The sequence below is a fragment of the Lutjanus erythropterus genome, chromosome 11, assembly GCF_056507025.1.
Source record: "Lutjanus erythropterus isolate fLutEry1 chromosome 11, fLutEry1.hap2, whole genome shotgun sequence".
NCBI lineage: Eukaryota > Metazoa > Chordata > Actinopteri > Lutjaniformes > Lutjanidae > Lutjanus > Lutjanus erythropterus.
The window spans coordinates 40,401,891-40,545,000 of NC_139327.1; the positions used below are offsets into that span (position 1 = coordinate 40,401,891).

At 38.3% G+C, this 143,110-nt stretch overlaps 10 protein-coding genes across 10 annotated transcripts; 5 read left to right on the forward strand and 5 right to left on the reverse strand.

Annotated features, from left to right (window-relative positions):
• Nucleotides 1-477: 477 nt before the first annotated feature.
• On the reverse strand, nt 478-3,481 carry rnasekb (ribonuclease, RNase K b). The gene is made up of 3 exons (XM_084730198.1): nt 3,270-3,481; nt 2,060-2,142; nt 478-1,349 (listed from the first exon to the last, which is right to left on the reverse strand). The coding sequence occupies exons 1-3, from the start codon at nt 3,345-3,347 to the stop codon at nt 1,205-1,207; spliced, it is 306 nt and encodes a 101-aa protein (XP_084586324.1). The 5' UTR covers nt 3,348-3,481; the 3' UTR covers nt 478-1,204.
• A 479-nt stretch (nt 3,482-3,960) lies between these two features.
• Nucleotides 3,961-8,786, forward strand: bacc1 (BPTF associated chromatin complex component 1). Its single transcript, XM_084730183.1, has 5 exons — nt 3,961-4,313; nt 5,159-5,253; nt 5,738-5,839; nt 6,292-6,626; nt 7,701-8,786. Exons 1-5 carry the CDS (start codon nt 4,293-4,295, stop codon nt 7,763-7,765), a joined length of 618 nt encoding a protein of 205 aa, XP_084586309.1. The 5' UTR covers nt 3,961-4,292; the 3' UTR covers nt 7,766-8,786.
• Nucleotides 8,787-15,363: 6,577 nt separating this feature from the next.
• LOC146319582 (P2R1A-PPP2R2A-interacting phosphatase regulator 1) lies at nt 15,364-46,019 on the reverse strand. The gene is made up of 9 exons (XM_084730181.1): nt 45,061-46,019; nt 42,407-42,491; nt 42,250-42,306; nt 41,738-41,784; nt 41,594-41,651; nt 39,773-39,837; nt 39,620-39,675; nt 19,207-19,291; nt 15,364-19,115 (listed from the first exon to the last, which is right to left on the reverse strand). The coding sequence occupies exons 1-9, from the start codon at nt 45,159-45,161 to the stop codon at nt 18,992-18,994; spliced, it is 678 nt and encodes a 225-aa protein (XP_084586307.1). The 5' UTR covers nt 45,162-46,019; the 3' UTR covers nt 15,364-18,991.
• Nucleotides 46,020-49,542: 3,523 nt separating this feature from the next.
• Nucleotides 49,543-56,783, forward strand: LOC146319583 (uncharacterized). Its single transcript, XM_084730180.1, has 7 exons — nt 49,543-50,126; nt 51,806-52,002; nt 52,692-52,795; nt 54,086-54,167; nt 54,754-54,858; nt 55,008-55,125; nt 56,569-56,783. The coding sequence occupies exons 2-7, from the start codon at nt 51,814-51,816 to the stop codon at nt 56,661-56,663; spliced, it is 693 nt and encodes a 230-aa protein (XP_084586306.1). The 5' UTR covers nt 49,543-50,126; nt 51,806-51,813; the 3' UTR covers nt 56,664-56,783.
• Nucleotides 56,784-61,713: 4,930 nt separating this feature from the next.
• On the forward strand, nt 61,714-69,206 carry LOC146319584 (P2Y purinoceptor 3). Its single transcript, XM_084730142.1, has 4 exons — nt 61,714-62,247; nt 62,927-63,055; nt 64,842-65,543; nt 67,514-69,206. The coding sequence occupies exons 3-4, from the start codon at nt 65,074-65,076 to the stop codon at nt 68,415-68,417; spliced, it is 1,374 nt and encodes a 457-aa protein (XP_084586268.1). The 5' UTR covers nt 61,714-62,247; nt 62,927-63,055; nt 64,842-65,073; the 3' UTR covers nt 68,418-69,206.
• Nucleotides 69,207-74,473: 5,267 nt separating this feature from the next.
• Nucleotides 74,474-80,684, reverse strand: LOC146319585 (uncharacterized). Its single transcript, XM_084730147.1, has 9 exons — nt 80,559-80,684; nt 78,929-79,165; nt 78,549-78,687; nt 77,926-78,068; nt 77,687-77,739; nt 77,262-77,386; nt 77,014-77,121; nt 76,128-76,337; nt 74,474-75,128 (listed from the first exon to the last, which is right to left on the reverse strand). Exons 2-9 carry the CDS (start codon nt 79,129-79,131, stop codon nt 74,814-74,816), a joined length of 1,296 nt encoding a protein of 431 aa, XP_084586273.1. The 5' UTR covers nt 79,132-79,165; nt 80,559-80,684; the 3' UTR covers nt 74,474-74,813.
• A 3,286-nt stretch (nt 80,685-83,970) lies between these two features.
• On the reverse strand, nt 83,971-87,570 carry med31 (mediator complex subunit 31). The gene is made up of 4 exons (XM_084730190.1): nt 87,471-87,570; nt 86,485-86,559; nt 86,023-86,119; nt 83,971-84,517 (listed from the first exon to the last, which is right to left on the reverse strand). The coding sequence occupies exons 1-4, from the start codon at nt 87,478-87,480 to the stop codon at nt 84,304-84,306; spliced, it is 396 nt and encodes a 131-aa protein (XP_084586316.1). The 5' UTR covers nt 87,481-87,570; the 3' UTR covers nt 83,971-84,303.
• Nucleotides 87,571-89,844: 2,274 nt separating this feature from the next.
• Nucleotides 89,845-110,010, reverse strand: slc13a5a (solute carrier family 13 member 5a). The gene is made up of 13 exons (XM_084730137.1): nt 109,777-110,010; nt 102,997-103,125; nt 102,378-102,514; nt 101,965-102,191; nt 100,383-100,523; nt 100,125-100,299; nt 99,784-99,906; nt 99,327-99,539; nt 93,516-93,619; nt 93,179-93,300; nt 91,282-91,443; nt 91,030-91,167; nt 89,845-90,455 (listed from the first exon to the last, which is right to left on the reverse strand). The coding sequence occupies exons 1-13, from the start codon at nt 109,888-109,890 to the stop codon at nt 90,327-90,329; spliced, it is 1,914 nt and encodes a 637-aa protein (XP_084586263.1). The 5' UTR covers nt 109,891-110,010; the 3' UTR covers nt 89,845-90,326.
• An 8,354-nt stretch (nt 110,011-118,364) lies between these two features.
• serpinf2a (serpin peptidase inhibitor, clade F (alpha-2 antiplasmin, pigment epithelium derived factor), member 2a) lies at nt 118,365-129,286 on the forward strand. Its single transcript, XM_084730141.1, has 9 exons — nt 118,365-118,513; nt 121,893-121,961; nt 122,065-122,308; nt 124,207-124,350; nt 124,434-124,476; nt 125,066-125,211; nt 126,631-126,773; nt 127,323-127,527; nt 128,287-129,286. The coding sequence occupies exons 2-9, from the start codon at nt 121,908-121,910 to the stop codon at nt 128,748-128,750; spliced, it is 1,443 nt and encodes a 480-aa protein (XP_084586267.1). The 5' UTR covers nt 118,365-118,513; nt 121,893-121,907; the 3' UTR covers nt 128,751-129,286.
• Nucleotides 129,287-130,085: 799 nt separating this feature from the next.
• serpinf1 (serpin peptidase inhibitor, clade F (alpha-2 antiplasmin, pigment epithelium derived factor), member 1) lies at nt 130,086-142,827 on the forward strand. Its single transcript, XM_084730151.1, has 8 exons — nt 130,086-130,160; nt 135,785-135,845; nt 135,966-136,161; nt 138,351-138,506; nt 140,094-140,303; nt 141,302-141,441; nt 141,579-141,789; nt 142,289-142,827. The coding sequence occupies exons 2-8, from the start codon at nt 135,786-135,788 to the stop codon at nt 142,537-142,539; spliced, it is 1,224 nt and encodes a 407-aa protein (XP_084586277.1). The 5' UTR covers nt 130,086-130,160; nt 135,785; the 3' UTR covers nt 142,540-142,827.
• The last annotated feature ends 283 nt before the right edge of the window (nt 142,828-143,110 follow it).

Here is a 143,110-nt window from a genome sequence, read left to right on the forward strand (position 1 = left end):
ACTCTTTTTTTCTACCTGGACTTTAGATCCTTGAGCTGCTGTAACACATGAATTTCCTCGTTGTGGGATTAATTAAGTTTATCTTTTAATAATATAACAGAATTAGCAACAAAATGTATTTAAAATTAGTTACTTGTACTTTGAATATTTAAATTTCCTCCCACTTTATAAATATTCTTATTTAACTCAATACTTTTCACTCCACTACATTTAGTTGATAACTTTACTTACTGGCAGATTGTGTTGAAGCAGAGACAGGAAGTTTTTAATATTTTAAAAGTTTTTACATAACTTATCATCCACACAGGACCCCGACTCAACTGAACTGCTTCCTGATTCAGCATCACCTGCTCAACTTCACCATAGTTTGTTACATCATCATTTTTATGTCTGAAATTGACTGAACTGTACAAAATACAAAAAAAAAATCTTTATAAAAATAATGTTTTCTAAAATGAAAAATAAAGATGAATAATATAAAGTTTAATACACACACTTTATTGCAAAGGATTTTCCACATTAAACACCTTTCAGTTTGATCCACAGGAGCTTTAATAACAAACAGAAGAGTTTTATTTCTTCTGAAGGTTGATTCTGAGGAACCGACACACTGACGTCTTTGTGTCTGATCAGTTTACAGATACAAAATAAAGAACCAGTGATGGAAAATACATCAAATAATAAAACAGACTCAGTTTATGTTGTCAAGGCGTCTCGTCCGGCAGAGAACGAGATGTTCAACCAGCCAACAGACGATGAAACATTTGTTTCTCTAAAGATCAATTCATTTCCAATTGTTCCGTCAATAATTGAAATCTAGTTTTGAGATGAAACAAATCTAACATGCAGGAGTTCTGAAAACAAAGTGAATCAACATTTGGTCGTTTTCATGAAAAACTTAAAGGAATGATGCAACATTTTCCTCCAACAACAACAACAACAACAACAAACATCACAGCAGACAACAAACAAACACATCAAAGGTTTTTTACTTTAAAATAAATTATTCATGTGCAGCCTGAACTCCTCCCCTCACAAGAGTAACATCTTAACCAACCAGATCGCCCCAAACTGACATTTAAACAACTCTCTGACGTCAGCTGCTGATTGGTCCACTTTAAAGGAAGCTATGTGACGCTGTAACGTAACTCCATGGACAGGAAGTGACCTCCAGCGGCTGACGTCGGGTCACCGCTGAGGCTCTTTATGTCACCATGTACTCCTGACGTTTGTTGAGTCGCACCTGGCAGAGCGACACGGCGCCCACCGCCACGTAGACGGCGGCGGCGATAAAGCAGTTGATGCCGACCTGGTTATACAGACTGTAGATGTTCTGAGGAGGATTTTTACTGCAGGAGAGAAGAACAGAAAGGTTACTGAAGAACGGACAACTACTGAAGAACAGACGAGTTACTGAAGAACAGACGAGTTACTGAGGAACAGAGTGAAGAACAGACGAGTTACTGAAGAACAGAGTGAAGAACAGACGAGTTACTGAAGAACAGAGTGAAGAACAGACGAGTTACTGAAGAACAGACGAGTTACTGAAGAACAGAGTGAAGAACAGACGAGTTACTGAAGAACAGACGAGTTACTGAAGAACAGAGTGAAGAACAGACGAGTTACTGAAGAACAGAGTGAAGAACAGACAAGTTACTGAAGAACAGACGAGTTACTGAAGAACAGAGTGAAGAACAGACGAGTTACTGAAGAACAGAGTGAAGAACAGACAAGTTACTGAAGAACAGAGTGAAGAACAGACGAGTTACTGAAGAACAGAGTGAAGAACAGACAAGTTACTGAAGAACAGACGAGTTACTGAAGAACAGACGAGTTACTGAAGAACAGACGAGTTACTGCACCTCTATGTTTGTTACACCTTTAGCCAAAGTTTTAAATATCTGACTGATGTCTGTGATCGACTCTGATCAGCGGAGCTGATAAATCAGTTGGGCTCTTATTTTGACAGAACAGTGATCCAAACTGTTTCCTGTTCATTAAGGGGTTTGTTTGATTTGCTGTTCTGAAAGTCAAAGATCTGGAGTTAATGATGACTCACTCGTTACGAATGTCCTCCTCAGTGAACGGGACGTCCTCGATCAGCACGGCGGACTTCGCGCTGAAGAAGATTCCCAACATGGCCTGGTGGAAGACAGAGAAGAGTGGCTCAACATGAGGCTCGGGGACATAACAGAGGCTGTTCAGTTCAGTTTGATTCTGACAAAGTTCTCCTACAGCTGCTTGTGTTTACTAGAAATGTTCTGAAACCTTTTTTTCATGTATGAAATCATGAAACTAATCATTAGTCGCAGCCCTGCAGCAAACAGATCCTTCATCAGTTAAATATGATTTTTTCTGACACATCCTGCCAGTGGAACAACTGACTTCTGCTCTGAAACATCACGAGGCCAAAAATAAGAGTCACATGATTCACTCAAGTTCCTGAATTACAACACTTTGAAAGAATCATCTTAACACGATGGAAACTGATTATATACAGAAAATTATTATACATTCTTTAAAAGTTTTTTCTCCGAATCAAAACTCCATATTTTTCCTCTGGCCTGCTGTTTGTCTGTCTGGAAAGTTTAGTGTAAGTTGCAGAGTTTTTGACATATCAGCTGTAGAGATGTCTGCCTTCTCTACAAAATAATGGAACTAAATAACACTCAGCTTCTGATGCTCAAAAAGTCAAAAAAAAAAATACGCAATCTAGATAAATAAATAGTACTGTAGGTAAGAGGAAAGATATGTATTTTTAATTTTCAAGTGAAATGTCCCTTTAATATCCGTGTCATCAGCTGATCAAACATTCTGATTTACATAATTCTGATCAATACCCACAACATACATCGGAAATGAGCCTGTATGTCCGATGACGATGATGATGATGATGATACCTTCCTCTGATTTAAAAGCAACACCAGACTTTAGACGCATCCATTACGTTAATTACACAGACACAGATGTCCAGTACGAGCTAATTACACACACTAGCTGTTATTGATTACTAATACTGCAATATCTATGTAAAAGCTTGGCCTATTTGGGCTCCGTCTATCTATCGCACACGAATTTACGTCCAAGAATTACTTTATGACTGACGGCTTGTTTTTCATCATTTTGAAGAATTCACGACCTTCAACAAACATGAAATTATAAATATCTGCACTGATCAGGTTCGATTTTTATATTAAATGAAAACGCCCCGTGAAGGTTCGCTATACAATCAGGTGAATCCAGGAAATAGTCAGCTCCAAATGTCTTACCAGCATAATAACCCCCCAGATGCTGATCACGATCCCGCACGCGGCCATCTTCGGCCCGCAGAACAGAAGCGACGGCATGTTTGATCCGGACTGATCGATGGATCAAAATGTGTTTTCTATTTCTGATCAACTAAACTGAGAACTGATCCATCGAAGGACACTGCCTCACGGTCAGCTGATCCGCATCACTCGGTGTTACTCGGGGAAAGTCGGTAACTCTCGTGACGCCTAGTGGTAGCGACCAATCAAAATGGTCGCGTCTACATGAGAACCCCCTCATTTACGGAACTCTCGCGACATTTGCACGTGTTTCTCTTCTCAATGTACTTTAGACAAACTAGTAATGCTTATGATGTGAAATCACTGTGGTTATGATCTGCTGTGGTTTCATGATCATGATTTGGGTTAAAATTTTCACTCTCGCGAGATCTTTTGCGGGCCTAGGTTCCCTGTTCTCGCGAGAGTAATAATTTTAATCTATATCATGACTTTTCCTGGTCCTAATCAAGTGTTTCTTGACCGTAAACATGATCATATTTTTATATCAGTTCAGTTTTCAGTTTATATCAGATCAGTTTTATATAAACAGTGAAATGAAGCAAAAATGCGAGCAATTCTCGCGAGAGAAGGGTTGCCATCTTGTCATGACCAATGAATATTTCCGATTCGACACACCCCGCCTTTTCCGCTAAGAATGGCCAATGGCGTTCAGCTTCCGAAGTCGCGCAACATTTCCTTTATGCCGTCAGTCAGTCAACCTTTGTTGTTCCATATATCTACTTTAGCTTCTGAACATGTAAAATCTAAATAATTCAACAGAGATTTACGGTCTCTTTTTGATTGAGGATCTCCTGAAGCTTTGGCGTTTAGAACTCTTTCTATGGAAACCCGCTAACCACAGCGGGCTGGCTAACGTTACAGGAGCTAACGGTGGCTAACGTTAGCAGCTAGCTGTGTATGTCGTGTTATTGTTTTGACTGAAGAATAAAGTTTAAAGTAAAGAGCTTCAACTCCTTCACCACAATGACGTCAGCCTCTGCGAAGGTAAGTTCACACCTGATTACTGTAAACTAACTTTTAATAGCGCAGATAGAGAGCAGGTCACACAGCTGTACACCAGACTCCATTCAGAAATCGTAGTAATTATGCGTCTCGACTCAAGGCACGAATTTACACTGTAAGAAAAGTGCTGTAACTTTTTTCTCCTAACTTAATAAAATCTAATGAGAGATTCGGCATATTGTTAATGCACGAAACATGTCACTTCATGGCTGAACAAAAATCCAAACTTTACTGGTTCATGGTTGATGTGAAATCTCCTAATGGTAGAAGAGCTGTTCAAAGTGGACCTGAGGAAGGTGTACTACCTGCTGATTAGCAGTGCAGCGTCACAAGATCCCTGCTGACATCACAGATATAATAATGACGTATTTCCATATGCACACAGTTAGTTGATCACCATCAATATGACCATCAGTTGTTCTTTATTAACAAATCAGCACAGCGCTTTTATTTATATGATACATACAGTAGGTAGAGTAAACTACCTCATCATATTTATCTTGTTTTTTGCTCTGTTGCTTAACATAATTTCACATGTGTCTTTGATAAGTGTGATTACATGCACGCTAGTATTCTGATTATGTTCTGCACATGTTAACATCTTATCCACGTTTCTGAACCATCTCATGGTATCTTAGGTGATGAGAGATGAAGACACGCCTGTAGGCAGACAGTCAGAGACCTGGATACTGTTACGTTCATGTATTCGGCGATATAAATAACCATTTTTTCATGTTCCATGCAGGCACTATATGCTGAGTTTAATCAAAAACAGATTGAGGCCCAAAACCAAAAACATACTGACATATAAACACTCTTGTCTGCAGGTGGGGGAGATTTTCTCAGCAGCAGGAGCTGCTTTCACCAAGCTGGGAGAGCTGACCATGCAGCTGCACCCAGTGTCTGACTCCAGCCCTGCAGGGTGAGACACACACACACACACACACACACACACACACACACACACACACATACACACACACACACACCAGGGTTCTTGTTTTTCTTTTTATTTTCTTTAATATTTATATACTTGACAGCACCGAACTCACTGGAATCATTCTGGTGAGGTAACATGAGGTAACATGAGGTAACATGAGGTAACAGCCTGCTGCTGCTGTCTGAGTGGAGCTCAAGCTCTTATATCACTTCACACTCATTTTACACAAACAGTCACTTTATCTTAGAGAAGTCAGTGTTGATTTATGTTTGCTGTATTTGGAACATTTTCGCTGTCCGATGCGTGGGGCGTACGTCCGTATGTTCCACATGTTTGGATCTATTTTTTTATTTTTCATGTCTTTCCTGTAATGACTGTTTTCATCATTAATAAATCTGTTGATTATTTTCTCCATTAATCAATTAATGATGATGAAGACGTCCTCTCTGTGTGTCTTCATCCTCAGAGCCAAGTGGACGGAGACGGAGATCGAGATGCTGCGTTTGGCGGTGCGTCGGTTCGGAGACGACCTCAACAACATCAGCACGGTGATCAAGGAGCGCACTGTGTGAGTCATAAAGGAGCAGTTCGTCTGTTATTCAGCAGCTCTCTTAGGGATTCAACTGTGATTAAAGTGAAAATTCAGGAATGTTTTAATCCTGTTTGATTTTTTTTTAATCCCTCAGTATGTTCAACAACTCTTTAATATGTTAGAATAAATTCTTCAAGACTGAAATTGTCTTCATTTTGAGGCAGGTAGGGATGGATGTCATCAGGATTTTATTGCTAGTAATACTCTTGCCACAATTTTGAAGAAATATCTAATTACAGCTAATTAAATGATTATTTTGACAGATATTACAATGGCGATGGCGGAGTATGATTTGTCATATTACAGGAAAGGATCATTTTTTTCCCTCTGTTTCCAGTCTATGCTAAGCTAAGCTAACCAGCTAACTGTAGCTTCACATTTGAAGACGATATGAAGTGTGACTCAGGTGTGTGTTTCTTCTTCTGCAGCGCTCAGATAAAGAGCACGGTGAAGAGGAAGCTGTACGAGGACAGCAGAGTCCCCATTTCCTCTGAGTCCCCGAAGAAGACTGTCAAGAAAACCCCTGTCGCCATGACGCCTACGCCGGCCCCCGCCGCTCCCAACATGATCACTGTGCCGACCTCACAGGTTGTCGTGGCGACGGGCATGCAGAACAGCTCCTCCCTGGCCCCGCCCATCAAGAAACAGAAGACGGCGGACGTGACGCTCAGCGCTCTGAACGACTCAGACGTGAACAGCGACCTGGTGGACATCGAAGGACTCGGCGACGGCTCATCCAACAAGAAACTTAACTTTGACCAAGGTCAGTGTCGTCATGTCATTTACACAGAGGAGGGAAGTAACTAAGTACAAATACTTAGTTACTTTACTTTAGAATGGGAAACTCTGAATGTGTCCTTCTTATGTCTGTTACTTCATTTTTCTGTCTCGTCCCGTCTGTCCCGTGTGATGTCCTCTGATGATCCACCTGTGAATCGTCTTTTCTGTGTCTTGAAATCCGTCTTGATGTTGAAGGCGGAGCACAATGATGCAAAATAACAATAATCAATAATTCACCTCAGAGTCATTCAAAGTAAAGTTAAAACGAGTCTGTTGTGATGTTTGTGTTCAAATGTTGGGAGGAAAAGTAAAAAATCCTCAGAAAAATAAATACTCAAGTAAAATACAAATATTTGAGAAAACTACTTAAAGGGATAGTTCAGTCATTATCTCCTCACCCTCATGTTGGTTGAAGGTCAGGTTTAGTTTTTTTTTCAGTGCTGCTGGAGTTTCACAGGAAAGAACGTCTCAAACAGACGGGACTGTCGGAGACGTGGATCACATCAGACGAGCAGTATGGAGGCACTTCATTTTTTTTATAGTTGTTTTTTGCGTTTGAAAACTGGTCACCATTCACTTCCATTGTTTGTGAGATTCTGTTTTCTTGTGAAACTCCAGCTGAGTTTTATGGACTAATAAAATAAACCCGACCTTCAATCAGCATGAGGGTGAGGAAAATATGACAGAATTTTCATTTTTAGGTGAACTGTACCTTTAAGGTTTGATGGTTTCAGATGAATGTGATCGTGTCCAGCTGTCACAGCGCTGAGACGGAGGTCACTTCTTTATAAAGACAGGCGCCGCCGCAGAGAAGCTGAGATTACAACACACACTCACTGCACTGTGTCTTTACATCGTAAACGTTCAGAATCGTATAAAATCTTTTAGGTACAAGATTCCAGATGATTCTGCAGGACTTTTCCTTCCCTACAGAGTATTTTTACTCCACAATAAAAAAGTTTAAACAGCCTGCTGCAGTAAAATCTGCAGTCACATCGTCCCCTCTGACTGAGGAGGAGCAGAACGTCTCCTGACTCTGTGTCTCATGTCTCCTCAGAGAGCCTGAACCTGGACTCCAGCCTCATCATGAACTCCAGTGACCTCCCCCTCCTGTCCCGCTGACCTCTGACCTCTCTGCTGGAAACATCCAGAAGCATCACGTCGAGTCAAACACGTACACTTTTATTTTATTTTTACAGAGACTCTCCTGTGACCTGACGTTCATCTCTTTAATATTTGTGCTCGTTTTTTAAGTTCAAGTGACAAGAAAAAAAAAAGTTTTGGATTAAAAGTCTTTACTTTGAAAAAGTGACAAGACACCAAATTAAAAACAATTTAGTTTTTTAAAAAGACATTTTGAGTGATGAACTTCAGGTCAAGTTTTTGTTTGTGTAACAGAATCATGTTTCCTCAGTGAGTTTTAGTTTGTTCTGAAAAGTTTTATTAGAAATCAGACAAAAAGTCTAGTTTTTACATCCTGTGTTGGCATCATGAAGAATAATGTGGAGCTACAGATCAGTGTTTCCTTCATCATCATCATCATCATCAGATTTAAAGAGTGTAAAACTGTAGAGACACTTTAACATGAAGAAACAATGTAATGACTGACCTGAGTGGACAGATTCTCAGAAAATGTCTCAGAGAAAAACCTGGACTGTAAAGAATATTTCTGCTGTGACAAATCTCACATTCAGACTCAAACCAACAAGACGTTCATCCATCGCTCAGTCCGACGTCCTGATTGGTTCCTTCTGAACAGGGATCAATGATTTCCAACATCAGTACGACACCAGTATACAGAGCTGCATCATCAGATTCTACTCACTGAAAAAAACAACACAAATCACACCTGAGTCATGTTTTTAGAATAATCATGTAAAAACTATAACTTCCTCTAATACTGCAAATCATATTACAGTTGCAGTAAGAGTCAAAATAATCTGTTAGATAGTTTTTCAAAATTGTTCAGACCTACCAGTATAAAAAACAATACTTAATAATACTTAATAATACCTAATAATACTTACCCACAGCAAAAAGGAAAAACAAACAAAACAACTAAACACAAAAACATTTTTCTTTCTTTATTAGCAACCTGCACACAGTGCTGGTACATAACAATAATAATAATAATAATAATGATCTTTATTCATGGAGCCCTTTCCAAAGTTCACGTTACAAAGTAAATAAAGTTTGGAAAGTTTGATAAAAACAAACAGATAAATAATTCAGTGTAAAATGGCAAGAACAGGAAAATAAAACCATTTTAAGAACTAAAAAAGTTAAACCTGGTAAAATCAGGAAAGGCTCTCTGATGAAAGTCTGACTCCTCGGGCAGAAAAAAACTGAACTGAACACGTAGATCAGTTTTTATTAGATCTGATACTAATGTTAGTGTTGTGTTTTTTGTAAAGATGGTATTGAAAAGTATCAATACTTTAATACTGATAACTTTCCTACTGAAGACGCAGATCTTTAAAAACTCAAACAGGAGGAAGCAGCACTTGTTGGGGACTATTTTCAGCGGCGGATTAAAACAGAACAGGTATGAGGCTGCGACACACAAACATTCAGGCTGGTTTGAGTCTGAACGTGAGATCTGTTATATGATGATAATAAATCTGTAGACGAGCCGTCATCAGTTGTCGATCATGACGGAGCGGCGATGAGTTCTAGAAAATCCTGATTGTTTTTGACTTGAATCGATCAGCGGCTGTGATGTAAAAACACTTTGATCATGTTGAGTAAAGAAAAAAACTGAAGTCAGAACAGGTTGATTGTCTTTTTTTCATCACGTTTACAGACAAAAGATTCCAGTTTTTGGTCTCATTCCAAGAAAGACGGTATTCCTGCTGATCAAAATTAATATTCCACTAATATTCTCTGATTAACATCATAACATCTGGATATGTCTTAAATTATATATCAGTGGTGCCCGACCTTTATACCTCTGATAATTAATCAGGAGTCTTAAAATGTCATTAACTGCACCTCGTTTGCTTTTGTTTTATCTGGTGGAGAAAAGAAAACTTAAAATTAAACTCAAAATAAGACCAAAAAAAGAAAACGAATACGAAAACTTAGGGAAAATGTGTGTTTCTGTCGGTGAGTCTGTTTCTGACACAGCGAGCTGTAAACAGACAGGAGGCCGGTCGGTGGGTCAGAGATCTACTTGCCCAAAGCCAGTTTTTACTTGCCCCCATACAAACTGTTTTATTTATTAAATAACAACAAATTACAATTAAAGTAGCTGTGATGTTTCATTCAGTGCTGCAGCGTCTGTAAACTGTCAGAAAATATAGAAAAATGTCCCAGATGATGTCTTCAGATGTCTCATTTTGTAAAACCTAAAGATATTCAAGCGGACAAAACAGGAAATCTTCACATCAAAGAGGCTGAAAACAACATTTTCTACCATTTTGCATGAAAAATGACTGACATGATCGACCAGTGATCGATATCTAGGGGTTTTAGACTGTTGGTCAGAACAAAAATGACCTTTTCTGATTTTTTATAGATCAAACAATGAAATGAAAATAATCACTGCTCTCAAATAATCTGCCAGTTAGTTTCTCAGTTAATTGTTTCCAGTTTTTAACAAAAAACCAAAGTGCAAATTTACATCTTCAGATGAACCAACAGTCCAGAAATGCTCAGTTTTCATGAATCAATAATAATAATAATAATAATAATAATAATAATAATGATAATGATAATAATAATAATAATAATAGAAAATAGTTTAGACAAAACAAAGAGGACAAAATAAGAAAATGTCAAAGCAAACTACAAAAATAAGAGCCAAGTTGTAATAATTCAGATGAAATAAAACACATGTTCTGATATGATACAGACTTTGTTTTATTGATAGTTTTCATATACAATATAATATATATTTATAGTTTGTAGATGGTTTCCACTAAAAACTAAAAAGTCATTCTGCGTCATTTTTACAGCCATGAGATCATCAGGAGGGAATGAACACTTGAATATAGACTTTTATTTTACAGTTGCATAAAAATACATCATCTCATTTGTCTTATGTAGAGAATTTGTCCAAAAGAAAAAGAAAGAAAAACTATTTACAGGTTGAAAATACTTGTGTGAATGTTTTCATAGATGTGCTTTTAGTTCCCTTTTATCATCTCCAATAAAACTCTAGCAGCCCTTTTTAAAGTCGTATTTCACTCCGGCAGACCGCCGTCGTTTTTCAGCACTTTTAGACCCGAAAACGAAGCTGCTGCTGTCGTCTGAACATCCAATTACATGATGCTTAAATTTTTAAACTTTTACAGCCTGAAGGAGGAAAATGAAGACAACACAGAAAACTTAAAAACATTTTTTTAAAGTTCGTGTTTGTTTGCTTTCTGGCAGCGAATTAGATGACAGATAGATACACATCTCACAGCTGGTTAGCTTAGCTTAGCATAAAGACTGGAAACGGGAACAGCGAGAGACGATTTTTCATTTTTAGTTGACTTTTTAGAGCGTTTTAAAGAGTAAAGAAAGTTGAATTCTTAAGACAACCATTTTTTTTCTCATGAAAAACATACCAGTTCAATCTTGACCTTAGAAATAAAACTTTTGACAAAGTAATCTTAACTGAAGGCCCAATTTTTTGCCCCAAACTTTGTCATGTTTTAATGAGCAGATGGAGCTCAACTGTCACTAAATGATCTACAAACTGGTCACACCAAAAACAAGAATCAGCATCTTTACCGCTACACAACCACGTGTTACCATCTCAGCTGATGCCTCTGGGGACGGACCGCTGTTCCAAAAAAAAAAAAAACACTGGACCGAACGGCCTGTCGTCCCAAAAAAAGTCCACTGCTCCGAAGGACTGCTGTTCTGAATATTTTGGTCTATTTTGATGTGCAAACATCAGATGACCTTCGTTGTCATGGTAACAATAATAAACACTTGATTAAAGTCATAACTGTCACAGTTTGGTTGGGTTTAGGCAACAATACAGATATTGGACACATTTTAGTCTGATGATACTTGTATTTGTAAAAAGTACATTTTCTGTACTGGATAAAATATTAGACGTGAATTTGGCTTTAAGTTACACCAGGTGTTTTTTTGTTTGTTTTTTTGGAGCTTCAGAAGAACAGGTGTTTGTTTTGGGCCGTCAGACACGTGGGCTTTTGGTCCAGTGGGACATTTTTCAGTTTCGGTGCAGTAACATGTCAGCTGACTGAACTCCATCCACTGCTGACGCCTGTAACTCACAGTTGAAAGTTTTGGTAACTAAAACTGAACCTTGAGTTCAGATTATTTAGTCAAAATCTAAATGAAAATAAACCGTGTGATGTAGGGAAACTACGGGTCACAGGAAGGGTCAGTTTTTGCGCTGAGAAATCACTGCATTCTGCCAGAGTGAAATACCACTTTAATACTGAAAAACGTTGTCTGGTTACTCGTTACATCCTCAAACTTCTGTCTCCGTGACGACAAACAGTAAGACACAAACAGAAAGAAGAAGAACGGCGTCGCCCCTGCATCGATTCAAAAACCTTTTCGAGGACTAATCAAGGTAAAACTGGCATCAGGTGAAGAGAAAGTTTAGAATAAAACACACTTGAGAATGTCCAGAACAAAAAGCTTAAATCCACATGATTAAAAACTAAAACACGGCGCTGAAAAATGTGTCACCAGGGCCAAAATGAATTTAAAGACCAGATAGTTCCAGTGTGACTGGAGGTTTTTTTCCACGTAGAAACCTTGTTGGTATAAAATGTGGCTGAAAGTTATATTTAGATGTAAAACTGTGAGGAAATGTACATTAAATTAAAAGAGAACAATTTAAAGGACTTAAAATGATTTGAGCCCTGAGACACTTCTGCAAATCTGACGGGACATTTTAAACTTTAAAGGACAAAAAAAAAAAGAGAGAAAATCCAGTGAGGATGAAGGCGAGGAAGATGAGACAAAAACACACGAATGAATACTGTTCTTCATGTAGTACAGATATTTGAAGTTTTCTCACAATTGTTGCATTTTGATGAAGAATTTTTGGCTTAAAAGAAACAAAAACAAACATTCTTTGCAGCAGAAATCTGTTGGAGCACCAGAGTGCAACCTGCTGACGTTTCTGTCACATTTTGATGCGGCTACATAAAACCTGTTTGTCTCTTCATACTTGAGTCGTGCAGGATGGTGAGCGAGTGCAAAGAAACAACAGAACAAACAGAAAACGTGTCTTAAAGCTACAGTTTGTGTCTGTGCAGCTGGATGAATTTGGCAGCGTGTTGTTTCCTCTGAGAGAAACCCGTCCTGCTTCTCGCCTGTTCAAACTCTGCAGTGATGAAGAAAATATTGCTCTTAAAGCTTGTCGATACGCAGGAGTGAATCTCTCTACATGTTTTGCAGCTTCATGTTTCAATTTAAATTTAATGTAAGCCTTTAAACCTTCTCTTAAACTGTTTAGAAACAGTTTTTTCTGAAAAACCAAAATGTGTCCATAATATTTAGTATTTAAAATTAGAACTGCACCAAATGTCATTTTGTAAATATTCAAACTTTTTTGTAAATATTCAAACTTTTATTAAGTGTTTCACGTGAAGCTTTGATCGTCTGTTGTCATATTTTGTGGCGTCTTTAAGACTTTAGGACGCTCTGGGGGTTTTGGAAATATTTGAGCGCAAAAGCTGGAAATATCAGAATATTAATAATATTAATGTAGCCAGTTGTTCATCTGCAGCTGTGCAGAAATATCGACTTTAAACAGAATTAATGGACATGCAGAATTTAAAAAAGAAGCTATGCAGAAATCAAATGTTGATTAACGTTACGGACGAAGCTTCAAACGATTCGGTGCAGCTCTGGTAATAAAGAAAAACAAATTGTTCTCAAATATTTTAAAGTTTGCTTCACGCAGGGTCGAATCTCTCTGAAGGTTTTGCAGTTTATAAAAACACATTTAAACCATAACCTATAACTGGATTTTTTTTAAGTGCGTTACTGTCTGAAAAAGTTTTGTTTCCCAAAAATCTGAAGACATTAAACCTGCTTGGAGTTTTATAGAGAACTCAGTTTTTTTTTTGTATCAACTAAAATGTGTCTGAAAGGTTGGAATATTGAAAATGTATCAAAACATCTGATCAGATTCATCAAACTATGATTTATTCTTTCGTCATCTTTGATCAGTTTTATAATGTATGTGACATGATTCTTGAACAGTTTGTATGAAGACATTTTAACTTTCGACAACAAACCCATTTTCTTTAAAAAAGATAAATTAATAGTTTTTTTTATACTGAGATAAGATAATTACCTCATATGGCATTAAAAACTATGAAAGCCATATTTTTTTAACGTTGTTTTCGGATGTTTTAAATGAAGATTTTCACCCCCGCTGTATGAAACTGAGCACGACGTCCAAACAACAGCTGATCCAAACTCATCTGCAGTTATTTTAAACATTAAGTGCATTTTTTGTGAAGCAGGACAGATTCTCACAGACGGTAACAAGTAAAGAAATAAAGCAGGAAAAAAAGAAAAAGCAGCAAAAATCAACAGCATTTCTTACATTAGGATCTTACTCCTCATGTAACAGAAAATAAAATGGTCAAACTGTGCAAAGTCGTAACGACAGAAAAAAAAAGTTCAATCTGTCACTAAAACAAGTGGAATTTATTTGAATGAACTCAGCGATGACGGAGCAGCTGACCGAGCAGCGCGGGGGGGCGGGGCATAAAGACACGCCTATAAAAACAGCTTATAGAGACTCTATGTACAAACAGACGTCACAGCTGACAGGTCAGGAAGAAGAAGACCAGGTCGTTCTGAAACGAACAAACAAACAAAACCAGAATCCTGTCGGCGTGGGAAGAAAAATCTCTGATCTGACGAGCGGACAAACAAGCCGACCGTCGCTCCTCCTACATATGACGAAATGTTTAGGCACAATGATGAGTGATAATACAAAACTGTACAATACTGTGCAAGTGCAAACGCTGGAAGCAGAACTGCAGCTCATTTCTGAAGCCGTCACCTCCTCTGACCTCTGACCCCTCAGGCGAGGCGGCTACGAGCGTCATCGACTCTACGGAGTCGGTTTTGTGCACTCGTATCAAGTCATTACAATAATTTCAGACAAAGACAATTAAAAAATTAAAATATCGCACATTAAAATAAAAATCCACACAGATGAATATTTGCTTATTAAAGTGTACGTAATATTTCTGAAGGATGAACGACGCTCTTCATCCTTTTCACTGTTGTACGCAGCAGATAACTGGAATTCAATTAGAGATACTTTGAAGAGGGGAGGAAATAATCAGAATGGTTTTTTTCCTTTTTTCCCTCATAAATGGTCAATTTTAACCTCAGAATATATGCAGTTTTCTCAGTGGACTTTCCCCCTTACTGATGTACGACGGAGCATTTACTTTTTCGATCAGAGAAAATCTGAGTTTTCTTTGCTTGTAAATTTCCAATTTCAGCATCAGAATATCACCACTTCCCTCAAAAGTTTACACACAAAAAAACTGGATATTCTCTGAGATTAAAGTGGAAAATCTTCAGAGCCAAACGTCTTTACTCTGACTTTATTCTGAGAATATTTCCCTCCTTCTCTGTTTTTTCAAACGGTGATTTTTTATGGAGCCTCTATGGCAGATGAGATATTTTGTTTTGTGTGCAGCAGATAACTGAAATTTGATAAACATTTTGAATTATTGCTCAGCACTGCATGGTGGCGTATTAGGGCCAATGTAGGTTAAAAATATCTATAATTATAATAATACACAGCAGCTGGAGGGGATAATATTAATATTAACATTTTCATCTCAGAGAATACCCTTTTTTTATTCTTGTACATTTGATTAACTGTGAGTTTTTCTCTGAATGTTACTCCCTCCCTCTGCTCCGTACCAACAGTGACCACAACACGACGTCCCGTAACCAACATGTGAGGAAGACTTTGTTTTTTAACCGAGCTTCGACAGGACGTGAGCCGTTTCACACCATCGTCTGCCTCATTCAACCTCACTGGAATCATCGCCCTCAGATTAACGCTGTACGACAGCGAATCAGGGCCACTGCTGGATAAAAATACAGATACAGACCGGGGGGGAAATATCATGTTCATTCTCATAAATTTACCATTTTAATCTCAGAGAACATCAGATTTTTTTTCTTCTTGCAAATACACATCGTACCACACCAGGTGATTCTGCACCATCGTGGGCGGTGGATAACTGGAATTTGAAAAATAAACACTTTGAATTATTGATCAGCTTATTACATCAAATTTTCTCTAGTAAATTTTCGCTTTCAGTCTCTGAGAATATCCTTTTTTTTCTCACAGATATATATTATCCCCCCTCCTTTGGCTCCATCATTTCTTTTTAAACCCACAACCCAAATACGCCGTCGTACCACAACTAACATGGAGATTCTGTTGATTTTTATGGGACCTGCATGATTTTGGACCATGGTGGGCAGCAGATAATTGGAATTCACTGACAATAATTGCTGAATTCTTAAATTGAAGGGATTTCTTTGAAGTGCAAAAATCGAAACCGACCGAGAATCGATCCCCGTCTTAAAAGAACAGACTGGTTATGAAAAATGAAAGCCGACAGACGTCTGTCTGAAAACCTTTTTCACTCGATATGTCAGAGGATGAAACGGGATGAACAGCGAGTAATAAAGCAGGAGGTTTTATGGGGATTTCTGTGATGAGAGAAAAACTAACTGGGAAATGAAAAAGTAAAAGTATAAATGCACCTTTAGGAGGGAAGAGCGCCGCCGCTTCCTGCAGATTCAATATGTACAATCAAACACTGCAGGCTGAAGAAAACTGAGCACATATCAGCTGCTCCGACTGTCAATATTCACATATAGATACACTATTAACAAACAGAACACAAGTTCTTCACACTGCTGCTGACTGGGAGCCAGTTTGTAAAAACCAGTCTGTCATCCCGGGAGAAAACCGTCCTCCTGCGGTGAAACTGTCGGCCAAAGTTTAACAAACTGTCGACAAATAAATGACGTCTGTCAAGTTTCTTCTGGTAAAACCAGAACGCTTCAGTCAGCTGTGACAGACGACTAAAACCTTTCGTTAAAACACAAAAATCTTCGGCTTCAATGACTGAAACTTTGTTCAGTGGCTGAATTTCACGTTTGTCAGGTTCAGCTGGTTTGGGCTCAGAACTACCTGACAGGAAATACTCAACTACTACCATATTTGGCCTTAAAAAAAGCTATATCCCCTTCATTTTGTTTTTGGGTTCGGATGAAGATTGTTTCATAGTGTTTCATTGGATTATCAGGCTTCTGTGTATTGACTTTAGGGCCGTCCACACCAACAATGATAATTATATTGATGAACGTATACGATGAACCGTAACGTTCTGCACGCTCCTTCTGTGTCCACAGCTCAGGAACGTGGATATTGATCAGCTGTTACTGCTGTAAATTACACAGACAACAAGTTCACAAAATTTTGCAAAGATAGAAGTTTGAAGAGCTGCAATGATTAATTAATCGTTAAATTAATGGCCAGTTATTTTGATAAGACGATAATTTTGAGGGAAATTATTAAAACAACGTTACAGGAAAGACTTGATAAATAGCTTTAAAATTTTTAACCATTTTTCAGCAGATTATAACAGGATTAACTAATCCGTTAACTGACGGACAGATTAATTAACTTTGAATATAGAAAATTAAAAATAGAAAATTTTATTCATATTTTGTACGAGGTGAGAATTATTTGACGGTTTCCTGGCGATCGTCAAAGAGAACATCAGTAAAGAGCAAAGTCTCGGCTGAAATGACGGTTTCATGCAGAATCTGAAGCAGAGCTTTATGTTACAGAGACTTGAACAAGTTGTGGGCTTTAATCTGTAAATGAGGGCGAATGTTGACCGACGTTTCTGTCGTTCATCAAGTCGCTCTGGTTGTCGTTGTGGACTCCACCATCCACTTGAGTTAAAACAATATTTTTTTCCTTTATATTTTTTGTTATAGTTATCGTTCCTGGTGGTGACGGCCCTTAAAGATGAAAAATTCATCATCTTCACCAGATGTTCTAAATATATATTTTATTGAATTTGACGGTGGAAATGACAGGATGCACAGACTTGATGAAGTGCTAGCAGAGTCCAGATGTTCTACAGATCCATCAGTCATGAACGCTCATAAGTTGACTTCAAGACCGGATCGATACGTGTCGACTGGATCACTGACGGTGGAACCAAATGTTCCTGAAGTGCTTTGACTCGGTCTGGAAACATTTTGTCGTCTCCTGTGACTTTGCCTTGATTACAACTCAAGACCTAAACAGAACTTCTTCAGAACCACCAAGAACTGATCAGAGAAGATCTGGAACTTCATAAACAGCATCGACTGGATTGATCAGATTGGACTGGAGCTGCGTCCTCCAATGAGCAGCTCCAAGATTCCATGTTCTCAGACAGGCTTTTCCCACCAACATGGAACTGGCCCCGTTCCAGTGCACACAATTTTGAACTGTCTGAAACATTTCCACCAAAAATAAATTGGTTTGGAGCCTGAAAAGTTGATTCCCAGCAGGTTTTCTGTAGGAAACAAAGTGGACGTGTCATTCTACAGGTTGCTGTGCAGCGCCCTCTGTTGATGACATCACTGATTACAATGGTTCCAATTAAAACTGGTGGAAATGCTGGATGGTTCGCTGGATAGCACCAGGGTTCCAAGATTCTTGAACAGAACCACAGCTAATTTGGTGAAAAGGGGTCTTGAGAAATGCACCAAGGAATGAGACGTTCTCCAGGCTGCATGGAGGTTGTTCAGAGATGTTTGTGTGCTTCATTCTTTTATCCTTTTACCCTGTATCAGTACAACTTTACGTTGTGTTACTCTCCGTCACAAATCAGAATCAGCCACGGACGTTTAATTCCAGCCTTCTGCCTGACGACACAACCCGTGTGTCCTCGGTTCCCAAAAAGTTTTTTGTGATTTTGCAATGATGCTGATGAAGAATCCTCTGTAAACCGTAAACAAATAAGAGAGTCCTTCTGCACAAAAACAGTCGACACGGTGGCGTCTCTGAGGGAGAAGACTGAAGAGTGAAGGAGCGGCTAATAACCAAAGGAAGCAGTCGGTGTGAAGATCAGAAACTTAGCATCCAAAAGAGATTGCATGACAACAAAGAGAGCAGAAAACCAGGTGTCTGGACACAACCTTCAGACCTGTGATTCTTCTGTCCATCCAAGGTGGTCGCAGGAGGAGGCGGGACTTACAGTGATACTGGCAGATGATTGGAACAGAAGTAAGGTGCGATGGGGGTCAATGTTCCTGCTGGTGGTCGGTCTGCACCCACAGTGACAGGGTCATGACTCCGGGTGGGTTTTAGTGTCCGGGGTGCTGGTGGGAGGTGAAGGGGGTGAAGGAGGGGGGAGGAGAGAGAGACAGAGGGCTGGACTGAGGACTGACGCCTCCTGCAGGGGGGGAGTCTGCCGCCGACTGAGAGACGCTGAGGGTGGAGGGAAAGAGGCAGAAAAAAATTAGCTTTATTCATGATGTTCATGCTAATAAGACCGATGTGTGTTCGAGGAGATCCTCACCTGACTGTGTAGCTGCTGCGGTTGGCAGGATCTGTTACCCCGGCAACAAAAAGCTTCTTTGGGGGTCCATCAGACTCCACCCCTCCTGAGACACAAAGAGGTTCACAAATTTATAAATACTGCAGGTGGCGCTGCAGAAGAATGCAGCTGAACACTGTTTCACAATCTCATTAGAAAAGGTTGATGAAAACAGCAACATTAGGAATAAAATTTTTTTTTAAAAGTTCAAGTTCAGTGTTAAATACCTTTTTTGAAAAAGTGTGCTTAATGCAGAGATGGAAACAGTTTCTCCAGATAAGTTCTGATGTAGTGAACATTTAGTTTTTTTTTCTGTGTAAACCTAAATAATTGGCCAGTTAATTGACTATTAACATAATCATTAGTTGCAGTGCTGGTGTTTAGTTTGGATGTGATATGCTGTGTTTTTAATGTACCTGTTTTTCTGCACATGTAAACGGACACAAACGTAAGTATTTTCTTTTCTCACTCACATGACTGATCAGCTGTTCCTGTACTCAGAGAAGAAGAAGACGTTTCCACTGTGGGCGTCAACTGTCCCATGAAATAATAATCACAGCACGCTTGAAAAAAAAATCCTGAAGACCTCTCTCCATTATTTTTTGTCAGTGGCTTCTTATTCTTTTTCCTTATTAATTTAGTCTAAATCACCAACTTGCCAAAATCTCGAGGCACACCAAAATAGCCTCTATAACCACGGTGACCAATAGAAGCACAGAGCAGCCTACTAGCCAATCACAGGAAGAGTTCTTAAAGTTCCTAAAAGTTCTTGAAGGCCCTTTAAATGGCAGACTTAATGCTGCATAAATGTTGCTGTCCACTTGCTTTATTTGTTTTTCTAGTGTTAAAAAATGTTTGTTCTCTAATTTCTGTCTTATTTTGGAAGGAGGTGGAAAAGGAAGTGATCGGGCTGAGCATACCACAGACCAACCACTCTGTTGTGTGACGCCATGTTTCAAATTTTAAGAGGTGAGAAGCATCCAACAGTCACATGTTTGTGTTTAGGGATGCACAATATATCGGCATTAATATCGGTATCGGCCAATGTTTGTCATTTTTTAACATATCGGCATCGGTCCAATGAGTAAAACTGGGCCGATATTATCAACCGATGTTTATAACTGCATGTATGTATGTATGGTCGTACGTATGTATGTATTTATGTATGTATGGTCATACATATGTACGTATGTATGTATGTATGGTCATATGTATGAATGTGTGTATGTATGGTCATATGTATATATGTATGTATGGTCATATGTATGTATGTATGGTCATATGTATGTATGTATGGTCATATGTATGTATGTATGGTCATAAGTATGTATGTATGTATGTATGGTCATATGTATGTATGTATGTATGTATGTATGTATGGTCATATGTATGTATGTATGTATGGTCGTATGTATGTTCATATGTATGAATGTATGTATGTATGGTCATATGTATGTATGTATGTATGGTTGTATGTATGTTCGTATGTATGTATGGTCATATGTATGTATGTATGTATGGTCATATGTATGTATGTATGTATGGTCGTATGTATGTATGGTCGTATGGTCGTATGTATGTTCATATGTATGAATGTATGTATATATGGTCATATGTATGTATGTATGGTCGTATGTATGTTCGTATGTATGAATGTATGTATGTATGGTCATATGTATGTATGTATGTATGCTCATATGTATGAATGTATGTATGTATGCTCATATGTATGTATGTATGTATGTATGTATGTATGTATGGTCATATGTATGTATGTATGTATGGTCATATGAATTTAGTTTTGCTAGTTTTTCTTGTAAAGAAACAAGAAAATTAATTTGTATTTGTGTGTGTTTGTTCTTATGTATGTATGTATGTATTGTCATATGTATGTATGGTTGAATGTATGTTCGTATGTATGAATGTATGTATGTATGGTCATATGTATGTATGTATGTATGGTCGTATGTATGAATGTATGTATGAATGTATGTATGTAGGGTCATATGTATGTATGTATGGTCATAAGTATGTATGTATGTATGTATGTATGTATGTATGTATGGTCGTATGTATGTATGTATGGTCGTATGTATGTTCATATGTATGAATGTATGTATGTATGGTCATATGTATGTATGTATGTATGGTCATATGTATGTATGTATGTATGGTCATATGTATGTATGTATGTATGTATGTATGGTCATATGTATGTATGCATCTATGGTCATATGTATGTATGTATGTATGGTCATATGAATTTAGTTTTGCTAGTTTTTCTTGTAAAGAAACAAAAAAATTAATTTGTATTCGTGTGTGTTTGTTGTTATGTATGTATGTATGTATGTATGTATGTATGTATGTATGGTCATATGTATGTATGGTCGTATGTATGTTCGTATGTATGAATGTATGTATGGTCATATGTATGAATGTATGGTCATAAGTATGTATGTATGTATGTATGTATGTATGTATGTTCGTATGTATGTATATATGTATGTATGTATGTATGTATGGTCATAGGTATGAATGTATGTATGTATGGTCATATGTATGTATGTATGTATGGTCGTATGTATGTTCGTATGTATGAATGTATGTATGTATGGTCATATGTATGTATGTATGGTCATATGTATGTATGTATGGTCATAGGTATGAATGTATGTATATATGTATGGTCATATGTATGGTCATATGTATGTATGTATCTATGGTCATATGTATGTATGTATGTATGTATGTATGTATGTATGTATGTATGTATGGTCATATGCATTTACTTTTGTTAGTTTTTCTTGTAAACAATAAACAAAAATATTTAATTTGTGTTTGTTGTTATGTATGGTCATATGTATGTGTGTATCTATGGTCATATGTATGGTCATATGTATGTGTGTATGGTCATATGTATGTATGTATGGTCATATGTATGTATGTATGGTCATAGGTATGAATGTATGTATATATGGTCATATGTATGGTCATATGTATGTATGAATCTATGGTCATATGTATGGTCATATGTATGTATGTATCTATGGTCATATGAATTTAGTTTTGTTAGTTTTTCTTGTAAGCAATAACCAAAAAATATATCATTTGTATTTGTTTGTGTTTGTTGTTATGTATGTGTGTATGTATGTATGGTCATATTTATGTATGTATTTATGTATGTATGTATGTATGTGTGTATGTATGTATGTATGTATGATCATATGTATGTATGTATGGTCACATGTATGTATGTATGTATGTATTGTCGTATGTATGTATGTATGTATGTATGTATGTATGGTCATATGTATGTATGTATGTGTGTATGTTCGTATGTATGTATGTATGTGTGTATGTATGTATGTGTGTATGTTCGTATGTATGAATGTATGTATGTATGGTCATAAGTATGTATGTGTGTATGTATGCATGTATGTATGGTCATATGTATGTATTTATGTATGTATGGTCGTATGTATGTATGTATGGTCATATGAATTTAGTTTTGTTAGTTTTTCTTGTCAGCAATAACCAAAAAATATATCATTTGTATTTGTTTGTGTTTGTTGTTATGTATGTGTGTATGTACGTATGATCATATGTATGTATGTATGGTCATAAGTATGTATGTATGGTCATATGTATGTATGTATGTATGTATGTATGTATGTATGTATGTATGGTCATATAAATTTAGTTTTGTTAGTTTTTCTTGTAAACAATTAACAAAAAAAAATATAATTTGTATTTGTTTGTGTTTGTTGTTATGTATGTGTGTATGTATGTATGTATGGTCATATTTATGTTTGTATGTATGTATGATCATATGTATGTATGTATGTATGATAATATGTATGTATGTATGTATGGTCACATGTATGTATGAATGTATGTATGTATGTATGTATGTATGTATGTATGTAGGTATGGTCGTATGTATGTATGTTTGTATGTATGCATGTGTGTATGTTCGTATGTATGTATGTATGTATGTGTGTATGTACATATGATCATATGTATGTATGTATGGTCATAAGTATGTATGTATGTATGTATGTATGTACGTATGTATGGTCATAGGTATGAATGTATGTATGTATGGTCATATGTATGTATGTATGTATGTATGTATGTATGGACATATGTATGTATGTATCTACGGTCATATGTATGTATGTATGTACGTATGTATGTATGGTCGTATGTATGTTCGTATGTATGAATGTATGTATGTATGGTCATATGTATGTATGTATGTATGGTCGTATGTATGTATGTATGGTCATATGTATGTATGGTCATATGTATGTATGCATCTATGGTCATATGTATGTATGTATGTATGTATGTATGTATGTATGTATGTATGTATGGTCATATGTATGTATGTATGTATGTATGTATGGTCATATGCATTTGGTTTATTAGTTTTTCCTGTAAGCAATAACCAAAAAATATATAATTTGTATTTGTTTGTGTTTCTTGTTATGTATGTGTGTATGTATGTCTCGTCATATTTATGTATGTATGTATGTATGTATGTATGTATGTATGTATGGTCATATGTATGTATGTATGTATGTATGTATGTATGGTCATAGGTATGAATGTATGTATGTATGGTCATATGTATGTATGTAAGTATGTATGGACATATGTATGTATGTATGTATGTATGTATGTATGGTCATATGTATGCATGTAAGTATGTATGGTCATATGTATGTATGTATGTATGTATGTATGGTCATATGTATGCATGTATGTATGTATGTATGTATGGTCATATAAATTTAGTTTTGTTACTTTTTCTTGTAAACAATTAAAAAAAATATCATTTGTATTTGTTTGTGTTTGTTGTTATGTATGTGTGTATGTATGTATGTATGGTCATATTTATGTATGTATGTATGTATGATCATATGTATGTATGTATGGTCGTATGTATGTTCATATGTATGAATGTATGTATGTATGGTCATATGTATGTATGTATGTATTTTCGTATGTATGAATGTATGTATGTATGGTCATATGTATGTATGTATGGTCATAAGTATGTATGTATGTATATATGTATGTATGTATGTATGTATGTTCATATGTATGAACGTATGTATGTATGGTCATATGTATGTATGTATGTATGTATGTATGTATGTATGTATGGTCATATGTATGTATGTATGTATGTATGTATGGTCATATGAATTTAGTTTTGCTAGTTTTTCTTGTAAAGAAACAAAAAAATTAATTTGTATTCGTGTGTGTTTGTTGTTATGTATGTATGTATGTATGTATGGTAATATGTATGTATGGTCGTATGTATGTTCGTATGTATGAATGTATGTATGTATGGTCATATGTATGTATGTATGTATGGTCATAGGTATGAATGTATGTATGTATGGTCATATGTATGTATATATGTATGTATGTATGTATGGTCATATGTATGTATGTATGTATGTATGTATGGTCATATGCATTTAGTTTTGTTAGTTTTTCTTGTAAACAATAAACAAAAATATTTAATTTGTGTTTGTTGTTATATATGGTCATATGTATGTGTGTATCTATGGTCAAATGTATGTATGTATGTATGTATGTATGTATGGTCATATGAATTTAGTTTTGTTAGTTTTTCTTGTAAGCAATAACCAAAAAATATATCATTTGTATTTGTTTGTGTTTGTTGTTATGTATGTGTGTATGTATGTATGGTCATATTTATGTATGTATGTATGTATGTATGTATGTATGATCATGTGTATGTATGTATGTATGATCATATGTATGTATGTATGTATGGTCACATGTATGTATCTATGTATGTATGTATGTATGTATGTATGTATTGTCATATGTATGGTCATAAGTATGTATGTATGTATGTATGTATGTATGTATGGTCATATGTATGTATGTATGTATGTATGTATGTATGTATGTATGGTCATATGAATTTAGTTTTGCTAGTTTTTCTTGTAAAGAAACAAAAAAATTAATTTGTATTCGTGTGTGTTCGTTGTTATGTATGTATGTATGTATGTATGTATGTATGGTCATATGTATGTATTTATGGTCATATGTATGTATATATGTATGTATGTATGTATGTATGTATGTATGGTCATATGTATGTATGTATGTATGTATGTATGTATGTATGGTCATATGCATTTAGTTTTGTTAGTTTTTCTTGTAAACAATAAACAAAAATATTTCATTTGTGTTTGTTGTTATGTATGGTCATATGTATGTGTGTATCTATGGTCATATGTATGGTCATATGTATGTGTGTATCTATGGTCATATGTATGTATGTATGTATGTATGGTCATATGAATTTAGTTTTGTTAGTTTTTCTTATAAGCAATAACCAAAAAATATATCATTTGTATTTGTTTGTGTTTGTTATGTATGTGTGTATGTATGTATGGTCATATTTATGTATGTATGTATGTATGTATGTATGTATGATCATGTGTATGTATGTATGTATGATCATATGTATGTATGTATGGTCACATGTATGTATCTATGTATTTATGTATGTATGTATGTATGTATTGTCATATGTATGTATGTATGTATGTATGTATGTATAGTCATATGTATGTATGTATGTGTGTATGTTCGTATATATGTATGTATGTGTGTATGTATGTATGTATGTGTGTATGTTCGTATGTATGTATGTATGTTCGTATGTATGAATGTATGTATGTATGGTCATAAGTATGTATGTATGCATGTATGTATGGTCATATGTATGTATTTATGTATGTATGGTCATATGTATGTATGTATGTATGTATGGTCGTATGAATTTAGTTTTGTTAGTTTTTATTGTAAGCAATAACCAAAAAATATATCATTTGTATTTGTTTGTGTTTGTTGTTATGTATGTGTGTATGTATGTATGTGTGTATGTATGTATGTATGTACGTATGATCATGTGTATGTATGTATGTATGATCATATGTATGTATGTATGGTCACATGTATGTATGTATGTATGTATGTATGTATGTATGTATGTATTGTCATATGTATGTATGTATGTGTGTATGTTCGTATGTATGTATGTATGTGTGTATGTTTGTATGTATGTATGTATGTATGTGTGTATGTTCGTATGTATGTATGTATGTTCGTATGTATGAATGTATGTAAGTATGATCATATGTATGTATGTATGGTCATAAGTATGTATGTATGTATGTATGTATGTATGTATGGTCATAGGTATGAATGTATGTATGTATGTATGGTCATATGTATGTATGTATGTATGTATATATGTATGCATGTATGGACATATGTATGTATGTATCTATGGTCATATGTATGTATGTATGTATGTATATATGTATGTATGTATGATCATATGTATGTATGTATGTATGATAATATGTATGTATGTATGGTCACATGTATGTATGAATGTAGGTATGTATGTATGTATGGTCATATGTATGTATGTATGGTCGTATGTATGTATGTTTGTATGTATGCATGTGTGTATGTTCGTATGTATGTATGTATGTATGTATATATGTGTGTATGTTCGTATGTATGTATGTATGTATGTGTGTATGTACGTATGATCATATGTATGTATGTATGGTCATAAGTATGTATGTATGTATGTATGGTCATAGGTATGAATGTATGTATGTATGGTCATATGTATGTATGTATGTATGTATGTATGTATGTATGGACATATGTATGTATGTATCTACGGTCATATGTATGTATGTATGTACGTATGTACGTATGTATGGTCGTATGTATGTTCGTATGTATGAATGTATGTATGTATTGTCATATGTATGTATGTATGTATGGTCGTATGTATGTATGTTTATATGTATGCATGTGTGTATGTTCGTATGTATGTATGTATGTATGTATGTATGTGTGTATCTTCGTATGTATGTATGTATGTATGTATGTATGTATGTATGTATGTATGGTCATATGAATTTAGTTTTGTTAGTTTTTCTTATAACCAATAACCAAAAGATATATCATTTGTATTTGTTTGTGTTTGTTGTTATGTATGTGTGTATGTATGTATGGTCATATTTATGTATGTATGTATGTATGTATGTAGGTATGATCATATGTATGTATGTATGGTCACATGTATGTATCTATGTATGTATGTATGTATGTATGTATGTATGTATGTATGTATTGTCATATGTATGTATGTATGTATGTATGTATAGTCATATGTATGTATGTATGTGTGTATGTTCGTATGTATGTATGTATGTATGTGTGTATGTATGTATGTATGTATGTGTGTATGAATGTATGTATGTATGTATGTATGTATGGTCATATGTATGTATGTATGTATGTATGGTCGTATGTATGTATGTTTGTATGTATGCATGTGTGTATTTTCGTATGTATGTATGTATGTATATATGTGTGTATGTTCGTATGTATGTATGTATGGTCATATGTATGTATGGTCATATGTATGTATGTATGTATGCATGTATGTATGTATGTATGGTCGTATGTATGTTTGTATGTATGAATGTATGTATGTATGGTTGTATGTATGTATGTATGTATGGTCGTATGTATGTATGTTTGTATGTAAGCATGTGTGTATGTTCGTATGTATATATGTATGTATGTGTGTATGTTCGTATGTATGTATGTATGGTCATATGTATGTATGTATGTATGTATGTATGTATGTATGTATGTTCATATGTATGTATGCATCTATGGTCATATGTATGTATGTATGTATGTATGTATGTATGGTCATATGAATTTAGTTTTGTTAGTTTTTCTTGTAAACAATAAACAAAAAATTTTAATTTGTATTTGTTTGTGTTTGTTGTTATGTATGTGTGTATGTATGTATGTATATATGTATGTATGGTCATATGTATGTATCTATGGTCGTATGTATGTATGTATGTATGTATGTATGTATGTATGTATGGTCATATGCATTTAGTTTTGTTAGTTTTTCTTGTAAACAATAAACAAAAAATTTTAATTTGTGTTTGTTGTTATGTATGTTTGTATGTATGATCATATGTATGTATGTATGTATGGTCACATGTATGTATCTATGTATGTGTGGTCATATGTGTTTGTATGTGTTTGTTGTTATGTATGTGTTTATGTATGTATAGTCATATGTATGTATGTATGGTCATATGTATGTATGTATGGTCATATGTATGTATGTATGTATAGTCGTATGTATGTATGTGTGGTCATATGAATTTAGTTTTTCTAGTTTTTCTTGTAAAGAAACAAAAAAATTAATTTGTATTTGTTTGGGTTTGTTATGTATGTATGTATGTATGTATGTATGTATGTATGGTCGTATGTATGTTCGTATGTATGTATGTATGTATGGTCGTATGCATGTTCGTATGTATGAATGTATGTATGTATGGTCATATGTATGTATGTATGGTCATAAGTATGTATGTATGTATGTATGTATGGTCACATGTATGTTCGTATATGTGTATGTATGTATGGTCGTATGTATGCTCATATGTATGAATGTATGTATGTATGGTCATATGAATTTAGTTTTGCTAGTTTTTCTTGTAAAGAAACAAAAAAATGAATTTGTATTTGTGTGTGTTTGTTGTTATGTATGTATGTATGTATGTATGTATGTATGTATGTATGTATGGTCGTATGTATGTTCGTATGTATGAATGTATGTATGTATGGTCGTATGTATGTATGTATGGTCATATGTATGTATGCATGGTCATATGTATGTATGTATGGTCATAAGTATGTATGTATGTATGTATGTATGTATGGTCATTGGTATCAATGTATGTATGTATGGTCATATGTATGTATGTATCTATGGTCATATTTGTGTACGTATGTATGTATGTATGTATGTATGTATGTATGTATGGTCATATGAATTTAGTTTTGTTTGTTTTTCTTGTACACAATAAACAAAAAATTTTAATTTGTATTTGTTTGTGTTTGTTGTTATGTATGTGTGTATGTTCGTATGTATATATGTATGTATGTATGGTCATATGTATGTATGTATGGTCATAAGTATGTATGTATGTATGTATGGTCGTATGTATGTTCGTATGTATGTATGTATATATGGTCGTATGTATGCTCATATGTATGAATGTATGTATGTATGGTCATATGAATTTAGTTTTGCTAGTTTTTCTTGTAAAGAAACAAAAAAATGAATTTGTATTTGTGTGTGTTTGTTGTTATGTATGTATGTATGTATGTATGTATGTGTGTATGGTCGTATGTATGTTAGTATGTATGAATGTATGTATGTATGGTCATATGTATGTATGTATGGTCATATGTATGTATGCATGGTCATATGTATGTATGTATGGTCATAAGTATGTATGCATGGTCATATGTATGTATGTATGTATGTATGTGTGTATGGTCGTATGTATGTTCGTATGTATGAATGTATGTATGTATGGTCATATGTATGTATGTATGTATGTATGGTCATATGTATGTATGCATGGTCATATGTATGTATGTATGGTCATAAGTATGTATGTATGTATGTATGTATGTATGTATGGTCATTGGTATCAATGTATGTATGTATGGTCATATGTATGTATGTATGTATGTATGTATGGTCATATGTATGTATGTATCTATGGTCATATTTGTGTACGTATGTATGTATGTATGTATGTATGTATGGTCATATGAATTTAGTTTTGTTAGTTTTTCTTGTAAACAATAAACAAAAAATTCTAATTTGTATTTGTTTGTGTTTGTTGTTATGTATGTGTGTATGTTTGTATGTATATATGTATGTATGTGTGTATGTTCGTATGTATGTATGTATGGTGATATGTATGTATGTATGTATGTATGTATGTATGTATGTATGTATGGTCATATGTATGTATGCATCTATGGTCATATGTATGTATGTATGTATGTATGGTCATATGAATTTAGTTTTGTTAGTTTTTCTTGTAAACAATAAACAAAAAATTTTAATTTGTATTTGTTTGTGTTTGTTGTTATGTATGTGTGTATGTATGATCATATGTATGTATGTATGGTCACATGTATGTATCTATGTATGTGTGGTCATATGTGTTTGTATGTGTTTGTTGTTATGTATGTGTTTATGTATGTATAGTCATATGTATGTATGTATGGTCATATGTATGTATGTATGGTCATAAGTATGTATGTATGTATGTATGTATGGTCATTGGTATCAATGTATGTATGTATGGTCATATGTATGTATGTATGTATGTATGTATGTATGGTCATATGTATGTATGTATCTATGGTCATATTTGTGTACGTATGTATGTATGTATGTATGTATGTATGTATGTATGTATGGTCATATGAATTTAGTTTTGTTAGTTTTTCTTGTAAACAATAAACAAAAAATTTTAATTTGTATTTGTTTGTGTTTGTTGTTATGTATGTGTGTATGTATGTATGTATGTATGGTCATATGTATGTATCTATGGTCATATGTATGTATGTATGTATGTATGTATGGTCATATGAATTTAGTTTTGTTAGTTTTTCTTGTAAACAATAAACAAAAAATTTTAATTTGTATTTGTGTTTGTTGTTATGTATGTATGTATGTATGTATGTATGGTCATATGTATGTATCTATGGTCATATGTATGTTTGTATGTATTTATGTATGTATGTATGTATGTATGGTCATATGTATGTATGTATGTATGGTCGTATGTATGTTCGTATGTATGAATGTATGTATGTATGGTCATATATATGTATGTATGGCCATAAGTATGTATGTATGTATGTATGTATGTATGTATGGTCATATGAATTTAGTTTTGTTAGTTTTTCTTGTAAGCAATAACCAAAAAATATATCATTTGTATTTGTTTGTGTTTGTTGTTGTGTTTGTTGTTGTGTTTGTATGTGTGTATGTATGTATGGTCATATTTATGTATGTATGTATGTATATATGTATGTATGTATGTATGTATGCATGGTCATATGTATGTATGCATGGTCATATGTATGTATGCATGGTCATATGTATGTATGTATGTATGTATGTATGTATGTATGTATGTGTGTATGGTCATTGGTATCAATGTATGTATGGTCATATGTATGTATGTATATATGTATGGTCATATGTATGTATGTATCTATGGTCATATTTGTGTACGTATGTATGTATGTATGTATGTATGTATGTATGTATGTATGGTCATATGAATTTAGTTTTGTTAGTTTTTCTTGTAAACAATAAACAAAAAATTTTAATTTGTATTTGTTTGTGTTTGTTGTTATGTATGTGTGTACGTATGTATGTATGTATGTATGTATGTATGGTCATATGTATGTATGGTCATATGTATGTATGGTCATATGTATGTATCTATGGTCATATGTATGTATGTATGTATGTATGTATGGTCATATGAATTTAGTTTTGTTAGTTTTTCTTGTAAACAATAAACAAAAAAATTTAATTTGTATTTGTTTGTGTTTGTTCTTATGTATGTATGTATGTATGTATGTATGGTCATATGTATGTATCTATGGTCATATGTATGTATGTATGTATGTATGTATGTATGTATGTATGGTCATATGCATTTAGTTTTGTTAGGTTTTCTTGTAAACAATGAACAAAAATTTTTAATTTGTATTTGTGTTTGTTGTTATGTATGGTCATATGTATGTATGTATGTATGTATCTATGGTCATATGTATGTATGTATGTATGTATGGTCATATGAATTTAGTTTTGTTAGTTTTTCTTGTAAACAATTAACAGAAAAAATATTGTTTGTATTTCTTTGTGTTTGTTGTTATGTATGTGTGTGTGTATGTATGGTCATATTTATGTATGTACGTATGTATGTATGTATGATCATATGTATGTATGTATGTATGTATGATCATACATCATAATTTTTTTTTGTTTATTGTATTGTTAAATTCATATGACCATACATACATATGACCATACATACATACATTCATACATATGACCATACATACATACACACATACATAACAACAAACACAAACAAATACAAATGATATTTTTTTTGTTTATCGTTTACAAGAAAAACTAACAAAACCTAATTTCACATGACCATACATATATATGGTCATATGTATGTATGTATGGTCATAAGCATGTATGTATGTATGTATGGTCATAGGTATGAATGTATGTATGTATGGTCATATGTATGTATGTATGTATGTATGGTCATATGAATTTAGTTTTGTTAGTTTTTCTTGTAAACAATTAACAAAAAAAATATCATTTCTATTTGTTTGTGTTTGTTGTTACTTATGTGTGTATGTCTGGTCATATTTATGTATGTATGTATGTATGTATGTATGTATGAATGGTCATATGTATGTATGTATGTATGCATGTATGTATGATCATATGTATGTATGTATGGTCACATGTATGTATGTATGTATGTATGTATGTATGGTCATATGTATGTATGTATGTATGTATGTATGTATGTGTGTATGTTCGTATGTATGTATGTATGTATGTGTGTATGTTTGTATGTATGTATGTATGTATGTGTGTATGTTTGTATGTATGTATGTATGTATGTGTGTATGTTCGTATGTATGTATGTATGTATGTGTGTATGTTTGTATGTATGTATGTATGTATGTATGTATGTGTGTATGTTCGTATGTATGTATGTATGGTCATATGTATGTATGTATGTATGGTCGTATGTATGTTCGTATGTATGAATGTATGTATGTATGGTCATAAGTATGTATGTATCTATGTATGGTCATATGTATGTATGTATGTATAGTCATAAGTATGTATGGTCAAAAGTATGTATGTATGTATGGTCATAAGTATGTACGTATGTATGTATGTATGTATGTATGTATGTATATTCGTATATACGTATGTATGTATGTATGTATGGTCATATGAATTTAGTTTTGTTAGTTTTTCTTGTAAACAAACAAAATTTTTTAATTTGTATTTGTTGTTTTGTATGTATGTATGTATGTATGGTCATATGTATGTATGTATGTATGTATGTATGTATGTATGTATGTATAGTCATATGTATGTATGTATGTATGTATGTATGTATGTATGTATGTATGTATGTCATATGAATTCAGTTTTGCTAGTTTTTCTTGTAAAGAAACAAAAAAATTAATTTATATTTGTTTGTGTTGGTTGTTATGTATGTATGTATGTATGTATGTATGTATGTATGTATGTATGTATAGTCATATGTATGTATGTATGTATGTATGTATGTATGTATGTATGTATGGTCGTATGTATATTCATATGTATGAATGTATGTATGTATGTTCATATGTATGTATGTAAGTATGGTCGTATGTATGTTCGTATGTATGAATGTATGTATGTATGGTCATATGTATGTATGTATGGTCATAAGTATGTATGTATGTATGTATGTATGGTCATATGTATGTATGTAAGTATGGTCGTATGTATGTTCGTATGTATGAATGTATGTATGTATGGTCATATGTATGTATGTATGGTCATAAGTATGTATGTATGTATGTATGGTCATAAGTATGTATGTATACATTTATGTATGTATGTATGTATGTATGTATGTATGTATGTATGTATGTATAGTCATATGTATGTATGTATGTATGTATGTATGGTCGTATGTATGTTCGTATGTATGTATGAATGTATGTATGTATGGTCATATGTATGTATGTATGTATGGTCGTATGTATGTATGTATGGTCATATGTAAGTATGTATGGTCATAAGTATGTATGTATGTATGTATGTATGTATGTATGTATGTATGGTCATTGGTATCAATGTATGTATGTATGTATATATGTATGGTCATATGTATGTATGTATCTATGGTCATATTTGTGTATGTATGTATGTATGTATGTATGCATTCATGGTCATATGAATTTAGTTTTGTTAGTTTTTCTTGTAAGCAATAACCAAAAAATATATCATTTGTATTTGTTTGTGTTTGTTGTTATGTATGTGTGTATGTATGTATGGTCATATTTATGCATGTATGTATGTATGTATGTATGTATGTATGTATGTATGTATGTATGTATGTATGTACATATGATCATATGTATGTATGTATGTATGTATGTATGTATGTATGTATGTATGGTCATATGTATGTATGTATGTATGTATGTATGTATGTATGTATGGTCATAGGTATGAATGTATGTATGTATGTATGTATGTATGTATGTATGTATGGACATATGTATGTATGTATGTATCTATGGTCATATGTATGTATGTATGTATGTATGTATGTATGTTTGTATGTATGTATAGTCATATGTATGTATGTATGGTCATATGAATTTAGTTTTGCTAGTTTTTCTTGTAAAGAAACAAAAAAATTAATTTATATTTGTTTGTGTTTTTTGTTATGTATGTATGTATGTATGTATGTATGTATGGTCATATGTATGTATGTATGTATGTATGTATGTATGTATGTATGTATGTATAGTCATATGTATGTATGTGTGTATGTATGTATGTATGTATGGTCATATGAATTTAGTTTTGCTAGTTTTTCTTGTAAAGAAACAAAAAAATTAATTTATATTTGTTTGTGTTGGTTGTTATGTATGTATGTATGTATGTATGTATGTATAGTCATACGTATGTATGTATGTATGTATGTATGTATGTATGGTCGTATGTATATTCATATGTATGAATGTATGTATGTATGTTCATATGTATGTATGTAAGTATGGTCGTATGTATGTTCGTATGTATGAATGTATGTATGTATGGTCATATGTATGTATGTATGGTCATAAGTATGTATGTATGTATGTATGTATGTATGGTCATATGTATGTATGTATGTAAGTATGGTCGTATGTATGTTCGTATGTATGAATGTATGTATGTATGGTCATATGTATGTATGTAAGTATGGTCGTATGTATGTTCGTATATATGAATGTATGTATGTATGGTCATATGTATGTATGTATGTATGTATGTATGTTTGTATGTATGTATAGTCATATGTATGTATGTATGGTCATATGAATTTAGTTTTGCTAGTTTTTCTTGTAAAGAAACAAAAAAATTAATTTATATTTGTTTGTGTTTTTTGTTATGTATGTATGTATGTATGTATGTATGTATAGTCATATGTATGTATGTATGTATGTATGGTCGTATGTATGTTCATATGTATGAATGTATGTATGTATGGTCATATGTATGTATGTAAGTATGGTCGTATGTATGTTCGTATGTATGAATGTATGTATGTATGGTCATATGTATGTATGTATGTATGTATGTCTGTATGGTCATATGTATGTATGTATGGTCATAAGTAAGTATGTATGTATGTATGTATGTATGTATGTATGTATGTATGGTCGTATGTATGTTCATATGTATGAATGTATGTATGTATGCTCATATGTATGAATGTATGTATGTATGGTCATATGAATTTAGTTTTGCTAGTTTTTCTTGTAAAGAAACAAAAAAATGAATTTGTATTTGTGTGTGTTTGTTGTTATGTATGTATGTATGTATGTATGTATGTATGTATGTATGTATGTATGTATGTTCATATGTATGTATGTATGGTCGTATGTATGTTCGTATATATGAATGTATGTATGTATGGTCATATGTATGTATGTATGTATGGTCGTATGTGTGTATGCATGGTCATATGTATGTATGTATGGTCATATGTATGTATGTATGTATGTATGTATGTATGTATGTATGTATGTATGTATGGTCATATGCATGTATGTATGTATGTATGTATGTATGTATGTATGTATGTATGTATGGTCATATGTATGTATGTATCTATGGTCATATTTGTGTATGTATGTATGTATGTATGTATGTATGTATGTATGTATGTATGTATGGTCATATGAATTTAGTTTTGTTAGTTTTCCTTGTAAACAATAAACAAAAAATTTTAATTTTGTATTTGTTTGTGTTTGTTGTTATGTATGTGTGTATGTATGTATGTATGTATGGTCATATGTATGTATCTATGGTCATATGTATGTATGTATGTATGTATGTATGTATGTATGTATGTATGTATGTATGTATGGTCATATTTATGTATGTACGCATGTACGTATGTATGTATGTATGTATGTATGATCATATGTATGTATGTATGTATGATCATACATCATAATTGTATGTATGTATGTATGTGTGTATGTATGTATGGTCATATTCATGTATGTACGTATGTACGTATGTACGTATGTATGTATGTATGTATGTATGTATGATCATATGTATGTATGTATGTATGATCATACATCATAATTTTTTTTGTTTATTGTTTACAAGAAAAACTAACAAAACTTAATTCATATGACCATACATACATACATACATACATATGACCATACATATATACATTCATACATATGACCATACATACATACACACATACATAACAACAAACACAAACAAATACAAATGATATTTTTTTTGTTTATTGTTTACAAGAAAAACTAACAAGACTAAATTCATATGACCATACATATATATGGTCATATGTATGTATGTATGGTCATAAGTATGTATGTATGTATGTATGTATGTATGTATGTATGTATGGTCATATGTATGTATGTATGTATCTATGGTCGTATGGTCGTATGTATGTATGTATGTATGTATGTATGTATGGTCATATGAATTTAGTTTTGTTAGTTTTTCTTGTAAACAATTAACAAAAAAAATATAATTTCTATTTGTTTGTGTTTGTTGTTATGTATGTGTGTATGTATGGTCATATTTATGTATGTATGTATGTATGTATGTACGTATGTATGTATGTATGTATGTATGTATGTATGGTCATATGTATGTATGTATCTATGGTCATATTTGTGTATGTATGTATGTATGTATGTATGTATGTATGTATGTATGTATGTATGGTCATATGAATTTAGTTTTGTTAGTTTTCCTTGTAAACAATAAACAAAAAATTTTAATTTTGTATTTGTTTGTGTTTGTTGTTATGTATGTGTGTATGTATGTATGTATGTATGGTCATATGTATGTATCTATGGTCATATGTATGTATGTATGTATGTATGTATGTATGTATGTATGTATGTATGTATGTATGGTCATATTTATGTATGTACGCATGTACGTATGTATGTATGTATGTATGTATGATCATATGTATGTATGTATGTATGATCATACATCATAATTGTATGTATGTATGTATGTGTGTATGTATGTATGGTCATATTCATGTATGTACGTATGTACGTATGTACGTATGTATGTATGTATGTATGTATGTATGATCATATGTATGTATGTATGTATGATCATACATCATAATTGTTTTTGTTTATTGTTTACAAGAAAAACTAACAAAACTTAATTCATATGACCATACATACATACATACATACATATGACCATACATATATACATTCATACATATGACCATACATACATACACACATACATAACAACAAACACAAACAAATACAAATGATATTTTTTTTGTTTATTGTTTACAAGAAAAACTAACAAGACTAAATTCATATGACCATACATATATATGGTCATATGTATGTATGTATGGTCATAAGTATGTATGTATGTATGTATGTATGTATGTATGTATGTATGGTCATATGTATGTATGTATGTATCTATGGTCGTATGGTCGTATGTATGTATGTATGTATGTATGTATGTATGTATGTATGTATGTATGGTCATATGAATTTAGTTTTGTTAGTTTTTCTTGTAAACAATTAACAAAAAAAATATAATTTCTATTTGTTTGTGTTTGTTGTTATGTATGTGTGTATGTATGGTCATATTTATGTATGTATGTATGTATGTATGTATGTACGTATGTATGTATGTATGTATGTATGGTCATATGTATGTATGTATGTATGTATGTATGTATGTATGTATGTATGTATGTATGTGTGTATGTTCGTATGTATGTATGTATGTGTGTATGTTTGTATGTATGTATGTATGTATGTGTGTATGTTCGTATGTATGTATGTATAGTCATATGTATGTATGGTCATATGTATGTATGTATGTATGGTCGTATGTATGTTCGTATGTATGAATGTATGTATGTATGGTCATATGTATGTATGTATGGTCAAAAGTATGTATGTATGTATGTATGTATGTATGGTCATATGTATGTATGTATGTATGTATGTATGTATGTATGTATGCATGTATGTATGTATGTATGTATGTATGTATGTATGTATTTATGTATGTATGTATGTCAGGATATTATTTTTGATTTATGAACCTTAGGGAGTTAAACTGTACTTTAATTTAGTTACACACCTGCTACAAGTTGTAAAGGTTACTAAAAAAGTAATACTTGTTGGTTACTTGTGTTTTATGGCCCTGTAACCCTCTTATTTGGAAGTAAAATACGTTTTGAAAATAAAGGAAGACATTCAATAATTCAGATTGCATGATTTTCAGTCTACAAACTTTTATCATCTCAAAAAAAAAAAAAAAAAAAAAAAATATATATATATATATATATATATATATATATATATATATATATATATATATATATATATATATATTCATTCATTCATTCATTCATTATCTTCCGCTTATCCGGGGCCGGGTATATATACATATATATATATATATATATATACACATATATATATATGTATCAATATGGGTAATTATCGGTTATCGGCTACAACAGCAATATTAACATCAGATATCGGTATCGGTCAGAATTTTCAGATCGGTGCATCCCTATTTGTGTTTATCTTCACCTTCATCACTACAACATGAGACCAGTGTTCATTTTCAATGCATCCACGTCTCATAAAGACATCAACTTTGTCTCTGTGTGGATGGAGACCAAACAAAAAGAAAACAAAAAGAAAAAGATGTCTCGATCGATCAAACGGCTAAAATCATTTTTGAGCTAAAAATGAAACAAAAAGCTGCTTGTATGTGAAAGGTTTTAATCGCAGTGATGAATCCACACCTGACTACAGTTCCCTCAGCTGTACGGAGCATTTCAGCATCTTTTAATTCTTCATTTTGGTTTTTCTGTGTGTGACTCAATGTGTTGCTTACTGAGACACACAAATTTCTCTCAGAAGTTGGAGGAAGAGACCAAAAACAGCTAAAAGCAAAGTGAAACGGTAATGTGTGAATAAACAGCTGTTGGCCGACAGGATAATATATCAGTGTTGTTTTTACAGTTTGTTTCCAAACACACGTGTTGGATGAACACACACGTGAATGACTCACCTTTCCTCTTGAGTGGAGTTAAAGCCGGCCATCTGACGGTGGCACTGACTGCTGGTCTGTGGGACGACGAACACGAGTGTAAGTCCACTGATTCTGACACCGAATGCAGAATAAAGGAAACCATTAAGAGGTTTGTGTCGTTCGTTTACGTACCTGAACCTCCTGGTGGGACTTGGGGAGGAGTTGGGCGTGACACCGCTGTCCTGTGACGGGAACCACTGAAGAAGAAGAAAAGGTGAAAAACTGGATCAATCAGAAACCTCCAGTCTGGACTCAGTCTCAACCCTCTGATCTCTAAACCAGACTTTCCAAAACTGGTTTTCTGTCAACACAATTTTTAAGAATTCCGAACATCGCAGCCCAGTTCACAACAGACTTTTTCAAGAAACCTTTTAAGAGTTAATCTGTGAATAAATGAACTTTCCTCACTTTATCATCTTGATGCACACATATACACATTAAATACTTTATAAAAACATAAATATATTTCGTCTGAGTGAACAGGATGTCTCTGTTTTTATTTCCTCTCTTCAAGAAAACTCAAAGGAATCTCACTGCAACACATTTTTGAGTTTTGTTCTAAAACTTTTAAGTTCTGAAATAAACTAAAAAAAAGTTTTATTGAACTCTGAACTTTAGTTGAGATAATTTATCTTTCCTCTTTAGATGAACTTAAATCTTTAAAAAACTGTTCACAGTGAGCCGTGAACCTGATTGCTCTTTATTTGTGTGTGAAAAGTAAATAGTTTGTATTTAGAATACATCTCCCCAGATACTTATTTATTGTTTCTTCTCTGGATGTTTACAGTTTATGTGTTTATTCTTTGAAATTATAAGGAAATATATGACTCAAACTAAACAAAGTAAGGATAACAGACTATATATTTGGCACAACATATTATCTTATGTATTTTTCTTTCTACTTTGGAAAAGATACCATATGACAATATCTGTTTCTCTCTCTTAATACCTGCATACCCATTTGTATAACTGTACTTTAAGATGTAATAACAATATGTTTCTAAAATAAAAAGAAAATTATAATTATAAAAAACACTTTAGAATTTCTTGTATAATTTCTTGTATAATTAAAAAACGTTTCATGTGCCAACGATTGACAGATAAAACAAAAGCTAAAGAGCTTACAGCTGAGCTCTACTGACAGGTTTTTTTGTGTGTGTGTGTGTGTGTGTGTGTGTGTGTATATGTTATACACTATATATATATCATATACTTATAGTACTTATAGTACTTATATATCCCTTAACTTTTAATGACTCCCCTTTAAATGATAATTTTATTTATCTTGGACCTTCTTTTAATTGTGTTTTATTATGTGGATGTTTCTTTTTGTCTGTGTAAAGTAGACTGTGTAAAAAATGTGCTCTATAAATAAATGTTCTTGCTAATCTGGATTCAATCTGAACCCTCTGATCTGGATTTAAACTGAACAGTCTGATCTGGAGTCACTCTGAATGAATCCAGATGATTACCTCACACTGTGAGACCACAACAATTATCAGTATCTCAATTCTCAACGAAATGAAAATATAATGTTCTTGCTCTGATTGGTGGGAGGAATTGCTGTAAACATGTAAGAGCTGCGATCGATCAAAGTAATCTCCAACTATTCTAATAAATAATTAATAAATTTGAGTCATTTTTAAGAAAAAACAACAAATTTCTGATTCCAGCGTCTTACGTGACATTTGAGGACGTCATTTTTAACTTTGGGAAACACTGATTGACATTTTTCATCATTTCCTGATTTTAAAACTATTAATCTATTAATAGACAAAATGACTGACAGATGAATTAACTCTGAAAATGATGGGTAGTTGCAGCCCTGGACTACATTACCCATGAGCCTTAGCATTACAGAAATGAACCTGGTCAGTAAAATGTCCTCACTGACATGAACCACTACCATCAGAACCCTTCAAAATAAGAGCCAGGGACAACGGAGATGCTCACCACTGATGCGTGGTCGTGCCACTGGCTGACTGGAGGAACTGGGATCAGACTGGAAGCACTGGGAGACACAGAGAGAGGAGCCATTGGTTAGATCTGGTGTAAACTTCAAACAGGTGAACAGAGTTTGTAGACGTGCTGCTGTACCTGAGTCTCTGCAGACTCCCTCTGAGCATCATCTCCATGTTCTCCTCCTGTATGAACACAGACTACTGTTATTAACCTCCATGTTGACCTGACAGTCACACCTCTGCTGACCTTTGACCCCATCCACTCCGTATGCACTGTCAAATTAACACTTCCTCAAACTGATTTCTCTGAATAACATTGAAAACTTTTTTAAGGGAAAAGATTGGAAGTTTGAAGTTTAATGTTTAACATCTCATCTAGGTAAGTGTAAATCCTCTGATCTGGATTCAGTCAACACCCTCTAATCTGGATTTAGTTTTATAACTCTGATCTGGATTCAGTCAACACCCTCTAATCTGGATTTAGTTTTATCAGTCTGGATCCAGTCTGAACGCCTTCTGGTTCGTTTTCAGTCCTTTCTGATGCTGTGAAAACACATTTGTCTTGTTTCTGTGTAATTTGTCCCACTGTGTGAAAAGAGACAAATAGAGAAGAGAAATATAATATGTCTGAAGTCCTTCTGTCCTCACCTGTCTCTTCTGGTCCAGTCTGTCTCCGGTGAGAGAGAACGGAGAGAGAGGGACGAGCTGAAGGAGGACAAGAAAAACAAACGATGGATGAGAGTCGGCAGGTTGATGAGCGACTGGACCAGACAGTGAACGCATCATCACGGTTAAACACACTGACCTGTGAAGGACAGCTGGGGTTGATGGACACACTGCTGCGTCTGTACCGAGCTGAGGACACGGGACTAAAGACCGTCATCCCATCACTGAGAGACAGACATCAACAACAGATTCATACAAATACAGTCAAAGAGACAGAAAAAGAGAGAGTCCTTGAGGACACAAGATTAACATGACATCTTAATGTTTGAGCTGTTTACAGTCTCTCTGTCTATTTCAGATGATTTCATCATTTAACCACAATATCACCAGACTCCATAAAAAAAACAAAACAAAAAAAAAACAATCACAATTTTGAGAGTTGTGGAGTGAGGAGAAACTTACAAAACATAATGAAATGGCTACAGTAAATTCTCAATCATTTGTACCTTCTTCTGAATTCAGCATTAAATTCAAGACTTGTAAAAAGCTTGTAAAAACGTTGTGTCTGATGGCGCGTCAGCTGTCCTGCGCTCCGCGGTGCGCTCTGGTGAAGCGTCTGACAGCGCGTCAGCTGTGCTCCGTTTCTATCACTCTTCTCTGCTTCCATCACTGTTTTGTTTTAATAAGTGCGCCAGCTAATATAAAAACATGTTTATTATTCCCTTTAATTCTTCATGTAAATGTTTCATCTGTGCATTTCTGTGGTTTCTACCTGTTTTCTCCTGTAACTGTGGTACAAACTGACTGATGAAGGAAAAGAAAAACAAATGCTCGACTGAAAGAATCTCAGTCAACTGATGATTCAAATCACTGACTATCAAAAGTTTAATATTTGTTTTTGTAGTAAACAGTTTAGGTAGAGAAGAACCAGAACGGGATGCCGGCAGAATATTTGACACCAAATAATATCAGAGTTCATCAGCCTCTCAAAGTCTCTTATTAGCCTGTCATCTGTTGCACATTTTCTTTTTCAGAACAAACAGGATTATTTGAAAATTAAGAATAATTTAATAGTCACATTCAGGCTGTATGGTGGATTATATTAGCGCTGCAACAATTAATACATTTTTTTGTAACTATCAAATTAATTGCCACCTATTTTGATAATTGATTAATCAGCCTGAGTCGTTTACGTTACACTGAACATCTTTGGTTTGTGGACAAAACAAGACATTTGAGGACATCGTCTTGGACTTTGGGAAACACTGATCAACACTTCTCACCATTCTCACATTTTATGGACCAAACAACTAATCAGCACATCAAGAAAATAATCGACAGATTAATCAGTAATGAAAATAATTGTTACTTGCAGCCATAGATTCAAGAGATATTGAAAAAAAAATTACAAAATGCATTTTACCAGATTTATCAAGTTGTCAAATATGACAGCTGATTATAGAACAGTAACACAACAAGCCTAATCACTGAGGTTTGTACTGAAAGCTACTATGAGCTCACAACAGTCTCATAATAACACACACGAGAGAAGTGATAAATAGATTAAAATCAAAACTTACTTCTGACTTCATAAGAGTCAACTACTGGAGTGTAAATTATTTACAAAAGCATCATAACTAATCAGTAACACCAGTGATTACTCAGTGAACTCTTCACAGCCTCAACACCATGAAGCAGCAACACACAACCAAACTCACATATTAAGCTGGATCATAATAACACACAACAAAGACACAATCACAAGCTCATTAAGACAGCATGACATCCTGTCTGCTCACATTTGGTTGCCAGAATATTAGATACAAGTTTTCTTAAACAAATGTAGTCTATAAAGTTTGTTATGTTCAGTTTATTCTGCCCTTGTTGATGTAAAAAGATCTGAACTCACTTAAGAGTTCATAATTCTAGACATCATTGCATGAAAGGGGAGACTACAGAAAAACAGGCAGAACAATTTCAAAAGCTTAGATTTCATTTTATTCAGTAGACCTATGCCGAATTATAGCTTGGCTTCTGTGCATTAAGACAATGTCTCCAAGTCATATTTAATGAGGTGTGAATGGCTCCCTATAGACAGGACAAATATAAATGCAATGTGTTTTGAATGGAATTCGGTGTTGAACGTCTGGACGTAACATGACTGACCTAATAGTGGAGGAAATAAACTGTAAACATTAAAAACGGATGGATGAGATAAGGCTCCTTTTACAACTATTAAATGTTAAGTAGTTTAATTTGGAGCAAGTCATCAGATTTTATTCACCAACATGGTTTTATGCAAAATCTGAATTAGTAAACTATTCTGTAGGTCTTACTGTAGCCTTCTTGGTAATGTTGTGGAGCCAAAGTGATATTTGCCAAATTTACTCAAATGCAGTATAAAAGAGAAACCGTCAAATATCTGGAATGCATACTTTAATTTTAGTTAAGGCTAATTTTCATAACAACATATATTTACTTTTTGACGACTGACAGTTGTAATGTTTATTAATTCGAGTATTGATCGTAACAAGGAGTTTTCTCTTTGTGCACATTTGACTTGTACTGTCGTTTTTCTTTTATATGCAATAGAAAGCATGAATGGGTTAGATTAAATATCAGTTTAGTGTATTAAAAGTATGCCGAATTAAAGAGTGCCTCCTGTGTAATACGATAATTTCTTACGACATGTTTACTGAGGTGTAAGTGGCTCCCTACAAACCATAAAAATATAAATGTAACATTTTTTTGAATGGAAATCGGTGTTGCACATTTAGATGTAATACCACTGACCTGACACTGGTGATCATGGGGGCGCTGTTCGATCTCCGAAGTGCCCCGCCTCCTGCCCCGCCAGCTGCGCCTGCGCACTGGTCCACTTCCATCCGTTCCATAACTCGGTCCGCAGGCCCGGCGGAGGCAGCACCAACTGCGGGCCTCCGACCTTCCGACGGCGGCGTTGGGCTCTACTCGAGCCCGGTGGAAGCCCGACCAGCAGGCCTCACGAGCAGCAGACCCAGAGCCGCCGAGTCAGCGGGCTGAACACCGACGCTGCCTCGTCTCTACCGCATTTCCCTCCAAAAAACGCCGCTTATCCGAGTGTGTCTGCGGGTCACACCGTCATTTATAACACTCAGCTACGCTTCACTTGCTGCTGCCTCCAACGCAGATTTAACGGCTGCGTAAAAGCGAATTAAAATACGAACCCCGCGCAAAAACACTCGACACAAAGTTTAGTCCGCTCATACGGTTCAGACTCCCGCGGCTGTGCGGCTCCGCGGGGAAACTTTTAATTCGAGTCCGCACAGGTGACGTGACTTTTAGGATTAGCTGTTGAGCTAACTTGGTTTGCAGTAAAACCTCCAGTCAGAGATCAGAAAACCGCTCAGCAGCTGTCCGAGAGAGTCGACCCCGGGTCGGCCACACGGTCCTCAGGAGGCTCGGTCACACGGTCTCCAAAAACACCGAGTAGAGCTCCAGAAGTGTCCGAGAACCGGTGAAAATTAACAGTTTGAAAGATTTTTTACAACATAGTCCTTGACCAAATAGAGGTAGTTCACCAGCTGTGAAAACAGCGCCGCTGTCTGGTCACACGGAGAACTGCAGCTCAGAGACAGAGCTACATGAAGAGAGAAAGTGAAGCAGCATCAGTTCACATTTACAGAAAATTAATACACTTTACCTTATGATTATGTTTGAGGGATGTTTACAGGAATTTTACTTTTCACGTTTTAAAAATCAGTAAACAATTTATCATGTTATCTTTTCTGATTTGGAATTTACTGTTTTATCTTTGTTTTACTGTAAAACTAAAAAATAACTGAAAATATTTATTTTGTACATGAAAATAGTAATTCATGTTGAATGGCTATGAAGCAGTGTAATGCTCGGTATATTCAGTCAAAATAAATGCAACCAACTGCCTTTGTCCAATGTAAAAAAAAAAAAAAAATTTTTAAAAGTGTTCTCTACAACTTTAGAAAAACTTTTTTTTTTGTCTCTAAAACTCATATTCAAAGATTTACTTTTCTTCTTTAGGAAAAAAATCAGTCACCTCAACAAATGATTATAGGTTGGCAAAACTTATTTTAGTTTATTTGAAAACTTTTGAATCTGACTTATGTTGCCTTGCAATTATGAGTTTTCTCAATATTTCTTTACAGTGAATATAATAAAATTTGGCATAAATGAATTTGTTTCCCTGGATAGAGGTTAGGGCTACAGCTAATGATTAAATTATCAATTAATTAATTCATTGATTATTTCAGTTAATAACTTAAGAAGTTAATCTATAAAATGTCTGATGAACAGTCCAAAAATCAAGAGATTCAGTTTACAGTTAAAACAGAAAAGTAGGAAATCCTAACATGAAGTCAATATTTTGTATTTTCTTGCTTGAAAAAAATGACTTTCAAAATTGTTGCAGATTCATTTTCTGTTGATCGACTAATCAATTAATTGACTTACTGTAGCTCTAAATAAGTTGAACATTTCTGTCATCCTGAAAATGACAAAACCAAGAAATGCTTAAAAAGTTCCTCAAAGTTTGGTTGGAATTAGATCAACAAAGATAAGGAATAAATCTTCTAAATGACCATGTATTGCAGTAATGTAGTCATTCCTGAGCAGAGAAAGTACAAGTTCACTAGAAATAAAGCTTAAATCATAAAAACATATGAGAATGTTCTTGAAAACAGAATGTCAGAGTGAACGTGATGCAGATCTAAACTCCTGACAGACTGTGACGGAACATTATTGGGATGTTTTGGTGTTTTCTTTGTTGTTGTGACATTAAACTCTCTGCTGTTCTCCCAGAATCCCAAAAATCCTCCATCTGCTTTGAGTCGTCATCTCCAAAAAATGGTGAAACAGGACACCAGGAGGCTCGGCCTTTAACCCCTTCACTGCCTCCCGGACACGACAGCTTCCCCAAACAAGACACACAGCAGACCAGAGAGAGAGAGAGACCTACAGACAGACAGACAGAGAGAGAGAGACCTACAGAGAGAGAGAGAGACCTACAGACAGAGAGAGAGAGAGAGAGAGACCTACAGACAGACAGAGAGAGAGAGAGAGACCTACAGACAGAGAGAGAGAGAGAGACCTACAGACAGACAGAGAGAGAGAGAGAGACCTACAGACAGAGAGAGAGAGAGAGAGACCTACAGACAGACAGAGAGAGAGAGAGACCTACAGACAGAGAGAGAGAGAGAGAGAGACCTACAGACAGAGAGAGAGAGAGAGACCTACAGACAGACAGAGAGAGAGAGAGAGACCTACAGAGAGAGAGAGACCTACAGACAGACAGAGAGAGAGAGAGAGACCTACAGACAGACAGAGAGAGAGAGAGAGACCTACAGACAGACAGAGAGAGAGAGACCTACAGAGAGAGAGAGAGACCTACAGACAGACAGAGAGAGAGAGAGAGACCTACAGACAGACAGAGAGAGAGAGAGAGACCTACAGACAGACAGAGAGAGAGAGAGAGACCTACAGAGAGAGAGAGACCTACAGACAGACAGAGAGAGAGAGAGAGACCTACAGACAGACAGAGAGAGAGAGAGAGACCTACAGACAGACAGAGAGAGAGAGACCTACAGAGAGAGAGAGAGACCTACAGACAGACAGAGAGAGAGAGAGAGACCTACAGACAGACAGAGAGAGAGAGACCTACAGACAGACAGAGAGAGAGAGACCTACAGACAGACAGAGAGAGAGAGATGTGACGAGTACATTTTAAAAATATGGTTTATTTCCTGAAATTTTATTAGTGAGCAGAGATCAGTTTGTACCAGAAAGCTTGAAAGAGTGACACTGGTGTGTGTTTGTTTGTTTGTTTGTTTGTTTCTACAATAAAAAACACATCATGACCACTGGTGGAATGCAACTAAGTACATTTACTCAAGTACTGTGATTAAAAATAAGTATTTCCATTTTCTGCTACTTTATTCCACAATGAATCACATGCAAATATTAAACTTTTTTCTCCACATTTACCTGACAGCTTTAGTTACTTTGTATATTGAGATTTTACACAAAAAAACATAAAAAAAAACATTAAATCGTCCAACTGTATATGAACATTTAAACATTTAAATGCCGCGTGCACTCAAATGTTTCAGTAATAATAATCTACTGCTGCAGGTTTTAACAAGTTGAATTGAAGACAATGTGGGTCCTATTTTACATCCATAGTGGCAAAAAAGCACATGCACAGTTTGCATCAGCGATTGTTGGTTCAGTTTTGGTTTCATTTAACTGTTATGGTGCAATCAATACAATTTTATAAAGTGACGACGTGATCATTCAGAAGAGCTGTCAAAATCATATTTAAGATATTTCAAGACATTTAAGGCCTAAAACTCAGACTTTAAGGACCTGCAGAAACCCTGATAATGATAAAACAGCCACAGAGGCTGTTTCTCTGCATTACTTAATGTTGTATATCCTGTGTGTTACTAAGAGTACCGAGTACTTCTTCCACCACCAGTCATGACAAATAATTACAATGCCGTTGTAAGAACTACAGATATAAATAAAGGGTTGGGAGGGTTACTTTAAAAATGTATTCCAATACACTTACTGATTACCTGTTAAAAATGGAATTAGTAAACTAATCCAAGTATCACAATATTAAAGTAATGTAACTTGGTTACTTTTAGTTACTTTTGGATTACCTCAACACAAAACTGAAATGAACTTGAATTAAAGTGAAATTATTTAATAAGGTTTTATAATCATTTTTATTGTTATTAATTGTTTGACCAGATATTCCTTACTTCATTATGTGCCAAAAATAAATCTTTGTTTAGAATTATAATGATAATAATGCACATTTAAATGCCCTTTGGTAAATCTCAAAATAGTATAATAAATAGATTAAATAAATAGATAATAAAATAGATTTCTGTGCAGCTAACATTAGCGGTTGCTCTGTGTAGCTAATGTTAACAGCCAGTTTCTGTAGCTAACATCGGCAACTGCTCAGGGTAGCTAACGTTAGCAGCTGATCTGTGTAGTTAACATTAGTGGTTGGTCTGTTAGTGGTTAATTTCTGTAGCTAACATTAGCAATTAGTCAGTGTAGCTCACGTCAATGGTTAGTGTCTGTGTAGCTAACATGAGCAGATAAAGTACAAGTTGACAAATTTTTGAAAAACAATGTTTGAGGGTTTCTAAAAACAAGATTCAAGTTTACCTTAAGAAGAAAGCTAAGTTTTCTTCAACAAAAAATTGTTAGGTGATTAAAAAAATCAAAACTTTTATTGTCTTGTCTTTTATTTATTTGGTGACCCAAGTCAATTTTCCAGTGACCCACCAGTGGGTCACGACCCAGTGTTTTGGAATAACAGACTTAAAAGACATTTTTATTCATCACTTTAGCAGAAACTTTGGCTCCTCCATGTTGACCCCTGAGTCTTCCAACATTCTTCTTATTTCCTTTTTTGCGGCGGGAAAGAAAATTCATAGACGACATGTTGTGACGTCAGTTCTGGGCTGTTATAACTACAAGTACTTCAACTACAACTACTGTCTAACAATGAGGCTGACTGCCGTCAGCGGGTTCCTCCTGCTGTTCAACCCGCTGAAGCCAAAAGGTTAAAGAGGGAAGAGCGGAAGGAGGGAGGAGGGAGGACGGGGGGAGGAAGGAGGAAAAGGGAAGGTACTGTCTTCCTCCAGACGGAGTTAAAACTACTGTTAGGCCACTGTTTCTACAAACTTTTCTTCAATGTGTCAGTAAACCGTCCGTAGCTTCCCGCCGCGGTCAGCTGCACACAGCGAAGCCGGCGGACTGAAGGGAGCCGCGGGGAGACGGACAGCGACATGTCGGAGGGATCCGGAGCCGTGTGGATGTGACTGGTAGGCGGGTTAAACCTCCGAGGTCTCCCCGCTGCTGCTGGTAAACAACTGCGGGCAGAGCAGCGAGCAGTGCGGGACAACCCAGCTCCATACACCCGAGACAGAGTCTAAACAAGTTTTAATAGAGATTAAGATCGTTTCATCAAAATCTAAACACGTCTCTGATAAAGTCATAAACTAAACTACAGCTGATTACAGTAGATAGAGAAGTTTTGGCTATCCCTAATTTATTGCATTTTTTTACTTTGAAAATTACTTAAAAAAATAATTGGTTGTTACTGGTTAATTTTCTGTTGCTTCACTAATCCACACTAATATCCCATCAAGATATTTTTAAACCTGATTTAAAGTCTGTGTTACGATATATGAAGCTGTAAGGATAACAAAAAATATCGTGATAAAAAGTCCCTGTACTGAAAAAAATATCTAACTGAATTGAAAAATGTCCTTTATTAAAGGCGCAGTGTGTCAGATTTGGGTTGATTTATTGTCAGAAATGGTATATAATATTCATAAGTATGTTTTCATAAATAACCTTAGAATGATCCCTTTATATTAATCATTCTCAAACACCGGGTCGTGACCCACAGGTGGGTCACCAGAGGTTTTATTTGGGTCACCAAATAAATAAAAGACTGTGGAAGAAATTCTACAAATTTAAGATGTATATCTGCAGTATACTGATAAAGTATTTAAACGTGTTTCCCAAGTTCCATGGCCACTGTAGGTTCTCGTACACCACCGTAGGTTCTAGTACACCACCGTAGGTTCTCGTACACCGTAGGTTCTCGTACACCACCGTAGGTTCTAGTACACCACCGTAGGTTCTAGTACACCACCGTAGGTTCTAGTACACCAGGGGTCAACCTTTACTTTAAACAGAGTCATTATGGGCTCAAAAATAAAAGATAAGAAAATCTGTCTGGAGCTGCAGCTTTTAAATTCTACATTTTCTTCTCATCTCTCATCCATTTCTAAGATGTCACAAAGTGGAGCTGCAATGATAAATTGATTATTGATTAATCTCTAGCTATTTTGGTAATTGATTGATTGGTTTGAGTAATTAAAAAAAAAAAGTAAAAGTTCTTAGAAATGATTCTTAAATGTGAAAATGTTCGAGTTTCTTTCCTCCTCTCTGACAGTGAACTGAATATTTTTGAGTTGTGGACAAAACAAGACATTTGAGGACGTCATCTTGGACTTTGGGAAACACTGATCAATGTTTTTCACTATTTTAGGCAAACAACTATTAATTGATAAATCGAGAACATAATTAACTGATTATTTGACTCTGAAAATAGTCGTTAGTTGCAGCCTTAAACGAAATATTAATCTTGTAGTTTGGACTTTTTTGATTAATCAATTATCAAAATAGGTCTCAGTTGATTTAATAATTGATTGTTGCAGCTCTAATTTTTTTATCTCAAGATAATCAAGTTTGTTTTCTTGTTTAATTAAGTTTAATTTATTAATTTAGCTCATTATTTCAAGAAAACAAAAGGCCAATTTCTTGAGATAATTTATCATGTTGAGCAACAACCTTCTGTTTTCTCATGATGACAGTTTGATTATCTCATTATCACAAGATAACAAGGCTTAATAAATCACTTAATTATTAATTAATTATTAACATAATTTTGTCCTGGACAGAAGTTGTTGTTTTACTTGTTTATTTTCAGAGAGGAGGATGGAGGGAGAGAAAGAGACGGCCGAGGAGAAGGAGGAAGAGGAGGAGGAGGAGGCGAAAGAGCTTCATCTCATCGCAGCGGCATCCTCTGCAGACTACCCGGACTTTCCCATCATGCACTGGGAGGAGTTGAGCCAGCGGATCGCTGAGTTGGAGAAGCAGGAGCAGGAGAGGAGAGAGAGGTCAAAGGTGAAGACAAACTGGGGTTCAGTTATCACATGGACGTTTCATTTCAAACCACGCCTAAAAATGTTACAACATGCATCGCAATTTTCGAGAAAAGTTGCCATGACATCAGACATTTTAGGCCGCAACAGTCCACAAAACAGCCCGCAAAATCCTGGAGGGACTGATTATGGGACATGTAGGATCCAGTGTGTTTTTAACTCGTCTCTCGTCACTGGAGGACTCCTCTGAATGAGTCCGTACGTCTTCCTGCTCTTGTTGTTTCTGTCTCAGTCTGATAACATTCCTGAAGGGATGAGAACATGTTTGTTGTGTCTGTAAATCCACCAAACACACAGCGTGTAATTCACACCGTGGATGAGACGTTACACAGAAACTCTGTGGATCATCGCTGCTGCAGATTTCTACGTTCTCCGGTGGTTTAATGATAACCTTTACTGTGAAAACACCAGTTTCCTCTTCGCTGCAGCAGACATGCTTGTGATGAATCTGGCTGCTGCTAAACTGCTTTTCATGCACGTTTAAGTTATTTGCTTTGTTGTGAAGAACAACATAATTTTATTTACAAAAAACATCAAATTCGCTGCTTTTATGCACAATTTTAATTAATTTACAGTTTTGTAAAATCTTTTTTTTTTCCTACAGAAGCCTTTATAAATGACTAATGATTATGTCTTCCTGTCTTCCTGCAGAGGGGGACGGGGGTGAGGATGGAGGACAGTCAGGGGGGAGTGTGGAGAGACGTGTGGGAGGAAGAGGAGGAGGAAGACTTCAGGAGGTGTCGAGTAGCACAGAGGTAATGCAGAGTCACACAGTCTGTTCAAGTTCAGCTCAGTTTTCCTTCACAGGGTCACTTCTGGAGAAACATAATTTCTGTACAAAAAAAAAACACTCCGGCTTGTTCGTATTTCTGTAAACCAATCACAATCGTCCTGCAGAATATTGTTGTGGGAATTTGTCTTATTGAAACAGTTGCAGGCGGAGAGACGAGCCCACGTTTTAAAATGTCTAAATCCCTGCAGATCGTAGCATCGTCTGTTTCTTTAAAATGGTTCAGCCCTACCACAGACCCATGAAAGATCTCACAGAGCGATCATTTTAACCTAGAAGATGATCTTTCCCAAACCAAAACCAAGTCTTTTTTGTCCCTAAGCCTGCTCAGACCTGAACCACAGTGTTGTTACACTATAAAACACCAGTTTGTACAATGTGCACAACAACATGTACAAGTCTGGGTTCCCCTCTGGACTTGACCAAAGGAAAGAGCTGCCAGCTTGTTTACACTTGTACCGTTAGCGACCATGTTAGTTAGACTCTGGGAAACTTTTCAGCGTGTAGGTTTAGCTCAGAGGTTGTTGTTGTTGTGGTTCCCGTGGCAACCCAGGCAGCGGTCAGGGGTCCACGCTCTAATGTGAACCAGCACTCAAAATTAAAGATCATCCGTTGTCACCTGGGACACAGAGGTAGTGTCTGGGCGGCGTGCGACAGACCACAGAAGTCACGGTTTGGATCGTATCGTGGATGTGAGTCACTGATCATCAACATTTTTTAAAGTGAAAGAATTCTCTGCCTCCTCTCTCTGTCTGTAGTCACCACTACAGTAATTAGGGCTGAATGATTCTGAAAAAATATTGATATAAATTCGATTATTTTGACTGATATTGCAATTAGAGATAATGATAATTTTTACATCATTATTCTTATTTTGATTGAAAAACATGTTAAAATGATTACAGTGTGATTTTTGCAAGAATCTGAACCAAATGTGTAGAACAGGACGTCTCTGTCTCACCACATTCATTCAATTAAACGTTTAAAGACACATTTTAACAAATATTGCACCTCCCGTGATTTGAAAAGCGCAGAGAGCCATATTGAGATTTCGATAATTTTTTGATTAATTGTGCAGCTCTAATGTGTGACTTCAGGGAACAGCTGTCAGAGGTCCGCAGCGAGTCAGCTGATGTGAACGCTTCAGTGAGAATAAACAACATGATGTAAACAGTGGAGACGAACTGATGCACTGACGGTTTTGTTCTTGTAGTCATGGACTCTCGTCCTGCTGATGTTTATTATCTGTTTACAGATTTCACAACCACAGAAACCTGCAGCTGTGCTTCATCAACAACAGCGACAGTGAAGACGAGGACGAAGGAAGAAACAGAAAGGTCATTTTCTGTCTCTTCTTTAAGGAACGCAGCAGCGTTGTGTGTCTTTTATGGAAGGACCAGCCGGTTCACATGTCCTGAAAGACGTCAGTGTCCCAGACAAATGGGACGAGTTCTATTCAAATATTATTTGTGTTTATTGAGCTTAAAAACTATTGATAAGCAGGCTGTATAAACAGTCCCTCCAGGAAGTTGCAGCCGCAACAATTCACGCCAATTCAACCATTTCTCATGAATTCAGTGCGACACGGCAGTTTTGTCCAAACTTGACTAAAACTTGTTTTATTATTCGCTATTTTTTGCATTTATATATTTTTTATTTTGTCACAGGCACTGAAAAGAAGACATTTGTCATCTTTATAGACATTTATTAAAGCTCTGTGCATTATTTTATTTTAGAATTTTGTGCTGTTTTGACTTGAGTTTGAGCTCCAAAAAGATTCTGCTTCTTTGTAGAAAATCCCTCTGTGCACTTTTTTTTTTACAGATAAAACTGGTTTGTCGTCATTTCAGACAATTATACTTTAATTCTCCTTCATCCATGACAACAAACGTGATGTGACCTCTGACCTTACATCTCCTTCAGGGAGCCGGTGGCAACTGTTGCCATGCCTCCGGGCTGAAACAGGAAGTGGTGACGGCTCTGAGGACGCTGAGAGACAAGCTGCTGGCTGAGCAGAAGGAGAAGGAGGTTTGAGGAGGGAGAGAGAGGGAAAGATTAACTTTGAAAGACTGAGAGAGAGAAATATTATCAACAATCAAAGAGTGTGTGTGTGTGTGTGTGTGTGTGTGTGTGTGTGTGTGTGTGTGTGTGTGTGTGTGTGTGTGTATGTGTTGCAGCATCTGGCCAGCAGCAGCGTTGTTGCCAAGCGGAAACATCTGGAGCGTTGGGACCTGCAGGAGTGTTCAGTTCAGCAACTCAGCAGCCTGAGAGTATCACTGCAACAGGACGTGCACGGTACACACGCACACACACACACACACACACACACAGACACACACACTAGACCCAGATGTTTTAAGAATCAGACACACCCTGTCCAGTCTTAAAGGTGTCTCGCTCCTTCGTGGAGGATGACAGCTGTGTTCTAATGGAACCAATCAGAAGAAGAAAAAGCAGCAAAATGTCCAGAGAGATTTATTTTGACGATTTCTTTAATGTCCCTCAGGACAGAGACACCTGGAGACTCTCCTGTGCATCTGAACCAGACTGCAGGTTTCTGTTTGATTATTTTAAACTTCAGCTCTAAATACGACGATGAGCCTCAGCCGTCGTGTCTGTGAGTTGGAAGTCGTTCGTAGTTCAGAGTCGGTTTTCCCGACTTTGAGTCCAAATGCGTCGCAGCGCATCTGCTCTGGAAAACATGAAGACTGTTCGGTCTCTGAACTTCAAAAGGCTCCACAGCAGCTGATTAACACACTTTAAAAGAGACGGGAGGAGGAGGGCAGTCACACGTTTCCAAAGAAATGTTAACTACAAAGCTGTTCGAGTCCGTCTCACAACACAAACACGACATGTATCAGTCAGTCCCTCCATGATTTCACAGGCCTGCTCTGTTGTTGTGGCCTGAAATGCCGATTTCACAGCAGCTTTTCAAAAAAAAAAAAAAAAAAATGTGATGCATGTCGCTGTGTATTTACGTGTGTTTTGCAATGAAAGTGCAGGACAAGTTGAATTTTGTTTTTATAATTCATTAAAAAACAAAGACAGCTTGTTCCAGAGAGAATATAACCACTGCCTGTTCTCAGGGTTAGATTGGTTGAATTTGAGTGAATTGTTGCAGTTGCAGCATGATGTCCCTGGAGGGACTGATGTAGTAGAAACTACCCAGTTTCCAATTCGACACCATGTTAAAAAACCAAAAGCAATAATCAAATTCAAGACTTGTTGTTTTTCTTTGAATTGAAAACTTTTCTGAGCTTCAAGCACAAAAGCCTGACGGGGAGATTTACTGAACCTGACATGAATTACTGTCAGCAGAGCAGGTTGCCATGTCTGGAACGTAATGCAAAGGTGCAAAAGTGATTTCTGTTTCCGCAAAAATGTGAATTAATCAATGACCTGCACCCAACCCAACCTGTAAATCAAAAGACGTTCTTCACTGTAGAATCTGATGAGAACGTCAACCAGCATCCAGTGAATTTGTATTTTCAACATTTTATCCCTAACAAATTTTTGAGCTGCTCAGAGATCATGAGTCACTCCTTCCACGTCACAACTCACTTACATTTTGTTTATTTCTGATAAAATAGGGTGAAATGTAAAATTTCCGTTTGCCCTGAGGTGGCGAGCTTTCTGCTTTTGTCATTTGTGACCAGCAGAAACAAACTTTGCCTCGTGCAACAAAGATAAACTGTTAACCACAGCAGTGACACTTCTGTCTTGTTGTTTTGATTCCAGCTCTGAGCTCCGAGCTGGTGGCTCACCTGTTGGTACGAGACCAGCTGAGGACGAAGCAGGACGCCATGCTGCTGGACGTCCAGGACCTGACCTAACACCAGGACCACAGACCGGACGGTCCACACAAACTACACCAACATTCGTCCAACTCTGGGACCTGGACGGGCTGCTCGTCCATGTCAGTCCCGGACTCATTTACTTCAACGGAAGCTTAGCTGATTATCACCAGCAGCCGGGACAAAGACGGAGATACGACTGGATGGTTTGGTTGAAAGGAATTGGAACCATTTGAAAACCCACCGGACTTAGAGATTGACGACAAATGACAAACTTAAAACGGAAGTGACGTCGTGGACAGGAAGAGACTTCAACACGCGTCCAAAGGAAAGTTCAGACAGGAGCTGATACACGACAGCAGGTTGATATGAAACGATGAAAGGGAGGAACCTTCATCAGACAGAAAGACAAAGATTCAAATCAACAAAGGAGCACAGATTTTGGTTGGATTGTTTGGAAGACAAATCTAAACGTCTCCAATCAGCGTCCAGCGAGTGAGGACAGTAAAAGATCACATTACATTTTTTTGTAAACTGCAGTCATTCATTTAATTCACATAGTGTTAGTGCTTCGGTCTACCTATAAAAGCCACTCAGGATCTGTGTTTTCATGTTTGGGTCCAGTTTCGTACCTGGAGGACCAGCAGGGAAGACGAGGTGGTCAGAAATTAAACCGTCCAAGAAACGATGGGTTCAGTAGACTGGGTGGCTGGTTCTTACAGTCATTTTTCATTGATGGATGATTGGCAGGTGGTATTTAATGGTTGTGGATAAAGAACAGTGTGGAGTTGAAGTCAGATCCTCTCAGATAACATCGTCCCCTCACGTCATTTCAACCAAAATGACTTCAGTGGCTGCAGTGTAACACATGGTGGCAACTGTGCTTTTGACCACTGACAGGCTCAGATTGTTTCTCTAAGTCCAACCAGATCAAGCAGGCAGGAAGTCAGACAATGAAAAAGCAAAGAGAATCTGGTTGGTTTTCAAAATAAAAGTCTCACAATCATAAAAACAGACAAAAAGAAACTATTTAACCGTTTGTGCACCAGAAGTAGATCAGTATTTACACCCAGGAACAAAAATATCCCTAAATGTAAAAACGGTCTAAAAGTAATATGTATTAATATTGTTTCCCTCTTTTTTGGTTAAATCTCTCTTTTCTGTATGTTTTATTTTTGGAGGTGGTAGAATACTATGGGACTCAAAGTCTGTCAATAAAACCTGCGCCAAACATGGTAAAATGATGCCATCTGGTTTAAAAAAAAAAACCAATTTTGAAGTCAGGACTGCAGGATGAAAGCAAGAAAATAACAACAAATGGCAGCAGGATCAAAAATTGCACTTTTGCTGGTAGTCAATAGGACAAAAATATCATCTGGGTGTGAGTTGGGGAGTATTTTGATCACAGTGCTTATTAATCAGTCTCTCCAGGATTTCACCAGCTGTCTTTGGAATTTTTGCGGCCTAAAATGTCTGATTTCACAGCAGCTTCACTATAAAAAAACTGCAATGCATGTTGCAGTGTTTTTAGGCATTTTTTTGCAATTAAATTGCAAAAGAAAGTTGTGGTATTTTTTGTATAAATCATGAAAAGTTCTAAGTTACTTCACCAAATTTCTCATGAACAAAAGAACAGTCATCGTCAAACAGCAATCTAATTTTTTAAGGCAAGGTCACGGGGGGAATCTTAAAGGCCTGGAAAACTTTTTTCCACAACCACATTCTTACTATGATCAGCAGCTGCATGAATCACACATGAACAAATGATTTTCTGCTGATGTTAATGCAGTTTTCATCATATCACATGAGAGATTTATATCAGTGTTGTTGTTTTTTTTCATGCACCAAGATGCACTCAAACAAACAGTGATGAAATCCTGTTCAAAAAAGAAACCTTAAATAACTTGAGGCTCTTCAGACACGTAGGAAGAGGAGCAGTGTTTAGAATTTGTAATAAAAACCCTTCATAAGCTACACAGCGTGTTCACGAGACAGTTTTAGAGAACAGTGTTGGCGGCTCTTCATGATCGACCTCATGACGTCCAAACAATCAAGTTTTAACAATTCTGTCTGCGTCAAACTTAAATGTAGGACACATGAATGTTGAGGTGAAGTTTTTAACATCAGAATATTTTGTCTCTGCTGACAGAAAAGCTTTGTGTGATTTTTCTCAGGTAGGACGACCAGCAGCAGTAGCAGCTTCACTTAGTCGAGCACTTTGAGCGTCACATTACTTTCAGATTTGGGGGAAACGAAACTGAACAAAAACTGTCTGGAATCAGATTTTATACAGAGCTCATACTCCAATGTAACCTTTTGGTTTTTTTAAGCCATGTGACAAAATAGAAAGGTCCGTATTTTTATTTTACATTCTTTGTCGCACACTTTCCCGATGTAACCAGACTCCTCAGTGTTTTATCTGGTGGTTTAATAATTATTGAGGCAGAAGAACCTCATCTCAACATTAATCAACATGATAATGAATATAAACTGCGCACGGCGCATGCAGCTTGACCTTCGCTGCAGTTGCGAGGATGAAAATTAATTGTCTGTGATCTGTCACTGTCTGACTGAGCAGCCTCATGGAAGTGATATATTAATATTTTAAACTAACAAAATTAGTTAAAACAAGTCAACGTCCATATTTTGTTGCTTTCTTAAATTCATTTCCTGTAATTCATTCTTTTTTGACAAAAGAAGTTTCTTGGACTGCTGGTGTAAATCTAAACATTTATATGCAATGCGGGATTGTAACTTATTTAAGTTTTATTGTGTTTACTTATTTGTTATTATTATAACAAGGGAACATTACACGCATACAGCATGTGTAGCAAGATGAGCTTAACTTAATGTGGTTGTTATTTTATTTTTCTTATGAAACTAAAGGGGAATTTCACCAAAATTTGTAGCAAATAAAAGACAAACATTTATTTCTAATTTTTATTTACAGAATAATTACTGAGCAAACATCGTCCCCTGTTCCTTTGATTAAAAAAAAAAAAAGAAAACTATAAAAAGTAAACAGCTGATGTTTGATATCAGGTACAGGAACACGACCGTCCGTTTGTTTTCACAGTTCAAAAGCAGTTGAGTCGTGGTAACGTTACTTAAATGCATAAAAATAACAGAGGAGTTTTTATTTTAATTTTTGGTGTTATCCCTCTTTAACTGATGCTGAACACTTCAGGTACAGTCAGTCGTTACATTATTGTTTACTGGTAAGAAATGCAAGAGAACAATAGCAAAGAATCTGTGATTAAGAGCATGAAATAGTTTAAACATTTCAACACTTTTTAAGGTTGTGAAGTTTTATTCTAAAGTAGCCGTGGATATTTAGATGATTTAAAATGTGGCTTTTTTTTAATCAACCACTATCAATGTCCTGCAGTGCCTTAAAACAAAACTATTTTGATTTATTGAACATTTCTCTCACATTGATCTTTGATAAGAAGCTGAATGTCATATTCATTTCAGGAAATGTGTCTTTCTTATTTTTTTATTTACATATAGATGTTTAAAGTCACACTGAAATGCCGTTTTAAGAGCGTCAGAGTAACGAATGATGCTACATGTGATGAGTTTCTTTGTGAAACATGATGTTGCTGCAGGATGTGACACAGTGAAGGAGAGGTAAAACATGGAGAACAGTAAAAGTAATATTCTGTGCTTGATAACGAGCTAACAAGGTGAACAGATTGTTTTTCATTTCATTGTGACTTTAAGAGTATTAAAAGTTGTATTTTAAAATGTAAATAAAATTAATTACAAATGCATTTTTAAATGTAAACATTAATTCTAAAATATATTTTGATGGTCTGCAACAGTTCTATTTGTTGTCCACTTTATTGCTTCAGTGTTCAGTCAGAAAAATCCTTTGTTTTGTGTGAAAGTGTAACGTTAGCTTACCTGGTGAAGAGTAAGGATCGAGATTTTCCCAAAGATTACACATTTACTATTTTGAGAACAGAGGCACACTATCCTGATGTATGTGGGCTCCAATCCAGATCACATCAGTGTTTTATCTGGTCATTTAAAAATTATTTAGGCAGAAGAACGTCATCTCAACATTAATCAACATGATAATGAACATAATATAAACTGCGCACGGTGCATGCAGCTTGACCTTCGCTGCAGTTGCGAGGATGAAAGTTTATTGTCTGATCTGTTGTTCATGGAAGTGATATTTTACAATTCATAATATTTTAAACTACCAAAATTCAATAAAACAAGTCATTTGGTGTTTTCAAAGTCATGACATCAAGCTGAGACAGATTCAATATTCTGCTGCGTTCAGAAGCTGCTGCTGAGTGCAGCAGTCGGATCGCACTGTGCACGCCGCAAAGTTCTAAAATATATTTTGATGGTCAGCAGCAGTTATATTTGTTGTACACTATTGTCAGTGTTTGTTTTCTTATTATAAATCATAAAAATGCTCAGTTCACCTTTTTGTGTGAAAGCGCTCTTTGTGACATTATCTTACCTGAGGTGTTTTCTCTGAGACTCTTGGTCCTTTTATCAGCTGAGAGGAGACAGAAGAGAAGTGAGGTCTGTTACTCAAGTGACGACATCCTGGTACAAAAACACACAGACATCGTAGCTTAAGTGGCTAACGTTAGCTTTTGGAGGGAGAAAGTCATGACATCATACGTGACCTCTGACTGTGTCGTCTTTCTAATTATGTATCTACACAATCAAGACTTGTAAAATTATCTCTTAAAATGACAAACATCATATGCGATTTGTGACAAAATTCAAATGTGATCAAAAGATGACTGTTCATGTTATTTTTTTTCTGACCATGCTGGTCCACTGGTGACTCCACCTCTCTATTTCTTGATGAACTTTTTGAAACTTTGATTTATTCATTTAACATCCACTGAAGCATTAAACAAAAAGGAAAAGAACAAACAATGGTTGGCTTGTCAATAGTGCCGTATTTCAAATTTGTAAATGAATGTTTCTCCAACTACAGATACTTCTAAGTCCCAGCAGTGAAATTTTAGATTTATTTATTCCTCAAATGATTCTTGACAAATATGCATAGTGTTATTAAACTTCTTGACTAAAAATAACAAAAGGCCATAACAAGTTGAATGAGTACTTCTACTGCAGTATTGAATCTGTGGACTGTTAATGTAACTTTTAATGAAACTGATTTCCTCGACAACATGTGAGCTGCAGGCGTCCGTTCAGGAGCCTTTTGTTTTTTGCAGCAGATATTTGATTTTTAATAAAAGTCAGACTGATTTGATGTCCTCGCCCTCGCTGTATTTATTCATACCTGTGCTACCTGCGCGCTGTGTGACCATCAATTGTGTTGCCGTGTTTGATCACAGTCACACACACCATCACATGTACAAACACTCGGGCAGAGCTTTGTCACGACTGTGTGTTCACTGTCAGCGACGACAAACTCACTATTTACCGTCTGAATCAGGGCTGATGATGGTGATGATGGAGTGAACGGAGCAGAAGGAGGAAGAGGAGGAGGAGGAGGAGGAGGGGCTGCTGGTGTGTTCACTGTATTCTCTTTGCTCTCTAATTAAAGCCTCAGATAACAGAGGCAGGGTGAGGAAGAGGAGGAGGAGAAAGTGAGACATTTAGAGCCTCAGCAGAAGAAAAGGTGAGTGATTTATTAGCTTTAGAAAAACAGATTTTAGTTTAACCACATCTGTATCGTACAGCTGTTGATTAAAGGTACATGTCAGAAAAAAGATACAGGAATCAAAACCTTTCTAAACTAAAATATGATTTATCATATTTGATCAGTTTTGCACAGCTCATATATATGTGATTGTTTTTAATGCAGTATGGTTTTAGAAGCTCTAATCTTTTTGGTTTCTCATTGAAAATAAGTTTTATAATAGTAATCTTTGTGTTCGTGCATGTAAAGAGTCCATGATTATAATTTAAACTCATGTTAGAAGTTGAATTTATGGTTAAATTAGCAGGGAGCGTGTGCAGAGCAGTTCAATGCAACAACAGCAGAGTTAGCATCAAGCTAATCTGCTTTTTGTGTTACAATCCGAACGTACAAACAATACGGCAAAAAAAAAAAATAAACAGGTCAATTTGACAAATATTGAAGAGAAATGTAAATTAAATACCAAATCCTTCAACTCTTTTTAGCGTATTTTTAAATTTTTTAGTCCTCAGCTGCTAAAAAGAGCCAGTGTGTCCTATTAAAAGCGAACTGCACCTCCTCCTCCTCCTCCTCCTCCTCCTCCTCCTCCTCTGCAGTCCCTGTATTGGGTTTCATTCCTGCAGTTCTGACTGAATGAACGCTGATCAATTATTTACAGAGAAGCTGAAGGTCAGAGGAGAAACCCCGAGAGACCCTTCGGCCCCGAAACAGACACTTCTGAGCCACAACGAGACCCGACAAGACGAGAAGAAGACGAGGACGATCAGGAGGTGGAGGACAGGTGAAGGTAGGACCAAACTCCCTCTGATGTCCTGGGTCTGAAAATACAGGCAGCTGATTGGCTGAAAAAGCAGCAGTTTAGTCGAGTCTTTGCAGTTCAGATGCTTCAAGCCGGTGAAACTAGACAGATTTCCAGTGTTTTATACAATAAAGTCACTCAAATCTGTCTGCAACGTCTTTAAATATCTGAAACTTGAGAATAATCGATTGTCTCATTTTGACTCTGTAGATCTAAAACAGCTCCATAATATTGTTGGGCAGTATCTTCCTCCAACAGGGCTATAAATGGCACTCGTCCTGTGGAGCTCAAAGAGTCAGAAAAAACAAAAAAGTTTGAAAAACTCAACAGCAACATGTCTTTACAAAAGTCATGACCTGGTAACTCAAGATAATCCACGGACCTTGTTGTGAGCTGTTTCATGGAGGAACTACTTCCTGACTGCTCCAACAGTCGAGTCAAACTTCAACTTTGGAAAAAAAACCCATAATATAAAATACAGAAACTTTCACTTGATGAAGAGAGCTGCTGTGTGAGAGCAGAGACACTGAGTGTACAGAGGACCACCATGTGTTCATGAAAATCTTCAATACCTGATGAAAAATGTGAATTCATAGATATTTTTAAATGTACATTACACAGTACTTCATCACTTGAATGCAGCAGAGGTGTTTCTTTTTTTTTCTCTTCTCCATGATCCATCTCTGGCTGCTGAGAGCTGCTGTTTAACGTCATCAGTCCAGTTATCCATGAGGTTACTGTCAGCAGGCAACAGCAGGCACAGAGTCTAGGAGGGAACCCCAGATCTGTGAGGTCTGAGTGAATGTTTTGACCGAAACTATGAAAAAGCTCACGAGAGTCTCACAGAGTCTGGGTTCCCTTCTAGACCCATCCAGCAGACGCTGAGAGTGACGGACACGACCAGCCACTGCAGTAATGGATTCATCTCTCGCCTGTCGGTGAACCACAGCGGATCCTGTCTGAGTATTACTGATCAAAAATCTCACTGAGTTCATATTCTGTGAAAGCACAAATAGTCATCACTTCAATATTGTCACAATACGGTTCCTGTTAGAACCTTTTTCTGGAACACTTTCGCAGAGTTATACCTGGAATCCAAGATAAAGGGTAATACTAGAACCATCTGTGAAAGAGTTACCTGGAACCCTCCACTGAGAACCTTTTTACATTCCAATGGTTTTTATCAACAACACACCCGGGGCTTCTACCAAGAACCTTGTTATATTCCAAAGGTTTTATTTGGAACCCACCAGAGGGGTTCTACCAAGAACCCTGTTATTTTATGGTTCAAAGAACACTTGACGAAAGAGTTCTTCAAGGATTTCAAAAATCCTTGAAGAACTCTTCCATCAGAAAAGTGTTCTTTGAATGAAAATAGATCCTTTTGGAACCCTCAGTCTTACAAAGAAAGAATGGCTCTGGGTAGAACCTCAGCCCTTCAAGGAAGAACCCTTTTGGAACCCTTATTTCTAATTGTGTATGAACAGTTTGTAACCGTTTCTGTCAGCATGACACATTCTCTCACACGACACAAGAACCACAGTTTTGTTGAAGAACTGACTGTTGTTCCAAAACAGCTTCAGCAGCTGGAACAGAGCAGTGACCTGCTGCACAGAAAGGCTTCATGAATGGAGAGAGGTTTCCGGAAAGCTTCGTTAATGATTGAGGGGCTAATTGAGCGAAACACAGTCTTCATCAGCAAAACACCAGCGGTACATTCTGAACAAGCTTTTACAAACTAATGACTGCGTGTTTTCTTTCCCCTCTGTCACAGAAACTCCTTCAACATGCCAGAGACATGGACCAGTCCACCGTGAAGAGACAGACATCAGATAGATAGATAGATAGATAGATAGATAGATAGATAGATAGATAGATAGATAGACCGACCAGATGAAGGACAAATGAAGGAAACCTCACTGACTGAGAAGACTTGACGTTAAAGGAGCTGAGATGACGCCAGGGGAACCTGAAACGATCCTGCTCTGCCAGAAATAGCCTTCATCATGGGATTGAGCCAACCCTCCAACATCACTCCAGACATTGGACTGGTGGTGGCAGCGGCAAGCAACCACCCCAACACCTCTGGCACCACGTCGTCTCTTCCTCCATCATCCTGCAGCATCGACGAATCCTACAAGTACGTCTTCCTGCCCGTCTGCTACTCGCTGACCTTCCTCTTCAGTCTCACCCTCAACTCGGTAGTGCTGCTGCGCTCCTGCTGCCACCATGGCGGCTGCTGCAGTGGCGGTGGTAGCAGTGGCGGTGGGCGACGCTGGAACACTTCACTGATCTACATGGTGAACCTGGCTACCACTGACCTGATGTACGGTCTGTCGCTGCCATTCCTGGTGGCGAGCTATGTGCTGAGGGACCGCTGGGTGTTTGGGGACTTCATGTGCCGCCTCGTCCGCTTCCTCTTCTACTTCAACCTTTACTGCTCCATCTTCTTCCTCACCTGCATCTCTGTGCACAGGTAGGAAGCAACAATTGCACCTCTGGCGCCTCTAGTAGAAGTGCCCTCTTGGTTGTTCCTATGGTAGATAAAATGTGATCTAGTGGACAAAACATTGTAAAGTGCCCTCGAATATGCCCTTCTAGTGGACCAAAGGTGGTTACATGCCCTCTTGGGTCCCCTTCTAGTGGACAAAACTCGATAAAGTGCCTGCTAAAGTGACCTTCCAGTGGGCCAAATGTGGTAAAGTGCCCTCTTGGGTCCCTTTCTAGTGGATAAAATAAATAAGTGTCCTTTCAGTCCCCTTCTAGGGGACAGAATGTGGGAAAGTGCCCTCTAAAGTGCCCTTATAGTAGTAGCTACGATTTGACAATCACCATTTGGTGACTCCATTTAAAGTTCTGTTGCTTTATAAACCTCATATCAAGCTCATAAGCATAACATGTTTTCTGGGACATCACAAGATGTCAAATATTACCAAATCTTACGAAAAGGTGAAGTCAAAGATGATCAATACTAAAAGGGGGTCTGTTTGCAGATTATATCACAACCTGTGAGGTCTCCTCAGTGTCTCTGTGTTCATGTATCTTCCTGGTAACGTTAATTTTTGACGGCTCCTTGCATGTGCTCTTTGAACTTTGACTTGCTTACAGGAAAGTAGCTCTATGACACAAGTTACCAATGCTAATGTAGCAAACTAGCTGACTCTCCTGACCTTTGAGCCAATCAGAGGCTGGTGAAATGTTTGGAAAAGAGCCAGGTTGGCTGGTTTTGACTTCAGAGACAAGTAACCCACATCTAGGTTCACACCCCCCCAAGTTGCCAACCTGTCTGCAGGACTGTTTCCTCTCTGTCATACAAACCTACAATGGCTATGGAAGCTCATCAGTGACAAAACAGTAATCAATCTGAAAAAGTAAGTAAGGAACAGGTTTATACAGCATCTTAGGATCTTTTCACCCCTAAAAGTCTGAGGTTCACATTTTTGTTACATTGTTTATACTGGATCTGGTTAGTTTCACTTTGCAATTAAGGGAGTGCACTCAAGATCTATTCACGATGTACCTACATCCTGTCATCATCACCTTCGTGAGCTGTGTCTCCCTTGATATTTTCAATGGAAAATAACTGATAAGTGTCAGAAAAGTTTTGAATTTTTTCCAGCTGACTTCTTATAAGGTTGTCAGACAAAGTGTAAAATAAACATTTGGTCTCCTCATGTACAACCACAGCCCATTTTGTTGGGTTTTGTTAAATTTCTTTTGCTCAGTTTGATGATAGGCTGCCAGAACTTCCTGTCATTGGTACAAAAGTCTGAACCATCCAAAAAAACAAAATGTTTTCACGCTAGAAACAAAGTGAGCCTTCGCTCAGATTGATCTGGACCAAGACCACCTCTTTCAGTTGGAGCCCTACTTCATTTGTTGTGGTTCCAGACAAAAGTTTACAGGTGTGAAACCTCCCCCTGGACTACAGGCTGGACCAAAGAGGTTGCTGCAGTGAAAACAAGTGGTCTCAGTCCGGATCAAAATGAATCATGGTTCACGGCACTGAAGACTTTTCTTCATGGAAAAGATGTTTTCCCTCTTTTCCCAACCAGCTTCAGCAAGAGTTTGATCTGATTAGTGTTAGACGTGGTAGACCAATGGTTCCATACAATCACCTGTGAAGTGTTTGTTGAAAGTTCCTGCCTTTTTCCAAACAGGTTGTAATGACAACTGCCCAGATGGCTGTGTGTAACAAACCATCTGGCATATCATGTTATGTGAATACTGAGTTAGGAATCATCTAAAAAACCCTCAACTGAGCACCTGAGACTCTATTTAGTGTTTTTAAAACTAAAACAAGGATGTCTGTGGAGATTCTCAGCTGTCATTTTTATCCAAAAAGGTCAAATTGAGGCAACTGAAGTTGCTTGATTTAACCTTTCTTGGATAAAACAAGAATGAGATTGGAACTCACCACTGCTTGTCCTGGTTGTCCGTCCACAGGTACCTAGGGATCTGCCATCCGATGAGGACCATCACTCTGGAGAGCAAGCGGGTGGTGAAGGGCACCTGTGCGTTGGTGTGGGTGGTGGTGTTCATCCTCACCTGTCCCATCTTCAGGTTTGCCCAGACAGGATACCTGCGTCGAGCAAGCGGTGGCGTTGTGGAGCCTGGAGGGCAGAGGGAAGGCGGGAACACCACTGGATCTCAGGAGGAGTACATGAACTGCTGGGACGACGCCATCGATAAGGAGTTTGCTGACTACGTCCCATACGGCATCGTCCTCCACCTGCTGGGCTTCTTTGTGCCGTTTGTCATCATCGCCTGGTGTTACTCTCAGGTGGTCAGGACGATATTTCAGACCCTGCGCTCCCCTCCCAGTTCAATAGAGGGTGGCGAGGATGGTCCAGTGGGAGACGGGGTGATAGAAGGAGTTCGAGAGCGGGAGAGAACCTCGGTGTCCATCTCTGGATCGCAGTACTCACACTACATCCGGCGCCGACGGAAATCCATTAAAACCATTGTGACCATCACGCTGCTGTTCGCGCTCTGTTTCCTGCCATTCCACGTGACTCGGACACTCTTCCTGCTGCTGCGGCGAGGGCAGCTCGGCGGCTGCAACGTCATGAAGACTGTGTCCATCTGCTACAAGGTCACCCGTCCACTGGCCTCCTGCAACGCCTGGCTCAACGCCCTCCTCTACTTCCTGACAGGGGATAAGGGCGCCCCCTGCTGCTGGCCAGCAGAACACAGTGTCCGCAGAGACCGCCGGAGCGGCTCCCTCTGGTGGCCACTGAAGATCCTGAAAAAAGAGGGAGTGGGCGAAGATGACCAGGAGGCGGCCGAGAAGGTTGAAAGGGAGGTGCACTTGGAAAACGAGTCCAAGTCTTCAAGGGTCGTCTTCTAGAACGTTTTAATGTTGGTTTCTTTATTAAAGACTTAAAACAGCGCATGATGAACCAGGAAAAGGTCCAGCAGTTCAACAGGAAGCTGCTCAGTGGACACTCCGTCTAAATATAAAGCAATTTTTAACCAATTTCCATAAAATGAGCAAAAGAAAATGTGAATAAACACGTTTCCATCCACTACTGTTGTGTGAATGTCAGGAGTTGGTTGACGGTCCAGTCAAAGCTCAGACGACGGAAATCAGATTTCTGGTTGTTTCATGTATTAATGTGAGGAAGGTCTCAGTCTCCTCTTCGCTCCACACACATCTGATGACTTAAATGGTTTTCATTGACAACTTTTCCATCCTCAATATTTAAACTTTCTTGTAGAGCTGCAACTAACAGTTATTTTCATTGCTGATTAATCCATCGATTTTTTTCTTGATTGATTAATTAATCCTGTAATAATCTGTCAGTTGAAAAATAGATAGATCCAAACATGTTTGCACTGTTTTTCAAGTCTTTCTTGTAACGATCATTAGTGATCAATCTGTCAATCATTTTCTGCCCTAATCAATCAGTTGTTTGGTCCATAAGATTTCAGAAAATGTAAGTCAGCGTTTCCAAAGCCCAAGAGGACGTCCTCAAATGTCTTGTTTTGTCCACAACCCAAAGATATTTTCCTGTGACAATTATTTTCATTATCAATTATCTGTTGATCATTTTCTTGATTAATCAATTAATTGTTTGGTCCTTAAAATGTCAAAAATGTAAATGCAAAGACAACGACCTCAGAAACCATAAAGAAATCAGAAAATTGAACATTTAAGAAGCTAGAATCAGAATTTCACTTTTTTTCTTAAAAAGTTACTCAAACTGATTAATCGATTTTTAGTTGGTGAATAATTCATGATTAAATTTTGCAGCTCTACTCGACAGTTTTCAGTACTTGGTTAAACCAACACAGTTCAGTTGGTACCAACAAAGTATTAAATACTGTTGACCTACTCTGAGTCAAACCAGTCAGAGACACACAGTTAATCTGCAGACGTGATGTTTGACGTCCTCACAGCTTCTTCAGTGAACAAAAGAGGACGATGTCCTGAATCAGAAATGTGAGGAACCTGATGGAGGAGACGACGTTTATTTAAATCTGCTGCCCTCAAATGACTAAATAACTAATTAACTAATTTTCTTTTCTTAATTCAGTAATTTGTACCCTTGAATTACTCACTTCATGTCCTCAGGAAACTAAAATTGTGCCCATGAAATTAAAAACAGCTCCATTTGTTCCTCTGAGACTCTCAATGCAGAATACTTGGATCTAATGTGATTTCATTTCCATTTTGGATTCAGATCCACAGACAGACTCGTGGTTTTGGCTGTTTCAGACCTAACATGTCGATTTCCGAGTGTCTGTCAGTGATGAAACTACAGAAGAGTTTTAGTACCAGATAAAAGAAGGAAAACGAGATGGATTTTTTTATTTTTACATTTCAGTAAGAAAGTTGAAATCTTGAGAATAAAGTTGTATTTTTTTTGGAGTAAAACTACCATCATGAGAATAAAGTCACCGTTATTTTTAACAACATAGTGACTGTGTGGACCAGAGTCCTGAAAATCTGTACTCAAGTACAAGTACTGTTACGTCACTGAAATATTACTAGATTACAAGTATTGGTGTTAAAAAACTACTTAGGTTTCATTTATGTTTAATAAATCATCAATAGCAGCATTAAATTGAAAGCTGTTTCTCTCCTGTTCTGTTCTGCTCAGGTCTCTTTGTTAATCTGATATAATCTGAGTCAAATGAAAGAATTTACAGTATTTATATAGACAGGATATAAACATGAATATTGACATTATTCTACTCAGTCATCAGTTATTCCCAAACACTGGAGGAGATTTTATTTGAGTCGCCAAATAAATAAAAGATTATGGAGGAAATTCTGCAAATTCAAGGTTTTTATCTGCAGACCAGCTTTTATAAAACATTAAAATGTGTTTATTGTTTTACTGATGAGAAGAAAAAAACATGACTGATAATTCTGCCTTATTTTGTCTCATTTAAAATGACGCACACTGTAAAAACAAAAATGGTGAGAGAACTCAAAGTTTCAGGACCACTCACTTCAGTCCAACTCTAACTCGTTAGTTTTGAAAATTTTACCAACTAATAAAGTTTTGTTGAGATAATTTCATTTTCTGTTTCAAAATGTATTGAATAAATATAAAATAAAAGTGAATAATGGTTAATAATTTTAAATTTTCAATCAAAACCTTTAAATTTTCAAGCACTCAAACTACAGATAAGAGGTTGGCAAAACTATTTCAGTTTATTTCAGAACTTTAGCGTTTGAGTTGCCCTGTGATGAACTGGCGACTTGTCCAGAGTGAACCCCGCCTCTCGCCCAATGTCAGCTGGGATAGGCTCCACCCCCCACGACCTTTACGGAATAAGCGGTTACAGAAAATGAATGAATGAATGAGTTTGAGTTGCCTCAGCTTTTAACATTTTAAAAATATGCCTCAATCTCAGCATTTCATTCAACTCTCTGAAGAAAATTAATGAAATTATTATTTTTAAAGTTTAGATTGTTACTTTAGATATAAACAAAAACAAGTCTCACGATAAGGAGACAATGAAGACCTGAACACAGGTCCTGCATCAGAAACAGTTAAATCAGTCCCTCCAGGAAGTTGTGATGTTGTGATCGCATCAATTCATGCAAACTCAACCAATCCCTGTGAATTCTGCACGACCTTGTCTTGTGGTCCAAACTTTTCTGCAAATTAAACCAAATTTAAAAAATTAAACCTCACGAGTTCTACCAATCACAGCAGTCCCTCATGCAAACATCACACATGTACGTCTCAATGAACTGACTCTGTTTTATTCTTCACTACTGTTGTGCTTTTTTTTTTTTTTTTTTACTTTTTCACAGAGAGTGAAAAGGACACAATGTTTATCATCATTATTGATGTTCATCAAAGCTCCGCCCACTTTTATTTTATAATTTTGTGCTCGTTGTTTTAACTGCGTTTGAGCTCCAAAAAGATTTAGCCTTTTTTGTGGAATTCACCCCAGGTGACCTTCTTCACCTGCAAATAAAGCAGATTTTGTTTGAGTTTTTGTCATCAGGAGCCTTTTTGATGAAGTTACTTAGAACTTTTAATTAATTATACATAAAAATCACAACTTTTTTTTTGCAATTTTTAACTTGCTCCTGCAATTTAAAAGCAACATAAAAAAAAACCTGAAAACATGTATTGCAATGTTTTAGAAAAGCTGCTGTGAAATCAGGCATTTCACGCCGCAACAATCCCAAAGACAGCCGGTGAAATCCTGGAGGGACTGATTAAATAACCAAAGAGCTCACAGAATAAATCAAATTAAAGTTTAATTATAAAAATAACTTAATATCTTTGGGGAGAAGGAGGCTCTCAGGGTTTTACTGCTGCAGCCGTATTTGTTCTGTCCGACCAGCAGCTTGTGGTGGTTAATGTTAGCTAACATGCTACGTTAGCTTGTGCCTGCTTCCTGTATGTCCTTGTTCTCATTGGTCTGCTTGTGATCAGATCACCTGATTGGCTACAAAAAAGCCATTGAAAGGTTTGATTATTAATTCAAAATGTACTCAGTAATCAATTATCATTTTAAAAGTAACTAAGTAGATTACACAGTGAAATGCAGACTTAAGTACAAGTAAAAGAACAAGTACACAAAAAACTACTTAATTACAATAATTTAATTATTTGTAATTAGTTACTTCCACTCCCGGTGTGGACTTTTCACAGAATGCAAAATAAAAAAAAAACAAAAAACAACTTCCTCCTCTGATTTATTTTCTTCTCGTCCTTGGGAATAATCAAGTCCCAACATTTTGACTTTATTCTCAATATTTCTGAGGGATTTATTTTTTCTTATTCTCGGCACTAAAGATGTCCACTAGAGGGCGGCGAGCAGCTCTCAGAAAACAAAGAATTGAATCTGAGGAAAAACATACTGCCTCTTATCTCTTTGTGAAGTTTAATTGGCAGAACAATTGATCTTTGATTAAAGCATTGATTACACGTACTGTGTAATTTCCTGTTGGTATAAAATGTTGGACTATCTTAAATCTCACTTATTGATTTTAATTTTTTTTGTGATTTTGGAGGTACCTGGACTCGGATACGACGGATTCTGTCTGTAAGGGAACAACCCTAAAATTTGACATTTGATCAATCAATCAATTATATTGATGATCAATGAATCTATTTTTTTTAACATTCTATTCTTAGTCTTTCATATAAAATAAAATGTTGTAAATTTAGTGATAATGCTCCAAGATGATGAGGTGAAAGACTAACAGCCCAAAACCTGAACATATTCAGTTTGTAGAACTGGGAAGCAGTTTGACGTCTCCTTTACAGATCAATGTCTGAAATGATCAATCAGGAGGTTTTCAGCCCGTCTTTACGTTTACTTCAGTCCAGAAGAAGGAACAGGAGCAAATCATGTACATTTGAAGCCAAAAAAAAAAAATTTAAAATATTTCCACCCGACAGGCTCTGTAGCAAACGTCATCTGAAAGGTTTAAAGGTGAATGACACCCATTTTAAAGACTCAGTCAGAACTTGTGAACACCATTAGCCACAAACTGGAACGTTGACCTTTGACCCTGTGATGTAAAACCTGACTGTTCTGTTGAGTATTAACAGGCTGCTGACTTTGTTGTTTTTGTCTCATGTCAGTAAAGCACACATTCTTGAGAACCGGAACAAATCATGTCCAAAAAAACACTTTATTCTCGTATATACATATATATATATATTTATATATGTAATTTATTAAATGTCTTGGTTTGCTTTATTATTTTTTTTGTCACAAACAAGAATTCACAACTTCAAACATTTAAAAATGTGTTAAAATCTTTCAAAATCTCAAACTAACAACACCTGCTGATAACAGAGGTGTAAAATTGTGCTGTTATAATCATCTTTGATTTAAAATATATTTTTTTATGAAAATGTTGGTCCTTTAAAGTTTAAAGTTGTGTCCCAGATGATTTAATCAGGCTTAAAAAAGGTCAGCTATACCATAAGGACCTGGCTGCTCACTGCGACGACGCCGTGAAATGAAAACATGGAACATTTTGTCGACTCTGAGAGACGTCAGATTTTCCTTTTGATTTTCCATATAAATTTAATTAAAAAAATGAAATCACGAGCACGTTGGCCTGTTATAAGGTTTAATAGCCAAAAGTTTGATCTTTTAAAATATATTTTTAAAGCATAACAAAAATCAAAACTCTCAGTTTTGTCCCAGTTCTCACCGTCAGAGTCACCGTTGTTCCAGTGGTGCAACGTGTCATTCATGTTGACGTCATGTTAAACTCTGACTGGCCGCCATGTTCACGTCTGAATGCATTTCCTCCACAGAGCTTCTCTTTGCACGCTCCTGCTTCATGTTGTTGTTGTTGTTGTTGTTGTTTTTGAGCTCAGGTCGGTCCGTGATGTCACACCTTGTATTTTTCACTCGTGTATTTTTGGTGTTTTGTGGCGTTTAATGTCTGGATTAAAGTCTGTTGTTGACTGCAGCTCTGTGTCCTCGGCCTCGTTCATGGTTAACGTGAGGATCCTTCAGTCCCAGAAATGATTAATCGTCAGCGTTCGGCCTCTGACACGACGATCAGACCGCTGAACGCTTGATCTCACACTCATCTGGGTGGGTTCTTGTTAGCACCCTTAGAAGGTCAAATGGTTCTGGACAGAACCCCCAGAGAGGGTTCTGGGTGAAATGTTACACAGTTCTAGGTATAACTGTTTATGTTGTGGAAGATTTCTACCAAGAACCACAGGGGGTTCTGCTGTGCCCACGATCCAGCTCAGTTTCCACATTTTAATCACAAATTTCAACATCTGAAGGCCGAATAACCAACCAGTTCATCAAGAAAATAATGGACAGATTACATGTGAGGAAAAATTAACTTCTTCAGATGATTTCAGTTTAGTCTGACTTAGAATATTTCCTGGTTTCTTTCCTCCTCTCTGACAGTAAACTGAAACATGTTTGGACGTATTTTTCAACTGAGACAGGATCAATGAATTGAGAAAACAGTGGAAGTAATCAATAGTTGTGGCTCTAATCCTCCACGATGCTGCTGCAAATTAGAGACAGTCAGCTACAAATGCTCAAGTCAGCAGGAGATTGTACACAGTGTATCACAGCAACGCACGCTGCTCGGCAACAGAAACAGTCTTGTGGGCGTTCACGTGAACACGTATCGCTCAGAGCAGATGTAGTTACAACTGGGCTGAAGTCTGGTTGGTGCAACCGACACAAAGTCAAATTTAAAGACTTATCAGTTAGAACCAGGCTCAGTTAAGCCCAGCTGGTGCATCTCGCTGCTCCTGTCCTCCTCATCATCATCTCATCGATCAATCACCTCCCACTGGGTGTCACTGATCAGCCTGTAGTTGAGCCGCCGGTAGTTTTCGGGGTGAACTTGTCGCTGTCGCCACACCTCCTCATACAGGCTGCGTACGACCGGTGGCAGCGGCGGGAAGCCGGCGCTGCGAGCCAGCGTCTGGCAGTACTCCCACTGATCCCGTTCCATCACCAGCAGGTGGCGCTGCTCGACGCCCCGCTCCATCTTCTCCTGCTGCTCTCGCTGGACCTCCTCCTCCATTTGGGCTGGAGACGGTAAAGAGACGGAGCCGTCCAACACGGCCAACGCAAACTGGACCTGCAGAGACGAGACTGGGTTTAAGAACCAAACCTCGGTTCTTCTGTTAGATCACATCAGTCTGTGAGGTTCTCTTTAATTTCACCTTGTAATGGACCAACCTGCCCAAACATACCCACAATGCAACTCTGCAAATTCCTTAAGATTCATCTCTGAAATGCTAGCTTGGATCTTATGTTTATTTTTATTTCACTAATTTTCCTGTTTTCATTATTACACCTTGGTTTGATTCATGATGCTTCTTTGATAACACTGATGCACAGATTCCTGGATGATTCAGATTTTTGAATTTTAATAGTCTGACCTGCCCAGACCGATTCTGATCGATTTTCAGTCTTTTTAAGGACTATAATCGACAGCATTCACAAACTTGTGTGCAACCTTTCTTGTAAAATTAAATTGCATGTTCATACTAAAACTATTAAAATAACCTTTTCTCCAAAAGTGCTCCATGTTACAGCCAGCACTTGTTTTATTATGACATTAAGATTATGTGTAGTGAAACTCTGCAGTGAGAAAACCAGAAGCAGAAGTTAGGCGAGTCTGGGTGAGAAAATGTTTGAGGAGACGCATCAACAAAGGATTTTTATTCTTCAGTCAGAACAGGAGGTGAGATTTGAACTGTCAGTCTGCTGCTCGCTAACATTAGCCTGAAGAGCTGTAAAGTTTACGGTTGCTTGGCGACACCGTCAGTGACTGACTGTCTTCTCTTGGAGTCTGTCGCTGACACCAGCGTCATGCCGGCATGTGTCTGTGTGTGTGTGTGTGTCTGTGATCAGTGCTGTTGTGATGTTACGGTCACCTCAGTAAGTGACCTGATAAATCAATACGCTGATGATTCACAGCTGTATGTCTCTGGAATCACAGCAACACTAAGCAGCTACACACAATGTAATGAGAGAATCATGGGAACAACAATAACGCAGGTAAGAGTTTTTCCAGCAGCTCCTGAGATCTGAATGATCGTCCCTCCCTCCACCTGGTGACCCTTCAGCTCACCTGGCAGTTGAAGTTGGGGAAGGGGCAGATGATCTTGCAGATGCCGATGAAGAAGAGCGAGGGGAAGGCTGGCGGCATCAGGAAGCGGTACAGCGGTGACACCAAATGGTCCTGGATGTCCAGACCCAGCTGAGACGCGTCCAGGAACGGATACCTGAAGTTGTAGCCGGTGCAGAACATCAGGACGTCGGCGGCGCTCACAGAACCGTCCTGGAACAGGAAGCTTTCATTAAGACGGAGCTCAGATGTGTCAAAAGAAAAGATAGAGAAGGTGGATCTTGATGAGCCTCATGGTGCTCAAATATGACAGTTTTAATGTAAAACAACTTTTTGAGAGTTTTGCTCTTTGAGTCACTCAAACTGGTTCCAATCATTAATACGAAAAGTGCCAGGAAACTTCAAGAACGGCCATAAGCCAATCTGTTTTACTACTTGATAAATATCAGACTAAGATATTACTGCACTTTTTCTGTTAGTTTATCTTTTTAAAAATGAAATGACAGTACTGGAAATCTTCTACGATACAGACGAAACTGCAGCATCAGATATCAGCAGGTACACGAGTCTCTGCACAGATCTCATGTCATGTCATTTATCTGCCCGACCCAGCAGCGTCCTGTACGCCACAGAAACGCCAGCTTTACCTCGCGTTCAAATCATGTTGCAAAGTGTGTGTTACTGTAGCAGCTCGTGGTGAACAGGACGTCTCTGCAGTGAAAATGACCAGGGTATCAGAGGGATAATCAACGAGGAGGTGTACGTTAAACGGTTTGAAATCACAACATGGAGGTGAAGAACCACCTGACGTGAAGCGGAGGGTGGTTGCCATGGCGAAGTAACCACCTACACCTACTCACTGATTATCCCTTAATTAGACTTCAGTAACCTGGAAGCAGATTCTGCCGTCCTCGTCGATCGCCGCCACTGGACTGGACTGTTCAATCCCTGCAGGGAGAGGGAAGGTGAAACGAGGACGAGCGTGACTCAGAGTCACCTGTAGAGAGGGAGAGAGAGAGAGAGAGAGAGAGAGAGAGAGAGAGAGAGAGAGAGAGAGCATTAAACACAGCTGTAAAATAACAGTTCAGGTTGTTGAGTTGAGTAAATGAGGCAGAGTTGCAGCGTGTCGTTTGTTACCCGAGCACCAACTTTGGCGAGTTCGATGGAGATGTCCAATCCTGAAGCTTTGGCTCCCAGAACCACCACAGACTGACCTGAGAACGGCTCTGCGTACCTGTACGAGTGACTGTGGAGCACCTGTCCTACACACAGAGAGGACGGACATCAGTTCCACCTCAGAAAATGTTAGCCTAGCTTAGCAAAAGACTGGAGGTAGAAGAACACTGATCGCCTGGAGTACAATGAAAAAAGAAGACAACATTGTTACCTAACATGTAGAGAATAAATGTATGCTAAGCTAGGCTAAACCTGATGAACCTATCAAACATTTTAAGATAGTTTAACATCTAAATTCATTAGTTAGAATTGTACATGTTGTGTTTGTGTTTCCAGTTTGTATCAGGTCAGTTTAATAAAGTCCTACATGTTAACATGAACTGTACCTTTAAAGTTCTCGATCCCCGATATGTCTGGGATGTGAGGGTTGGAGTAGTGCCTTAAAAACAAACAAAAATCAAACATCACAACATCCAAACAAACACATTTAAAGTTGGTGAATGCAGCGGTTTGGTGACACCAAGTGGCAGCAGGAGGAAGTGACACAAAAACACATTTAAGCAAAGTGAAAATCCAAATGTGAGACAAACAAGAGTTCATTAATTTATTAACTGTCACGTCTCACCCTGAGCAGACAAAGACCGAGTCAAAGGTCTCTGTTTCCTGAAAACCTGACAAGTCAGATGATGTCACTTCCCATGCTGTCCTTGCCTCCTCGCCCTCCGTTGTCACGACAACGGGCTTCACATTTTCCACCGCTGTGTTGAACTGATGCACACAGAGAAAACAGGAAAGAAAAAAGGAATAAGGCTGAAACTAAACATCATTTTATTGCTGGTTAATCTCCCTGGTCTCATACTTAAGGATCCATTAAAGTGAATTAAAACGCTGCACAGAAGACCTCAGAAACAGGGGTGGTATCGACGCTGATGTTTCCCTGATTCAAGTGATCAGGTTGTTATCAGGCTTCTACACAGGCTTGATGATGAGCTGATCAATTGAATCAGGTGTGTCTGAGCAGAGAAACATCTAGAACATGCAGGACAGCGAGCCCAAAGCACCAGGACTGAGAAACACTGGAATAAGGAGAACACCCTTATTAAGTCACTAAGCTAAGAGGAAATTACGCCTTTAGTGTCACACTTCAGGAGAAAACCTAATGTCTTTTTTGCAACTGGTCACAGGTTATCTTCTGAATCAGTGGATTAAATGTAAATCAGTCATGTGATGAGCAGCAGGTCGACTCACCCTGATGTGAGGCCGGATGTTGTACCTCTGGCAGTACGACTCCAGGTACCTCTGGACCTCCTGATGGGGCAGGAAGCTGCTCAGCTGAGGCTCAAAGGGGAAGTCAGGGAACATCATCACCTCCTTTGGCAGGTTGGTTCTGTCAGGAGGTCAGAATCACTCAGAGGGGGCAGAATGTCCAACAAAACCTAAATACTAACAAACTGATGTTCCCGTCACCCACATGAAGACATACACTTATAAACTGAGAAGACTGACTGGAGTCAAACATGCAAAAATCACCAGAATAGACCTTTAACTCCACAATGACACACACACACACACACACACACACACACACACACACACACACACACACACACTTGTGTTGGCGTGCACACCTGAGGTCTCTGTACATGCTGCTGTGTATCAGTCGTCTGTTGTCGTTTGTGCCGACGCGTTCGTCGTAACACCAGGTGCCGCCAATGTTGTCGCTGAGCTCGAACACCACAGGGGGGGCGAAGCTGTTCAGGCGGGACAGGATGTGTCGGGCCGCACAGAGTCCCGCCGCCCCGGCGCCGACCACCGCCACCCGCTGCAGCATGTCTGTTTGTCCCGCCTCCTCCACGCAACTCAACCTGTCAATCAACAGAGACAGACTGAACACTGGAGGCTAAAGGAACATTTCTGAGATTTATTTTCTTCCTTCCCAAAAATCAGGCCAAGCCCCGCCCACCCAAACCAAAGTAATGGGAGTTTTAACCGCAGACTAGAAGCATTTATCAATGGCATGTATCGGGTCCAATCAATACCGGATTACTGGAGCTGATATTAGAGAGTAAAAACATTCCAAATATCGATGTTTCAGCCGATACTCTACAGGACATCAACATGTAAACCTTCACTGGTAATAATTCATGGTTATTGTATTATGGTTTAGTTGTATAATAATTATAAAAAACTAAAAATAAAGACAGAACACAAATACACCATTACATTAAGCCTGGCTTAAGAACAAAAAAAAAAAAACCAACAACATAAAATGCTCCCTATGGAATTAAAAAATAAACTAAATAAACTTTTTTTTCAAAACTTAAGAGTTTGAGTTGGGCTTAAAACTCTAAAGTCTACTGCAGTAAGCTGGCTTGAAATTTTGAGTTTTCTCAGCTTCTTTGTTTTTGCAGTGTTTGTGAAAACTTGCTGACATACAGAGAAACTTAAAGGAGAAATCGAATCTGCTTCTCTGACAACAAGACTGCAGCCGCTGTGTCCCATCAGGCTGAATGAGTCTGTGTCTGTGAGAAGAAATCAATAATCTTTTAGAAGAAGTAGATCTTTATTAACTCGTCTGTTACCAGGTGAACTTTGAGCAGTTTCTTTGGTGGAAGATACTCAGACACTTTACTGTTCTGTATTCAAAAATTCAAACCTAATAAAAAGTATAAAATGTTACCAGCTAAATATACTTTAAGTATTAAAAGTGAAAGTACACATTTTGCAAAGAAAAAACTCAAACCAGACACTGATATTAAGTAATTTAAGGGATCACAAGCTGAAACAAAAAATAGATGAAATAGAGTAGCAATTAATTAATTTCAATGTCTAATAACCTGATGATTATTTATATAATCGGTTAGTTCTTTGGTCCTGAAATGAGCAAAGAAACATAAAATATTCACATTTAAGAAGCTGAAATCAGAGGATTTGGACTCTTATTTACTTAAACTCAATTGATTATCAAAATAGTTGGTGATTACTTTAATTACAGATCGATTAATTGTTGAAGCTGTAGTTGGAGACCGTTAATTTAATCTTTAACAATGTATTTTATTTTTTATATGCATTTTTTAAATGTGTAAAGTATTAATTTAGAGAGTAAATACTTGTAGCTAGTGGAGCAAACAGAACAATATTTCCCTCTGAGACGTAGTGGAGAAGCAGAAAGTACCATGAAAAGAAAATACTCCAGTAAAGTACAAATACCTCATATCTGTACTCGAGTAATTATACTTGGATAATTTATAACTTTACCTGCCAGTTTCAGTCAGTGTGGAGAAAATGTGGACTCCCACCCGCTGAGACTGAATCCTGTCAAAGAAAAACCCTGTTCATTTAATATCTGAGTTATATTATAGCTGTTTACAGTGTTTACAAGAAAACAAACAAACAAACAAACAAACAAACAAAACTTAGTAAACAGATTTGTTCTGAGTATTTCCGGACAAACGAACACTGAATGATTCAAATTAATGTTTAATTTATCTCGTTAATCAGCAAACAGGCTAATTACTGCTTGATTCAAATTTTTAAATATTATTTCGATTCCTGCCCGGAAGTGGCAAACTGCGCATGTCCAAACTGCTAACTTTTTTAAATATAGCTAGATTAGCTACATATGAAGCACTAACTTGCTACGTAGCTCGATTAAAAGCAACACTTTTATGCACATAAACACTGGTATGAATAGTTACTGTTATCGTCAAGAATGTATAAAGGTTACCGTGGTCTCCGTTAGTCTTTATCCGTGTCGGTGTGTCCACAGTTCGCACAGGAAATCACCGACACATCGCTGAAACATGAAATGAGCCGCTGGGAAGCTGCGACGATTCAGGTTACAACACCGTTCGACTTACAAAACTATGACAGGAGTGTAGCGACAAGAACAGTTCAGAGGTCCAGACTGTCCCACTTCCGATCGGAACCCTTCACAATAAAAGCGATCATCTCAAACTTATAAAAATGAGTAAAAATAAACTTAAAAGTTGCACAAAATACAATCAAAAGTGCACCTGTTAGTCTGCATTTTACCCTAACATTTATATTTTATTTTCTATGGCCGAAGAGAAAAAATACTTTTCTGAAATATAATCTGTGGAGGACAAAAAAATGATTCATGTACATAAAGAAATGTTGCAATAAATCTAATGAATAAATACACAAATAACGACCAGATAAATAGATTAGTAAATTAAGTACACCAATACATAAATATTGGAAATTAATCAGCAGATATTTAAATATGTCATCAGTTTATTTCTACAAATCTACATTTCTGAAGTTTTCTCATCATATGGGTTTATATTCATATAAATAAATTTAAAAACAGAAAATATGTGAACTACTATTAGTCTTTGACACAGTCAACTACTACGAATAGATTTATCTAAATAGTACAGATTTTTTTAACCACAAAATACTTAACATTACTACTGCTGACACTAATCCTGAGAACAGTTTCTGTTGTAACTTGTAGCAAACATTGAATGTCATTACATCAGGGGGAACAATAGAAATGTTAAGACTTCAAATTTAAGATATTTTATTAAACATTAAAGGAAAGTAGAAGTAGGCAAGAGGAAGAAATGTAAATACAATTCTTGTCTACGTCAAATATTCACTGTATTTTTCTTGATAATTAAGTTTTTCCTCGACCAATGACTCCAAATCTGTCACAATATATTTTCTGACTGCAGTTTGTGTTTGAACCGCCTGTTCCAACTAAAACTGTCTGATCTTCTCTTTACAACTTCACAGATTACAGTCTGTGATTCAACAGCTGTACAGTACACACTGCACAGTAGCTGCAGACGGTGCATCTCCTGTGTCTTTCACTGATCGGGACTTTCAGTCACAGAGAAGAAAGATGAAAATTGTGTGATGAAAAGTAAAAGAAATCATGTGAGTCACTCTAATGAGACATTTTCTCACAATAATGATTTAGTTGTTTGTAATCATGTAAAAGGGAATTCAGCAGACGGTGGGAGATCTTATTTATTCTGATAGAAGATACCGAGCAGCGATGCTGGTCATTAAAGGGACAGTTCACACCAAAACAGTGCTTATTCTGGTCTGCAGCAGCACTGTGAGTGAGGAGGAGGTCGATGTCTGATTTTACTTTGATTTTCATGTTTGTTGCTGCCTTACAGTCACCTGATGTTACTTTTAGGTGTGATCAGTGGTGTGATCAACTGAATGTTGCTACTCTCATCAGTCGGCACCAGAAATACCAGCTGGTTAGACGAATTATTAATATTTTATTAACGTAAAAACACTTGTTAACAGTTGCCTCTAAAATGTTATGCAGCCCCCTGCCACTAGTGGGCGCTGCAGGCCCAGCAGGTAGCAGCACCCTGCTCACATTAATGACCACATGTTGTAAATCACTGAGGGGGAAAGTGGTACGAAAATGACACGGATCATAAAATCGTCTCAGTTTGGCAACATTTTGATTGTTGTCATGTTTTATGGGATAATGTGCAACATTAAAACGTGACTTGGTGAGTATTTTTCCAGACAAACTTGATCCTTATCGATTATCGATTGAACTGTGCTCAACTTTGACTGTTTTCTTTTTTCTTTTAGCCTCATAAACTAATAAGTTTAAATTTTGGTTTAATTGATGGGAAAATTAGTAATTACAAACATTCCTTGTCGCCTTTTCTCATCTTATAAGTTACTAAAAAGATTTGCAACAATGAGGTGAGTTTGTATTTTCAATAGGGAAGATAATTAATTGATAATAGATTAATCATCGTTAGGAATTTAATCGATCATAGAAAATTTAATTGATCTACTATTAAATAAACATCTGAAACATGTTGCCCTTTATATGTTTCAGAGGCTACACTCTTAGAAATAAGGGTTCCTAAAGGGTTCTTCTTGAAGGGCTGTGGTTCTACCCTGAACAATTTGCTTCTGAAGAACCTTTTCTGGAAGAAAGGGTTTGTCAAGAGTTCTTTGTAAGAATAAGGGTTCCATTAAGAACCTTCAAACAAAGCATCTTTTAAGCTTGTTGAAATCCTTGGAGAACTCTTTTATCAAAGGTTTGTCAGGGGTTCTTTGTACCATAATATCAAACAGTTCTCAGTAGAACCCCCCGGATGGATTCTTGTTGGCAAGAAAAGGTAGGAAAGTTCTGGATAGAACCTCCAGAGAGGGTTATAGGTGGAACCATTGCACCATAAATGGGTTCTCTTTAGAACCTCTCACAGGGGGTTCTAGGCAAAACCTTTCACAGATGGTTCTTGGTATAACCCTTTATGCTGAGTTCTTGGTAGAACTCTTTGAAAGGGTTTCAAGTGGTTCTAACAGGAACCAAAAATGGTTGTCCTATGGGAACAAGCTGAAGAACCCTACATGGTTCTAGTTATACAGCTGTCAGAGAACATGTTACTATGGAAATAAAACTTTGAAGGGAAAAAATACACTTGTTTTTTTTGTTTTGTAAATGCTAAACCTTTAAGATTTTGTAAGATCGAGATTAAGTAAAGAACTTAGAACTTGGAACCCTAATTTTCATCTTTCTTCACATATCAGATGTTCTGAGCAGATCTGTGACTGAAATAGTTTAAAGAGATGATTCCACCTGCTGATGTTCTGTCGTTTCAGGAGCCTGATGAGAACAGATGTTCAACAGCAGCATGTCGGTTCAAAACTCAGCTGCTCTTTTATTATTTGTTTATTAACTCTGATCTGAGGATTCAGACTGAAGCTTCACTGATAAACTGTCCTGAATGAAACCAGATCCAGCAGGAACTGTCAGCTGATCTGTGTTGACACTGTCAAATGTCTCACTCAGGACGTATCCTGATCACAATTTAATGAATCCTTATCAAAAATGTATGTTCATGTAAAAAATAAAACAAACATGGCCGACGTGTCAGTCACAGTTTTTTTTTTAACTCTCAAACATCCAGCCACAAAAATCCAGAATCAGTTGATCAATAATCCCCACACAGTCCAATGTACAGTTCTTGTCCCACCTCCAGTGACATCATCACTTGGCAGTGGCGTTCCCGTGCGGCGGTGGCTGCTGCTGTGGTTGCTGCTGCTCGGCGAGCGCCTGCTGCAGCCGGGTGCGTTTCCTGGAGTAATGCTGCCAGTGCAGCAGCTGCTGCTCGTCGATGAACTTGGCGCACTGAGCGTTGACCAGCTCCTTCCTGAAGTGTTCGTACTGCAGCAGCTCCAACATGTGGAGACAGTGAGGATACCTGAGGAGACAGGAGGACGAGACAGGAGGACGAGACAGGAGGACGAGACAGGAGGAGAAGAAAGGAGGACAAGACAGGAGACAGGAGGACGAGACAGGAGGAGAAGAAAGGAGGACGAGACAGGAGAAGGAGACAGCAGGACGAGACAAGAGGACGAGACAGGAGGACGAGACAGGAGGTCGAAGAGGAGACAGGAGGACGAGACAGGAGGACGAGACAGGAGGTCGAAGAGGAGACAGGAGGACAAGACAGGAGGAGAAGAAAGGAGGACGAGACAGGAGAAGGAGACAGCAGGATGAGACAGGAGGACGAGACAGCAGGAGGAGACAGGAGGACAAAGAGGAGACAGGAGGAGGAGACAGGAGGTTGAAGAGGAGACAGGTGGTCGAAGAGGAGACAGGAGGACAAGACAGGAGGAGGAGACAGGAGGTTGAAGAGGAGACAGGAGGACAAGACAGGGGGACAAGACAGGAGGAGGAGACAGCAGGAGGAGACAGGAGGAGGAGACAGGAGAAGGAGACAGCAGGAGGAGACAGGAGGACGAGACAGCAGGAGGAGACAGGAGGATGAAGAGGAGACAGGAGCAGGATGTTTGTTTGTTTGTTTGTTGTTATGCACCAAATCAGTGAAGCAAATTCCTCACGTGTGTAAACCTACTTGGCAAAAAAAAAAAAAGATCGTCACAACTGAATGATCACTGCAAGATATTTGACGTGGATTAAATCTAATTCTACAAATAGCCTTATGTTTATCTGTTAGATCATATTTAAATTAGCTTTGCACGCTATCCAGAAGTTTAGGTTCCTTTTTATTAAAACCACTCAATATTAAAATTTCCAAACTTTCAGTACTTCTTGTGGATCAACACTGGTGTGTTGTCACAGAAAGTGAAGACGTTTTTTTCCTTGCATGGGCACTCTGGAGGCTCTGCAGAGCTCAGCAGCTGTCTGCCTCCCTGCCTGCCTGTCTGTCTGCCTGCCTGCCTGCCTGTCTGTCTGCCTGCCTGCCTGTCTGCCTGCCTGTCTGCCTGTCTGTCTGTCCTGCCTGGTCCTCCCAACCTTTTCTCTGAAGTTGAATATTTTCAAGGTGTGCCTCATATAAAGTCACAGACCGCATCTTATTAGGTTACACTTATTTCATCTTGTTCTGGTGGTTTTTGAAATATTTAATGACTAAGCAGCGCAGTGGCTACGGTGGCTGTGCACGGTCAGAAAGAACAGCCAGTAAAAAAGACAAACTGACTCCTACTGTAAAATATAACATTTCCCCTGAATAAAACAGCAACTGTGTTACTGCAGGAATGTTTTAGTGTAAATGTTCAGTCAGTAAAATCATGGTCTGTAGTTTTAGAATTATTCATAGAGTAATACATGAACACTGAGCAGGGCAGACCTGACCAACCTCAACCAGGGCTTTGACACATAAATATAAATTATATATATATGTAAAAAAAAACATGTATATATAGAAAATTGCAGCCATTCGTGTGAAGCAGTTTGTCTTACTTGAGGAACTTGGCGTACTCAGGCTCCTTCCAGTACAGCAGGTACTTCAGGTAGTTAATGAACGGTCTCTCCCTCAGGACGCCTCTCTGAGCCAAAACTGGACACACAAACACACAGGAAGTCACGTTTATCAGTCAGCATGTTTGGCCAAAAGTATGTGGACAGCATCCTGTGTTCTGATTCCAGTCCATCCAGATGTTGAACCTGCTACAGGATGATAATCCCATTCAGACACCAGAGAGGGATTCCATCAAGGCTGATAAATAAGTCTTCAAACCAGGCTTTGACACTCAAGTCAAAGTCTGGTTTGAATTAACTTCAACTTCTACTCAAGTCTGACCCTGTTCCACAAACAGGGCTTAACCCGGTGTAGTCAACTGGACACGTGATAACTAGTTTTAAGGCTGATTCTGGTATTTTTAGAGGCTGTAGATTTAAACTTGACCACTTCTCTGGACTCACAGTTGAGGTAGTTCGGATTGGCCAAACACTGGACGAACTCCAGCTCCGACTGGAACCGGTTCCTGGCCTGCTCCTCTGGACCACAAACACACAACAACAACAGTTTGACAGGAAAATAGTCCTCAGCAACAACATGATGACGCAGAGCATAGAGAGCAGCTTTAAAATACACACCAGATTACATTCAATTATGGGGCAATTTGTTGTTTATCAGCTCAATACTGGAAGTCAGTTTAATAATTTATTGAATTTACTGGAGAATTAAATTTAGCCGATTAGCCGTCTCAGTTTCCGTTCAAACAAATACATGTTACTGTACATAAAGAAATCTGTTCTTAACTATAATAATTTCCAATGTATTTCCGAATAGCACCGTCTCCGTACAAGCTAACGGAAAGCCATAAAACTAGTCACTACAATAACGATAACTAAATATCACTGTAATAGTGTCTCCATTATAATGTTGAATCATGTTGTATTTAAATAAACAATAATGTGTATTAGCTAGTTAACTAATAAATTCCTTTGAACAAACACCTCCAACAGAACGCACCAAACTCCATACAAATATCTGTCAATTTAACGAACACTGTTAACCAGATTTCCAGCTAGATAGTACTAACTCATCCTCAGTGCTTAACTGAAGGTTCGTCCGATTCACCAAACTGCACTTAAATCACAGTAAGACAGACCTTCAGATCAGATTGTGCCGTACGTCTGAAACAACGTCAATGTTATACCAACTAGAATGAATCGTTTAAAAAATGCTGTTGAACCGTCAAGGCGGGTTCATGTTCGCCGAATTCAACAGTCAGTCTCATTAATACAGAAAATGTCTTCAGTCATTTACAAACATACATCTACTGTTCGAAACATTTAAATCCGAGTTACAATACACGAACTTGTGGATGGGGTTTCGTCATCTACATACAGCACCTGTGCTAACAAGCTAACATGAAAAAAATATAGTACAGCTAGCTACAGACCTGTTTCCATGACGACGACGATGCTGTGGACAGATTTGGTCTGGACACCAGCAGACAGTCACTGCGTAGAAGACACCATAAACTGTTCAACTAAATAAACTTCTAAACGCTGCTCTTTGTTTCGGGTTAATCATCGACATCAACAGTGCGGAGCCATATTTACCGGAAATCAATAGTCTCTTTGCGACAATATACATCGGTTTACGACAGCTGCTATTCATATTCTGACCGCCAGACGGAGACATTTTACAATAATAAAAGCCTCACGTCACATACTCTCGAATCATTTTATAACTTTATATATATTTATATAATCTAAAAACTATATATATTTAATATATGATAGATTTTTTTGTATTACATGTTTATTATTTTAGTATTATATTATTTATCCATCTATTTTATAAGTATTTATCCTCAACAGACTTTATTATAAATATGACCAACATATCCAAATTTTTAGTGGAATACGTCTTTGTTTATTTCCCCTATATAAATCATATTTATTTATCTCTGTTTAATTCTGTATTCTCTCCTGGTTAAACATGCCCCTGCCTGCAGGGGGGGCTCACCTCTGAACCACTGTTCTATACAAACCACAGTTACGTCATGGAGTCCTGCAAGAGTCTGTGCAAGTTTTCAAAAGTTCAAACAAACTTATTACAAACAGCAACTTTTTTGCTTTTATTTTTGTACTTCTCTCAGTCTTTTCCCAGAGGCTGTGATTATTTTTTGTGATGGTTCTAGGTGGAAGTTTGTTATTATTAATGTTCAAAATGTATAATGTTTCTAATCTTATAAATACATTTTACAGTTTCTTGCTCTGAGTAATTCTAGATGAATCTAAAATATAAATCTGATCATTGATAGTTGTTATCCTACAGAAAAATACTGCTGTGAATATCTGCAGTCATTATGGTTTACTGCATGTAATGACTGCATGCTGCTATACATATAAATACCTTTTACAACATTTACATTTTGGTGTTATTTAATTTTTAAAAAGATAAACTAACAGAACAAATGTGTTAATCTCTTAGTCTGGTATTTATCATGAGAGATAATAGAGTCAAAGGTCAAAATGATGTTTATGGATGTTCTAGTAGTTGTAGCATTTCTAATATAAAGTGTGACCACATGATATAGATCAATATAAAAGCCTCATATTTCAGCTTCAATGATACAATCAAAGGTTTGTTCTCACACGTTTCTTTAAAGACCAGTTTTTATTAATACCAAATAAAACTGTTAGTAACAAGATGGTATAAAACTCTGGAGGTTACATATGTACAGTTCACATTCACTCACTTACACACGTTACTGAATAAAAACTTGCTTAAATAGAAAATAATACAAAACATACAGTTTACTTTCTAACAACTTAAAATAATTCCTCTTCTCAGATCACATGAGCTGCTGTGTGTTTTTCTTGTATCTCGCCAGAACAGAAAAAGTCAAGTCTGTTAGAATTAGATTCTGAGGAAGTGGACGTTACACTGACTTTAAGACATTTTGGTCGTCTCTGTCATGTTGGTGGTGGGTTTTATTTGAGTCTTGGCAGCTGATGTCTTAAAGGACCGGCGTGTAGAATTCAGTGGTAACTAGTGGTGAGTTTGCAGATCTGTTTGCAGTGAAGTCTGAATCTAGAGTCAGTCAGTAATTCTGGGCTACTGTAGAAACATGGCGGCCTCTGCGAAGACGCTCTCTGTAGATATAAGGGCCTCATTTTAATGTAACAAAAACACAATGATTCTTATTTTCAGGTGATTAAAGAAAACAGATGTTTTTTATATTTTAAACTCTGACCCACATGTGAATAAATCCATGTTGGGTACTGAACTGTAAGAAGTCTGATCAGGAGGACTGAGACACCATCCAGTCCCTCCAGGAAGCAAATCACTGGGAACTGACCGTCCAAACTTTACAACCTTTCCACAGATTTGACCAGTCATCAGTCTGGTCAGTCTCTAAAATGATTTTGCTTCTTGGCAGATCAGCTGCACTTCTTCATTTACAAATAAAGCAGATTTTGTTGAATATTTTTGCAATCCCAAGCAGTTTTTGGCTTTTTCTGTGGAATCTCAGAACAGAGTGCTGTTTTATTCTCCCTGCAACAAAGCTGCTTTTGGTTTTTAATGAATTATGAAAAAAATGCAACTTTTTTTTTTTTCCTTGGTTCTACAGTTTCATTGCAAAAAAATGGATTGTAGACAAACGGTCGCTCATTTTTCTAAAAACAAGTCTGAAAATGTTGCAACATACATCACAATTTCTACAAAAGCGATTGTGAAATCAGGAATTTTAGGCTGCAACAATCTCAAAAAAAGCCTGGAAAATCCTGGAAATAAATATCTTGCTATAGAGAGCAATATGTAAGTGTCGTCCTGCTGTGTTTCAGATTACACGTCATATAAATGTAGAGAATCTGACAAATTGTTATTGTTCCTCTGCTTCCCGACAGATTCTCTACGTTTATTTGACAGCTGTTTCACACCCTGAGCGTGATGTCAAAGGAAAATGGCCGCTGTGAGAAGATGGTGACTGCATGTCATTTAAAGTGAGGTGCTTTTTATACACCATCCCATAAGATCATGTTGGCTATTATTATAACATCAGTATTATTTGAATTCTAGCTGCAGTTGTAGAGCAAGACGACAAAACCTGCGGGACACACAGTCCACATCAGCAGTGAGAAGATCCAAACATGAGGACGATGTTCCCGGTGGCTCAGAACCAGCAAACATGAGACCAAAAAAGACCTAAAAACAAATTCCCTGCTGGTAAATTTCACCCAGACGCTCGGACGAGTCCAGTGATGAAGCCTGAAAATACAGACGAGGCAGCAACTCGCTGCTCCTACACAGGTGTGGTGGCGTTGGCCCATGAGGGGAAAGAGTCCAGGTCGAACATGACGCGACCCCAACTGTTGATGGCCAGGGTGATACAGCCGATCCCGATGATGTTCATCACCACACCGGCTCTGGCCTGCAGGGGGCGCACAGGAGGAGCAGGTTATTATGATTCATGATTTCTTCTTCTACTCCTTTGTTTGTTATCTAATCTTTTCCCTGAGACGTCCCACTGTGTAGCTAACGTTAGCAGTTGGTCTGTGTGGCTAACGTTAGCAGTTGGCTAACATTAGCAGTTGGTCTGGGTAGCTAAAGGCAGTAGTACTGTGAATAGTGTACATAGTATGTCATTCTTTTTTAAATAACATACTTTAAAGTTGTAATCCAGCTAATAGTCCCTATTTTTACTAAAGGCAATTGTAATCTAATTACATCTCCTTTTTCTGTAACTGTAATGGAATACAGTTCATTTTTTTGTGTTGTAATTCATATGTTAGCATGTAGAATACAGATTTCTCTGCTGGCTGGTACGTTGACTAATATTCTTCCAGTCTACAGTCTCTCTCCATCATTTAGCCCGTTTTATTAGCAGACCTCACACCTTTTACAACTCATCATACGTTCACAATTTATTTTGCATGTTATGAAACACTGTTATTTTTCTGTACTATCCTCTTAAAGGGCTGCAGTGAACCCCCTCATGGACTCACCATGTCGGACACTTTGAGGACACCGTGGGAGAAAACGATGGCGTTGGGGGGCGTGGCCACCGGCAGCATGAAGGCGAAGGAGGCACTGAGGGTGCAGGGAATCATCACGTACAGCGGGTTCAAGCTGATGGACTGAGACTGAGTCAGGACACAGAAAAAACAGTCAGTAAACAGACGCGAAACACAGAAACCACAGACAGAGAAATCAGAGGAACACAGATATCAGCACTGAAAATAGTTGTGTGTTGATACCATGGAGGCCAGGATGGGCAGGAAGAGCGTTGCCGTGGCAACGTTGCTGGCACACTCAGTGAAGGTGGCGATGAGGAGACAGAGGACGACGGCGATGGCCCAGGGAGGGATGGAGTGGAGCGGCGTCATCTGGGTGCCGAGCCAGCGAGACAGACCGGACTCCTGACAACAATTTCAAATTTTACTTTTAATTCTCTGGAAATTATACAGAATAATTTGCTGCTTGTGAACTTGAGTAAACCTCTGGCATAAACTAATATTAATCCATTTTCTGCTATTTCATTTAATTTTTATTCATTTATTTTTTGCCTCTGCTCCTAAAAGAAACATAATAACATAAATATTACAAACTGTATGCCCTTTTCCTTCAAACCTCTCCTCATGAAGTGTGAATTCTTGTGTCCAGGATGTGGTGTTTGGTGTTGCAGGGTTTATACACCAGTGTCAGAAACAGGTTGTGACAATAAAAAAGGACTAAAAAGGAGTGAAAGCTTCTGATAAATCAAGAGAAATACAGGACTGTGATGAAAGAGGGAGAGAAAGAAAAACAGGAGTCTCCTGAGAAACCTGTATGTTTCTGACCTCTGGTTTCATGGTGGTGAGTCACAGGAGAGCACTTTCCCAAAAAAGTTCATTCTTTCTAAAAAAAAGTTCATTCTTTCTAAAAAAAGTTCATTCTTTCTAAAAAAGTTCATTCTTTCTAAAAAAAAAGTTCATTCTTTCTAAAAAAAAAGTTCATTCTTTCTAAAAAAAAAGTTAATTCTTTCTTAAAACTGTCTTTTTAAAATTGTGTGTGTGTGTGTGTGTGTGTGTGTGTGTGTGTGAGTATGACCTCAGGACAACAGTTAGAGATAAGGAGTTCGGCTGATCGCCAAATTCTACAAACGTTTTCCTCTCACTGGACAAACTATGAAATAATGAATTTCAACACTGCTGTCTTGAGTCGACCTCGAACCTGCAGCTCATCAGACCACTTTCTGTCAAACTGTGTTTGTCTTCACTGTCTCTTTTTACTGCAAGAGTTGGACACACATTTATACACACACACACATCTGTGGAGTTCACCACTATCAGTGGAATTTACTGGAATAAGCATCAGGCAGCAGGTAGCTTGTGTTTGTAGTTTGTAGTTTGTAGTTGTCACATATAAAACGGCCAGTAGAGGGCAGCAAACACCACACAATGACAGCAGAATAAGAAATATTTTTTTCTAGAGTTTTCTGTATTTAAACTTGTATTAACAGTAAATAACTGTCATTTACTCTGTTTCTACTGTTTGAATAAGTTATAATGAAGTTTGTGTTTGATATTAAGAGCTGTAATAATCTATATGAATCATTCTGAGTTTCTTATTTCTCTGTTTCAGTCCCTCACACACAGTTACATGATTATTTCCGTCCACCAACTCAGCTCTGTCTGCTGAGCTGCTCTGTTGGAAGAAGCTTTAAAAAAGAAGATTCAAGTGTCTGAAAACTGTTTTCTAACAGACTCGGGGACGAATGCAGTCCTGAACAGATCCTCCACTACGCTGCAAAACTTCAAAAAGGCAGCGCTATCAAGTTAGCCACTTAGCAACAGCATCAGTCTCGACCACTTCGTCTCCAGTGAGACATTTCTGTCCTTCAGGAAGGACAGAGGGGATTATTTTCCGTCCCGCCCACTGTAAATCAAATGTGATTGGTTGATTCACCTGTCACTTTCTAAACAAACACAGGCTGTGTCATGAAGACCTAACCAATGAGTGATCAGCTCTAACCTTTCTCTGCCTAGAAACAACAACAAAAAAATCTGATTGGATAACTATAGGACATCTATACAACAGTCTATAGAGAGAGTGGAGGGAAACACACCTTCATTGCTGACACACACACACACACACACACACACACACACACACCTCGCTGCCTTTGGCCAGAGCGAAGCCTCCTCCCAGCAGCAGGACGATGTTCCAGGGCATCTTCTTCTGAGTCACCTGCCAGGTGAGCAGAGGAGGTGCAGGGCCTCGAGACACCTGGGACTCTGATTGGACAAAAAACAATTAAATCACACAGACACACACACAAAACAGTGTCACCTGTCTGCTCTGTATGTGTGTGTGAGTGTGTGTGTGTGTGTGTGTGTGTGTGTGCGTGTGTGTGTGTGTCCGTGTGTGTGTGTGTGTGTGCGCGTGCGTGCGTGCGTGTGTGTGTGTGTGAGTGTGTGTGTGTGTGTGTGTGTGTGTGTGTGTGTGTTACCTGTGTCGTGTCTCCTCCAGAAGCAGAGGAAGTGCGGCGGCTCAGATGGAAGAACAAACAACAGAACAGCAACAAACAGAGAGACGGTTGCATCGGTGACGAACCTGCAGAGATGAAGAATCAAATCAGCATCCTGCAGAAACCAAATTCATCTGTTCACGTCTCCACGCTGCTCATTATAATATATTAAAAATAAAAAATAACTACTCTTTACTGTTGTTTTAATTCTCTATTTGATTTTGTAAAAGGTGTCTGAGCCCTGAAACTGTGATTTTAGTTAACGTGTAAATCTGATTTTGAGGACCTCAGAGCAGACTTGGAAAGTCTTGGGGACCCCCGTGACTTCTGGTGCGTCCCGAAGGGGGACCTGGGCCTCTGATTGGGAACCAGTGCATTAACATGTTGACAAATCAAAGACTCCACCTCTGGATTCAGACATTATTGGCTCAGATCTCCACATGATGCAACTCCACTGTCAGTTCATGAATGAATTTCACCACAAACTATTTGCACACACTCAGCGTCCAAAAGTCCTGAATCGTTTCCAGATCCTCCCCTCCTGCTTTTTTTTTTTTTTTTTTTAACCTTTTCAGGCCTTTCATTGAAAAAAAGGATCAGATCAGATTATATCAGATCAGATCAGATTAGATTAGATCAGATCAGATCAGATCAGATCAGATCAGATCAGATCAGATTAGATCAGATCAGATCAGATCAGATCAGATCAGATCAGATCAGATCAGATTAGATTAGATCAGATCAGATCAGATCAGATCAGATTAGATCAGATTAGATTAGATTAGATTAGATCAGATCAGATCAGATTTGATCAGATCAGATCAGATCAGATCAGATCAGATCAGATCAGATTAGATCAGATTAGCGCCTCACAAAGACGATCTCTCATCAGTCGCTTTGTTCTGTCAGACTGACTCATGTATTTTATATTCTGAGTGATTCTGTGATTTATATACTTTGCTTGTTCTAGTGTTGAACACTGCAGCATAATGTTGTCTTCAGTCCATGTTCCTCTTGATATTAATATTCTCTCCTTTTTTGTTTGTTTTGTTTGATTGTGCAGCACTAATGGTGGTTTTCCTGTTTCCTGACAGTTTGCAGACTAAACAATTAAATGCAGCTCCAGTAAAGTCCAGGTGAAGCTCTCAGAGCTGATTCCTTCTTTTTTAACTTCTGTCAGACTCACGTCTGCATTAAATCACTTTTTTAAAAATGCACTGTTTTCCAAGAAAGATAAAGAGGAAAAATACAGATTTGTAATTTTAATTTTCACTGCATGATATCTTTTGAAGATTCTTGTGGTTTTAACTTTTAACTCTGTTTTTGGTCTCCATCACCTCCTGAGGGACACTCCTGTCTCCTCACTGCTAAATGTTCCTCAGTGTCCACCAGCTTGTCTCTCACTGTGTCCGTCTGCTGTTTCAACGTTAGTTTGGATCCACATGTACCTGTTAAAACACTGAAGTCACACAATAACAGAACTGAGACAACTCAAACCTGCATCCCTCGTGTTCTCCGAGGTAAAATGACTGATTTTGTGAAAAGCGTCTCGGTTACTTTAGTGGATGGACATTTGCCCCAAGGATTATGTTGCATCCTGTTTCTTGTCTTCCAGCTGAGACGATCGACTGGATCGATCCCAGAACTTTTTATACTTATTAATCATTTAGATGCCAAAGGTTTAAAAATATGTTTGCAGACGGTTTTATGACATTATTTCTTTGTGTGGTCTCAGCTGACGTGTTAGCTGGAGGTTGTAGAAGTTGAATCGTCAGTCAGTGACATCAGTTGTTCAGCTGCATGTCTGAGCTTCACTATCAACCTGTGTCATCAGGAAACATGTTGAAATCATCCGTTTGCACAAACCGCAGGTCCAAGGTGACCGAACCCATCGCACCCTCAACCCCCCCCCCCTTCAAAACCAGGACACAAGAGTCCCGCTGCCTCGAACCTCATGTTTTTTTAGGAGACAGAAGCATCACACTCAGCAGCAGCTCAGACTCTGCCCACTGTCAAAAAACATCTTTTTTTTAATGCTAAAAATATCAATAAATATCCATCAGTTTGCAAAATCAATTTATGGTTGCTCTGTTTCATGCAAACAGGTGCTCATTTTTTGCAGGAAACAGGTTACACAGTTTATATTTATGTTATAAATCAAGTCTTAATTATAAAGAGTGAAGTAAAATTTCAAAGAAAATATAAACTGCAGATCGTCATCTGACTGAAAAATAAATCTGGTCTCTTTGTCAGACCTGTGAGTCCTGTTTCAGGTCCATAAATGCCCTCGACTGCAGAAAAACATGAAAAGTGCCTAAATATATTCAACCTTTATTCCCTGATGACACATTGATGGGTATCTGCGTACTTTTACTCGAGTATAGTAAATAAATATAATCAGGTTCTTGTACTTTACTTGAGTATTTCTATGTTTAAATTCTTTTTTAAACTTTTCTTTTTTCAGATTGCTAAAGTTTGAGTCAGCATGGTTGTAATTCTTTGATCGAGTTATCAATAATAAGTCTGCAACTTTTGGTTACATTTTCAAAATAAAGTTTGCTGAGACACATTTTAGAGGACGGCCGCAGTTTGGTTCAGTTAAAACACCAAAACTACTTGGTTCAGGTTTAGGAAAGTTTGGGTTAAAATAATGAAGTTACACAGGATCCAAACCCTGAATCTCCTGAGTGAAAGTCCTCGTCTGTCTGCCTGCTGAAGTCTCTACAGCCTGTGTGAGCAGCAGCGCTTCATCTACAGCGGACATTCCCAAACACTGGGTCGTGACCCACAAGTGGGTCACAGGAGATTTTATTTGGGTCACCAAATAAATGAAAGACTACGGAAGAAACTCTGTAAATTTATGTTTTATATCAGCAGTACAGCTTTTAGAAAGCATTTTACTGATGAGAGGAAAAAACATTTTGACTAAATGCACTTATTTTGTCTCATTTATGAAGGAGGCTAAAATGTCCTACACTGTAAAAACAAGAAAGTTGAGAAAACAGTAAAAGTGTTGGTCTTGACTAAATTAGACAAAAAGAATTATGTCAACAAATTTATCTGTGAATAAAACTAGATTAAAATATCTGCGGTTTTCTTTGTGTAAGACAAAACCTAAATGTTTTTGTTGACTGTAAATAAGGATTTAGTTGACTAAACATGACTTACGTTTGATCTCAGGACTAAATCTGAGAAGAGCTGAAAAAATTACCTCTACAAATATATTTCATGTGAATTCTGTTCAAATAATTTAACCAGTCTGTTTCTGCAGGTCACAAACTCTTCAGTTTTCTAATCCTTCATGAGTTCAGAGGTCGTATCAGGAAAGTAAATTATTTATTTCTCTCTCTTCTGAGAGTCTTGTTTTTTATTCCCAGATTTCTGCTGAAGGGCCGAACTGATGAGACGAGAACACAACAGCCAGCAGGACAAAAACATCTGTGAGGACAAACAGATCGATGGACAGACGATGTCCTCCTCCGGTCATGTGACCCAGCTGGCAGCGCATGAATGAGTGTGTATGGAGAGAAAGCAGGTGAGAGGTGAGGGGGCGGAGCCAGGTGAGAGGACGGGGAGTTAAAAGTCAGACGCCGATGACGTCGGGATGATGGTCGATTTGCTTCCGGTGGCGGTTCGATCTGGAGCCGATCTCAGACCGTCTACAGGTGAACCTCAGGCTCCAGGTGTCTGAATCTCTCATCGACTCTTTCTGCTGGTCTGAAAATCAGTCTGAGTTTTGTAGGTGGGATTAATATTAATTCAACAGTCGGTAACACCCATGAAAAACAGCAACAGAAAAGAAGTTTCCTCTGTGTCAGCTCCGATTAGTAATCAGTCCCTGCAGGATTTCACCGGCTGTCTCTGTGACTGTTGTGGCCTAATATGTCTGATTTTTTTGTATAATTCATTAAACGCTCTAAGTAACGTCACCAAAAAGGCTCATGATCACAAAAACTCAAATAAAATCTGCTTTATTTGCAGATGAAGAAGTGCAGCACGGGGAACTGGAAACAATCAGATTCCTGTTTTGGGTGCATTCACATCGACATTTATGGGACGTATTGCTTCCTTTTTTGACAAAATAAATCAAAACTAAATTCCACAAATGTGACAGTGACTCGGAGATAAGCTGTGCGAGCTGCAGCCTGTTGAGGCGTGCTCTTCATGCAGCCTCAGAGTGCAGCTCAGTACCACAGGTCAGAGCTCAGCTGTTGACGTGACACTAAAGTTTACCGTTTGTACTCAGAACACGTTTCCTCTGTTTGTTCTTCACCTCTGATTCCTGTGTGTTCAGGGATTTTGCCCTGAGGTGACGGTTCATTCAGCCCTCTGAGCTGAACCTTTTTCCACTTTACATTAATGCACACACACACACACACACACACACACACACACACACACACACACACACACACACACAGATATGTGACTGATTTATTCCAGGCAGCGTTTCTGTGACAGAACTGCAGACTGTGTTCACAGCTCTCAGCTCTGATTGGTGCAAAAGACATAAAAAAAAAAAAAATTCAAATCTGAAATTTTTTTGTTGTCAATTTTTGGCATTAATTCATGAGTGAAGATGGTGAAGCACCTACTGCAATGTCATCACAACTGCTAGATGCAGCCAGTGGAGATCTGTTTAGTTTTCTGTACAGTATAATCTCAGTTTTCTTTAAGATGTATAGAATATATTATAACCAACAGTTCAACTTAATGTTTAAACAATAAACAGCATGATAAGTTTCATTTATTTAGAATATTTGGTTATCTACTTTGAACTACTTTCGTTGTTTAATCAAAACATTTTGTTATTATTTATGACGACTGTTTTTATTTCAGACATTTTGTTAATTATTTAGAGCATTTTATTCTTTTTGTAAAATATTTTCAGAGATATTTTATATTATTTCATTATGTATTTAGAACATGTTATTTATTTAGAACATTTCGTTAATTATTTAGGGGTTAGGGGTTACTTATTTAGAACTTTTTAAAACTTAGAACATTTTTTAATTTGTTTAAAACATCTTGTTGTTTATTCCCAACATTTGGTTAACTATTTAGAACATTCTGTATTCTTTATGTGGAACATTCTGTTGCTTATTTACATTTATTCACGGTTTGTTGTTGTTGTTTTTGACTCAGGGCACGTTTCATACAGCAGATCTGGACAGAACTCTTTATATTTTTATTTAAAGAGAGCCAATAGTTCCCATCAAGCAAGAACTCAGGCACCGGTGTCGAGGAAAAATCTAATTTTAACAGGCAGAAACCTGCAGCAGAACCAAACTTTATGATGGGCATCCGTCCGCCGTGAGCGGTTTGTTTGTTTGTTTATCAGCTTGAACGCTCCATTATGGACACAGACGCATAACGCTGATAAACAACAACAGCCAAGAAGGTAAAATGTGCCAAACTTTAGTGGAACATATCATAAACAACTGGTATGAAATGAATCTGCAGATTCTCCAGTTTAAGATGAGACTGAACTTTTCTGTCAGTTTTTGTGCCACGACAGCGGCAAAATGTGGATGAGGTGAACGTTGTTTTTAGCCCAGCAGTTGTTGATGACTTGTGGGAGCCGGCAGTCACTATAGTAAAACAGGTTTTTCAAGGTTTTAAAAAAGTATAAGCCACCAGGAGATGCCCTTGAGCATAAATATGATCAAAACATCATAAATGTGTATAAAAAATATGATGCTGATGGGTCCAGTAGTGTCAGAGATTAGTTGCCACCAGAACCGACATGGCGAGATGACAACAGGAACTTGTGTATTATTTCTGGGTACTCACTCGGCCTTGGCGTTGAAGACGTTGGTGGCCCAGCCGTCCATGAAGCGTGGATCTCGTGTGAACCACAGCACCACCATGAGGCTGAAGAGCGCCAGGACGCTGACCTCTGCGTAACTCATCGGTCCAAGACGTCGATGCTCCTCCCTGATCACTTCGTACGCCGCTCGCTCCTTCTCCGACTGCACCGCCCCACAACCCCACGTCCTCCGCAGGCTGCAGCGAATCACAATCAAACATTACATTTAATATGAAAATTTAACAACAGCTGGACAGTTTTTGAAAAGTGGTTTTAATGTGAAAACCACCAGCAATAACAACCACCGCTGTGAGACGGAGGCAGCCAATCATCTGCACTTAAACACTTTCATTTCAGGAAGTAAACGGTGACTTGTGAGGACCTCGACACACATGCAGCAGGAGGCTCAAAGTCAAATGTTTGGTTTGTGAAGCGACTCACTTGCAGCCGATGTAGAGGAACTGGAGCCAGAACCAGGCCAGGGTCAGCGTCAGCACCATGGTGGGGAAGGCGAACACAAACCAGGACGCAAAGTTGATCACGTCTCCGTTCTGAGGGAAGAGTCTATGAGACAGGAAGTCAGGAGAGATGATAGATTTGAACTTCACAATAAGAGGAGAGGAAACTGAATGTCCTGATTGTTACTGTTGCTGCAAAATAATTATGCCTCCCGCCGCCAAAGGTGCCGGGTAAACACACCTGTCCTTGTTACGGCGTCATTCTGGGAAAAGATCACTTTTGTTTGTTTGTGTTCTTGTTTGTGTTTGTATGTTAGCACTTACTGGTTCATCTGTCCGATCAGAACCAGGTTGGGTCCGGTTCCGGTCAGAGTAGCGATGCCTCCGATGCTGGCAGCGTAGCACACACACAGCAGCAGTCCTTTACTCATCTTCCTCCTCTCCTCGTCCTCGTCACTCAGCTCCTCCAGCTCCATCTGACAGACGGACACGACCACCGCTGCAGACGGTTCAGAGAGTCATTTACATTCTGATCATTTTCCTCATCATGCATCTTTAGTTCCCACTCCTCTGTGGACTCACCAGGCCCACTGTTGCCGCGGTCTGATGGAGGTTTGTCCTGTGGTGCAGGTTTGACGATTTCCCGTCGACCCTCTGACAACACTTTGTGTTCAGCGGACATGTTGTCTTGTAGGTTGCTGACTTTGGTGACCCCGTTCAGACCTGAGGGGGAAACGTCCACGAATTCAGTGCACCGTTAAACCAGATGCTCACATTAATTCATTGTAATAAGTAGTGAAAACTTAAACTAGCGAGTTTAAGCTTCGCCAAGCATGAAATAATTATTTTTTATTCTTAAAATAAATCAGGTCTGTCCTGTTAAAAAAAAGAAAAAGTTGAGAAAACTCATAATTTGAAGGCAGTTGCCTTCACTGGATTTTCATGTTTTTAATCAAAAACTCTCAAAATCAAACTCTCAAAACTTTGAGAAAGTTTTGAAACTTTTGAAATAAACTAAACAAAGTTTTGCCAACCTATAATCCTTAGTTGAAAAACATATTTAAAAATTGTTCACAGTGAATTTTGAACCTGAAAACTAAATTAAAAATTATCTCAACAAAACAACAAACAAAACTTTGTCAAAACTTGAGCTGGGCTCAAAATTCAAATCTAATGAATTAAGTTGGCCTGAATTTTGTTACAGTGTGTAAACTTGTATTTTGTACAATATCAAGTATTTTAGTTTAACTGCAATCAAAGAGTACATGTCACACTAACTACATTTAAAATCTGATAATCTCCTACTTTTAAGTTTATCAGGCCAAAAAAATTGTGTCAACCAACTGTCTTCTACTGAGACGATTATTCTGACCTGTGTGGGTCAACAGTCCATCCATTGTGGTTTTAAGTATACTGGGACCGTAACCTGAGTCCAGACCTCTGAATCCACAGAGTCAACTGACTCGTCTGGTATCATGACATGAAACTGTGCTTTCTTGTCTGAAAAAACAGTCTGTCCAATGAACGGTTGGCCAATCAGGGCCACAAACGGGGCCAACGCTGTTGTGACGCTTTCTCAAGCTGTGTGCCAAATATGCTGGTCTCTACTGATTGGTTTGGGGATATCAGATCCCCCTCCCTCACAGGGATCAGTTAGAGAGGAGGATACATCAGACTGAAGATGGAAACGGAGTGTAAGAAGTTGACGTTTCAGGCCGATATCAGACAACTACAGCAGAACCTTGATGTGACGTGAAGTCAGATGTTTGGGATTCAACTTTGACCTGTGGTTTGAAGATTTTACTGCAACACCGGAGGATGAAGGTTTCCAGCTTTGCTGTTCATTTCTGTTCTGAACACAGAGCCTCAATCTACTGCCAACCTAACCTGTCTGTTCTTCTCAACCCCATCACCAGACAAGAACGTTGATCATGGATGATTCTGCAAACCAGTGATAATGTTTTTTATATCGATCGCTGAAGTTTAAAAAATTTCTCCCTCTGAGTAGATTTCTTGTCTGTGGTTAATCCGAGCCTGTGACAGAATTCAAACTCATCACACGCCCATCCACGATTCCTTACTGTCCTCTTCTCTACATGAAGGACTCACTACTTTCTGCATCACTACTGGTCACCTATGTGGGTCCGCAGTGCATCGATCGTACCGTTCTCCAGGATGTTCGAAGGACCAGTTTGCAGGATGGTTTTCTCCTCATGTTCCTGGTGTAGAACGACGCTCCTCCTCTGGCTCTTGGAGGACGGTTCAGCGTCTACGTTGCAGTTGAGCTGGTCCAGGATGGCCTGGACGATCGGTACCATCATGGCCGTGGTGGCTGTGTTGCTGATCCACATGGAGAGGAAGGCCGTCACTCCCATGAAGCCCAGCATCAACCTGGGAGACGAAGGAAGAGGAGATCATCGAGAGCAAAGAACCAGAAACAGGCCCAGAGGATTTAAAAACAGTCAAAATACATTTGTTCGTATTGTAGTTTTGTTATTCATGTGAATTTTTGTATCATAAGTCCTGTTTTTGTAGTTCAAACATTCATCATGGTACATCAGAGAACAGGAGACTCACAGGGCAGGTCGAACCCCGACCATCAGCAGGACTCTGAGCGCGATGCGTTTGTGGAGGTTCCAGTGCTCCACAGCCACGGCCACCATCAGCCCACCAACAAACAGCATGTTGGTGTCCTTCAGGTACTGCATGCACACCTGAGCAACAACACAAACATTTACAGCACAAATTATGTCAAAAGTAAAAAGTAGCCATCTTTTACGTGTTTTTTCATCTTGTTGCATCTTTTTGTCTTTTATATCTCTTCACTGGAGTCAAATAAAAACATATGTACATGTAAAATGAGCCTCTTTGACTTTTTTTTCTCTAAGTTTATCTTTGATTGATTAATAACATCTAATCCCAATAACACAAGCAGTGCGTTCAATAATTGGCACTTTTTGTGTAGTTTGATGTTGTCTTGTTATAGCTGACATATACTGCTAACTGTCATTGAACCTTTACTGTGTTTGTCAGAATTAAAGGACCTTATCAGGTTAATTTGTCCTCCTAATACACAACATATCTACAGTGTTTGTACTACAAAGACTGTCTTATTGTACCACGTGTGTGTGTGTGTGTGTGTGTGTGTGTGTGTGTGTGTGTGTGTGTGTGTGCGTGCATGTGTGTCCAGTCTTACATCTTTGGACTCCATGATGCCGAGGACAGGGAACAGGATGGTCGGCAGCAGCGCCGTCACCGCCAGCGGCAACACCTCAGTGCACCAATACACCGCCATGAGGGCTATGACATATGCACAGGCTGCCTCCTACACACACACACACACACACACACACACACACACACACACACACACACACACACACACACACACACACAGAGAAAAGCATTTAACATTTCAGGTTAATAATTCGTAAATCCATCACAACTTTTAACAGTCAAGCTTCCATCCAAATGTAAAATAATTTTTAACAGAATTTTCAGAAATCCTCCAAATAAAAGTAAATGAATGAACGTTTCTTTCTACTCTTGTTATGTGAAAATGACTTGATTGGCTGATGAAGATAAACAGATAAACCATAAAAAATACTTTACTTTCTTTTTAAGAGTTAAATAAATCAGTCACTGACTGATTAAAACTCCTAAAAGGCTCCAAAATCATCCGCTAAGATCCAAAACCCCCCCCAAAACTTTAATTTAAGAATTAAAGTTTCCCTTAATTTGACAGTCTGATTAAATAAACTTTGAATTAAGTTAATAAATTCTGAGTGGTTGTGACATTTACAGTTAATGATCAAATTCAGCTGTTATGTCCTTAAAGATGCTTAATGAAGATTCCACTTTAATCTGAATATGTTTCAGGGGATTTTATGAAGTTATAAAGGGGTTTGACGTCAACATTAGTTCTTCTTCTGTGGTTTCAGTCAGTCCAATGTTTTTACAGAAAAAAACTCATCTGAATTGAAAGGACAGCCTCGTTATATAATCTGCAGAAACAAGAGCTGTTATTGTAGGAAACAGAGGACGTGTTGATGCAGACTCCTGCTGTGAACTCTGAGCTTAAATCTCACTGTCTGTCTGTCTGTTGGACGTGTGCACGAGGATTTACAACCTGTCTGCTCACCTGACTGTTTCTGTTCATTCACCTGCTGGACGCCAGAATCCAGCTGTGACGTAGAGAGTCAAAGTTCTCACGATAACCAACAGGACGGACAGACAAAATATTGAAACGTAAAAAGACCTGAAACTCCCCTGTGTGTGGGACCTTTCAAAAAATAAATTAAAATTGTTGTAGCTTAAACAGTTTGACAGTATATAAAGGTGTTAAAATGAGATTAATTTTATTCATCTACAGCAGTAAAATGCAACAGACACAAGAATGCAGCAGTGATATTAATCCATAAACATCATAAAACACTGACAGGGAATTTTACCCGACTAGAATACTTGAAGGACTTTAAGAAGTTTTCATACATTTTGCTGATAATACTGACAAACTTTTACTTTGAATGCAGGACGTTAACTTCTAGTGGAGTATTTTCACACTGTGGTTTTTGTACTTTGACCTAAAGGTTCTATTTTAAGAAAATCATGGTTATTAATGACACCTGGTGGCCATTTAGTTGCAGAATTGCAGTCCTGCTGCCCACAACAGCGAACATCATCATGGACTTTGACCAAAACGGTGACGTGACGTACACGAGACTGAACACTGCATGCTGGGAAATAAATTACAATCATGTTTAGAATGACTTCATTAGCTAATGTAAAGAAGCAGCCAGTGCCAAAGGCACGGCGCACAGCCAAGCCTCAGCCATCCAGCCAAACCCATCTTAGCTGCCTTGCATCGCTCTTGACTAGTAGAAAGCAGCCGTCAGTTTCACACCTTTGCTTTGTAGCATTACATCATTTATTGTTGCTAAAATCAACATTTGTCCAAATATGCAAGTTAATATCACGGATCACGTTAGCTGGTGAAGTCATTTGCAAATTAGCTGAGTAACATATTTACTGAGATTGTATTTTGCTAATGATAACATTAGTGAGCAAGCAAGATAAGGTTAGCCAGCTAGCTGTAACTCGACCATCCTGCATGAATCCTGTGCTAGCTGCCCTGCAACACCAGCCAACAAAATGACAAGCTAGCCAATCAATGAATTAGCTGATGCTGTCTAATCAGTTCAGTATTGTGCTACATTAGCCAGCTAGCAGTTCTTCCACATTAGGGAGCAACCTAATGTTAGCTGACATTAGCCATCTAAAATGACTCCATCTCTAAGCTAATGTTAGCTAGTGTTACACAGTTGTTATTATGGGGGAGCAGAAGAGAGGCGAGACACTGGAGCATAATTTAATTTATATTATTATGAATTAAAATGATAAATCGGGGACAGTTTTTTCGGTGCTGAGCGCACAGGTCCAAACAGAAGAAGATGACGTACAATTCATCTGAGATTAGTGGGATTAAAATGACATTTAATCTGATTAAAGCAGGAAAGTCAGTTAATCAGTCTACATTGGTCTATGAATTGCTGTATGTGTTTCTTACAGTATTTATTGTCCACAGCTGTTTTACATTGAACGAAAAGATTCTCTCTTCTCTCAGTTCATGAAATCCCTGCAGCACCTGAAGGCAGCACTGATATGTTAATAAATGCACAGCCTCTGAGAAGAGCTGCACCAGAGTGCAGTGCTGTTATGGCTCACTGTGTTCACCGTCATAAATCAGCTGAAAGCAACACCAAATCAATTTCATCTATTCCTGAGCTGTTGTTACCACGTATTTAGTGATCACCACACCTGCTGATCTACATTCACCTTTACTCAGACCTTTTGCACATTGCGCTGCTGTGCATACATGAATCAAAACAGGTGTGCATGGAGACATACAGTCTGTGCACCAGACCTACAACCTCGTGCTCTGCATTTATTATTCAAATTTCAACTGAGGCTGCAAAATATTATACTGAGGGTGCAGACCAGCATTCATTAGCTCAGTCTGTTTATTTGTGGAGAAAACCAGAACAATTTGTCAGTGAATGTTGAAAGCTGGGACATTTTCTTTTTGTCCAGATATTTGGTGGGACTTGGGACATTCAGCTTAACGCTGGGGTGCCTGCTCACTGTCTGCTGTAGGCAGCCAAGAAACTTACAGTCCGTTCACTCATAGGCAATAGAAAGTAATTAAAGCATGTAAATTGCTTCACATTCTTACACATTGCACCTGTAAGTAAAGGATCTGAATACTTCTTCCACTTCTTGGGAAAGATTTTTGTGCGTCCATCTGTGCGACTTGTCTACGGTACAAGAACAGAACACTTCCTAGACTTTAGAAAGTTTTTAAAAAGTTTTAAGTTCCTCAGACTGGACATCATCCAGGTACCAACACTTCCTCCAAAGTCTTTTGTTGTATATAAAGTTTAGTTTTATGTGGAGAACATGTGTGAAGCTGTGTGTGAGAACACAGGGGGGAGAACTGCATAACAATGAGGTGAAATGAGCCGTTACGGGGAGAGGAGGCTGCTGGGAGGCTGCTGAGCTGAAGACAGGAACTGAATCTGTCCAAACACTCCGACTCTGTTTACCTTAACTTTCATTCACGTTAACACAGAGACACCTGTAGAGAGTTACACACACACACACCTGCTGTGAGGATGAAGTGTAGATTTCTGGGAAAAGTTCATAGAGGCCCTTTAGGAACAGAAGCTGAAGCAGAGGAGGAGTAGTGCCGTGTGTTGAAATAGTGGATCACACCGATGAGATTCACTCACACGGTTAATCTGTGGCTTGTTTTGAAGGTAACCACATTAATCAACTAGTGACCACACAATGCTGAAAATATTAGGCAGGACAAACATCTCAAACATCTCGCTCAGTGGTATTAGACACCATGGATGCAGCAGGTTGTGTTAGTGTGGCATTCAAGGAACAGTTTGGATTATTTGTGATTGTATGAGGTTCTTCTCCACAGTCAGAGTATTACCTACAGTAGATGGCGGTCAACATGCAGGGTCAGCAGCACACCTACAAACATCACTATCAGTTAAAGTGTGAATATTTTCACCACCTTGTTGATGAAAGGATAAAATCTTGCTCTCTCCAAAGCCACCAAACAAGTAATGTTACGTGACAGAACACAGGATGTGCTGGTCTACCACTGCCTCGATCAGCTAGCTTGTTTGTGTGACTTCGGTGTTTGAAAAGGATGATTCAGATTCACCAAAATCACACAACAACACTAACAAACTGGAGAAGGCAATTTCTGAAGAAACTGTGGATGCTGACTGTTGAAAGGCTGACGCTAAACTGAACTGTTGCCTTTATAGTAAAATGTTTGAATAATGTGGAATATTTTAATATTTGTTAAAAATTAATGCTAAACTGAGCTGCTGCCTTGAAAAGTTGAATTATATAATGTCATATATTTTAAGCTTTGTTGAAGAGCTGTTGTTAAACTCAACTGCTGGTGAATAATTCCAGTATTGTAGCAATGATGTGAAATATGTTTTTTTTTAAACTAACCATTGGAGGCGGCGGCAGCCAACAGCTCCAGTGTTCTTGAGAGTGATATTGATCTTATGATGACAGTTTGCTGTTGGTAAAATCTGTCTCACAACAAGGTGAAGTGGTGAAGATGTTCTAAATAGCATAAACGGTAATTAAAACCAGCTGCACTTTTACCAGCCGTAACATTAAAGTGATGAAACGATCCACTCTCCACAGAAAGTGAAAAATGTCACTAAAGTAGGTTAAAGTGACTCTGGACTCTGACGTGTTCACTGTTATGATGTTTTCTCAGTAACTTTTGACAGTGAACTTTTAAACCGTGTTTGTCAATCAGTGACAGAAGCTGTGAACGTAACTGTCAAAACAGCTGCGGCCAAATCAGAAAGAACCACAGCGTCCAAACTGGAAATAATTAGTCTGAGCTTAATGAACCAGCTGACCAGTAAACTGGATAATCTAACTGGTCAGACAATGTGCAACTGGTAGTCGCAGAGTTAACCAAGTACATTTACTCAAGTAAGGTACTTCAGTATAACTTTATTTTTATGTTACTTTCTAATTCTAGTCCACTACAATTCAGAGGAAAATATTATACTTTATACTGTTTTACTACATTTCTTTTCATATAATTTGATAAAATGTACTTGTTAGGTCTTGTTAGTGTACCGATGTATAATGTATAATTAGTCGTGTTTGTTTCCTGTCTAATAAAAGAACATAATATATTCCAGGTTTTGTAATTAAATACAAAGTAAGGCTTGTTGTGTCTTGAGCAGAATTTCATGACTTGATATACTGCTTTATATACTGCTGAGTAGTTTAATCTGTACCAATACATTATAATTTTATTAGTTGATCATATGGTTAAGAACCCAGATATTAACTTTAAAAATGCTGAAGAACCCTAGACATAATATTTTCACAATTAGACAGTATAAGACCCCTTATCAGAAGTTTATTAGATGTTATTAGAGGGTAATCTGGGACACATTATAAGAGAATTGTTAAGTAAACTAAAGTATTTCCAGCTGTTAGACCCAACACTCTGTAGTCCCACAGACAAACTATAAACGGAGAAGAAATATGTGATTTCTGTTGTAACATGTCCTTCTTGTTACAGAGTATTACTACCTTTATTGAAGTATAAGATGTGAATATTTCTACAGTCACTGGGTCGGCTGTGGCATGATCAGTCCGTCAGCACAAGAGAGCAACCGGCACATTTGGTCGAAGCACACACACACATCTGCACAATCATAAAACACCTTCATTTATGTCCAGTTTTTTTCCCCACACAGGAGTATGGATTAGAAAAGTGATCCAGAAAAACAACGATTACAATTATGATCTAAAACATACAAAATGAACAAGAACAAGACAGTCCGACCCGGGGAGAAAACAGTCTGTGTGCCTCTGTCAGACCTGATGCTGGGTAGACAGACCCGCTGGATAACCTGTGTGTAATTAACAGGTTGAAGCTGCACCTCAGTCCGGCTCAGATGGGTGCTCAGCCAGACTGAGGTGCAGCTTCATGGTCAGTTTCTCCTCTCCTTCGCTCTTCACTCATTTCCGTCCTGCCGTCGCCATATATTTCGCGCTCTCGCACTTTCATTTGTCGAGCCATGAGATCTGTCTTCTCTCTTTAAAAATCTTTTCTTTGTTTCCTCCTGGTAAATCTGCCATCATGCTGCCAACACTTGCACTGCTGGTGCACCTGCCTCTTAAAGGTGATGAAAGCCGACTTTCTGATTGGTTTATTGCATGTTTGGCCTAAACTCACCCATGAATAAATCAGAGGACTTGGGCACAGCTGATAGGTGAGTCCTGCTGTGTGCTGCTGGTGCAAGAGGCAGGACAGGATGCCCCTGCACACCTGGTACAAGACGGCAAAGGTGGATTTGGACACACTTTGAAGAAATGAAATCCATTGTGCATCATGCTTTCAACTTTAGATCAACGTAACTCATTAACCAAACCACTAACTTGAACTAGTTAGTTTTCAGTCAGCTGGTTACTTAGACTGGTTAGTGTAAACTGATAACTTTAACTGGTCATTCGTCAGCAAACTGGTCAGTGTTAGTAAACCTGTAAACTGGTCAACAGCTTGTAGAATGTTATATTAAACTGGTCAGAGTTTAATAAACCAGTCTTTTACCTGGTTATTGTTCAGTAAACTGGTTATTTAAACTGGTTAGAGCTCTTTAAACTGGCAACCTTAACTGGTTATTATTTAGTAAACTGCTCATTAACACTGGTCAGCGTCAAGCAGACTTCAACTGGTGCACATTGAAATGGTCAGTGTTCAATATACTGGTTTTTCAGGTAGGTTGATGTTGTCATTTCTCAGTAAACTGGTTATTTAAACTGGTCAGTGAAGTGTTCTGTAAACTGGCTATTTATTTAAAGTGGTCAATGAAGAGGTAAGGTGAACTGGTCAGTGAAGTGCTCTCACCGTGGTGCTGACGGCGAGCGGCAGCAGGATGAACGGGCTGCAGACGAGGACGACGAGACCTTTCAACCTCCAGACCTGCCGCAGCATTTTCACCCGCAGAGGAAGAACCGACATGGCTGAGGATGACGATGGTGAAAAAGAAAAAGATGAAGAAAATGAAGATGAAGAAGATAATGAGTGAGTCTGTCTGTCAGAGAACAACTCCTCTCTCTCTTTACTGCTCTCACTCTGTCTGCAGCTCGTTTTGTCTCTCTCTCTCTCTCTCTCTCTCTCTCTCTCTCTCTCTCTCTCTCTCTCTCTCTCTCTCTCTCTCCCCACATGTTTGTGATGCATTTCACAGTTGGCAAAATAAATATTAAGTTAATGTGAGTAACACACACACACACACACACACACACACACACACACACACACACACACACACACACACTGTGTAAACAGAGGAGGAAATCAGATCTGCTGTCAGACGTCAGACTGAACTCACCTTTTATCTTCTGCACAAATTCAGCCAATCAGCTGTAGTTCAGTTTGAACTGAGGTAGAAAAGCGTCTGCTGTGAGATCATCATCATCATCATCATCATCATCATCGTCATCATCATCATCATGTAGCAGTGTAGCAGTGTAACAAACTGCAGCCTGAAACATTGAGTTCAACATGATTTATGCTCACAACAGCTGGGCGATATTTTAGTGATTTGAGGGACTTTTTATGATCAAATCACATCCTGAAGTCTGATTCCGTCGTCCGTGAGCAGATGCGTCTTTCTGAGCAGTGATACCATTGGCAGGTGTAGATTGGTAGAAAGAAAGTAGTTCCTAGACTAAACTGCTCACAACAAACTCTGTGGATTATTTTGAGTAACCGTGTCATGATCTCTGGAAACACTGCTGTTGATTTTTTCAAATTTAGTTTTTGGCTCTTTTAGCGCCACAAGACAAGTGACATCTACAACCTCAATTCCAAAAAAGTTGAGACGTGTTAAATGTAAATAAAAACAGAATGCAATGATTTGCAAAAACATTCTGACCTGCATTCAACTGAATACAGTTCAAAGAAAATGTATTTAATGTTCAAACTGAAAAACTTTATTGTTTTTTGTAAATATCCAGTCATTCTGTGATACATCAGCTTTTCCTACACTCCTTTTTAAAGTTCTGAAAGTTTTTTTTTTTCTCATTCTTGACTGATATACAACTTCAGGTGCTCAACAGTCTGTTACATTACCAAAATATTACTTAATTACAAGTAAAAGTGCTGGTGTTAGAAAACTACTTAAGTAAAAGTACAAAATATTCTTCTCAAAAAGTATTAGTTACTTTATGACTCATGTCAGTGAAAAGTTCTTCTATTCTTCTTCTTGTTCTGTCTAACTGTTGATGTTTGATGCATCATCAAAGCAGCGTTCAGTCAGAGAGGTTTCTGTTTCTTGTTTCTGTGCTGTTCTTGTGTTTCTGTTTAAATCTTCACTTTGCTAAGCTCCGCCCTCCTTAGTTACTGTTGCTAAGCCTGCCAAGCTTTCCATTCTCACACTGCATTTATACAGTTTATGGTGATAACGGCGGCAGATTTAACATCAAAACTGGGAGTAAATGTTGAAACATGAGGTCTGTGATTCCTTTGAGAAGTTAAACAGAAGCAGATTCTCATTTCCAGCTGACGACGGAGGATTTTGTCGCTAAAATGAGTCACAAACAGATTTCATGAGTGTAGCTGACTGATGTAAGCTAATGCTAATGCTAATGCTAACTTGACTTGAGTCAGCTGAGAGTCTCCAGCTGATGTTTTAATGTTTCCATCTGACACGTTTTAAAACAAGAACCCTGTGAAAGTGTTTATGTAAAGTTAGCTAACAGCTGCGTCCATGATATAACATTAATGCTAACAGACTGAGGCTAAAGCTAGCTTACATCTCAGCTAACATTGGTCAGATGGTGAAATACAGCAGGTATATGTACATGATAGATGACAGAAATACACTCATTAACGTGGGAAAAGGAAGAGCAGGGACTCGATTAGTGCAGCGGACCTTGAGACGGGTCCCCCAGCCAGACCAGCTGGACCACGATCACCACAGGTGAACCTGTATGAACCTTTCAGCATTAATGGGGCGTTCACATGTGACGTGTGACAGTTACCCATGATGCTTTGGGCACTAACACACCCCCATACCATCACAGCTGCTGTCTGTTGAAGTTAGTCCTGGTAACAATCGGTCCTTTTCCTCTTTAGCCCGGAGGACACGACGTCCATGATTAATGAAAACAATCTGAAATGTGGACTGAGTGTAAATCTACAAAAACAAACAAACAAACAAACAAACAAACAAGTTTATCAGTTTGAAATATTGTCTTTGTACTTTTGGACAAACTTCACTTTAATGAACGATTGATTATTTTGGGTTCTGAGTTTCTATTCTGCCTCCAGTGTTCCTGCTGTTATGATCACGTTTCCTCCTTTGTGTTAATATTTTTTTTTTTTAATGCCTAAAAGGAATTAAAACATTTAGGAAAAAATGAAGTTGTATGTAAGGACAATGTATGAAAAGGTAAATTTATTCTGCTCATGTTTTCAGATGAAAATAAAAAAAGAATTAAATGAAAACATGGAGAAAGAGACACACAGTAAACTCACCGTCCTCACAGTAAAAATCAGTGAATTATTTCTGTAGTTGTTGTCAGTGATCAGTCTGAATATTTAAACTTCTGCTGCTTCTTCACTTACAGCCGAGTGAAGTGAGACTTCAGTTTGTCCTCTGCTGCCTCCCATTGGACACATGTGGACCTACATTTCATTTCATTTCTGTATTCATGAGGACGGCTCACGTTAACCCTCAACCCTGAATCAATGGATTTTGATGTTTTGATTATTTTGGCTCTGATGATGCATATGAAGGAGATTTACGTCCAGGTTCTGTATTTTTGGGTTAATTTTGGAATTTCAACCTCAGATTTTATAATAAGTCTATAACACATTGTGTGAATCAAAATATTCCACAGTTTAAACACAGAGGACATTTTTGTCCCATTGACTACCAGAAAAAGAGCAGGTTTTCATTCCACTGTCATTAGAGCAAAAAGCATCTTTTCCAAACTGTTGTAATTGTATTTTCTCACCAGATGGCGTCACTCTACCACTTTTGGTTCAGGTTTCAGTGACAGACTGTGTCTCCATTTTCTGTTCTCCTGTAGAAACACTGTAAACCACGTGACCACATGAGCAGCCAAATCCTTATGGAGCATCAAGAACATGGAAAATCATTTATTTTCTGTTTTGTAATAAACAACAGTGGCATTATGTAAAGGAACTGGCATTTAAAGGGTTAAAATTCTGAAACCGAGTGGACATTTTGAAGGCATGATCTGGACTGAAGCTGGTTAAAAGACTGAATCAAAAAAAGTGGGAAATAATTAATTATATTAATGTATAGTATTTTTGATGGTAGTTTTAAGAGGGGGACATCTTTGTCCTGATGTGATGTTTATATTCTAATTCTAATTATTATGTATTATAATCAAATAATTCATTTTATAATCTAACTTTTAATTTTTTTAAAATTTACCCCCAAAAGTGGAAAAATAATATTAACAAACATTATTTTTACACCTTTTGTAAGCTTAGGGACATATTTGTCCTTATCTACTTATTATGGTGCACACAAAGATTAATGTACATTTCTGAAAATATGATCATGTTAGTCAGCTGGAAATATAGTTAAGTGACAGATGAAGAAAAATACCATCACATGCAGCCAGATAATCATATAATGCTACAGAAGCCCTGAGAGACAAGTGAGAAAATCTGATTTAAATAGTTTTCTCTTGTGTTTATGACAAAAGAACAAAAAAAAAACAAAAAAAAAAACAGGTTAATTTTTCAGAATGACTTTTCTTTTCATCTGTGTCAACTGATGAAAAGAAAGAAAGAGAGACAGTGATGTTACTAAATGTATGAAAGAAATGAAAATGCAACGGGAGGAAAACAGGAATGCTTTTAGTCTCATGTGAAACATGAGGCTGGTGTCCACCTCAGGTCAATATCTGATTTACAAACAAACAAACAAACAAATGAAGCCTGAAAACAGGCAGATCAGGGGAACGTGTCACCAGCGTCAGGAGAGTTACTTTAAAATGTATTCTGATACAGTTACTAATTACCTGCTAAAAAATGCAGTTAGTAACACAGTCCAGTTAAAATGGGGACATCTGGTGGCAAATCTGTGGTACTGAATTTATGTGTAAAGACTAAAAATGAAGGACCACATGAGTTAATGTATCTGTGAACTAAAGAGGGGCATCAGAAGTGTGTGTGTGTGTGTGTGTGTGTGTGTGTGTGTGTGTGTGTGTGTGTGTGTGTGTGTGTGTGTGTGCAGCTGGCAGATGTGTCTGTTATTACTGGAAGTTAGGTATCAGAGTGTGTGGGAGGAGCTGGATGGGTTTTCTTGTATTAACACACACCCCTCACTTTGACCCGAACCTTTAACCTGGACACACTCTGAAATACACCACCAGGCCAAAAATATGTGGACAGCTGAACGTTCCTGACACGTGTCCAAACAGCCTCCTCTCCTCTGGGTTCCAACTTTCCACCAGATGTTGGAACCTGAAGAAAAGACTTTGTCCAAACTGCTGTCATAAAGTTGGATGAACAGGATTTTATAAAATATTACTGTTTGATCATCTGGTGAAAAGTTTTCCACGCAGGAGTTCAGTCCAGCAGTCTGAGACTCTGAACTCTCAGCTGTTTCAAGTCTTTATGGTCGGCAGCGTGGCACAAACAGGGACGTCACCCCGTACATAAACAGACTGTTGAATCACCCTGATGGCGACATATACCTTGTAATATGGAGACTGAGGTATTTAGAAACAAACGTCCACATTTCAGACCGACATGATTCACAGACAGACTCAGAGACTGTTGAGGTTCTGCGGTGACAAACCAGGAGGATCAGATCAGGTGAAGCGAGGCAAAGAAGGACCTGTTTGTTACAGAGCTGCATTGTGTGGGCGTTCAGCTGGAACCAGGCGGTCAGAACAAGATAAATACACGCCCACTCTCTCTGCTGAATGTATGTGTGGACGCCACGAAGGCCCAAAGGACGATCAGTGACAAAACTGTTTGAGACGGGGACTCTCTGTTAGTCTAATGTGAAACTGGTGCTGCTTTAGTTTAGTTTAATTTAGCTTAATTAAGTTTAGATTAGTTTAGTTTAGTTTAGTTTAGTTTAGTTTAATTTAGCTTAATTAAGTTTAGATTAGTTTAGTTTAGTTTAGTTTAATTTAGTTTAGTTTAGTTTAGTTTAGTTTAGTTTAATTTAGTTTAGTTTAGTTTAGTTTAGATTAGTTGTCAGGTTTAGTTTTAGATTTGTTTATTTTCAGTTTAGGCATGTGATAATCAGTAAGCAGAGGTGGCAAAAGTCCACACATTCAGTACTCAAGTAGAAGTACAGATCTATATATATATACACAGCATATATATATATTTAGAAACAAAACAGAAACACAGATCCAGTGCATCTTATGCACATTGCCACCGGCACTGCCTGAACAACCTGCAGCTGGATCTGCAGATCCCTACCAGTTTGTATCTAAACACCAGAGAGGCACTGATGATGCAGCCAGCAGCATGTTGTACCTCATGACTAAACACCTGGAGAACCCTGAGGACTGTGCTGGACTGCTGTTTGTTCTCTTCACTGCCCTTCAGCCTCATGTTCTCCTGAACACACTGCAGCAGGTGGATGTTCATCCCTTCATCACCAAGTGGTTCCACCATCAACATCATCCATCATCAATCATGCTAATAATACACATTTTTCTAAATGCATTTGTAATCTGATTACATATTTTGTATCTGTGACGGAATATAGTTACCTCTTTATTGTACCCAGATGACATAATCCTGTGATTTGTAATCTGTTACTCGCCAAGCCTGCTCTCTCCCTCTCTCCATCAGTGACTCTCTCAGTCCAGATCAGTCCAGCAGTTCACTTCAGCTCACTTCAGTTCCGATACAGAAGGAGGCTCAAACATGTCGGGACATGTCCCACAAAGCTGCTGGGCGGAGCGTTCATGTTTCAGGTGGTTTTCAGGTCGCAGTGGAGTTTGACACTGAGAAACCTGCACATATTTTATAATGAACTAGATGGTGATCACAAAGAAGGTGTTCCTTCAGTCTCCTCAGAGTTCAGTTTTTGACATGTGAGAGGGAAATTAAAAAGAAGCTGTTGCTGCTGCTCATCGCGCTACGTTTCCATGTCCTGTTTATCATTTTCTTTTAAAACATAACCAAGTTATAGACATGTGACACTGAGACAAAGACCCAAACTATAACACAGTAATAACCAGTGTTGGGACTAACGCGTTACAAAGTAACGTGTTACTGTAACGCCGTTATGTTTTGCAGTAACTAATAATCTAACGCATTATTTTTTAAATTCAGTAACTCAGTTAACGTTACTACATGATGCGTTGTTTTACGTTATTTTTTGTGTAGTCTCGGCTAGAGACTGAGCTGCAGCCAGAGCCATGTAGTCCTGAATCTTCCTGTGTGTGTGTGTGTGTGTCAGCGGGGAGACGGGAGAAGACACGCCGTGTGGGCGTGTCTGTGTACAAGACTGGTATCATAATGGCGTTGGCGGCGGAGCCCAAGTCAAGTTTCTTTACATGGAGATATTCTCACTACTTGACCTTTGTCGAGCACAAAGACAAGAACGTTTTAGTTAAATGTAAGTTGTGTCTTGGATCAAAGATCTTATCTACGGCCCAAAATAGAAATTCAAACCTGTTGAAACACCTACAGAAACAACATGCTGCGACGAAGCTAGTAGCTAAGAGTACAGACACAGACTGTGATGTCACTTCGCCTCCACCACCTCAGCAACAGCGGCTGGGTTTGAACTGAGGGACTGACTGCTCCTGCTAACCAGGAAAAAGTTGATAAAGCCACTGCAAGGTATGTTGTAGAAGACATGCAGCCAATTTCTACTGTGGAGTCGCCGCTTTCAGGAAGCTAGTTAGCATGATACCGGGCGTCACACGGCAAATGGGACGAAACACTTTTTCTAAGTACCTGGAGAGCGAAAACGCAAAAATGGAAACCGAGCTAAAGAAAAATTAACTCAAAACTTAATGGGAGACCTTTTTTTTCATAGTAACTAAAAAGTTACTTTTCACAGTACTGCATTACCTTTTGGTGTAAGTAATCAGTAAAGTAACTGAGTTACTTTTGAAATAAAGTAACTAGTAACGTAACTAGTTACTGGTTTTCAGTAACTAGCACAACACTGGTTATAACTATTTCGATTAAAGCCTTATTATGAACATGATATTGTGTTTATAAATCTAAACTCTAATTATGTAGTTCATATTTATAAGCCTGTAATATAGAGTTCAAGCTCCTGAATTTTCCCCAGGAAATCCTTATATAAAAAGTTTTAATCGTTTACCAAGTCGTCCAGCGACGAAATGAATTGTGACCCTAAAAAATTTCATTTGGAGCAAAAACAAAAAGACTGGAAAATGTCAAAAAAGACAAAGATGTACATACATGATTATTTTAAGAGCGAAGAAACTACCCATCCCACAATTCATTGCGGATGATACTGCTTGTGATAGAGTGAGTGTCTGAGGTTTGACAGGTCCTTTAAGGACAGAAACTGTCGTCTCGTCTCATGTGGAGGACAAACAGGAAGTACTCAGGTACGATTTCATGACTAACAAGAAACCAGCTGATATTTATATTAACGTCCAACATTAACTACGATGGGGTTTCACTCATGTTTGTCCATGAACACACACAGCTGGTATCCACCACTGCTCACCCACGAACCGTACGCTGAGTGAACACGTCTTGCATTCAGGAAGTTATGACATCATCAACGACCTTAAGGTGTGTTGAGACCAAACTCAGAAAGAACTCACAGTCTTAAAGGGGCCAGTGGAACAAGGTTGATGCACAGGCTTGTGTCGTCTCCAGGAATCTTTACTGTTGTTTTATGTCCTGAATGTGAAGACGAGCCTCACTGTTGAGCTCTTTGCATGTGTCATATGGAGTCCCGCGCCGGGTCATGTACGCAGAGGGTGACCTGCAGAAACATTGTGTCTAAATTCACAAGTGCAGGCAAGAGTAAAAAAAATGTAATAATTGCTGGCGGGCAGCAGACGAGAACAATAATATAACACTTGCAATACAATAATATGCTTTACTTCATATTTTGTCAATAATATGTCATATTTTGTTTTACAGGAAGAAAAAATTAATGATTTTTAATATAAAAATACAAGGAAATGTAATTTTTTGGTCATATATTGTAAAATAGGTGCACCATCTGACTGGGAATGTGATCTAAAAAGGTTAAAAAAGCCTTTTTCATTTCATCTGGATTTACAATGAAATATTTTGGAGTAATACAAAAATAAGCTACAGACAGTTTACTGTGTCGTCTTCCAAGATGGATTCACAGCCAGACACTGAGATTACTGAAACCAAAGTCTGAACAACAGCCTGACAGAGAGTCAGCCTCTTTATTTTTACGTTCTGTTGTGACCACAGAAACATTCATGATCAGTCCAGGGTTGATTATTAACCAGCCAATAGGGGGGCAGCGGTTGTTGAGTCCAGCCACTACGCTGTCCAGCCTGGAGAAGGTTGATCTGTCTTTACTCTTATTTTATTCACCTCATCTTTTAACCCCTCTGGTTTCTCTTCTTCTGCCTCCACAGCGCACACAGGACAGGTGAGTTCAGACCATCGTCGCTGTCATGGAAACCTTTTTTTTTTGTGTTTGCGTCTGTTCTGAAAACTGTCCAGTCAGTTTCAGAGCTTCTAAAATAATCTGTAGTTCACTTGTCGTAATGAGTGTTAATGATGGAGTGGTTTGAACTGCAGTCAGATAGAGACGATGTAATGCCATAATTCCACACATACAGATTGTGTATGTGAGCGTATATGATCACGTATACGGTGTTTGTAGGTTCTTGCAGTTCATGTAGTTCAGTGTGTTCTGTGTTGTGTATTCAGTGTTTTGCAGCTCAGCCAAAAAAAGGTTCTGAAACAGTAACCTTTAGTCTGCTGGTAAACACAGCAGCTGCATCTGAAACATCAATTGACTCTAATCCTCCGAATCAGACAGACGATGAAAATGAAAAACTAGATTTTACATTTCAGTTGTCCCGCTCACAGCTGCATTATGTAGCTCTGTGTAACTTTGGTCCAGACTAAAATATCTTGGCAACAGTTGGACAGATTATCATGAAATTTAGTAGAGACACTTTGAGTCCCAAGAGATCGAATCCTTGAAACTAATCTCCAGACTTTTCCTCTAGTAGCACCAACAGTCAGCCTGTAATACCACTGTACCACCAGTTTTTATCAATTTTATTTAACTCTGAGATTAATACTAACCTACCATGCTAACAGATATGCTAATATTAGCATGCTAGAATGTTTCTGAAGTGCATGTTTAGTATTGTGTTGTGTTACTTTTTACACCTGAAAGTCCAAATCATGGTTGGTGTTTTTGCTACATTGGATACGTTTGATCCAGTTATTTTTGGTTTCACCTTGCAATTGAACCTTCACTAAGCCCCGCCTCCAAACAGCGACTGCCTAGTCATAGGTGAGCAACTGCAACTACTGCTGTCAAGAATTTCTCTCCACGTTGAAGGTGTGCAGGAGGCTCTGAGAAGAGTTATACTTGGCGTTTCATGAGCCTGGATGGTAGCATCACATGTCATGAATGGATTAAATTCTGTCTTCATCTGCTCTGACATAAACTGCAAATGTTAGCATGTCTGGCTAACTAATGCTAGCTTTAACTTTACCTCCAGACAAACTTGTTAGATCCACTGCATCTGCATTTGTTCTGTGGGGGTTTGAGGAGGAGGATGTGGGCTGATGAAGAATCAAAGTGGGTCGACGATGATGCATCTCTCTCTGGCTCGCTGTTTCAGGTCTAAGCCGGGTTAGCTTAGCTCTTATCCCGGCTCTCTTCCTGTGGTGATCGTGGTACGATACCTGCTGTATTTCACCATCTGTCCAGTGTTAGCTGAGATGTAAACTAGCTGTCTCTAAGGAATCACAGACCTCGTGTTTAAACAGTCACTCCCAATTTCGATGTTAAATCTGCCACTGTTATCACTGTAAACTACATTAATGCAGTGCTTGTCAGGCATAGCAACGGTAACTAAGGAGGGCAGAGCTTAGTGAAGGGTCAATTATGCAAGCAAAGTAAAGAACTGTTCGTTACATACCTACGTCCTGTCGTCATCACCCACGTGAGCTGTGTCTCCCTAAACTGTGCATCAGTTAAATTCCTCTCTCTTTCATCCTCTTGGAAAATAATTGAAAAGTGTCAGGATCTTTGTGAAGTTTTTCCACTTGAATAAAGTTGTTGGTCCAGATGTTGTTTTGTTGCATTGTTTTCCATTTTGTGGTTCTGATGATCCCCTGACAAAACGTCTTGTAATTGGTCTGAAAGTGGAGTCTGATATCAGACTGAATTGTCAACTCATTACACTTCATTTTCCATATTCATTCCGATGTTGTCTCCGCTCTAAACAATTTCACTGGGGGAAACAACCAATCATTAGATACCAACATCATTTTGAGTTGACACTGGTGCGTTGCCATGACAGCATACTTTATTTTTGCTCCCACAGTCTGTGGACTGAGAGTGAGTTTGTGAGGGCAGGTGTGTGGATCAGCTGTGTGTTGTGCCATGTAATGTAACTACAGTGTCTTCATGGACTCATCACAGCAGAGCTTGTCCAGGCTGTGAGATGCTAGTCTGACTCACTGGCTGCACACTACAGGTGTAAGTCCTGCCACTGTTCACTTGCTTCAAGTGGCATCACGGCGTCCATTATCTACATTTCCGAAGTCCCTGTAAAACAAAAACAACCTCCGAGCTGCAACATACATGCTGAAAACAGCAAATTAGCATCTGGGAAACTAATGGTATGAACGTGAACAAGCTAACAGTTGTTAGCTTTTCTTTTGCAGTGATGTAGTTAGTTTAATACCAGAGCTCGCCTCCTCACATGCAAATGTTCCACCAACACAAGTTCCCTCTCAACACTATTTTGCAGCAGTACCATCACTGCATCCTGGGTTTAGCTCTGCCCTAAGACGTTTGTGATTGGTTTAAATAAATGCAAACAAGGCGGGGTGGTTTTGCCCCTATAGCAGAACGTGCATGTGTGGAGCCGGACCTGTCTACAGGACTGAGTGCTGTGGAGAGAGGACTGGCTATGCGAGACTAGTAAGAAGCTAACTAGCTAGCAGCTACAAGTTAGGCTAAAGACAGTTACAAAGGCAATCAGAGTTCTCCCAGATATGCTTTGGAGCTGCGGAGCAATCTCGATCCATAGTCCACACTTCTGAAAGCCACAGGCAGAGAAACAAATGTGATGAGCTGATCGAAGGTGCCAGGCCAGTTAACGAATGGTCATGCAGCTGTATTAGTGTGTTACATATGTCCCACCCAACTAGAAATGTATCTGGGGGGACTTATGCAACCAGATAGACGGCACCGGACAGATCCCACCGCTGCCACCAATGGAGCATACAAGGTGTATCCAAGGTGTACCTAAAACTTAGGAACTTGTACTGTTGGAGCACCAAGAACAACACCCTGTTTGTTTCTTCACACACATCACAGAACAAGAACTTGACGTGCCCCAATGACATCATCAAACTGCGCCTGCTCTCTCCAAGCATTATCAATAAACAACTGCTCAATCCAGTGCTTACAGTTACACAATAGTCATCATGTTTTCGGGTGGTCATCAGTCTCTGAAAAGATTTGTCTTCAAAATGTTATAATTTGAGTATAAATCTGAGATGCATCTTCTCATTTTCCACGGGGTCGACAGAAACAACCAGTGAAAAGCCACTGCAGGATGAAGCCAAATTAAACTGTTTTTCTTTTCTTCCTTGCATTGAGTCTGGAGTTATTTATCACAAGGAGTTTAATCACATGGATAAAGATTGTCTGCTGCAGCAGATATTCAATAAGTCATGTATGATTTGCTCTCTGCTTCCTGATCCCTAAAGACAATGTGTGTGATCGTGATTATTTGTTGTGATTTTGATGATGTCTCTGTGTCTTTCAGGCTGGTTGTTTGGACATGAAGCTGTGTCTTCTTCTTTTCTTGTTTTGTCTCTGCTCTCTGGGACTGACTGTAAGAACCTCATACCTTTTTAAGCGCTAAACAGAAATTGTTTATCAGCTGATTATTTGACTTGATGTAACTGTATGAACCCCGTCTGTCCTCCTGTTGTCAGGAGGAGCCCACTCCAGGAACTCCTGATGTCTCTGGTCCTGTCACTGAAGAGGAGGAGACAGAGGAGGAGGTCCACAGCTGTGGAGGAAGGCAGCTGTTTAACCTTGAGGAACGCAGATCGATAGGGGGCGCCATAGAGCGACTAGGTTTACAGCTCCTGGAAAATCTTCCCATCGGTCCACAGCAGCCGAATGTCGTCTTATCACCTCTCAGCCTGGCCTTGGCCCTCGCTCAGCTCACCTTAGGTTAGTCTCAGTCTCATTTCGTTTATTTTTTTCACAAGAATCAAGAGATCAGTATTTATTCAGTACAGAATGATTTTTCACTGAATCACAAGTTGTTTCTTCATTCATCCAAATCAGCAGCTGTCATTTCTGATTCCAAATTAGGCTGAGACACACTTTGTTTAGTAAAGGCCTAACATTTTATCTCTCACCGCCCACAGATCAAAATTTCTACTTGTCCACAAAGTTATTTCATGGCAGGCTGTCAGCCATAGCCATGCTTTCAGATTACTTCTTTAATTGCATGTTCAAACACCTGGGCCAGAAAAAAATCCAGCCTTGAATCGAACCAATGCGTGGTCCAGTTTGCGTTCACAAAGGCAAAACTCAGACAGTACAGAAAATGTAAATACAAGTGATGTGGTGTAAATGTTGAACAAACGGCCCAATTTCCACCTGGATGTTGTTCATCATGGAGCACCATCAGGTTCATATTGGTGCTTTAAAGGATCACACATGTGGCCTCTCATTAGATTGCAGATATTAAATAATTTAATAATGCAGCATTTCTCACTTTGGTGCAAAAAAAGTCGCACAAGAGGAGAGGAGGAGACAAAATGTTTAATTGACATTTGGTCTGATAATGTTAGGTCACTTGGAAAAAACGCCCGAAAATTCCGACAAACTTTCCATTCTCGCACTGCATTTATGCAGTTTACAGTGATCACGGTGGCAGATTTAACATTGAAATTGTGAGTAATTGTTGAAACATGAGGTCTGTGTTTCCTTAGAGACATAAACAAAAGCAGATTCTCTTTTCTAGCTGACGACGGTGGATTTTGTTGCTAAAATAATGACTCATAAGCAAATTTCATGAGTGTAGCTGGCTGATGTAAGCTAATGCTAATGCTAACTTTGTGTTTATGTGTTTGTGCTTATGTAAAGTTAGCTAACAGCTGTGTACATGATATAACATTAATGCTAACAGACTGAGGCTAAAGCTAGCTTACATCTCAGCAAACACTGGTCAGATGGTGAAATACAGCAGGTATATCTACATGATAGATGACAGAAATACACTCATTAATGTGGGAAAAGGAAGAGCAGGGACTCGATTAGAGCAGCGGACCTTGAGACGGGTCACCCAGCCAGACCAGTTGGACCACGATCACCACAGGAAGAGAGCCGGGATAAGAGCTAAGCTTAGACCTGAGACAGCGAGCCAGAGAGAGATGCATCATCATCGACCCACTTTGATTCTTCATCAGCCCACATCCTCCTCCTCAAACCCCCACAGAACAAATGCAGATGCAGTGGGATCTAACAAGTTTGTCTGGAGGTAAAGTTACTGCAGCTAGTAAGCTGGCATTAGTTAGCCAGACATGCTAACATTTGCAGCTTATGAAGACAGAGTTGAATCGTCGAACCCAACCAGACTCATGAAACGTTGAGTATCACTCTTCTCAGAGACTCCTGCACACCTTCAGCATGGAGAGAAATGGAAAACTTGACAGCCATAGTTAAAGTTGCTAACTCATGATTGGACAGTTCCTGTTTGAAGGCAGGGCTTACCGAAGAGTCAAGTGCACCTTGATTCAGACTTTCAGGTGTGACACAGATGTCATAAATGGCTGTTCAATAGATACATTTCTTAATTTATGACCTTTTAACAACCTTTCTCTAGTGTCAACCTCAATAATTTTGTTTCTGTGTAGTAAAACAGCATTATAACCTCATGGGGCTGCTAGCAGTGCTACATATTTACAAATTAAGTCTGGTGTCATGTTAGAAAACGTTAAGACCAGCTCTGACTTAAGAAATGTCAGCACATGTAAAGCCAGTTGAAGGAGCTCATCATACTGCACTCTACTAACTGTTCCACAGAAACAATTTGGTCAGATTGAGTTTTTGTCTCTCAGGTGCTCGCAATGAGACAGAGAAACTGCTGCTGCAGAGCCTCCATGCCCACAATCTGTCATGTTACCATCATGTCCTGGGAGGACTTCTACCTCATTTCAGAAACACATCGTTGGAGGTGGCAACACGCATGTACCTGAGACCAGGTGTGTGGTGATGATAAGTGTTGAACTGATGATGGTTTAAAGAAGTTTGAGATTCATTTTCATTCCTTTCTTTTATCTCTCAGGATTTGAGGTGAAGGTGTCTTTTGTTGAGGACTCTCTGGCCAGGTATCAACTACAGTCAGGCTGCATACACATACACTGGTTGAATGTTTTTTCATTTAAAAGGCTCAGTTTTGAACATCCTGCCCAAATTTGAGTTCAGACCGAACTGGTTGATTCAGTGAGTCATGTTTAGCATGTCTCCACGAATGATAAACAGGCAACTAGAGATCAGCAAAGGCAGAAGCATACAGGCTAAAGCTTAATGGCAGGAAACTGATCAAAGTGCAAGTGAAGAGCATTGAATGAGAGCTACTTATACTGGGGAGGTAATGAGTAAATGGTGAACAGCTGTTGGGATGAGGTGGTCATGTGATGCTCCACAGTGACGACTGCTGGTCATGAGGAGAAAGGCATGATCTGAAAAGATGGGAAATGGCTTAAAATACTGAGGCTGGAAATGTGAAGGGAAAGTAGAAGGTGTAACATCAGCAGTCAATGTGACAAGAATAAGAGAATCTACCACACGCTTTAAGATAATGGCAGCAAGTAAACTCATCCATACCAACTAATAGATTCTTTCATTTTTGCTGTTTGTTGAAGTACCATGCTTGCTGTGAAAATAAAAAGACATAATTTTTTCCTTCCTCTTCAGGTACCAGTCACAGCCTGTCCCTCTGGTGTCTGTGGAGGAGGTCAACCAGTGGGTGGAGAACGCCACCAACGGTCACATCCCAAACTTCCTGGAAAGTATTCCACATGACGTGGTGGTTATGCTCATGAACGCCGTGTACTTCAAAGGTGAACCATTCCACCAAACATCTCTCAGTACAGGGACTTAAGTGCATAAATCAAATCAGATGTTTCAGCTGTAATGTCAGAGTGCAGAATTCAAAAGAGTCAGTTATTTTGAATGAAATCTGAATTGTCCACCACTTTAGTGGATCAGCTGGTGTTATCTCTGTATTGGAGAATACAGAGATAAGCCAGCTGTAGCTGGCTGTGGATCAGAAGGTAAAGGTCATCTATTGATCACATCCCCACCTCCTCCTGTCCTCCTGTCCTCCTGTCCTCTGGCTCTTGCCCAAGGACACTTAGGAAGAGGTGGGTCCAAGTCATTTTTTTGCAAGTGTTTGTATTCTACTTCTAACTCAAGTCCCAGTTCAAGACAGGCAGGTCCAGAGCCAAGTCTCAAGTCCTAAACTTTGACTTTTGAATCACAAACAAGGCATAATGCACTTTTAACCCAGTGTAATTTCATTTTGTCAACAGACCCTTGACTTACGTACCAGTGTGTTTCACATACTTTTACATACATTTTGTTTTCATTGACCACTGCATAGTTTGAGGATTTTCTATCATGTTTTTTTCTGACAAGAGCTCCATAACATACCGTTAGTTTGTCATGGCTCCCTGCTGTCAGATTATTTCAGACAAATTGGATCAAATTTGTGGCTCGAGTCTGACCTCTTGATCTTGCAACCTTTCTTGCTTTCTCCACCGTCCTCTGGTCATAGAGCCGCTGAAGGGTTGAGCACTGTTCCCTGCACTCAAGGTGTTCAAGCTTCACAGTTTGGCCTCGTTGGTTTCTAAGAACCCCCATACAGAACCAGATAAGAAAAGGTCTGAGGTCAGCCTGCTGTCGATGGTGGTCTTGAGGTACTTATAGCTGCTAACCCTCTCCAATCATCCTTGGGACAGAGTCAGCCTTTCCCCACTAGTCTTTAAAGAACTTCTTTGTCTTCTTCACATTTATGTGGAGAAACTGTCCCAGGCACCACTGGTACAGCTTCTGCAATATCTCCTCAAAATGGACAGGGCTGTTGGTGGTGGTGTCGACCAATGCAGTGCCATCTGCAAACTTAACAGCCATGCTCACACTGTCCTTATTGATGTGTCAAGCAAAGTTGAACTATTGATCCTAACAAGCTGCTTTCTTTTGAGAAGGAAGTTCAGTACCTAGAGGATCATGTGGGCATCCAATGGGAGCTCTGGCAGTTTGGTGCAAAGACATGGTGCTGTTGAAGGCCAAGGGCAAATGCACAAACTGTGGTATGCGCTTAACCATTATGCTACTGGGGCAGCCCAACATTTTATTATAATGGCTGCAAATAGCTTCATTGTGCATTGGAGATTATGGCCCATGCAAAAAGGTCAACATCATCATCATTTTCTTATCTTGCTAATGATTCCTTCTTGCTCCTCCTCTCTGTTTTGCAGGTGAATGGCAGACACGATTTGACCCCCAAGGCACCTCCAAGGGAGTCTTCTACCTGGACAACCAGAACTCTGTCTCGGTGGACATGATGAAGTCTGCCCAGTACCCTCTCCGCCTGCTGGATGATCCAGAACTGGAAGCACAGGTACATCTGTGATGGTGCTGTTGTTACTGTCCATTATCACAAGTGGAGCCAAGAAGTCTCTCGTCTTTCACACACCAACACATGATACTGTTTTTTTCCAAAGTAGTTTGTCTGCATTAGAAAACATGAGTAGCCTGAATCTCTCTCTGTCACTTACAGGGTGACCAGATGTCCCAGTTAAGGGCAGACTGGATTTTCAGCCAGTTGCCCAGGGGTCCTAACAGGAATGTTCTATACAATGTCTAATACAGGAATTGTAGCTGGGACTGATTTAGATTTTGTTCAACACTGTGGAAAATTAAAAGCAATATTTTTCAAATTTGTGCATATAGCAAAGTTAAGGCTACATTAAGACTGTTGACATGCAACTTTAGATCCCATCTTGGGATCCTCAGGGTGAGCTGAAGGATGTGACTGAGGAATAAGACGTTTGACCTGCCCCAGTTAGCCTGCTGCCACCAGTGGTCAAACTGTTGACCTGAACTTAAATTGAGAGTTAGTCTATAGGAAATAAAAGAAATAAAAACAAAGTCCTTCTCTCTCTTCCAGGTTGCCAGTTTTCCCTTCAAGGGAAACACCAGCTTCTTGATTGTCATGCCCATGCTGGGCAGAGGAAACGTGTCATCAGTGCTGCCTAGACTGAACATCTCCGACCTTTACAGACGTCTACCTCAGGAGAAAACAATGCAGGTCAACTTACCCAAGGTGAAGCTACAGCACCGCCAGGAGCTCCAGGAAGCACTGACCAGCATGGGTGAGAATATTATTATCACTATGACAAAGTGCATGTCTGGAAGAACCAACATAGATACTGTTGTAGCGGTGGTGATTAGAGTTGGGTCCTGTTCATGTTGTGTATACGTATTTGATGACCCTAGAACACACTGGACACATAATGCAGAAATAATAAGTGGTCTGTTTACAGGAGCCTGAACGTGCCAGTCCAGGGAGTCAATGTGATCAAATTTATACTTCGTTGATGAGTCAGAACACTGGGAAATGCTGATGCTTTGAAATAGGACAGCACTGTATCCTGATGCATCGACAGATGTCAACCTTAGACTGAGCCATTTATATTTACAGAGGGAGCAGGTCCTGTTCCATGAAGGCAGCCATTTTGAACCCCCATGTTTCGACAGCAGCCCAGAATGCCTTTCATGATTTTGTTTTTGTGTGTTTTTCACAACCACCATAGTATCCTATACACACCTGCTCAGGGGATGTTGAGATTAGCGGTATTCAGTTGGTTGTAATGTGCAACCTCTAGATGCCACTAAACCCTACACACTGGCCCTTTAAACCACACCCCTTTGTACCAACACTTCTCCTTCTTCCTTTGTGCTTGAGTGCAAATTATACTTCATGTGTCTGTATATCTGTTAGTGTCTGATGAAGTAAATTTTGTTGTTGTGTACGTCTGTGACTTGTTGCCATACACACGAGTACACATGTGTGAACGTGTCCATCTGGCCTTTCAGTCTGTAACTCTGCCTTCTTTTTCTCTCTCTATCAGGTCTTGGCTCTCTGTTTTCAGCTCCTGATCTTTCTGGGATTTCCGACCACCCTCTGAGGGTGTCCGGTGTCCGCCACGCCAGCACCGTAGAACTCAGCGAGGAAGGCGTGGAGGCATCTGCCACCACTGTGATAACCTCCATGCGCTCCGTCTCACTCTTCTCCGTCAACTCTCCCTTCCTCTTTGCCCTCGTCGATGACACCTCTCTGACCCCCCTCTTCATGGGCATCGTCACAAACCCCGCCCCTGACAACAACCCCATGCTCAACGACGATCCCCTCGGCAACACCACCATGAGTGACCAACCTGAGCTGAAGAATAGTGCACACAGCAACAGATCGTGCAGCGCGACAGAGCCAGCAGAGGGCAGCAGTATGCAGTCATGTAGCGCCTCCACTGGTGAGAGGAAGCAGCTGCAGCCTGTAAATGAACTGGAGGGCAGCTACGGGAAGAAGAAGAAGTAACATGGAGAATCTGCTTCAAACCAGATGACTCTGTACCTGCTTCAGATCTTACTGGGAGAGGAAAAGTTTGACGTTTGGAGATTCGCCTGTTGGCTTTGTTGCAGAGAATTAGATAAAAAAAACTTTGATACCACTCAAATGTCTGTTGATCAGCAAACTGTTAGCTGAGCATAAAGACTGAAAATGAGGGAAACAGGTAGCCTTCTCTGTCCAAAACAAAATCTGCCTTCCAGCACTAAAGCTCAGCAATCACCACTGTAAATCTGTTTGGTTTAATCTGTATAAAAACCAAAGTCATCATGAAGTTGTGATGAAGTAGCAGCCAGACATGAGGGCTGTACTCTGCAAGACAGTCGAAGAGCATTTTTCCCAAATTGTCAAACTTTTCCTTTAAAGTAGATTCAGATGTGCAGCAGAGGATGAACAGCTTGGTCACATGTTGCTCAAAAGGCAACATGGAAAAATACAAATACACTGTAATTATAGTGGTCACTATTGAGTTTTATATCACAGTCAACAATTAATAAAAAATAATATTGTATACGTTAATCTCACTTCACAGGTTTATCAGACTGATTATGTTTTATCAAACTTGTGTTAACATATGGAGCTCACTGACTTTATAATGCACTTATTAGGCCTGTCAATGCATTATAAGACAGCTTTTAAAACTGCTGAAAGGACGTAACACACACAGAGACTGTTTCACACCAGAAAAACAAAAACCTGTTCTTTCCAACAACTTTTGCATTATACTATTCAAAGTCTGTTTTTTCTTTGCAGACGTTTTGCCTGCAATGTGATGATTTTAATTTGGTATTCACTCACAGAAAATAAAATGTTGACAAAAAGTGTGTTTGTGTTGTGAGAAAGAGTGTTTTTTTAAGCTTTTCTAAATTAATATTTGTTTCAGTTAGATTCTAGTGTTTCCCAAAGTGTCAGCTGTTTTCCAGACTTCATCTTAAATGTTTTTGATAACTGCCAAATAAATAGATATGATAAATATTACCATGAGCCTAGAAAGTGCAACACACTATACACTCAATAAAAACAAAGGAAAACTTTGAAACATACTATTTCATAAAACTAGCATAAAACCTGGATGACCTGGATTATTATGGTACCAAAGAATATCTTTAAGATTAAAAGAGTAAACAGTGTTAACAGGATCAAACATGTGAGACTCTTTGTCTTCAGTCAAAGTTTCTCTCATCTGACTCATGAGCTCCTGTCCTGCGCGCTCCCGCCGCTCTGTTGGCAGCAGCGGGGACGCGCGGAGGCGGGAGGCGTCAGCGGGCTGAAGACTCCTCTCATCAGCAGAGACAGAGACAGTCTGAGACAGAGACAGTCTGAGACAGTCTGAGACAGAGACAGTCTGAGCGACGTGGATCGTCAGGGAGCAGAGCAGAGGTGAGTGCGCTTTTTGCGCTTTTACGCACAAATTCTGACTTTGATGTCACAATAAATGGAAATGAAGTCACCGTGAGTTCAGCGCTGCAGGATGAGGAGCGGAGCTGCTGTTCAGACTGAAGCTCTGAGGGAAAAAACCTGCAGAAAGAATTCAAAGCTCCTCGTCTAACATCGATTTAGTCGTTTGGCGTTAAGGAAAAAAAGTTTCACTGTTTCCTGACGCCATAGTTCTGCACGATCTGGTGAAAACATGTTCTTAGTGGGAATGATTATTTTTTCATTTTGACTGAGAGAAAACTTAAAATCCTGATGATGTGACATTTGTTGGGTTTTCTTAACATCTGGAGCAGAAGGTCTGCAGGTCAGGACGCCTCTGCAGCTCTGCAGGACTTCATCATAACGCTGTTTGTTACGTTTTTACTTTATCAAAAAGTGCACCTTCTGTGATTCGATGTTGCTCTTTGCCATATTGAGATTTTGATAATATTTCAGTTTCAGTTGTGCAGCCCTACAGTTTTCTAATAATTTTACCATCAGGAACGTGCGCATGAACTTTCTCCAGTTCAGTTCAGTGTTTCCATCTGAGCTCTGCCAGCAGACAGTCAGACACACAGCTGGAGTTTTTCCACCCGACAGTTTATATAAGAGTTCTGATTTGAGTGCAGGGTCAGTGGAACAGTCCAAACATTAAACTGACTGTAATCAGTAGAGTCCAAATGTCATGAAACAAATGAGAAATACATTAGTGTGTGGTGTATCTTTGAAGGTGTTGTGAAACATTAATAACTTTCTCATTTAAAAGGTTCTTCATGAGGACACTGAGGTTATTTAGGGTTATAAAGACTTTGGTGCCAGGAACATGTCTGCAGGTCCCTGTGTTTAAAAACTGTTGAAAGGCAGCCAATCAGAAAACATTCCTGTGACAAGTTCCTGCAGGACACACGTGTCTGCTGAATCAGCTGTTCATCTTCAGCCTGCTGCAGGACTCTGCAGGTCTCCACCAACCACAGACAAACAATACACACCAATGATACGAGCTGAACCTTTAATGATCCTTGTTGTGGAGTTAATGATGCGTTCACGTGTCCTCTGGCTGTATGCTGGATCACATCAGTCAGATTATTTAAAGGGGACCTGTTATATGTTTCTGATATATATGAGGTTTGGGTGGTAAACAGTTTTTCATACCTATAGGATATTTGTGTAAAACAGCTCAACTGACTGTACTCCACTGTACTGTAGTACTGTAATGTAATGTAGGCGGACCTCATCGTCATAGCAACATTATTCCCACAGCTGCTAACAACACACTGAAGGAGGGCCTTAAAGAGGCAGAAGCTAAAACAGCTGGTTTCAGACCAGTGTTACCAGATCGGTGTGATGTTTTCCAGCTCAGTAACTGCTCAAAATCTGCCCAAACTGATAAAAAAAAAAAAGACACATGAATATTATCAATAATAAAATGAACTAGAACTGCAAGCAGTTATGAACGGGGGCCAAGCCTCCCCGCGCGAGCCGTTCCCCGCGGCCCTCGGAACCCACGGTCGCGGGCCCCGAGGGACGAGGGGCTCGGGGCGATCGCGGGGACGCGTGCCGTCGTCAGAGCTGCGGCCTTCCAGTTCAGGGCAATTGTCAGGACACAGGACAAAGCTTAGCTGCAGTATTCACTGTAGTGGGTGTGCACTGTTAGTGCCAAAGGCAGAATGGTGATTTTGATTTGTTGTAATAAATCCCGCCCACTTTGACCAATCATTACGTAAGTTGGCGGTTGGCCTCAGGGGGGAGTCCACATCATGCACAGCGAATTTCGTAGAAATCGGTGCAGCCGTTCTAGAGATATAAACTTCCCATATCTCTAGCGCCCCCTAGTGGCCAAAATTCGCCAAATTCAGCTCATAGGCTCCCAGTCTCATGCCAACCAAGGATCTCTGATTTGGTGTCAATAGCATTTACTTTGACCGAGATATGCAACATTTTCCATTTTTATGGCTAGCTACGGAAATTTGTTCGTTAATAATTCGCGGAATTTTCAAGCCAATAAAAATGTTTTGATAACTTTAGGTCATGACGAGCAGAAGAGTGTCCAGGCCAATTTGCGTGCAAATCGGACAAAGTCCCTAGGAGGAGTTGGAAAAAGCAGGTTTTCCAGTTTTCGCGATTTTGCGAAAAAATTATTTAGGCGGAAGTGGGCGTGGCCAATTGCAAAGTGACTCAGCTCTATTCAAGGAATGTGGGGATATAAGGTTTTTGAATGTGCGACATACGGTGTGGGAGTTATAGGCCAAAACGCGTTGTCCTTGGTTATAGCGCCCCCTACAGGCGGACATGTGCAGTTTTTTGTGTCTGAGGTACGTGCGGGGGTGTGGGCCAGCCCTCCAAATTGCACCGCCCTACCTTGCACGGTTTAGCCTGCAGCATGAGTTTTATCAACGGAAGAATAAAAATAGAGGAAGAAAATAATAATAATAATAATAATAAAAATCCGAACAAAAACAATAGGGTTCCCAGCACCGCTGGTCCTGGGAACCGCGTATGCCTTGCATTCGCGGTCCCCAGGCCCCGCGGGCTTGGCCCCCTAATTAATGAACAATAGCAACAGTGTTGTGGTTCATCACAAATTTTCAGTGTAACATAAAGATAAAAGATGTTTATTAGTGAGCTAGAATGCAGATAGGAGCTCGAATTGTACCATAGAACTATATAAATATTTTCCATTTCTGCTCTCTGCCTTAGAAATAGAGAAAAAATAAAGAGGCAGCTCAGATAATGAAAATAATAGGTTTTATCTGACTTAAACTGAAACAAACCTCCATAGTGGGGATGTAAAAATGCCAAAAACTCAAGGTATGATAAACACAATAAAATCCAGGATATTATATTTACTGTCATTAAAAAACAAAGAAAAATGATGCCTTGAATAAATAATAATAAATCTGATGTGTACAGCATTCATCTAAAATCATCCTTTTACCTCATATCTCCTCACAGCAGAATGAACTGGATGTGTTCACATCAAGGAAAACGATTATGGATATTAGAGCTGCACGATATATCGTTTGAGCATCGTCATCGCAATGTACGTGTGCGCAATAGTCACATCGCAGGTCCTGCGATGTAGGAGGCAAATCAACTAAATGTGTTCTCATCTAATTTCAAGGGTACCTGACACACACTGCGTGCAGCGATCCACCAATCACAATCGTTCTTAATCAGTTTGCCAAATCAGACCACGCCCCTGCATATGGAGTGAGTCGCAAGATCAGTGCAGGTTAACTGTCCACAAGATGGCAGCAGTGCAGCAGTAAGTGCTATTCAAGTCATCTGGTGAAAATTCCTATATTTTTTCATATCACAATATATATCGCAGAGTTAAAAAAAATCACAATGTCAGTTTTTTCCAATATCATGCAGCCCTAATGGATGTGCATTTTTAAGATACTGTATTCCTTATGTATTTAAAAAAAAAAAACAGACTCACTGTAAACCAGCCGGACAGATGCTGAACTGAAAACTGGCAGCTGTTTCAGACAGAAGCTGCAGGGGGCTGCATAAAGGGCCAGTACAACATAAATAAGAATGTTTTTGAGGTTTGAATGGTGCAAATCCCAGAATGAAAATAAAGAGCTGGAAATGAGCAGAATGCACTGAACTATAATAATAATAAAATAACAAAAGAATTTTACTTTAGATCACACACTGAAATCAAACTCAGCTTTCAAAAGTTTTTAATGATTTGAGAATATTTGAGAAGTTCAAAGAAAAGTGAAAGTCAAGAAACTGAGTTGGTTGGACGACACCATCTGGATTTCCCATCAGGCACGGTGTGTGTGTGTGTGTGTGTGTGTGTGTGTGTGTGGTCTGAGGTTCAGATGACAGACTTTTGTTTTCCTTAAACCACGACAACCAGGTCCAGATGTGTGCAGAGGAACAAAAGACACATTGTGTGCGTGTGTGTGTGTTTTAGTCTTCGTGTGTGTTTAAGTGTGTTCAGCTGCAGTTTCACCAAAATGATGATGAGAGTGTTTAACTTCTGTTTGACTCATCGAGCCGCCGCATAATCTTCCTCCTCAGAATTAAGATTATAATTTTCTCACATAATCACTATGGACACTGTGTTTCAGAGAAATATTGGTTCGGTGATGGTTTTTCTGAAGTTGTGGATGTTTGTGCGCTCAGAGATGATTGGCTCTTTCTCGAGCTCCTGACATCAGTTTGTATTTTGTGGCGACTGGTTATATAATTCTGTGGCGTCTGCTGTAATTATACAAAACAGTGTTTTGGGATTTTGTGGCTCTGGACGTCATCATTGTCTCTGAATATGAAAAGGTTCCAGTAACAGACGATGACTTGTTATATAACTGTTTTGGATCATTTCATTTCTTTGTCCTTCTGATCATTTCTTCCTTCTTTTCATGCACTGTTTATTTGTGTCACTGCAGTTTGTCTTAAAGAGAAATTAGGAGCACTTTGTTTAATGCAACAAGTATATTAATCAGTCCGTCCAGATTTTTGGGGGGATTGTTGCAGCTTAAAATACCTGATTTAATGGCAGTGCATATTGTGATGTTTTTAGGTGTTTGCTGCAAAGAAACTGCAAGAACAAGTGAAAGTTGCAAAATAAAAGTTGCAGTTTTTTAATTATTTTAATCATTTTTTATATAATGCAAAGTAAAAACAAACAAACAAACAAAAACCCTGTAAATAATAAAAAACTGAGTTGGTTAATTAATTGTGTGGTTTTAATGTGGGGGACTGCTATGATATGATTGCCAGAACTTGCAGGAAACTACAATTATTGCTGAAATTTGCAGAAAAGTTGTTGTGATTGGACAAAACTGCAGGTTGTGCAGAATTCATGGGGATTGACTGAATTTGCTTTAATTATTGTTGCGAGTGCAACTTCACAACTTCCTGGAGGGACTGATTAAATTGCACATGATATAATATCATATACGGTGAGTGCTGACTGAAATCTGATAAATACTGTCAAGTACTGAAAATCAAATATCAGAGTCTTGTTGACGTTCTCTAATCAAAGTTCATGATTTGAAGCAGGAAACTTCGCTTAAATCAAATATAGACTGAAGTTAGAAAACTGCCTCATTTAAAGTGTCTACAGTAGATATTTTTATTAAACAATGAATGAAAAAATAATGAAACAATAGTCGTGTTTTCATCCAAACTTATTGCTCTTTTCAACTGAATTTCAAGTAAGCTGGCAAAAGAAAATATGAATGAATGCTTGTTTTTATCCGCTACTGTTATGTGGTTATTAGGCATTGGTTCATCAAGATAAGCACTAGGTGGCGCCAGTTCTCCAGTCAGAAAACCACGATACCATTGCAGAAGAAGAGAAACAAGCTGGCATAATTACAAGAGTGTCAATGGAATCTGAAACAGTGAATAAAGTAGAAAATAAGTGAGGAATCAGACATTTGTGTTAGTTTCATGTGTTAATGTGAGAAAGGTTCCATCAGATCTGTGTGGAGAACATCAGGGATGTGTTATAGAGCCATGAGAACCATGAGGAAACAGCTGATCAGTAACGCGTCTTCATCTTTGCTCTGTTTCAGCACTACTGGTGATGAATGAATGAAATCTCTCTTTTTGTGTTTGTCTTCCAGGATGAAGGGAACAACTTTCCTGCTGGTGTTTGGAGTCGTCCTGAGCTTCTGTCAGGCTCAGGTACCCACAATGCTTTGCAGCAGCAATTCTTCCTGACAATGCACCATAACAATGTGCATCATAATATGCATGAATTTAATTCTTTTATTCTTTTCTGATGTCTTCATTGATCTGTTCCAGTCGGAGACAGGAGGTGAGGAGACGGGTGGTGAGGAGGAACACGTGGAGCTCTTCACCACACCCCCAACTAAGATGGCCGCTGCCACCTCGGACTTCGGGTATAACCTGTTCCGCGCCCTGGCGAGCCGCGAACCTGCGACCAACGTCTTCCTGGCCCCCATCAGTGTGTCTGCAGTGCTGACGCAGTTCTCCATGGGTGAAGACACAAACACACTACAAACTAAATCCAAACTCATACTTTGGTTTTGACTGCCATGATGTGTACGAGCCTGTCAGCCAAACAAATTTATGTCAGAAAAACACCATCATCAGGAGGTCAACAAAGGCTTTTTCCAAATGTGTTCATCTTTACTTCAGTCGGTTCTCACTCCCAGTACATACAGCAGCTTGGTCAGTGGCTTTGCGCTAATTATGCTGCCTTAGGTTCCCTTGTAGCATCATTTCAGTAGGTAAAAAAAATCAGTCTAAGCTCAATCTGCCTGATAGGCACCAAAATTTTTCCAACCACACCTAAAGGCATTACTTAATATAAATCCCCTCCACTCAAAAGTGTGTTTTTCTTAAGTTAGTATCACTTAAAATGTCTGACCTGACTATATATATATATATATATATATATATATATATATATATATATATATATATATATATATATATATATATATATATGCATGGAACACGTCATCTGAACCTCATGGACACGTGGAATGTCTGTGCACTTCCCTCATCTTACGTACTGCGAGCAGCCACTTTTGGTGCAAATTCAAAAGAAATTCTAAGGTTGGTCACTGTCTAATGTTTCATGTAGACAAGGAATCCTTAAACCTCCAGCGGACTGTCAAGTCAGTCAATCAGTGCTGGTTTGAAGCTAACAAACAACATAAACACATCAAAGATGCTAAAGACACTTAGCATTCTGATCTGTCTGCACGACAGAGCCCTCATCTGAGTCTGGGTCTGACAGAGGCTCAGACATATCTGTCTGAATCTCTTCATGTTTCCTCTAACCTTGTGCCTCAACTGCAAGACAGTCAAATGTGCTTTTCACTCGCATGTCTCACACAACAGAAACACTCTCATTTTTATCGGTGTAGCTGTCTGCATCAGTGGCGTCTCATATCCCAGCTGTGTCTGACAGGCATAAACACGACATAAAATGTTTATTTAGACCTCACGTCTATTTTTTCGTTAATATGCCTGCAAATAAGAGGCTTGTGCTCAGTAAAATGCAATGAAAACATATTTTATCCACATTTTGTAATGTGTGCTCTACAGTCAGAAAGCAGCTTATTCTGTGGTTTAATTCCACAGATTCTCCCCTTCACTCTACCAAGCAGGTGGGAAAAACAAGACAGGATCTTCTTGGACTTCTGCTGTGGTGTTTTTTGTGAGCAAACTATACATTTACTGCCACTAGACAACTTAACTGTTAAACTTTAATCCATTCTTTCAACACCAGCACCTGTCTATATGCATTTTATTTATGGAGAATAGATCAGGAACATTCACACATATCAAAGGAAAACTGCAGACTGCACGAAACATTTGGCTGCTCATTAGCTGTTTGTAACGGGTGGGCGCTACAAAGCCTACAAAGACTTCAGTGTCAATGATGTGACAGTTGCATTCTAGACAAGGGATAATGCTAACGCAGCCCTTTTGATGCTCTCTGCTTTTTCATTGGTCAACCTCGGCAGTGGTGGTGGGCAGAGCCCGAGGCCAGATCCAGAACTTTTCAATGAGGGAGAAAGAACAGATATGCTTCCAAGATCTCTCCAGTCCCCCAGTTTTTACATGAGAAAACCATTTTAACCAAAATATTAATGATAGCAGAGTAAAATATGTCTGCAGGGAAACTTTAAACTTGTTTCTCATATATACGTACTGTAGATTAGAATCCTGCACTAGGCTACTAGTAGATGACTTTGCTAAGAACACAAGACAAAGCAAGCAGCTAATATCACTGACAAGTCCAACAGCAAAAAGTCCAGCTCACCATCTGACTGTCTGTCAGCCTTTTACTTCACCAAGCTCTCCACTAAATGACTAAAAAGCAGTTCCATTTTTGCTCTTGTTCAGCAGCATCTTGCTCAGTCACTCTTTTTTTCCTCTTCTTTGCTTCTGCCATCAGCGTCCACTCTACCTCTGCCAGGGTGTCTATACTGATGCTAGCTTCTTTTTATAGCTAACTTAAGACCCACCTGACAAAGTCCCTGAAAGCATCACACACTTCTCGGGGGAGATTGTACCCACTCAAACCAAGTTACATAGTGCAAGGACAGAGACTATTAGACGTCAGTGTAGCATCAAAATAATTTTCAAGGTGTCACTTCAAGGTAAAACAGTTGCATAATGTTGCTTTAACATGATCCCTTCTCTCCCCAGGAGGGTCTGAGCGTGCTCAAAGGCAGCTGTTCAGGGCTCTGAGGTACCACACCCTGCAGGACCCTCAGCTCCACAACACCCTGAAAGACCTGTTGGCCTCGGTCAAGGCTCCCGGCAAAGGCCTGAGTACTGCAGCACGCATCTACCTGGCCCGACGTGAGTTCATGGTGGGAGCAGGGTGACTGGATATAAACATCAGGGATCCACTTGCAATTATATGTCTGTTCAACTACAACAGACGTTTATCAAACTACAAACATGGTTTAACTTGTAACCTCTTTGAGTTTACTGTGGCGGAAAACTTCAAACTTCTGGGAGAATTTAAGATTGAAGAAAAACAAACAAATAAATCACACAGTCAACAGGGTACTGAAGACTTTATAGGTGTTTTGTTTAGGCTCTGAAATGTTTGCTCTGGCAAAATGAGAAATGTGATACTATTAAAGAGGATTATGACATTTTAGATTCTATAGAGCAGCAATCAGTTTTTACAGCCTTGTTAACGAGAGGCCAACATTTACAGAAACAGTGGAAACAGGCTGCTAACAAAGTTGTAGCTGCTTATATTAATACTCATTTGGCAAAATTACTTTGGCTTGTGGCAACACAAATTATCTATGGTCAAACAGACCAAATGAATTATTATTTACATGTGCACTTCATCTTGTGACACTGCTGATGTAGAGTGATAATGTTTATGATAATGACAGAAAGTCAGACCTTTTCTCTTCAAGATGATGATTAATGTTCTAATTAGCCGATATTCTCCTCGGAACCCCAGTGCCAATATTCTCTTTGTGAGAGCTGCTTCAGCTCAAAAAGACCTGAGGACTTAAGGGCATAAGTTAGTTTGTGTTCAGCTTTTGTCAGGGGACAAAATATTTTTCTGGTGGACCAAATTTTGCAGGCCAGATGTGGAGAGACAGATCTGATGTTTATTCTTGAAGGTAGCTGATGCTCTCATTGAAACTCCAGATCTGATATTCTCTGTGTGAGAGCTGCTCCAGCTCAAAACACCTGAGGGCTTAGGTCAGACTTTGTTTGGCATATCCTATGTGTTGTCTATACTAAGTATGGCTGAGGCCATCATATAGCGACTAACTCAGTCATATATGACAGTCATATAGAAGCTCAATACAAGATAATGGTTTAAATGGTGCATACTTTAAGATATGAAGTCTCTCCTCATAGACATACGTGCTGTTCCATTGCTTCAAACTCCATGTCCAAACATCTGGCCAGGCTTGGCATGATTGTCAGATTAAACATTTTGGAACAGCACAAAAATTATCTGATACAGACCTCTGGATTTCATCATGGGAATGTTATTGGAAAGGACGATTCTGGTGTGGTTAGGAGTTGACAAGTATTTAGTTTGAAGCATACTGAGGCTGTAAGACACTGGTTTTGGTAAAGAGGCTCAGTTTGAATCCTAATATATATTACCCACATCCTTTAATATTTTTTATCTGGTATTCCTTAAAGAACATTGAGATGAATTTCTACAACAGTATCAAAACAAGATTTTGGATCCCATGTTTGCATGATGGCATGATGTTGCAATGACTGACAAACTGAAACTTTGTTTGTTTGTACCCTTGTTCTGGGGTCCTTAAGTATATATCAGTCAACTTCAAGTCAGCTGAATCTTTATAGAGTCAACTGCAACTGCAAAAACTGCAGAAATCAACATTTTTATCCCATCAGAACTTTGAACTGACAGATTTAATCATCTGTTCTCAGGACTTCGTCTGAAGCAGGACTTCTTCACGCTTGTGGAGCAGCAGTATGGAGTTCGTCCAAAGGGACTACAGGGAGGAAACAAAGATATGAAAGACATCAATGACTGGGTGTCGCAGCAGACGGGTGGGAAGGTACAGCGCTTCCTGGCCACGGCCACATCCATACCCCGAAACTCTGCAGTGAACACTGTGAGTGCCGCCTACTTTAAAGGTATGTCACATTTACCAAAGTCTTCTGATTGTTGTAGATTTGAAGAGAAAATTGCCAGCTGGTGCACAGAGTGCTGCAGGCGACACCAGAAGTTAGCACCACTCTGTCTTCCTCCAAACTAATCCAACATTTATGATCCTGAAATGTTTTGATCAGCGAGATAATCTTCACAAATAAACACCACTTTTATGTCTAAAGTGTAAATGCAATCACTGGAGGTAAAGCTAATGTTAGGATATAAACAAACTACACCACCATCAAATGACATAATGTCACAACCGCTAAGTGACTAGTGTTTGGCATGAAGACGTTTAATGTCCTCGACAAAGTCTGTAGTCTCATTTAGCCACTTGTTAGCAGCCGTCTTTAAAACACATGTAAAAGTTTCAAAATTCAGGAGTGAAGTGTTTACCTTCACATTTTATGTCGTAATGCAAAACATGAAAATCTCTTCAGTTTGTGTTAATCACAGACCTTATTTCAGACATTCAACAAAAACACATTCAAAAAACTTCCAGTCGATTGAACCCTGCAGAACTCTGTTAGTTTGAATATAACTGATGGACAGTTTGATGTTTCTTCTTGGATTTGTACTGCATTTTCTTCCAAACACTCACTGGCCGTGTTTTCGTCAAACATTTGTGATGCACATTTTGAAGTGTTGCTTTAGAAAAGGTCGATGGAAAAACAATTAAAATGAGAAAAAAAAAATCTCTTTAATTTCACAAAACTACTGGGGTGATTTTTGTCTTTTTCTAGAACAAGTTAAAGCTCTTAATGGATGCTGGAAACCCTGATGTAGTGAACATTTATGTCAAATGGCTCATCAGCTGTTTCCTCATGGTTCTTATGGCTCTATAACACATCCATGATGTTCTCCACACAGATCTGATGGAACCGTTCCCACACTAATACATAAAACCAACAGAAATGTCTTATTTCCATCCTGTTTTCTACTTTTTTTATCAGTAATGATAGAGTTGTGTGTCTGTGAACAGGGAAGTGGGTGACTCGGTTTGGTCAGAGCGGAGTGATGGAGAACTTCCAAGTGGATGGTGCAGCACCTGTCCGGATTCCCATGATGCAACAGGATAATTACCCTGTGAAGATGGGTGTTGACTCAGACTTGAGCTGTGTGGTGAGTTTTTTTTTTTTTTTTACCAGTATGTTACTTTTAAACTACAGCAAAGTGTTCTCTATTTATTGTTTCTACTGAAAGTGATGAACTTCAGCTCACTCTCTGAGATCTCTCCTGAACGCCGCCTCCTCCTCCAGATCGCTCAGATCCAGATGCAGAATGACATCAGCATGTTCGTCTTCCTTCCTGATGATGTGACCTCCAACATGACGCTGCTGGAGGAGAGTCTGACTGCAGAGTTTGTTCAGGACCTCTCCATGACGCTCCTTCCTGCCCAGGTGTCCCTCACCCTTCCCACCCTGAGGCTCAGTTACTCCACAGACCTGCTGCCGCTGCTCAGCGACCTGGGTGAGTCCAAGTCTGACATGCAGATACGTCCAGAGTTTACTTGGATTTTCAACAAATATGGATGCAAATAAAGTGCCAGGATAAAACTAAGTGAGACCCTAAAACTCAAACCAACTACATGACATTTTCAAACATCCTCTTTTTGTTCGACCAACAGCAAAACCTAAAGATATGAAATTTACAATAATATGAAACTTAGAAAGAAACTATTCTTCAAAAAATAAAAAAAATCTTTGAAAAATACATGCTTGAAAAAAAACGCTGAAGTAACTGATAATGATATTAGTTGCTGCTTGATTTTCATTAATCATTCGACTCTTTGCTGCACCGTTAACAGAAAATAAAATATCGTCTGCAAACAAGTTTATATAAGATCACGACTTGTTCACTGTCATCTCTCCTCTTTGTGTTTCAATTCTTCGTCCTCCTCCTCCTCCTCCTCCTCCTCCTCCTCCTCCTCCTCCTCCTCCTCCTCTATCCCCCTCTTCCGTCCCTGCAGGTCTCTCCGAGTGGCTTGCGGACCCTGGTATGGAGAAGATCTCGGCTCTGCCCGCCACGCTCAGCAGCGTCAACCACAAAGTTGTCATGGAGACAGCGCCCGAGGGGAACCAATACCCCAGCACCACATCAACGGCGAGCCACCTGACGTACCGAGTGGACCGACCCTTCCTCTACCTGATCCGAGACGAAACATCGGGGGCGCTGCTCTTCATCGGCAGGGTGGTCAACCCCAAGATCCTGACGATATAATGAACACACACACACACACACACACACACACACACACACACACACACACACACACTCTTAGCAGGTCCTAGGAGGGATGTCAGGTGTTTGCTCTGCGTTTGTGGCGGCAGATATCTGTGAGGATATTTGAACTGATTGACTGATTGATGATTCTTTACTTTTCATGTTGAAACATTTTAATCTGACAGGACACACAAACACACTGACGAGTTTACTAAAGATTGTTTTTTTAAGTAATCAAATATTGTCATGTGTGTGAAACCAAATAAACACGACAATGAAATAAAACATGCCTCTCTTTTTTGTGTCCAAAAAAAGTTCAAAAGTTTCCACATTTTTATCAAACCAAATATTCTGCTTCAGTCCATGTTACGGATGAACTCGTGACATTAAAGGTCTGCATCATCAGTGAAGAAAAATAATAATAGTGTTTATTTAATAAATAATATGTGCATTCTCATTTGTGCATTTGGATAGCATGGATAGGTGCATGAAAGATTATTTATTTTTTGTATTTTTTGCATTTGCTTTCAATGACAGGAAGTGATGTCAGACAAAAGTCACTGCTCAG

Excerpts from the sequence above, each read along its gene's own strand:
- LOC146319585 (XM_084730147.1), bottom strand. The coding sequence starts at position 79,131 with ATGCTGCAGCGGGTGGCGGTGGTCGGCGCCGGGGCGGCGGGACTCTGT. Across the intron at positions 77,740-77,925 it reads TCGGTCTTTGTCTGCTCAGG|GCACTACTCCAACCCTCACA; the intron begins GTGAGACGTGAC and ends TTTGTTTTTAAG. Across the intron at positions 75,129-76,127 it reads TCCCCAACTTCAACTGCCAG|GTCCAGTTTGCGTTGGCCGT; the intron begins GTGAGCTGAAGG and ends TCGTCTCTGCAG.
- LOC146319582 (XM_084730181.1), bottom strand. The coding sequence starts at position 45,161 with ATGGAACGGATGGAAGTGGACCAGTGCGCAGGCGCAGCTGGCGGGGCA. Across the intron at positions 39,838-41,593 it reads GGCACGACCACGCATCAGTG|TGGTTCCCGTCACAGGACAG; the intron begins GTGAGCATCTCC and ends CTTCTTCTTCAG. Across the intron at positions 19,292-39,619 it reads AACTCCACTCAAGAGGAAAG|GAGGGGTGGAGTCTGATGGA; the intron begins GTGAGTCATTCA and ends TTTGTGTCTCAG.
- med31 (XM_084730190.1), bottom strand. Across the intron at positions 86,120-86,484 it reads CAATCCGAACTACCTCAACT|TTTTGGCTCAGAGAGGCGTC; the intron begins GTGAGTCCAGAG and ends TTGTGTGTCCAG. Across the intron at positions 84,518-86,022 it reads GAGTACGCCAAGTTCCTCAA|GTATCCTCACTGTCTCCACA; the intron begins GTAAGACAAACT and ends CTGTCTCCTCAG.
- serpinf2a (XM_084730141.1), top strand. The coding sequence starts at position 121,908 with ATGAAGCTGTGTCTTCTTCTTTTCTTGTTTTGTCTCTGCTCTCTGGGA. Across the intron at positions 124,351-124,433 it reads ACGCATGTACCTGAGACCAG|GATTTGAGGTGAAGGTGTCT; the intron begins GTGTGTGGTGAT and ends TTTATCTCTCAG. Across the intron at positions 127,528-128,286 it reads GGAAGCACTGACCAGCATGG|GTCTTGGCTCTCTGTTTTCA; the intron begins GTGAGAATATTA and ends TCTCTCTATCAG.
- rnasekb (XM_084730198.1), bottom strand. The coding sequence starts at position 3,347 with ATGCCGTCGCTTCTGTTCTGCGGGCCGAAGATGGCCGCGTGCGGGATC. Across the intron at positions 2,143-3,269 it reads TCTGGGGGGTTATTATGCTG|GCCATGTTGGGAATCTTCTT; the intron begins GTAAGACATTTG and ends GTCTTCCACCAG. Across the intron at positions 1,350-2,059 it reads GAGGAGGACATTCGTAACGA|TAAAAATCCTCCTCAGAACA; the intron begins GTGAGTCATCAT and ends TCTCTCCTGCAG.
- serpinf1 (XM_084730151.1), top strand. The coding sequence starts at position 135,786 with ATGAAGGGAACAACTTTCCTGCTGGTGTTTGGAGTCGTCCTGAGCTTC. Across the intron at positions 136,162-138,350 it reads GCTGACGCAGTTCTCCATGG|GAGGGTCTGAGCGTGCTCAA; the intron begins GTGAAGACACAA and ends TTCTCTCCCCAG. Across the intron at positions 140,304-141,301 it reads GAGTGCCGCCTACTTTAAAG|GGAAGTGGGTGACTCGGTTT; the intron begins GTATGTCACATT and ends GTCTGTGAACAG.
- LOC146319584 (XM_084730142.1), top strand. The coding sequence starts at position 65,074 with ATGGGATTGAGCCAACCCTCCAACATCACTCCAGACATTGGACTGGTG. Across the intron at positions 65,544-67,513 it reads ACCTGCATCTCTGTGCACAG|GTACCTAGGGATCTGCCATC; the intron begins GTAGGAAGCAAC and ends GTCCGTCCACAG.
- LOC146319583 (XM_084730180.1), top strand. The coding sequence starts at position 51,814 with ATGGAGGGAGAGAAAGAGACGGCCGAGGAGAAGGAGGAAGAGGAGGAG. Across the intron at positions 52,796-54,085 it reads AGGTGTCGAGTAGCACAGAG|ATTTCACAACCACAGAAACC; the intron begins GTAATGCAGAGT and ends ATCTGTTTACAG. Across the intron at positions 54,859-55,007 it reads CTGAGCAGAAGGAGAAGGAG|CATCTGGCCAGCAGCAGCGT; the intron begins GTTTGAGGAGGG and ends TATGTGTTGCAG.
- slc13a5a (XM_084730137.1), bottom strand. The coding sequence starts at position 109,890 with ATGTCGGTTCTTCCTCTGCGGGTGAAAATGCTGCGGCAGGTCTGGAGG. Across the intron at positions 103,126-109,776 it reads CGCTCGCCGTCAGCACCACG|GAGGCAGCCTGTGCATATGT; the intron begins GTGAGAGCACTT and ends GTGTGTGTGTAG. Across the intron at positions 100,524-101,964 it reads TTCGAACATCCTGGAGAACG|GTCTGAACGGGGTCACCAAA; the intron begins GTACGATCGATG and ends TTTCCCCCTCAG.
- bacc1 (XM_084730183.1), top strand. The coding sequence starts at position 4,293 with ATGACGTCAGCCTCTGCGAAG. Across the intron at positions 4,314-5,158 it reads TGACGTCAGCCTCTGCGAAG|GTGGGGGAGATTTTCTCAGC; the intron begins GTAAGTTCACAC and ends TCTTGTCTGCAG. Across the intron at positions 5,840-6,291 it reads GTGATCAAGGAGCGCACTGT|CGCTCAGATAAAGAGCACGG; the intron begins GTGAGTCATAAA and ends CTTCTTCTGCAG.